The sequence below is a fragment of the Aquarana catesbeiana genome, linkage group LG01, assembly GCF_042186555.1.
Source record: "Aquarana catesbeiana isolate 2022-GZ linkage group LG01, ASM4218655v1, whole genome shotgun sequence".
NCBI lineage: Eukaryota > Metazoa > Chordata > Amphibia > Anura > Ranidae > Aquarana > Aquarana catesbeiana.
Genome location: NC_133324.1, coordinates 461217703 through 461361881, shown reverse-complemented (window position 1 = coordinate 461361881; position 144179 = coordinate 461217703).

The following is a 144179-nucleotide window of genomic DNA, read 5'->3' as shown; positions in this document are numbered from 1 at the left end:
CACAAGACGACTTGTTACGGTATCTCTGTCCTGCATTTGGATTGTCCAGCATAAGCCCAAGCTTGTTTACCGTAGTAGTACCATTCTCAGTCTGGATGATTATTCTTGCAATCTTGCCAAATGTCCCGTTAACAAGCCCGTCTTCTACATCAATGTTTCTTGTGATCATGATACGGGCACCTTCAGCTGCTTGCAGTGTGTCAATCAGATTGTCTTTGTGTCCTTTGAAAGGTTGGTGTTGCCTCAGCATCACTCCTGTCTTAGGGTCTTTTCTGTAATCGTCGGCATCTATGTTGGTGATGTTTGAATGGAGAACAGACACAGTTGCAGCATTATGTTTGTGAACCTCTTTGTTGGTGGCAAATATGTGTAGCACGTCATTAGGGCAGTGGGTGGGATCTGTAAAAGCCTGAGCAAGCAGAGCTTTGTCATCATTGCTTAAGGTGACAGTCTTCTGCTTGACTCTGATTCTATTCAAAAGCTCAGCAAATGAAATGTCATCCTTCTGTCGCATGATCTCTGTCAGCGTGATCATCTGAAAGTTGTCTTTCCAGAGGTCATTGGTATTTTCCTCAAACACGCAGAGTGGCTTACTTTTTCCCAGCGGGGGGACCTGGTAAAAGTCTCCTACTGCTAGTACTGACATACCACCAAAAGGTTTCTTACTGCCTTTGATTTGCTGTAATCTCCAGTTGATGTAGGCAAACAGGGGCTTTGAAATCATTGACACCTCGTCAATAACAATGATCTCTGCATTTGACAGCTGTGCCCTCACTTCATCTATTAGATTTCCAAGTCCTTGGTAGGGTGGCTTCAAGCTTCTTGGCAACTTCAGAAGAGAATGCAAAGTGTTGCCTGAAATGTTGAAAGCTGCTGTTCCTGTAAATGCAGTTAGTAAAACGCTGGGCATGCATATGTCTGCTTCCTCACGTAGTCTGGTAAGTTTACAGAGTATCTTTGTCGCCTCAGCATAGATGCACTTTATCAGGTGTGATTTGCCTGTCCCTGCACCACCAGTGACAAAGTAATAGAATGGGTCAGGATTTAGGCCACGCACACGGTTAGTGCACCAGTCACAAACTGAGTAGAATGTCTGAGCTTGTGTCCGGTTAAGGTTTCTGTACATTTTCCGAAGGAAATCAGGGCACATTTGTGGGGCCTTCACAGTAAGCGCAATTCCACCTGTTTGTTTGTGACGTGTATACTCCGGAACATCATCTTGTTCATTCTCATGAAGTGGCTCCCCTTCTTTGCGTTCCTCTATACATTCCAACCTATCCAACTCAGCTTCTGGGGCAAAGGTGTTCCAAGCATCTTCAACAGGGCCGTTTTTTACAAAGTCATCCAAGACTTGTTCCACAATTTTGTTGTGTTGTTCGAACTTCTTTTGGTTGCTGGTAACAATTGCAGACACAGCTCGGATTGCTTCTTCTCCTGGTAAGCTCACACAGGCGCCTTTGTAAAAATCCTGGTGTGTTGGGAACCTTACAGTTTTCAGTGATGACTCTGAACGGTGGGGGAGGTACAGTTTAAGCAGTCTGCCGTAGTAGTTCTCGGGGTCCTTCTTCTCTGAGAAGCGTGCGTACCTGATGATTGCAGGCTTCCCTCTCGTGCGTTTTTGAATCATTCCCATTTCATTCAATAGGCTGACACGCTTGCTGTCTTCCTTCTGCTTGCCATAGACAACCCTGTAATGGGATGCAAAGTCTGCCAGACACATGGACTCAAACTCTGGTGTTTCGGGTCTGGCTCTGTATTTGTCGACAAAACTCGTCATCCACACATTAAGAGAATCGGCTGGTTTGTTCTGCAATGCACTGAGCGGGAGACTCATTTTCAGTGCGTTGTCACCAGTTGGCAGAAAAACAACCTCACGTGAGCAAGACTTCATTTTCAGGCTGCACGTACGGGCCACAGACTCCTGGGCGCTGACCTCTCTGTGTTTTGAATAAGCCTGAAGAACCTCTTTCCATTTCTTCTCGTTCTGTCGCTGTTTCTGGGCTCATTTATTTGACTATTGCTTTGAGATAGTCACTCAGCTCCCGTTCTGGCTTGGATATGTAGGACAACATGTACATGATGCAACCATACTCATCAAGAATGTACTGGATGTCCATGTTGGCGTTCCAGGCCGTCAGCAAATGTGGATTGTAGTTGTTCACCCAGCAGTCCTTGACATCACGCTTCATTAGAATCACGCTTGAGGAGGTCAATGCCTGAATGTACGAGTTGTACTGATTCAAAGTCATATCACACTGTGCCAGTAGCTGTGACATGTCTTCAAGCTGCACTTTTGGGTTATTAAGCAAATCCCAGACTGGTTTCAGTTTGTTTTTGGCTGCTTGTGGTTTCATTGCACAATCTCCTTGTTCTTCTGGCATCGGGTAAGTTATCCTCGTTTTTCTAATAGGTGGCTTTGGAAATCCAAATCTGCATACTCTGTTACCTTTCTTGCATGATTTTGAATGAGATCTGCTGTGCATTTGAAGTTCTGTTACAAATCTGTGAAGTAAGGCCTGTTTGGCTTCATCAGGCAGCTGGCATGAGATGTTATGATCTATAAAGGCACACACCTTGTCATCACTGTCTTGTCCAAATATAGGAGCTCCTGCTACCCAACAGAGACAATGTATATGAGGGCTCCCTCTCGCCTGAAATTCAACCCGGTAAAAGTAATCAATAACTTCACCAATTGGCTGTGCAGGACCCAACAGCAGCTCTTGCATCAGAGCATCAACCCGTTTGTCAAACATGCGCATGGTGGTCACTGGGTTGCCTCGAAGAATGTCACACTTTTCAGCCCAGTCTAGCCCCGCAAAATCCACCTTTTGACCTTGTTGTGCCTTTATTGCCGTTATTACCTCTGGCCATCTGAATTCTGCAGCAGAGAAGGTAAGAAAAAATGTTGGCTTACCCAATTGTCTGACCATGGCTAGCAAATTCTTCAGATTTTTATCCCAGTAAGCTGGACTCCCTCTCAGTGGTTGCATGAACCTTGTGGCATCTCGGTTTCGCACCAACCTCTCAACCTCACACTTGTCCTGTAGCAGCTTGTTGGATATTTTCCGTCCATCCCTGGTATTGGGTTTTCCTTTCCTTAACTGGATGGACATGCTGCTTTTGGCCATGTGTGTTTCTGTGACAAACTGCGCAAAGAAGAGGTAGCTTGTGTCTCTTGCAAAACGAGTATCAACACAAAAAAGCCTTGCATTGAAATACATGCTCGGGGACAGTTTGACTTGTCTTGCCTGGTCCAATGTATTCTGTCCAGTAGGGAACTGAACAGGGAAAGCCATTGCCTCAAGCCTAGGAACTTTAAAGAAGCTGACAGGTGTGTTTCCTTGTGCAGGTGCAATGCTGAATATTCCATCACCGTGTGTCAGTGCTTCCTCTCCAAGGTCAGATGGCTGCAAACAACTGTCTAGGCCAATTCCAGGTCTTAGTGTATCCTTCTCATCCTCTGCATTAGGAGGTTGTTGGTCATGGCCTTCCTGTTGCTCAGAAGCAGCCGGTAAACATGCAGACTGTACCTCTGATGGATCACAATTTTCGATGCGTTCAAGTATCTCCATCATTTCAGTTTCGTCACAACTGTCGAGTTCCATCCCATCATCATCATCATTATCATCATCATCATCAGCGATTGTCTCATCCACTCTAATTGAAATGTCACTGTAGTCGGGGTGTGTGTCAATGAGTTTTGACAGACCTGCTACTACATTTCCCATGTTGACATTATGAAACAGCTGGTGGCCTTTGTAAGTCAGACGTCTTTTCAGCTTCACTCTGTGTAACTGGGATGTGCTGTGCGATCTTGGTAGAGTATTGACCATGGTTTCCACCTCGGATGGCACACACACTACAGCGCCATGTATAGCTGCCTGTCGACCTTTGGGAAGTGTGATGATCTTGGCAAATGGCAGTATTTTGGCCAAAAGTTGTCTTTCCAGTACATTCAAATCGCAGAGCTCTGGGGGAATGGGCGCCAGCTCCATGTTAGCCACAGCGATGGATGATTTGTGTCCTGCTTTTAAATGTGAATCACAGTTGTGACAAATCCATTCTTTGGTCCTTTCATCTGGTACGGTGCATTGTTCAGGTCCTTGACAGTGATTGTTGCACACATGGACATATTTCCCTGTCAAACAGGCAGCAACAATGTGTAGATTCTTCTTGTAGTTGCTGTGAATGCAATGTTTCACTTGGTTAGGGAAAAGGGTGCGATGACACATCGTGCACACAAATGTTGGCCCAGCTTTAATGCATTCATGGAAAGTGGATATAGCTGTCTGCATTAGGCTGTTGTCCACTGGTTGACTGCATTCCCGCATGACACGAGTCCATCGTCTGTATTTCATTCTTATTTTGAAGGCACATTGCATCTTATGGGTTATGCGAAAATCTGCTTGAGTGTGACGCTTCATTTTCATGTAACTCATGCAATGTTGCAAGTGACGTTTTCTGAAAGCAGGATCATTATGATATTTTCTGGTGATGTATTGCTTCTGCTTCAAGTTGAAATCGGCATTTGTCGCATATTTTCTGGTGATGTATTGCTTCTTCTTCAAGTTGTAATCTGCATTTGTCGCATATTTTCTGGTCATGTATTGCTTCTGCTTCAACTTGAAATCTGCATTTGTCGCATATTTTCTGGTGATGTATTGCTTCTGCTTCAAGTTGAAATCGGCATTTGTCGCATATTTTCTGGTGATGTATTGCTTCTGCTTCACGTTGAAATTGGCATCTGTTGCATATTTGCGAATGATATATTGCTTCTGCTTCAACTTAAAATCAGCATCTGCTCTGTATCGGCTGGTGATGTATGTCCTCTTCTTATTGGTGACAGACATCTTTGTAGCCTTGAAATCACGCCTTCTTTCATTTCTGTGTCTTGTCTTCAGTTTTTGTCGTCTCTGTGCATTTAATTTGGACAATGCCTTACTGTCCTTCCATATGCCCTGTGAGGATTTTGCATCAAGTGACCGTGGAGAATGCTTGCTGGCTGGGAATCCAGTGTGTGTTGCATCTTTGGTCATCTGTGTCACTTTGTTCTCCACATGCTTTGCATTATGTGGTTTGTCAGATTGCACCAGTGGGGACAGCAAACCATCTGACAGACGTCTTGCACGATGAAATGAGACTGGCATGAAGTCATACTGCAGTCCATCAATAGGGCCTCTGGTGTCTGTAAGGAGCAATTCATACAACTTATAAATCCTTGCCCCCATATCACTCAAATGTGTAAAAGTGATCATAACAGCTTTTCCTTTTCCAGTGGCAGGAAGTCCATCCTTATTTCGACTATGAGAATCAAACAGTCCATATCTCCCAGACTTGTCTCTGAACAATGCAATGCAATATGGCACTACTATAAAAAGTGCATGTGTAACATCTGCATTGAGGCACTGAAGTCTTGTGGAGAGGTCAACAAACCAACCTTGGTTGTCACCGTCTACCGTGTCTCTCATACATCCCGATAACACTGGAGATTTAACAACGTTATACTCATATTTGTCAGTGTTGACTCTGAGGGGCACTTCTTCCATTGTCAAGTGCTGATGCTGATAGACATTTCTTTGTTTTAGCTGTTTTATTGTTGAGCCATACAAGCTGTTGCCCTTCTTCAGTATTTGATCAAGATCACCCTTTCTCACATCATCAAGCTCACTGTGGTATGCCAAAAATGTCAGAGCCATGCATGTACACTGTTTGTTCCTTAACCTTCCATAGCCATGATGACCCTGATGAAATGATGCCTGCACAGAAATCTCACTTGGTACACATGGTTCTTGCATGCCATGGTTTTCAGAAGTGCCCATCACACTGTCACTGTGCTCTTGAACTTGACACTGAGTTGAACATGAAAATGACACCACAGGTTCACTATGTACCTCCTGGGCACATTCACTGTCACAAACCTCCATATCCACTATGCTGCTGTGGGGCTCTGGATCCAGTTTAGTCCAGCGTATCTTTGCAGCTTTAGATCTCTTTCCTTTAGATGGCATGATGATATTTGTGGAAGGAGCTATAATTCCCCTCAGAGCTTTGTTTGAAGAGCTATAATTCCCCTCAGAGTTGTGTTGGAGGAGGAGCTATAATTCGCCTCAGAGCTGTGTGGGAGGAGCTATAACTCCCCTCTGAGCTGTGTGGGAGGAGCAATAATGCTATAATTCCCCTCAGAGCTGTGTGGGAGGAGCTATAATTCCCCTTAGAGCTGTGTGGGAGAAGCTATAATTCCCCTCAGAGCTGTGTGGGAGAAGCTACATTTCCCATCAGAGTTGTGTGGGAGAAGCTATAATTCCCCTCACAGCGGTGTGGGAGAAACTATAATTCCTCTCAGAGTTGTGTGGGAGGAGCTCTAATTCTCCTCAGAGCTGTGTGGGAGGAGCTATAATGCTAAGCTGTAATTCCCCTCAGAGTTGTGTGGGAGGAGCTATCATTCTCCTCAGAGCTGTGTGGGAGGAGCTATAATGCTAAGCTATAATGCTATAATTCCCCTTTGAGCTGTGTGGGAGGAGCTAAAATTCCCCTCAAAGCTGTATTGGAGGAGCTATAACTTCCCTCCAAGCTGTGTGGGAGGAGCTATAATGCTATAATTGTCCTTAGAGCTGTGTGAGAGGAGCTATAATTCCCCTCAGAGCTTTGATTTTTTTTTTTTTTCAAAAATGATTTTGTTTTTTTGTTTTTTCAAAAATGATTTTTTTTAATGATTTTTTTTTCAAAAATGATTTTTTTTTTAATTTTTTTTTTCAAAAGTAATTTTTTTTTCAAAAATATTTTTTTTTTTCAAAAATATTTTTTTTTTTCAAAAATATTTTTTTTTTTCAAAAATATTTTTTTTTCAAAAATTAATTTTTATTTTTTTCAAAATGATTTTTTTTTTTTCAAAAATATTTTTTTTTTTACATGGGGCGGTCATAATGTTTTGGCTGATCATGGGGTGGTCATAATGTTTTGGCTGATCATGGGGTTGTCAGCTTTCGTCACCTCCCACTCTAGTTTTGAACATTTCGCCATTCATTCCTATGGGACCAATTTCGCCGCAAAAACGACGATATTTCGTGGACCATTAGGCGAAACGTTCCACAAAGTAATAACACACCAATCGGGAACAATCCGCACGTTTCGGTATATTACTTGTCTCTGTAGTGTAAAAACTGTGGGAGGAGTCTACAAGCATTATCAAGTCTAGCAGATGAAGTCACATGCATTTGGGGTGTCTCAGCATCTTGTGTTTACAACCACTGTTTCCTAGCAACGCTCATGCCCTGTTTATGCTTCACAAATACTGCTCCATACACAGTACACAGGAACATGATAGATGTAGTAACTATGCAGTAATTCAAATGGCCGTATTTTAAAAACTATAAATCCTACAGCAAAGATCTTTATATTGTGAGAATCACAAGACCCAGACCTAGATTTTGATATATAGTATGTCTCTGAAATATTAAAATTGAAGGCACGGTCGCAGTTTAGAAATTGCCCTTCAAATTTGAAGGAGCTAGAGTGTAGTTTCAATGAATGTCAATGGACGGTGTGAGTTGCAAACAAATGGTCATATTGTGAAAACTATCAGGACTATGGCTTAGCCGTGGACATGTTTAGTGGCAGCAGGGATAGCTGAACGTTTTGATATAAGATTTGTGTAGGTGGGCTTGAAAATGAGGGAGTGGCGGCAGTTTAGAAATCATGTTCTGATTTTTCAGCTTTTTTCACCTCCCACTCTAGTTTCCCCATTCATTCCTATGGGACCAATTTCGCCGCAAAAACGATATTTCGTGAACCATTTGGCGAAACGTTCCACAAAGTAATAGCACACCATTCGGGAACAATCCGCACGTTTCGGTATATTACTTGTCTATGTAGTGTAAAAACTGTAGGAGGAGTTAGGGTGGTAAATTTGGCTATAATAATAATAAGAACTAGAAAAGGTACAATTTCTGGGGAAATTGTGAAAGTGTTCTTGCCTCTACAACTGGAGTGGGCGGAGTAACTGGGTGGGGTGGAGTGGCTTGAGTAACTGTGAAAAGTGTTAAAAAGCTTAATATTTTAAAAAGTATAAATAGTAGTAAAAAAGTTCCATCATTCGCTGAAAGAGCTGAACATTTTTTTCAAAAGTAATTTTTTTTTTCAAAAATGAATTTTTTTTAATCAAAAATGATTTTTTTTTATTTCAAAAATAATTTTTTTTTCGAAATTATTATTTTTTTTGTTCAAATAGTTTTTATTGAAAAATTTTTAGTGCAAATACAGATAAATGCAGTCATACAGGAGTATAATGAAACAATCCCGTACTTACTGTACAGAAAGTAATCGAAAATAGTAATTACAAGTTTTTATTATAAACATTGAGTATGTCTGAAATCATTCCAAGGTATCTTAAAGAGTGTAGCTTTACTACTATAAAGAGATCGTGAGATGATGCTGGTTGCTCTATTCCACGAGTAGCAGTGGAGGAGTAATGGGAAATACAATGCTTTTATAACGGTGGAGGAGATCCCCGGGCACCCCAATGGGAACACACTGTGCTCACATAGGGACCCCCTCCTTTAATTATATTAGTAAATCAGTAACCATTTCAAAAATAAACAGTATAACTCGGGAGTCACTGAGATATATTACTTTGCATAGTTTATCAGCTACAGCTTAGTTGGAATGTTGAAACGAAGAAAAAGAAAGAAAAAAGTTAAAACAAATAATTAGAAGATAGAAGGAGTTTCCATGGGGACCAGTTAGATTCAAACTTTGAAAAGGTTCCATCCCTGTAAGCCATAATTTTTTCATATTCTATAATAGTGTTAATTTTTATTTTTATATCTTTAATAGTAGGTACATCAGTAGATTTCCATCTGTATACTAATTCCATTCTTGCTGCCAGTAAGACTTGTGTTGCTATACATCTAAGTTCTGGTTTGTATTGGTCCATGTTTAATCCTAGAATAGCTTGTTCTATGTTTGGGACCACTGTGCTATTAGTTATTTTCGAAAGCATATCATAGACCCTCCACCAAAATTTTTTGACTACCGGACATGACCACAGCATGTGTGCTAGGGTCCCTATCTGACCACATCCTCTCCAGCATAGATTTGAGTTGTCTTTGGAGAATTTTGCTGTAATGTAAGGTGTGTAGTACCATCTTAACATCAATTTTTGTGTTAGTTCCTCATAATTGGCGCATCTAGAGAATTTGCGATTATTAGCAATCGCTTGTTTCCATTGTAGATCTGTGAACTCTTTGCCTAATTCTTTTTCCCATTTGGAAATCTTGTTATTTTTTGTAAAGACATCTTTAGAGTGAAGATAATTGTTGATTATTTTAATTCCTTTTATATTGGGGTTTTTGGATTGAAGGAAAGTCCATATTTTTTCTACTATGGACACTTGTGTGGCCCTAGACACCTGAAGATATGAAGTAATCTGGGTATATGTTAGGAATTCAGAAGTGTTGAGATTAAATTTCTGTTGTATTGTGCTAAACGGTAGGAGCCCATCGCCACACATGATATCCACTATATTTAGTATATTTGCTTTATACCAGTTGCGAAGGTTAATATTGGGAATTATCCATTGCAGTGTGTCAAGGGGAATGGGTATCATTGTTGAGGGGTAGAATACATTCCCTGTATTGTTGATTTCTTCCCAAGATTGTAGTATCGCTTGCATTGTTTGTGGAAGGGGTCTTCTATTCTGTTTATGTGCCTTAGTAGCAATTAAGAATGATAATTGTGAAGTCTTGTTTAGTCGTGCAATCTCCAAGTGACACCATGGTTTAGTAATAGGGTTGGAGAACCAATTTTTAAGTTGGTCCAGAACTGCCGCTGTGTGATAGTCTTTCAGGATTGGTAAACCCATGCCTCCCACCGTTTTGTTTTTAGTTTGTATTTCAGGGGAACATCTTGGTCTTTTTCCTGCCCATACAAAGTTAGATAATTGTTTTTGCATTGATCTAAAAAATGATGCTGGTGCTGGTATAGGTAGGACTCTGAATATGTATATTAGTTTCGGTAAAATAAGCATTTTGTACGCTGCTAATCTGCTTAGCCACGTTAAGTGATGCTTCCCCAGTCTAGACAGTTCTGGTTGAAGGGAGGAGAGAAGTGGGGTATAGTTAATGGTATATGTTTTCGAAACTGGATAGGTGAGCTTAATACCTAGGTAATTGATTGATTCGTTTGTCCAGGGATATGGTAAGGAGTGTTTGAGGAGGTTTTCAAGTTTTTTGTGTATATGCATACCTAAAATGCTGGATTTAGATGCATTAACTTTATAATAAGATATGTTACTAAAATGTGCAAGGACTTTGTGTGCTGCGGGTAGTGATTTGTCTGGGTTTAATAGGGCTAAGATAACATCGTCTGCAAATAGTGAGATTTTGTGGTGGTGTTCTTGTGATGTGATACCATGTATAGAGGGATGAGACCTAATTTTTTCCGCTAATGGTTCCATAAGCATGGTAAAAATTATGGGGGATAAGGGGCACCCTTGTCTTGTACCATTTGTAATGGGAAATGGTTTAGAGAACATGCCTTCAGTATAAACAAATGCTGAGGGTGATGAATATAGTGCCATTATAGCATTCTGCAATGGGCCGACCAGACCAAACTTATCCATGACCTTGGACAGGTACCCCCAATGCACTCTATCAAAGGCCTTCTCTGCATCTAAGGCCAGAAGCAGAGAAGGCTCTTTGTTTTCCTCTACCAAATGAAGGAGATTTAACATTCTTCTGGTGGCGTCTGTGGTCTGGCGACCCATTACAAACCCCACCTGATCATAGTTTATCAAGTTGGGTAGGATACGTGATAATCTGTTAGCTATCAGTTTAGCGTGCAATTTGACATCTACATTTAATAGGGATATCGGCCGAAAATTTTGTGGGAGGTTGGGTTCTTTGCCTGGTTTAGGGAGAGTTATAATTGTGTCTGTAAGCATTTCTGGGGGAAATTTTGCTGTAGTAGTTGCAGCTTCAAAAACATGGAGTAAGTGAGGAGTTAGGATGGGGGAGAATAATTGATAATATTCTGAAGAATAACCATCTGGGCCTGGGGCTTTGTTGCGGGGGAGATGTTTGATGGCGTCATTTGTTTCTTTTAGTGTGAATGGTTGGTTTATGTACGTTAAATCTTCTGTAGGTATTTTAGGGAGATGTATTGATTCCAAAAATTCTGAAATTGCTTTGTCATTGGGTTGAACAGTGTCTGGGTCCTTTTGAAGGTTATATAGTTTCTCGTAGTAATCGCTAAATGCATCGGCTATGTCTTGCGGGTTGTTAACTTTTTTGTTGGATTTAGGGTTAATGAGGTAGGAAATTTTTTTGTTTAATAGTTTTTTCTTTTAATTGTGTGGCTAGGGACTTTCCTGCTTTATTCCCGTATCTATATGTTTGAGCTTTAAGTGATCTCAATTGGTGGTTGTGGCGTGAAATTAGGAGAGTTCGCAATTCTTGTCTGGACATAAACAATGCTTCTCTTATCTTTTGTGTGGTATGTTGTTTGTTTAAGTTTTCTAACTGTTGGATTTGAGCTAGTATAGTATTGAGTTTTTCTAATCTTTGTCTTTTTGCTCTAGCGCTCATCTGTATGAGTAGGCCTCTTACATAAACTTTATGTGCATTCCATAGCGTGAAGGGGTCGCTGACCGAGGGGGCGTTGATGGCAAAGAATTCTTTAATTGCTTTTTCGATTTTCGCTAGGTTTTGCGGTTGAGATAATGTGAAAATGTCATTGCGCCATCTGTTAGCCCTGGTCTCGGCACAGCGATCCCCCACGTCCACTGAAATCGGAGCATGGTCCGACCATGTAATACAGTGCAGTTCAGATTTAGAAATCTGTTGTAAAATAAATTTATCTACTAAAAACAAATCTATACGAGAATATGTATGGTGAACGCTGGAAAAAAAAGTAAAGTCCTTTTCTGAGGAATGTTGGCACCTCCACACATCATACAAACTGGAAGATGAGATGAAATCATTCAGAGTCAATCTGTTTCTTGAATGCTTGGTCTGGCTGGACACATCTAAGTCTCTGTTGGGGACAGCATTAAAGTCTCCACACAAGATGGTATGACCTTGTTGCATTGAGGAGACTTTTTTCCATATTTTTTTTAGAAAAGATAGCTGTTTGGAGTTTGGAAGGTAGATGTTCACTAAGGTGAATTTTTTGCCGTTAAGCTCACATACTAAGATGATGAATCTGCCTGAGCTGTCCAAGTGAATATCTAGACTTTGGAATTGCACAGAATCCTTAATGGCTATGGCAACACCTCTTTTTTTTGAGGTATAGTTTGCTTGGAAAATGTGCGGGAACTGGCGATTTTGAAAGTTAGGCGATTTGTTTGCTGCAAAGTGTGTTTCCTGGAAACAAATCACATCACAGTGAAGACTTTTAGCTTCTTTCCAGGCCATTTGTCGTTTGTATGGGCTGTTCAGGCCTTTTACATTAAGAGATACAATTTTGATCGGCATGGTGTGGGATCCTGTTGGTCTTAGTTATATGGTTTGACAGTTATTTAGATGTTGGTTACCTTAAGGTCGATGAGTGGTTCGGCTCTGGTCCTGAAGGCGATGATCAGACGCTGGCAGTGTGGTGGTCCGTAAGGTGGAACTTGTGGATTAGGAGACTCTCAGGTGGTAGTTGTTGCGGATATGTTGAGATGCGTTACTGCAGGTGGGGTTTCCGTTCAGTTGGAGTAGTATGCGATTCCTTGGGATGTACAGGGATGGATCCCAGTCTTGGAAACTTCTTGGAGAAAAGAAATAGTTAACAACAACAAACAAAACTTGATTCTTAAAAGAATCAGTGCGGTAGGAATAACCGCTCAAATGAGGGGTGTTTAACAGGTAAACAAAAGGTGGCAATCCCCGGGGCCATCAGGGATGTAATAACAGTAGAGGTTGCCTAGAAGTATATCTAGTTTGTGGACCTCTTCCTTTCTAGCAATGATTGACTTGGTCGTCTGCATCAGGGAGAATGATTTGCCATTCTCGCAGGAGTCGGAGGCCATCTTTGATGTTAGAGATCACATGTGTGGTTCCTTCTCTTGTTATCATGAGTTTTGCTAGGTATATCCACCGATAGGTGATATGGTGGTTGTTTAGTGGCTTCGTGATAGAGGCTAATTGACGCCTCTGTTGCATGGTGAAGGCTGAGAGGTCAGCATAAAAGGAAAGTTCTTGGAACTCCTCTGGAAGGGAATCACGGTTTCTTGTGGCAGCCATAAACTGATCTTTAACATGATAAAAGTGTATTCTGACAATGGTGTCCCTGGGAAGGTGGGCGGCTACATGTTTAGGCTTAGGCAGTCTGTGGATACGATCCACTACTAGTTCCTCAAGGGGAACTTCTGGGAGGGCAGATTTCAGCATTTGTATAAAGTGGGGTTTCAGGTCAGGATTTTTAACTGATTCAGGTATTCCTCGTATTTTAACGTTGTTTCTCCTGGACCTATCTTCTAAATTTGCTAATTTTAGTTTCAGTTGCATCATGTCGTCATCTCTATCATTATGGGCATCCACTAAATCGTTAAAAGTGCATGCAAATTCCCCCATCTTTGTTTCGACATGTGAGATTCTCTTGTTCACTGAAGATATTTCAGATTTAAATTGTCTAGTTAGTGATTGAATGTCAGCATGCAATGTGGACCTGAGAGATATCAGCATGTCTTTAAGTGTAGTGTCCATTATTGGTGTATTAGCGGTGGGGAAGTCAGTTATGGAGTCTTGTAGTTCTCTTGTATCATCCTGAGATGAATGCAGGCTTACCTCTTCATCATCCTCCTCTGTGTGATCCAACTTTGGCTTGCTTTTGGCTGGGCTGGATGAGGCTGAAGGAGGCAGGGAGTACTGCTCAGCGGTGGGTGAGTTGTAAGCTCTGTTTGGTCTTCTCCCCTGTGCAGCGCCGTTCTGTGTATGAGAGCCTCGTGTGCCTTTCCCCTGCTTGCCGCCGCCATCTTGCTCAGGAGACCGCCGCTGCCACATGAAGTAATCTGGCAGTTTGTTGGGGTAAGTATCCTCTTTTCTTTTCCTGGAAGTCATCCTTAGTGTTCCCCCAGCTGAATCGCTTTGGTTGTGGTAAATTTTCTAGGTTGTAAGTCGCTGTTTGGATGTCTGATGGCCCTTGGCAGAGAGGAGCTCTTTCAGTGAGCGTCCATACACCGCGCCGGCTACGAAATTATTATTTTTTTTAAAGTAATTTTTTTTTTCAAAAATAATTTTTTTTTTTCAAATATATTTTTTTTTCAAAAATAATTTTTTTTTTTAAAGAAATTTTTTTTTCAAAAATATTTTTTTTTTTCAAAAATAATTTTTTTTTTTCAAAAATATATATTTTTTTTTCAAAAATTATTTTTTTACTTTTTTCAAAATTTTTTTTTTTTTTTTTCAAAAATATTTTTTTTTTTTACATGGGGCGGTCATAATGTTTTGGCTGATCATGGGGTGGTCATAATGTTTTGGCTGATCATGGGGTTGTCAGCTTTTGTCACTTCCCACTCTAGTTTTGAACATTTCGCCATTCATTCCTATGGGACCAATTTTGCCGCAAAAACGTCATTTCGTGGACCATTCGGCAAAACATTCCACAAAGTAATAGCACACCAATCGGGAACAATCCGCACGTTTCGGTATATTACTTGTCTCTGTAGTGTGAAAACTGTGGGAGGAGTCTACAAGCATTATCAAGTCTAGCAGATGAAGTCACGTGCATTTGGAGTGTCTCAGCATCTTGTGTTTACAACCACTGTTTCCTAGCAACGCTCATGCCCTGTTTATGCTTCCCAAATACTGCTTCATCAAAACTGCCCCATCAGAATTACCCCATCAAAACTGCCCCATCATATTCCTCTATTATAAATCAGTACATGGTGTGTCTGTCCCCTCCCCCGGGCTCTGTAATCAGCTGAGATGCTCCAGCCACCTTCCCCCCTGTGTATAACAGAAGCTTTGGTAACCATGGCAACAAAACAAACACTAACAGTACACTCTGATTAATGGCTAAAATTTCCTGAAATGACCTCTAAACAAATGGCCGTATTTTAAAAACTATACATCCTACAGCGAAGATCTTTATATTGTGAGAATCACAAGACCCAGACCTAGATTTTGATGTATAGTATGTCTCTGAAATATTAAAAATGAAGGCACAGTCGCAGTTTAGAAATTGCCCTTCAAATTTGGAGGGGGCTAGAGTGTAGTTTCAATGAATGTCAATGGACGGCGTGAGTTGCAAACAAATGGTCATATTGTGAAAACTATCAGGACTATGGCTTAGCCGTGGACATGTTTAGTGGCAGCAGGGATAGCTGAACGTTTTGATATAAGATTTGTGTAGGTGGGCTTGAAAATGAGGGAGTGGCGGCAGTTTAGAAATCATGTTCTGATTTTCCAGCTTTTGTCATCTCCCACTCTAGTTTCCCCATTCATTCCTATGGGACCAATTTCGCCACAAAAACGACGATATTTCGTGAACCATTCGGCGAAACGTTCCACAAAGTAATAGCACACCATTCGGGAACAATCCGCACGTTTCGGTATATTACTTGTCTATGTAGTGTAAAAACTGTGGGAGGAGTTAGGGTGGTAAATTTGGCTATAATAATAAGAATAATATATATGTGAGATAACAGTAAGTGGTCTTGCTATGCAAGAACACTTAATAATATATATGTGAGATAACAGTAAGTGGTCTTGCTATGCAAGAACACTTAACTAGAAAAGCTACAATTTCTGGGGAAATTGTGAAAAGTGTTCTTGCCTCTACAACTGGAGTGGGCAGAATAACTGGATGGAGTGGCTTGAGTACCTGTGAAAAGTGTTAAAAAGCTTAATAATTTAAAAAGTATAAATAGTAGTAAAAAAAGTTGAAGTCCCATCATTAGCTGAAAATTTTTTTCAAAAGTTTTTTTTTTTCAAAAATGATTTTTTTTTTTTTAAATGAATTTTTTTTTTTTCAAAAATGAATTATTTTTTTTCAAAAATATTTTTTTTTTATGGGGCGGTCATAATGTTTTGGCTGATCATGGGGTTGTCAGATTTTGTCACCTCCCACTCTAATTTTGAACATTTCGCCATTCATTCCTATGGGACCAATTTTGTCGCAAAAACAACGATATTTCGTGGACCATTCGGCGAAACGTTCCAGAAAGTAATAGCACACCAATTAAATGACATTGATTCCGGATTCATACTGGTATATTTCAGCTTTTCACAAAGTTCCACAAGGTAATAGCACACCAATTAAATGACATTGATCATTTCACCATTCATTCCTATGGGACCAATATTGCTGCAAAAACGACGATATTTCGTAAACCATTCGGCGAAAAAAGTTCCACAAAGTAATAGCACACCAATTAAATGACATTGAACATTTCGCCATTCATTCCTATGGGATAGGGATGAGCCGAACACCCCCCTGTTCGGTTCGCACCAGAACATGCGAACAGGAAAAAAGTTCGTTCGAACACCGTTAAAGTCTATGGGACACGAACATGAATAAACAAAAGTGCTCATTTTAAAGGCTTATATGCAAGTTATTGTCATAAAAAGTGTTTGGGGACCTGGGTCCTGCCCCAGGGGACATGGATCAATGCAAAAAAAAGTTTTAAAAACGGCCGTTTTTTCAGGAGCAGTGATTTTAATAATGCTTAAAGTCAAACAATAAAAGTGTAATATCCCTTTAAATTTGTACCTGGGGGGGTGTCTATAGTATGCCTGTAAAGGGGCGCATGTTTCCTGTGTTTAGAACAGTCTGACAGCAAAATGACATTTCAAAGGAAAAAACTCATTTAAAACTACCCGCGGCTATTGCATTGCCGACAATACACATAGAAGTTCATTGATAAAAACGGCATGGGAATTCCCCAAAGGGGAACCCCGAACCAAAATTTAAAAAAAAAAATGACGTGGGAGTCCTCCTAAATTCCATACCAGGCCCTTCAGGTCTGGTATGGATTTTAAGGGGAACCCCGCGCCAAAAAAAAAAAAACGGCGTGGGGTCCCCCCAAAAATCCATACCAGACCCTTATCCGAGCACGCAACCTGGCAGGCCGCAGGAAAAGAGGGGGGGACGAGAGTGCGGCCCCCCCTCCCTCCTGAACCATACCAGGCCACATGCCCTCAACATTGGGAGGGTGCTTTGGGGTAGCCCCCCAAAACACCTTGTCCCCATGTTGATGAGGACAAGGGCCTCATCCCCACAACCCTGGCCGGTGGTTGTGGGGGTCTGTGGGCGGGGGGCTTATCGGAATCTGGAAGCCCCCTTTAACAAGGTGACCCCCAGATCCCGGTCCCCCCCCTGTGTGAAATGGTAAGGGGGTACATAAGTACCCCTGACATTTCACGAAAAAAGTGTCAAAAATGTTAAAAATGACAAGAGACAGTTTTTGACAATTCCTTTATTTAAATGCTTCTTCTTTCTTCTATCTTCCTTCATCTTCTGTTTCTTCTGGTTCTTCTGGCTCTTCTGGCTCTTCTGGTTCTTCCTCCGGCGTTCTCGTCCAGCATCTCCTCCGCGGCGTCTTCTATCTTCTTCTCCTCGGGCCGCTCCGCACCCATGGCATGGGGGGAGGCTCCCGCTCTTCTCTTCTTCTTTTCTTCTCTTCTTCATTTTCTTCTCCGGGCCGCTCTGCAATCCATGCTGGCATGGAGGGAGGCTCCCGCTGTGTGACGGCGCTCCTCGTCTGACAGTTCTTAAATAACGGGGGGCGGGGCCACCCGGTGACCCCGCCCCCCTCTGACGCACGGGACATGACGGGACTTCCCTGTGACGTCACGGGGAATGCCACAGGGAAGTCCCGTCATGTCCCGTGCGTCAGAGGGGGGGCGGGGTCACCGGGTGGCCCCGCCCCCCGTTATTTAAGAACTGTCAGACGAGGAGCGCCGTCACACAGCGGGAGCCTCCCTCCATGCCAGCATGGATTGCGGAGCGGCCCGGAGAAGAAAATGAAGAAGAGAAGAGCGGGAGCCTCCCCCCCATGCCATGGGTGCGGAGCGGCCCGAGGAGAAGAAGATAGAAGACGCCGCAGAGGAGATGCTGGATGAGAACGCCGGAGGAAGAACCAGAAGAGCCAGAAGAACCAGAAGATGAAGGAAGATAGAAGAAAGAAGAAGCATTTAAATAAAGGAATTGTCAAAAACTGTCTCTTGTCATTTTTAACATTTTTGACACTTTTTTCGTGAAATGGTAGGGGTACTTATGTACCCCCTTACCATTTCACACAGGGGGGGGCCGGGATCTGGGGGTCACCTTGTTGAAGGGGGCTTCCAGATTCCGATAAGCCCCCCGCCCGCAGACCCCCACAACCACCGGCCAGGGTTGTGGGGATGAGGCCCTTGTCCTCATCAACATGGGGACAAGGTGTTTTGGGGGGCTACCCCAAAGCACCCTCCCAATGTTGAGGGCATGTGGCCTGGTACGGTTCAGGAGGGAGGGGGGGCCGCACTCTCGTCCCCCCCTCTTTTCCTGCGGCCTGCCAGGTTGCGTGCTCGGATAAGGGTCTGGTTAGGATTTTTGGGGGGACCCCACGCCGTTTTTTTTTTTTTTTGGCGCAGGGTTCCCCTTAAAATCCATACCAGACCTGAAGGGTCTGGTATGGAATTTAGGGGGAACCCCACGTCATTTTTTTTTTTTATTTTGGCCGGGGTTCCCCTTAATATCCATATCAGACCTGAAGGGCCTGGTATGGAATTTAGGGGGACTCCCACGTCATTTTTTTTTTTTTAATTTTGGTTCGGGGTTCCCCTTTGGGGAATTCCCATGCCGTTTTTATCAATGAACTTCTATGTGTATTGTCGGCACTGCAATAGCCGCGGGTAGTTTTAAATGAGTTTTTTCCTTCAAAATGTCATTTTGCTGTCAGACTGTTCTAAACACAGAAAACATGCGCCCCTTTACAGGCATACTATAGACACCCCCCAGGTACGAAATTTAAAGGGATATTACACTTTTATTGATTGACTTTAAGCATTATTAAAATCACTGCTCCTGAAAAAACGGCCGTTTTTAAACACTTTTTATGACAATAACTTGCATATTAGCCTTTAAAATTATCACTTTTGATTTCTCCCATAGACTTTTAAAGGGTGTTCCGCGGCATTCGAATTTGCCGCGAACACCCCAAATTGTTCGCTGTTCGGCGAACTTGCGAACAGCCAATGTTCGAGTCGAACATGAGTTCGACTCGAACTCGAAGCTCATCCCTACTATGGGACCAATTTCGCCGCAAAAACTACAATATTTCGTGAACCATTCGGTGAAACGTTCCACAAAGTAATAGCACACCAATCGGGAACAATCCGCACGTTTCGGTATATTACTTGTCTCTGTAGTGTAAAAACAGTGGGAGGAGTCTACAAGCATTATCAAGTCTAGCAGATGAAGTCACATGCATTTGGGGTGTCTCAGCATCTTGTGTTTACAACCACTGTTTCCTAGCAACGCTCATGCCCTGTTTATGCTTCACAAATACTGCTCCATACACAGTACACAGGACCATGATAGATGTAGTAACTATGCAGTAATTCAAATGGCCGTATTTTAAAAACTATACATCCTACAGCAAAGATCTTTATATTGTGAGAATCACAAGACCCAGACCTAGATTTTGATGTATAGTATGTCTCTGAAATATTAAAAATGGAGGCACGGTCGCAGTTTAGAAATTGCCCTTCAAATTTGAAGGGGCTAGAGTGTAGTTTCAATGAATGTCAATGGACGGCGTGAGTTGCAAACAAATGGTCATATTGTGAAAACTATCAGGACTATGGCTTAGCCGTGGACATGTTCAGTGGCAGCAGGGATAGTTGAATGTTTTGATATAAGATTTGTGTAGGTGGGCTTGAAAATGAGGGAGTGGCGGCAGTTTAGAAATCATGTTCTAATTTTTCAGCTTTTGTCACCTCCCACTCTAGTTTCCCCATTCATTCCTATGGGACCAATTTCGCCGCAAAAATGACGATATTTCGTGAACCATTTGGCGAAACGTTCCACAAAATAATAGCACACCATTTGGGAACAATCTGCACGTTTCGGTATATTACTTGTCTCTGTAGTGTAAAAACTGTGGGAGGAGTTAGGGTGGTAAATTTGGCTATAATAATAATAAGAATAATATATATGTGAGATAACAATAAGTGGTCTTGCTATGCAAGAACACTTAATAATATATATGTGAGATAACAATAAGTGGTCTTAAATAAATATATATATATATATATATATATATATATATATATATATATATATATATATATATATATATATATATATATATATATATATATATATATATATATATATATATATATATATATATATAAAACCATTTTCTGAAATTCTAATTTCTTATAGAATGATTTTGAATTTCAATACAAAAGATCAGACTAGAATAGAAAACAATAAAAAAGAACAGAACAATAGAATAGAATAAAATACAATATATGTTTTTCTAGATTATTTTTTTCTATTATTTTCTTTTCTATTCTACTCTTTTCTATTCAAATTTGATTTCATTCTATATGATATTTGAATTTCTAGTCTATTCTTCTCTATTCTTTTCTAATCAAACCTTTTTCTATTCAAATTCATTCTATATGAAATTCGATCTTCAGAAGCCATGTTCCGAAATTCGAATTCCGTATAGAATGAATCTGAATTTGAATAGAAAAGACTATTATAGAATAGAAAATAATAGAAAAGAAAAGCATAGAAAAAAATAGAACAGAATAAAAAAAATATTATATATATGTATTATATTGCTTTATTATTTTATATTTTATTCTATTGTATTTTTTAGAAAATCGTTTTATATTGTTTTCGATTTCGATTCAAATTTGTTTTCGGATTCGATCCGAATTTGTTTTCAACTACGTTTGATTTTTTTTGGATACGTTTAAATTCGTTACTTTTGCATCTGGATGCATCCGAATTTCCGAATAATGAAAAACTTGTCCGAATTTTGATTCGGAACTAAACTAAATGCACATGTCTACACTGCAGGCCATTCCTGGTGTACCTATTCAAATACATTACAAATACATCAAATACAGTATGTCTGGAAGGCCAACAAGGACAGGCAGACGCTCACAGGCCACTAAAACAGGGCAAGCAAGCTCTGTGTCTACAGCCAACATTGCTGGTCATGGACACGGTGCGTCCTCAGCACGTGGCCGTGGGGCACGCTTGTGCTTTTTTTCGGCAGCTGACCATGTTGAGCCACAACATGCAAAAGAGTTGGTAGAGTGGATGACCAAGCCGTCCTCATCCTCCTCATCCTCTGTCACCCAGGCTCAGAGTACTTTGGCTGCCAATGCAGCTGCCAAAGCGGCCTCTTCCATCAGCTCAATGTCATCAGTCACTCCTTCCCTAGCCCCACCATCATGCCCTGAGGAGTCTCCCGAACTGGTCGACCACAGTGTTGGGTACATGCTTCAGGAGGATAAGCAGCGTTTTGAAGGCTGCGATGATGGTACCCCGATTGAGGAAGGCAGTACGTGAGCCCAGAGACAGGGGTGCCCAAGAAGGACAACAAACTGGCAGTCATGTTCCCCCAGCTGCAGCATACTGCCAGGTTTGCTCCAGTGATGAGGAGGGAGGGTATGATGTCACTGACTCTACATGGTTGCCTGATAGGAGAGAGGAGGAGGAGGCACATCTCCAGGCAGGATGCCCTCCAGGGGCCAGCTTAAGGGCAGCCAACCGACTGCATCACACCTCAGAGCTCCGCATGTACAGGGCGCTGCTGACTCCGCACATTTTTCCAAAAGTTCTTTGGTGTGGGCCATTTTTGAGACGTTTGCGGCAGATCGCACTGTTGCTGTTTGCAACATATGTCTGAAGCGTATCAAACGTGGCCAAAACAACAGCCGTTTGGGCACCACATGCTTGACCAGACATATGTCGAACTCTCATGCAGTCCATTGGCAAGCGTACTTAAAAGACCCACACAAAAGAACAAGGCGGACCTCTCCTTGCTCCTCATCAGCTGGGATCTCCAACCCCACTATACCTTCAGTTCTCTCAGAAACCTGCACTGAGAGGAATAAAGGTGTAGAATTAGGTGTGCCAAGTACTTGCGGGCAATCTGCTATCGCTACACCAATGTCTGATTGTAGCAGGCAAATTTCCCTACCCCAGTTGCTAAACCGGTGAAAGAAATTCTGTCCCAGCCATCCACATGCCCAGCGGCTGAATGCTAGCTTGGCTAAATTGCTAGCACTCCAACTGCTGCCTTTTCAGCTGGTAGACTCTGCCCCCTTTCGTGAATTTGTGGAATGTGAGGTACCTCAGTGGCAGGTTCCCAAACGCCACTTTTTTTCACGGAAGGCGATTCCAGCTCTGTACCGACATGTGGAAGGCAATGGCCTCGCTGGACAGGGCGGTCAGCGGTAAGGTGCATATTACCACTGACTCATGGTCCAGCAGGCATGGACAGGGACGTTACCTATCTTTTATATCACTCTGGGTGACCCTGCTGGCAGCTGGGAAGGATGCAGGACAGGGTGCAGTATTCTTGGAGCTTGTTCCACTACCACGCCTCCAAAATGCTACTTGTGGTGATTCTGACACACCTCTCTCCTCCACCCCCTCTTCTTCTTCCTCTATGGCCTCTTCCTCTATAGATTTGTCCTTGGAACCAGCAGTGCTCCGTAGGCGTTCAAGCACTCAGACAAAACACTACGCAAGCACTCAGGCAAAAAGATGCCATGCGGTACTTGAGCTGGTGTGCTTAGGGGACAGGAGCCACACTGGGGCAGAGATTATGTCAGCTCTGAAGGGGCAGGCTCAGAGGTGGTTAACGCCAGCTTCAGGCAGGAATGGTGGTTTGTGACAATGGCACCAACCTCCTTTCCACCCTCAGAGACAGGGACACTTCACCCATGTTCCCTGTTTGGCTCACATCCTTAATTTGGTGGTGCAGCGGTTCTTGTGCAGGTACCCAGGCTTACAGGATCTCCTGAGGCAGGCCAGGAAAGTCTGTGTGCATTTCCGCCGGTCATATAATGCCAGTGCTCGGCTGGCTGATGTCCAAAAGGTATACAACCTGCCCAAGAATCGCTTAATCTGTGACATGCCCACCAGATGGAACTCAAAGTTGGCCATGCTGCAGTGGCTGCACATGCAGCAGATGGCCATCAATGAGTACCTGCGTGATTATGGCACCAGGACAGGGTCAGGGGAGCTTGGCTTTTTTCGCCACGCCAGTGGCTCATGATCAAGGATGCATGCACTGTCCTGTCACCATTTGAGGAGGCCACGAGGATGGTGAGCAGTGACAGTGCATGCATCAGTGATACTGTCCCTCTTATCTACCTGTAGGAGCACATGCTGCGTGGAATAATGGACAGGGCACTTGAGGCAGAACAGAGGGAGGAAGAGGAGGACTTCCTTACCTCTCAAGGCCCCCTTTATCCAGACAGTGTTCCTGCGGGCCCGCCGATCACACAGGAAGAGAAGGAAGAGGAGGAGGATTGTGTCAGCATAGAGGTGGAGCCTAGCACTCAGCATCAGCAGCAGTCTTTAAGGGATCATTTACAGTCCCCAGAAACTTATGGACTTGTACGTGGCTGGGAGGAGGTGGCTGAAGATCAGGTCATCCTTAGTGACCCAGAGGACTCCAGACCGAATGCCTCAGCAAACCTACGCTGCATGGCCTCCCTGACCCTGCAAAGCCTGCGAAAGGACCCTCGGATTCGTCATATCAAGGAGAGGGATCAGTACTGGCAGGCAACCCTCCTTGATCCATGTTACAAGGGTAAGGTTGCAGAACTTATCCAGCCGTCGCAGAGGGAGCAGAAGATGAAACATCTTCGGGAGGCCTTGCAGAACAGTTTGTGCAATGCCTTTATAGAGCCTGGGAGGTTACAGATTCCTGGTCCTGGACAACGTGTTGCTGAGGCTTCGGTCAGTCACAGAAGGAGCAGTGGAGAAGGTGGCCATCTGACCGATGTGTTCAGACAATTTTTTAGTCTGCAGCCCCAAGGTCTGATCAGATCCAGCAACCATCGCCTGGGTCTGATTTACATGGTGCAGGAATACCTATGGGCAAGATCAGACTTGGAGACCTTTCCAAACAGAAATCCTCTGGGTTACTGGGTCTTGAGGATGGATCACTGGCCAGAGCTTGCACAGTATGCAATTGAGCTACCTGGCCTGTCCTGCATCCAGCGTTCTTTCGAACGCACATTCAGTGCTGCTGGAGGCTTTGTAACCGATCACAGAGTGCGCCTGTCCACCGACTCGGTTTATCACCTTAAAAAAATGAATCAGTCTTGGATCACCAGCTACCAAGCACCTGATGCTAATGTAACCAACTAATTTTTTTATGAATGTGAGATCCCTTGAAGACTGCCTATGCTGATGCTGAGTGACTATCCTGTTATGCTGCGTGACTATCCAATTCCTCCTCAATGTTCATGTTGATAGCTTGTAAGAACATTTTTGGTTCTGGGCACCACCACCAGTGGCTAAGGCCCAATTTTTCTGCCCCTGTTTAACCAGTGCGCGTAATTATAATTTTTGCTGTAATATTTTGCAGCAGGGCTTGTTTCTGCGCTAAAGTAGAGTATCTGTGAGGGGTTGCAGTGTTGTGGCACCAGCACCAGTACCTAAAGCCCAATTTTTCTGCCCCTGTTCAACAGGGGCGTGTAATTACAATTTTTGATCTAATATTTCACAGCAGGGCCTGTTCCTGCGCCCACCAAGAGTAATTGTGAGGGCTTACAGTGTTGTGGCAACACCACCACACCACCACCAAAGGCCCAATTTTTCTGATCCTGTTCAACAGGGGCATGTAATTACAATTCTTGATATAATATTTCACAGCAGGGCCCGTTCCAGCACCCACCAAGAGTAACTGTGAGGGCTTACAGTGTTCTGGTACCACCAACACCTAAGGCCCAAATTTCTGCAGAGTATATAGGGCAGGCCCCTACTTTCAAACATCCGACTTACAAATGACTCCTACTTAAAAACAGAGGGAGACAACAAGAAGTGAGAGGAAATCTACCCCTAGGAAAGGAAATTCTCTCCTGTAAGAGTTAATATGGGAAAAAGGTGTCTCCTCCACTGATGCTTTATCGCCAATCCTTGTTTCCCTAAAAACCCCAAATTTTCAAAATCCAATTGTCATTGGGACAGAAAGTGAGGTGAAATCTTTTGAATAGGGGCACAGGCAGCAAAACAAATGTTACAGGGGTGATAACCCTTCCCTATGTTTTCCAAAAAGCTTAAAATAGCTTTGGCTGGAGCTATACTTACAAAATGTACCTGTTCCAAATTACAAACAGATTCAACTTAAGAACAAACCTACAGTCCCTGTCTTTTTTTGGGACCGCCTGTATTCTGGTGTTCAGAGTATATAGAGCCTGGGGGCCCCACGCCTTTTCTTTTTTTAATTTGGGTACGGGGTTCCCCTTAATATTCATACAGGACTCAAAAACCTGGTAATGGGCTGGGGGGTTACCCATGCCATTTTTCTCAATAATTTTCATGCATATTGCCGGGACTCGACATTACATTACAGCAGCAAGCAGTTTTAAATGACTTTTATTCCTTTAGAAATGTCATTTTGTGCAGGGACTGTTCTAAACACGGGAAACGCGTGCCACTTTACAGGCATACTATAGACACCCCCCAGGTACGATATTTAAAGGAATATTTCACTTTTATTTTTTCATTTTAAGCATCATTAAAATCACTGCTCCCGAAAAAACATCCAATTTTAAAACTTTTTTTGCATTGATACATGTCCCCTGGGGCAGGACCCGGGTCCCCAAACCATTTTTAGGACAATAACTTGCATATTAGCCTTTGAAATTTGCACTTTTGATTTCTCATGTTTGAGTCCCATAGACTTTAACGATGTTCAAAAGTTTGCACAAACTTTCGGTCCATTCGCGTGTTCTGGATGCAAACCGAACCGGGGGGTGTTTGGCTCATCCCTACCCCTGACCTGGTGATCAAAAAAAAGTGACAAGGGCGGAAATGTAATCTTAATAAGTGAGATCATTTATGAGGATGAAGCCTTGACATTGCTCAATGATAGATCTACATATAAAAAACTCGGGGTGACTCCATTTCTGCTCCTTGCCAGGACTCTGAACACTAAACTTAAATTAGGTCTAGAAGTGAGCTTGCTTTCAAAGAAAGAACATGATTACCTTAAGGTTGAGAATCTTATTATCCCCACATTTTACATTATACCGAAGCTGCATAAGTCGTTAAGTCAGCCACCAGGGAGACCTATAGTCTCAGCTATCAATGGTCCCTTGGAAAATGTGGGAAAATACGTGGATTCACTGATTAAAGACATGGTCAATTGGCTTCCCTCCTTTGTTAGGGACACTAGGGATGTTCTCTTGAGACTCTTACATCTGACCCTACCAGATGGTGTTCTTCTTTATTGGGGGATCGCAGTGGTAGCACACTTTCTGGAACAAGAATATCCCCTAATGGGGCCACATAACGAATTTGTAGTTGAACTGTTTGAATTCATGCTTAACAATAACTTTTTTCAGTGCTTAGGAGTGTACTATCACCAAATAAAGGGCACGAGTATAGGGGCCCCGTGGGCTCCATCTTACCTGCCTTACGTGCCTCCACCTGGGCCTATGGGAAGAGGTAGTGTTTAAATCCTCTATGTACCTCAGCCGCTGTCAGTTATGGCTGAGGTACATAGATGATGTCATCATGATATGGAGGGGTACAGTAGAACAACTTACTGACTTTTTGTCACAACTTAATGGTAGAAATATCAAACTTACCTATTCATGTCATGTGTAAACACTACTATTCCTAGACTTGCAACTAACTTAGGTCAATGACAAGATAGTGACGCAAACATATCGCAAAGAGACGGCAGCAAATACCCTGCTTCTGGCCCAGAGTCATCATCCGAAGTCCTTAATTGATGGAATACCAACTGGGCAGTTCCTAAGGATTAGGAGGAATTGCTCTGAGGACACTTTCTAGAAGAAGCAGACAACATGTACAGACACTTTAGGGAGAGAGGATATTCCCTTCAACCCCTCAAAAAAGCCAAATCAAAAACCCTAAGATGCAAACGTGAGTGCCTCCTTGAAATGCAAAATAAACTCCAAAAAACTCAAGAAGATTATCTGAGAATCATCAACAAATTTGGGTCCCACTGAACGAGCGTGGCTCAATCCTGTTCGATGAGTGGAGGTGCAGGAAAGTGGATGACACAGAGGATGTGGTGAGAGTGTCTTTGACTAATTAAATACACAGCTGTGACGCCTTACTCCTTTGTTTTCTCCCCATCTCTCCACACAATGGAGATTTATCCACAGTGCTTTTGAACTAACCAATCTTATGCTAATATGTTCCTTGGACATTCAAAATCTTATAAATTCACCCACCGTACTTCAAGTAGTTGGATTCTGGTCAGTCAATAATGTATATCTGAGGGACTCATTTTCACTCCTGTTTGGACTGTGAAACAAAAAACCCCATACATGACTTCAGGATGGCCATACATTAATCACCTCGCTTAAAACACCACCCACACCCAAATTAGCCACCTGATCAATCACGCCTAATTAGCAATCAGAAGTTGTTCTGTGCATGGAATAATTGGTTTATCCTTTTTTTGCAAACTAAGAACGGTATTTTTATATATGCTATAATTAGAGTCTTCTGTGGATCAGAGTGTTTGCAAGAGTGTGTGTTAGAGTGTTTGTTGCATGCACAGCTGCAAAACCCCCTTTCTTTTTAAACATGACAATGTTGTCCTTTTTAATCTATCTGTGAGGTACATTTTCAGTCCTGTGTTCCATTAAACTGTTGTGTGTTTTTTCTACTTAATAAATCATTAAATCAATCTAGTGTCCTAATTGACCCTCTTGGGAGAACTTTATTCTCTCTTTTTTGGTATATGTGATTTTAGGGTTGCTTGGACTGTGACTCGGGGTTTTCCTTGAGCTGAGCGATTGATAAACTATTAGGAGAACAAGAAAATGTTGGTGGGCTCAAGACTTTATAGGCACAATAATGAGAGTATATGTAATTAAAATTCTATTTTATTTCGAGATTATTTTTTTTAAAAAAGGGAGGGATAGGGAATAAAGTAAGAAAGCATATACAGTTTACAAATTATGCACTCCATACACAGCTGGATGGTATAGGTAATAAAGATAAACGAAACTTTAGAACCAACAAGAGACATGCAACTTATTGATCTATATAATTACAGTACATTTCGTTGAACCAAACGCTATGTGATGGTGGCAATCAGATTCTGTCTAAGCTCGACATGTTACGTGCCGCATGCGCTTCTTCAGGAGCACAGAATTGAATACTGTAATAAATAATACAATTTATAAAAAAAAGCAACATAACAATATGTCTACATGCAAAATTGTATTTCAACAATATAATGAAATGGTAAAAAGAGGCTGTTCCTAAATTACCAAGGGGACATCCGTCCTGCAGTGATCAGGCGGAGCGAAGGCAATGCGGGGACGAATGTAACATCATACAAATCAATCATAAGGAGATAAGGTAGGTTATAGGGTGCATCGTAGGACATATAGTCAGGTAAGGTAGGGGTAGGAAACGGGGGAAGCGGAGAGGGGGGGTTGGGGGAAGAAGGGGGGGCCCAAAAAGAAGGAGGGAGGGGGGGGAAGGAGGGGAGGGGGGACGGAAGAGGGGGGGGGCGGGGCGGGGGGACGGGGGGGCGGAGGGGAAGGGGAACGGGGAAGGGGAAGGAAAGAAAAGGGAAGGGGAAGGGGGGAAAGGGGGAAAAGGGGGGAGGGGGAGGAAGAAAGGTGGAAGGGGGGGGAAAGGGAAGAAGGGGCGGAAAAAAAAAAAAAAAAAAAAAACTCCAATTATGAATAATTTATGTAAATGTCCGTATATATGTGGAATGATATTTTTGAATAATTTGATAGCCATAAAGATTACTAATAACGAGAGACTCGGAGGAAATTGTATTATTAAATAGTAAAGTATATCACATGTAGTGCAGGATGTGGCCCCTGTTGTTATATATTATAGATAGCATTAGTGTTAGAAAATAAATTAAATTAAATTGCACTTACCCTGATAAATTTAAAACTATGCTTGAAAAGAAGGGGAGGTAATAACGGAACCACAGCACTCTCATTGATCAGTATTGGTAATTCACAGCACTATCAACGGTTATTGTTTGATGTAAGGGGATATGGTGTCAGTCAGAGGCAGATGCAGATATTGCATTAAGGTGCATATAGGAATTTTTTTCTCTTAAGAGGCTATTCTTTCTGACCCCCAATCCTGCTGTGTCTGTTGAATCAGTAAAACATATTGTAAGGATAAGCCATAAATGAGCTGTAATGGAAAGTAGTTGGAGTACAGGCTTACCTGGATCTGTAAGATATAGTTGATAGGCGGAGGAGTTGGTGGTAAAGAGCCACACAGCCGTCTCGCATAGAGCGGCTTGTGGTGTGGATGATACAAGAGGAGGCGCCAAGCAGGCGTCTCTTGTACATCCGCCCCGCCTGTAGTCACCAATCGGCGTAGCCGACGTGACGTCATTCAGGCCGGCCTCTGGGCGCGTACTGCGCATGCCTCGATCCCCGGCGTCATCCGAACAGCTGACGGTGCGTCGGGGAGAAGAGGAGGCAGTCGCGTCCTGGTATCCCGGCAACCGAGCGGACCCGGGGGCCACTGCGCAGACTCCCCATCTCCAGCGCCTGCCAGACAGCTGACGGCGCAAGGAAGGGGGGAAAGGGCGGGCACGTCTCGGCATCCTGGCCAGCAAGAATACAGAGAGGTCCATCGCCATAGTCCCGCCCTCCAGCGCAGCCAGAGAGTCGACCGCCCTATATGGAGAATAGGGGAGATGGAGCGCAGCCGTGTCCATGTCAACACGGCCAACTAGGGACACCTGTTGTGCCAACCATCTAATTGTAGATGTGGCGCTGGGCGGCCGCACATTACCCATAGCAACACCGCCATAACAGTGCAGGGGAGGGATAAACTCATGGTAAAGGTACATCCTCTGGAAAAGTAAAAATAGGAATAACAGATTAAGTCACATTGGTATAGATTATAATAGTAATTAGCAATAAACGGCATGAAGGTATCATAACAACAATTGAGATGAAAAAAGGGGGGGAGGGGGGGGTTTTCCTTTTTTTTTTTTTTTTTTTTTTTTTTTCCTTCCCCTTCCCTTCCTTTTCCCTCCCTTTTCCTTTCTCTTTTCTTCTCTTCTTTCCCTTTTTTAGGGGAAAAAAAAAAAGGGGGGGAAAGAGAGGGGGGTTTTGAGAACAGGTACAACATCTGCGACTATACTGTACGTATACTGATATTGTTGAAACATGTCAATTGATTTACATTATTTAAGTCTAAGTAGAGGAACATAGAAAGAAAAATTCTACATTAACCATGAAATGGCTAGAAAGGGGGATATAATCTCACTTCTGTTGATAAACAACAATAGTTTAATATATGAGTACTTGTATAGTTTAGCCAAGATGGCCCAAAAAATAAAATAGAAAAGTAAGATAGTGGAAAGGCCCAAGATGAATAGGCTGAATGTGTTTAAAGGAAAGGTTTGTAGGTCTGAGCTTCGTTGATCCCAGGGGGGAAAGTGGCACCTAGGCGCTCTATCCATAGGGTTTCTTTCTGGCATACTCTTTTTTCCCAATCTCCACCCTTGGGGTCTATTGGGACTACTGCTAATGCAATAAAAGAAATGAGAGAGATATTGAATTTGTGGTAGAGGTCGAGGTGCCTACTAACTGCTGTCACCATTTTCCCTTCACCAGAGTAATATACATGGTCCCTGATTCTGCAGCGTAGGTGTCTGATAGTCTTCCCTACATAGAACGCGCCACATTGACATAGCATCAGGTATACCACTCCTTTTGTATCACAATCTGCATAGAATTTAGGCGTGAATTTTTCTCCATTAGGTAAATTAAAGGAGTTCCCTTCTTTGATCCATGGGCAAAAGGAACATTTGCCACATTGGGCCATTCCTAGTTTAGGTTGTTTCAGTTTGGGGGTGGTAACAAAGTGGCTTGAAGTCAGTTGATCACCTAAGGACCTCGTTCGTTTAAATGTAATTTGGGGAAAAGAACTGATGTATTTGTTTATAATGGGGTCCTCCTGGAGGATCGGCCAATGTTTATTGAGTATGTCCCTAAGTTTCTGGTGTTGTTGAGAAAATTGGGTAATAAATCTTACTGGGGCAGTGGTAGAGACATTTTTCTGCTTAAAAAGTAAGGAGTTTCTTGACTGGCGGATGGCTTTATTGTATGCGCTCCGTAGTATAGTTTTATTATAGCCTCTTGCTAATAATCTGTTACGGAGCGCCCGTGCTTGAAATTTGAATTCCTCTAGATGCGTACAGTTGCGGCCTAGCCTGAGATATTGTGCATAAGGTATACTTTTAATCAGCGATCTCGGATGAGCGCTTTCCGCGTGCAGTAAGGTGTTCCCTGCCGTTTCCTTTCTGAACAGAGTGGTCGCTAAACAGTTCTCTTGGTCTTTAAAAATAGTTAAGTCTAGAAAAGTTATTTGATTCGAGTGGGCAGAAGTTGTAAACTTGAGATTCATCGAATTGCGATTGATCGTTTGGATGAATTCATCCAGAAGATTGTGGGTACCTGTCCATACTAGAAAAATATCGTCTATATACCTCGGCCATATGAGCATCTGGTCAGTGTAGATGGTCAGGTCTTCATTAGAAAAAATATTACGTTCCCACCCCCCCAGGTACAGGTTTGCGTAGGCCGGTGCACAACATGTGCCCATGGCCACGCCCTGTACCTGGAGGAAGTGGGAATCCTTAAAGCAGAAATAATTGCGAGTTAGTACAAATTTGAGCAGTTCCAATATGAATTCACAGAATTCCCAACTATACTGATCTTGTTCTCTTAGAAAAGTGCGTGCCATCCCGATGCCCTGCTCGTGTGAGATGCTGGAGTATAATGCCTCCACATCCAGTGTCACGAGGAGGGCATCGGGAGGGACAGACAATCCCTCTATTTGTTTCAACAAATCAAGTGTATCACGGGTATAAGACGGAAGGCTTGATAAACTATATATATATATTTCTGAATTTATTATGCTACTATAGTTCTCGGTTGATCCAGGCATCCAGGTGACATTGCCAGGTGGCCCCACCCCTTCCCTTTATAAGAACTGTCGAATCGCAGAGTGTTTTTTTTTTCGGGTCATGGGCAGAGTTATTGATGCTGGATTTACATCAAGGGACAATATATATATATATATATATATATATATATATATATATATATATATATATATATATATATATATATATATATATAATATATATATTTTTTAATAAAGGATTTTTTAAAAACTTAGCTCTTGTTTTTATTACTTTTTGTACACTTTTTTGGTGAATGGGTAGGGGTACTATGTACTCAATACTCATTCACATGGGGGAGGACAGAATCTGGGGGCCCCCTTGTTAAAGGAGGGTTCCGATTTCGATAAGCCCCCCGTCCACAGACCACCTGTCAGGGATGTGCTGGCCATGGTGCAACGGATGTCCAAAGGCAGACGCAAATGCGCATGTGAGATCCCGCAAGTGTCCATGATGCCAGGTACACAAATGTGCACCTGCCCACGAATATTTACACTCATGTGCGCCAATGTGCACACACCAATAATGATGGTGCCAAAATGCCATATATAAGTCCAGCAGGTTCACTAGTAATTTGCTGTCTGATCTGCAGCTGTACCTGTGTTCCTGAAACCTGACCTTGTTGATTTCTGTATTTGAGGTGGCTTGCCTCTGACACCATTGTACCTCTCTTATCCTGATCTTGGCCTGTATCTGGACTTTTGCCTTTTGTCTTTTGTGTATCTGCCTGAACTAACATTACTGACCTCTGCCGGTACCTTGACCATTATTAGTCTGTCGTCTATGACTGCATCTGACCGTCTGTTGCCAACCCGGTTTATCTGACCATGCATCTGGTGCCTCTTTTACCCCAGCATACTCCTGCCAGTCTCCAGCTATCTTCTGCCATCAGCCCAGAGTCTGCTGATCTACCAAACTCTGCTGTCTGGCTTCCTGGTCCACCCTGGTGGCGCACCCTCCACACGGAAGAAGGTTCAGGCACCCTTACACCACTGTGCTCTCGAGGCCACTGTTACAACATCAGTGGTCCCTGAACTGGGGGTTGTACAAGAGGCCTTCCTCTGCACGTCAGGCTCAGCCATCAGGTACAGTTGTGGGGGTGAGGCCCTTGTCCCCACAACTGTGGGGAACCCATTGACAGCTGATGACTCCCATTGACCCATTGACAGCTGATGACTCATCAGTTGTTAAAGGATGCCGCAGCCGACTTCCCAGGCCGCTCCTTAACAACCAAAGCTTTGCCCAATCAGGGCACCGAAAGCACTGTTAAGAGCTCAGTGCATTGCAGGGTGTTCATCGGGGTGAACACTCTGAAAATTCAGATGATCCATCCCTACCTACTAACAGTTTTTTTCCATTTCACTTTAAATAAATTGTTACCATCAAAACAGTTTGTACAGAATGTACAGTAAATTGGAAATGAATAAAATCATGATCATTTTTTCACCTACTGTACTAAGTCTTAACATGATTCTCAAATAATTGCAAATTGAGCCAGTTAGCACTTTTGCATATTCCCAGCTGTGTACTTTAGCTCACTGAATTTATTTACAAATTAAATCAACCTATTGTAGAACTGAAATGTTGACATCTTAGTCTATAAGTTATGTATTTCAAAGATTCAATTGATTCAAAAGATTAAATCAAGTTTCTTATTAGTGAAAGATAAAGGATAAATGATCAGAGTAGGTTAGAGATTGTAAGCAATTCACAAGTCCCTTCTTATGGATCTTCAACATGGAACTAGGAGGGTGCTGGGGTGGGCTGCCCCCCCAAAGCCAATAGCTCCCCCATCCGCCTCCACCCGGACGCTGTGCCCGGCCCCCAAATGCTTTCTCCCGGGCTGGTGCAGTGGATGGAGCCAGGGACACACTGAGAGGTGCAGCAGCTTGCTTAGACCCCATACACACTATACAACTTTTGTTGTCAGATTTCCTTTAGATTTACCAAAACCATGTAGTGCAAGGGCCTGCCCGATTGCATACAAATTGAAACTCTTAAGATTTGACCTCATATTATATGGTTTTGGTAAATTCGAAGGAAAAAATCTAAAGACAATTGTAAAGTGTGTATCCAGCTTTAATCCCTTCTTGGAAAAGACACAAATGCACCAAATTAAGTGTTAAATTAAAGGAAATCTTCTTCCCTGACAACAGAACTTTCAGTGCGCACAGCCTTGTTTACCTTGTTTTGACTGTGTATTTCATTCTCCACTCTGCTGAACAATCACTGCACACTAACAGTCAGTCCAATAAAACTGAGTCGGAATGTGCAGGGATCGCTCATGCTTGCTTGCTGGACCTGTCAGCAAAGAGTGGAGATAAAAATATACAATCAGCCCAGCAGTAAATAAGGTTGTGTACACTGAAAGTTTTGTTATCAAGGGGGACGTTTTACTTTAATTTAATACTAATTTGCCTTTGTTTGCTTGGCTACCTTTAATTTAATCTTTAATTTGTGTTGCCTTGGGACCTTGATGTAAAATGGAAATGGAACCCTGATGTAAAGAGTAGGGATGAGCTTCGAGTTCGAGTCGAACTCATGTTTGACTCGAACATCGGTTGTTCGCCAGTTCGCCGAACAGCGAACAATTTGGGGTGTTCGGGGCAAATTTGAAAGCCGCGGAACACCCTTTAAAAGTCTATCGGAGAAATAAAAAGTGCTAATTTTAAAGGCTTATATGCATGGTATTGTCATAAAAAGTGTTTGGGGACCTGGGTCCTTCCCCAGGAGACATAGATCAATGCAAAAAAAGTTTTAAAAATGGTCATTTTTTCGTGAAATAATAAAAGTGTAATATTCCTTTAAATTTCGTACCTAGGGGGGTGTCTATAGTATGCCTGTAAAGGGGCACATGTTTCCCATGTTTAGAACAGTCTGACAGCAATAGGGATGAGCCGAACACCCCCCGGTTCGGTTCGCACCAGAACCTGCGAACGGACCGAAAATTCGCACGAACGTTAGAACCCCATTGACGTCTATGGGACTCGAACGTTCGAAATCAAAAGTGCTAATTTTAAAGGCTAATTTGCATGGTATTGTCCTAAAAAGGGTTTGGGGGCCAGGGGACATGTAACAATGCAAAAAAAACTTTTAAAAACGGCCGTTTTTCGGGAGCAGTGATTTAAATGATGCTTAAAGTAAAAAAAAAAAAAAGTGAAATATTCCTTTAAATATCGTACCTGGGGGGTGTCTATAGTATGCCTGTAAAGTGGCGCGTGTTTACCGTGTTTAGAACAGTCCCTGCACCAAATGTCATTTTTAAAGGAAAAAAATCTCATTTAAAACTGCTTGCGGGTTTAATGTAATGTCCGGTCCTGGCAATATGGATGAAAATCAGTGAGACAAACGGCATGGGTACCCCCCAGTCCATTACCAGGCCCTTTGGGTCTTAAACCCCGCACCCAAATTAAAATAAGGAAAGGTGTGGGGCCACCAGGCCCTATATACTCTGAACAGCAGTATACAGGCGGTGCAAACAAGACAGGGACTGTAGGTTTGTTGTTAAGTAGAATCTGTTTGTAATTTTGAACGGGTACATTTTTAACGTGTTTAGCTCCAGCCAAAAAATCTTTTTTAAGCTTTTTGGAAAACATAGGGAAGGGTTATCACCCCTGTGACATTTGTTTTGCTGTCTTTCCTCCCCTTCAGAAGATTTCACCTCACTTTTTGTCCTAATGACAAATGTTTTTTGAAAATTTGGGTTTTTTTGTGGAACAAGGATTGAAAAGCATCAGTGGAAATGAGAAATGTTTTTCCCATATTAACTCTTGCAGGAGAGAATTTCCCTTCCTAGGGGTAGATTTCATCTCACTTCCTGTTGTCTCCTTCCGTTTGCAAGTAGGAGTCGTTTGTAAGTTAGATGTTTGAAAGTAGGGGCCTGCCCTATATACTCAGCAGAAATTTGGGCATTAGGTGTTGTTGTGGCCACAACACTGTAAGCCCTCACAGGGCCCTGCTTTGAAATATTAGATCAAGAATTGTAATTACATGCCCCTGTTGAACAGGGGCAGAAAAATTGGGCCTTTGGTGGTGATGGTGGTGCTGGTGCCACAACACTGTAAGTCCTCACTCGCTCTTGGTGGGTGCAGAAATGGGCCCTGCTGTGAAATATTAGATCAAGAATTGTAATTACATGCCCCTGTTGAACAGGGGCTGAAAAATTAGGCCTTAGGCACTGGTGCTGGTGCCACAACACTGCAACCCCTCACAGATTCTCTAGTTGGAATGCTGAAATGAGCCCTGCTGCAAAGTATTGCATCAAAAATTGTAATTACACGCCCCTGTTAAACAAGGGCTGAAAAATTGGGCCTTAGGCACTGGTGCTGGTGCAACAACACTGCAACCCCTTACAGATACTCTAGTTGTAACGCAGAAACGAGCCCTGCTGCAAGGTATTGCATCAAAAATTGTAATTACACGCCCCTGTTAAACAGGGGCTGAAAAATTGTGCCTTAGGCACTGGTGCCACAACACTGCAACCCCTCACAGATACTCTAGTTGGAGCTCAGGAATGAGCCCTCCTGCAAAATATTGCATCACAAATTGTAATTACACGCCCCTGTTAAACAGGGGCTGAAAAATTGTGCCTTAGGCACTGGTGGTGGCACCCAGAACCAAAAATGTTCTTACAAGCTATCAGCGTGATGATTGAGGAGGAAGAGGATAATGTCTCAGGGATAGTCACTCAGCATCAGTATAGGCAGTATTTGAAGGGATCTGAGATTTCAAAAAAAATTATTCGGTTACATCAGCATCAGGTGCTTGGTAGCTGGTGGTGATCCAAGACTGATTCATTTTTATGAAGGTCAGTCGATCGACCGAGTCGGTGGACAGACGCACCCTGTGATCGGTTACAAAGCCTCCAGCAGCACTGAATGTGCGTTCCGAAAGAACGCTGGATGCAGGACAGGCCAGTAGCTCAACTGCATACTGTTCAAGCTCTGGCCAGTGATCCATCCTCAAGACCCAGTAACCCAGAGGATTTTCGGTGGGAAAGGTGTCCAAGTCAGATCTTGCCCCTAGGTATTCCTGCACCATGTAAAACAGACGCTGGCGATGGTTGCTGGAACCGATCATACCTTGGGGCTGCGGACCAAAAAATTGTCTGAACGCATCGGTCAGACGGCCACCTTCTCCACCGCTCCTTCTTTGACTGCCCGAAGCCTCAGCAACACGTTGTCCAGAAACAGGAGTTTGTAACCTCCCAGTCTCTGGGAACGCGTTGCACAGACCTTTCTGCAAGGCCTCCCGAAGATGTTTCATCCTCTGCTCCCTCTGCGATGGCAAGATAAGGTCTGCAACCTTACCCTTGTAACGTGGATCAAGGAGGGTTGCCAGCCAGTATTGCTCCTTCTCCTTGATAGCACGAATACGAGGATCCTTACGCAGGCTTTGCAGGATCAGGGAGGCCATGCAGCGTAGGTTTGCTGAGGCATTCGGTCCGGAGTCCTCTGGGTCACTAAGGACGACATGGTCCGCAGCCACCTCCTCCCAGCCACGTACAAGTCCATGTGTTTCTTGGGACTGATCCCTTAAAGACTGCTGCTGATGCTGAGTGCCAGGCTCCACCTCCATACTGACACAATCTTCCTCCTCCTCCTCCTCGTCCTCTTCCTGTGTGATCGGTGGGCATGCAGGAACGCTGTCTGGATAAAGGAGGCCTTGAGAGCTAAGGAAGTCCTCCTAACTTGTAGCTTGAGATGAACACTGTGCAGAGGTCTCACTACACCAACTTGTAGGTTTAGCTGAACACTGTGAGCAGGACGCACAGCACTAACTTGTAGTTTTATCTGAACATTGTGAGCAGGACACACTGCACTAACTTGTAGCTTGAGATGAACACTGTGCAGAGGTCTCACTACACCAACTTGTAGGTTTAGCTGAACGCTGTGAGCAGGACGCACAGCACTAACTTGTAGTTTTAGCTGAACACTGTGAGCAGGACGCACTGCACTAACTTGTAGCTTTAGATGAATACTGTGCAGAGGTCTCACTACACCAACTTGTAGGTTTAGCTGAACACTGTGAGCAGGACACACTGCACTAACTGTAAATAGTCTAGTTGCCTGACTGTGGTACTAATAGGATCAAAAGAACACCAGCAATTTTATTCAGGTAGCTGTAAATACTGTAACAAGACAAGCCTGCCTGTCAGTAAGAAGATAACAGGAACGGATCTAGCTGAACACTGTGAGCAGGACGCACTGCACTAACTTGTAGCTTTAGATGAACACTGTGCAGAGGTCTCACTACACCAACTTGTAGGTTTAGCTGAAAACTGTGAGCAGGATGCACCCCACTAACTTGTAGGTTTAGCTGAACACTGTGAGCAGGACGCACCCCACTAACTTGTAGGTTTAGCTGAACACTGTGAGCAGGACGCACCCCACTAACTTGTAGGTTTAGCTGAACACTGTGAGCAGGACGCACCCCACTAACTTGTAGTTTTAGCTGAACACTGTGAGCAGGACGCACCGCACTAACTTGTAGGTTTAGCTGAACACTGTCAGCAGGACGCGCTGCACTAAATGTAAATAGTCTAGCTGCCTGACTGTGGTACTAATAGGATCAAAAGAACACCAGTAATTTTCTTCAGGTAGCTGTATATACTGTAACAAGACAAGCCTGCCTGTCAGTAGGAAGATAACAGGAACGGATCTAGCTGAACACTGTGAGCAGGACGCACTGCACTAACTGTAAATAGTCTAGCTGCCTGACTGTGGTACTAATAGGATCAAAAGAACACCAGCAATTTTCTTCAGGTAGCTGTAAATACTGTAATAAGACAAGCCTTCCTGTCAGTAGGAAGATAACAGGAACGGATCTAGCTAAACACTGTGAGCAGGACGCACTGCACTAACTGTAAATAGTCTAGCTGCCTGACTGTGGTACTAATAGGATCAAAAGAACACCAGTAATTTTCTTCAGGTAGCTGTATATACTGTAACAAGACAAGCCTGCCTGTCAGTAGGAAGATAACAGGAACGGATCTAGCTGAACACTGTGAGCAGGACGCACTGCACTAACTGTAAATAGTCTAGCTGCCTGACTGTGGTACTAATAGGATCAAAAGAACACCAGCAATTTTCTTCAGGTAGCTGTAAATACTGTAATAAGACAAGCCTGCCTGTCAGTAGGAAGATAACAGGAACGGATCTAGCTAAACTGAATACAGTGTATATATATATATATATGCAACACCTGGGATGCATATATATATACACAATACACTGTAAGTGCAGCTAAACTGACTGTTCTGCCTAATCTATCTAACTCAAATCAAATGACACTGTCTCTCTGTCTATCTCTTTCAACGCCGGAACACACACTACACAGGGCCGCCATGCAGGCGGCCTTATATAGTGTGGGGCGTGTACTAAATCCCCTGAGCCATAATTGCCAAAGCCTCCTTGGCTTTGGCCAATTACGGCTCTCTGTTCAGACGGCACTGTGATTGGCCAAGCATGCGGGTCATAGTGCATGCTTGGCCAATCATCAGCCAGCAATGCACTGGGATGCCGCAGTGAATTATGGGCCGTGACGCGCCACACGAATTTGGCGCGAACGGCCCATATCGTTCGCAATTCGGCAAACGGGCGAACAGACGATGTTCGAGTCGAACGTGGGTTCGACTCGAACACGAAGCTCATCCCTAGACAGCAAAATGACATTTCAAAGGAAAAAAAGTCATTTAAAACTACTCGCGGCTATTAATGAATTGTCGGTCCGACAATACACATAAAAGTTCATTGATAAAAATGGCATGGGATTTCCCCACAGGGGAACCCCGAACCAAAATTTTAAGAAAATGGTGTGGGGGTCCCCCTAAATTCCATACCAGGCCCTTCTGGTCTGGTATGGATATTAGGGGAACCCCGGCCAAAATGTAAAAAAAAATGGTGTGGGGATCCCCCTCAAAATCTATAGCAGACCCTTCAGGTCTGGTATAGATATTAAGGGGAACCCTGGCCAAAATTTTTTAAAAAATGGCGTGGGGTCCCCCTCAAAATATATACCAGACCCTTCAGGTCTGGTATGGATATTAAGGGGAACCCCAGCCAAAATTAAAAAATAAATGGCGTGGGGTCCCCCCAAAAATCCATACCAGACCCTTATCCAAGCATGCAACCTGGCAGGCTGCAGGAAAAGAGGGGGGACAAGAGAGCGCCCCCCTCCTGAACCGTACCAGGCCACATGCCCTCAACATTGGGAGGATGCTTTGGGGTAGCCCCCCAAAGCACCTTGTCCCCATGTTGATGGGGTCAAGGGCCTCATCCCCACAACCCTTGCTCGGTCATTGTGGGGGTCTGTGGGCAGAGGGCTTATCGGAATCTGGAAGCCCCCTTTAATAGGTGGACCCCCAGATCCTGGCCCCCCTGTGTGAAATGGTAAGGGCGTACAAAAGTACCCCTACCATTTCACACAAAAACTGTCAAAAATTTTAAAAATGACAAGAGACAGTTTTTGACAATTCCTTTATTTAAAGTCTTCTTTTTTCCATCTTCTTTTTTCTATCTTCTTTCTTCTATCTTCCTTTGGTTTCTTCCTCCATCTTCTTCTTCTGGTTCTTCCTCCGGTGTTCTCGTCCAGCATCTTCCTCCACTGCGTCTTCTTCCCTTCTTCTTCTCAGGCCGCTCTGTATCCATGATGGGAGGCTCCCACTGTATGATGCTTCTCACCTTCTGACGGTTCTTAAATAATGGAGGGCGGGGCCACCCGGTGACCCCGCCCCCCTCTGACGCACGGGGAATGTGACAGGGAAGTCCCTGTCAAGTCCCCTTGCGTCAGAGGGGGGTGGGGTCACCGGGGGGCCCCGCCCTCTGTTATTTAAGAACCGTCAGAAGACGAGAAGCGTCATACAGCGGGAGCCTCCCATCATGGATACAGAGCGGCCTGAGAAGAAGAAGGGAAGAAGACGCAGTGGAGGAAGATGCCAGACGAGAACACCGGAGGAAGAACCAGAAGAACCAGAAGAAGACAAAGATGGAGGAAGAAACCAAAGGAAGATAGAAGAAAGAAGATGGAAAAAAGAAGACTTTTAATAAAGGAATTGTCAAAAACTGTCTCTTGTCATTTTTAACATTTTTGACAGTTTTTGTGTGAAATGGTAGGGGTACTTTTGTACGCCCTTACCATTTCACACGGGGGGAGGTCTGGGATCTGGGGGTTCCCTTGTTAAAGGGGGCTTCCAGATTCCAATAAGCCCCCTGCCCACAGACCCCCACAACCACCGGGCTAGGGTTGTGGGCATGAGGCCCTTGTCTCCATCAACATGGGGACAAGGTGCTTTGGGGGGCTACCCCAAAGCACCCTCCCAATGTTGAGGGCATGTGGCCTGGTACGGTTCGGGGGGGGCGCTCTCTCATCCCCTCTCTTTTCCTGCGGCCTGCCAGGTTGCGTGCTTGGATAACGGTCTGGTATGGATTTTTGGGGGGACCCCACGCCATTTTTTTTTAAATTTTGGCGCGGGGTTCCCCTTAAAATCCATACCAGACCTGAAGGGTCTGGTATAGATTTTGAGGGGGACCCCCACGCCATTTTTTTTTAAATTTTGGCCGGGGTTCCCCTTAAAATCCATACCAGACCTGAAGGGCCTGGTATGGAATTTAGGGGGACCCCCCCACGCCATTTTTTTTTTAAATTTTGGTTCGGGGTTCCCCTGTGGGGAATTCCCATGCCGTTTTTATCAATGAACTTTTATGTGTATTGTCGGACCGACAATTCATTAATAGCCGCGAGTAGTTTTAAATGACTTTTTTTCCTTTGAAATGTCATTTTGCTGTCAGACTGTTCTAAACACGAGTAACATGTGCCCCTTTACAGGCATACGATAGACACCTCCCAGGTACGAAATTTTAAGGAATATTACACTTTTATTGTTTCACTTTAAGCATTATTAAAATCACTGCTCCCGAAAAAACAGCCGTTTTTGAAACTTTTTTTTGCATTGATCCATGTCCCCTGGGGCAGGACCCAGGTCCCCAAACACTTTTTATGACAATAACTTGCATATAAGCCTTTAAAATTAGCACTTTTGATTATTCATATTCGAGTCCCATAGACTTTAACGGTGTTCGCGTGTTTGAACAAATTTTTTGCCTGTTTGCATGTTCTAGTGCTAACCGAACAGGGGGGTGTTCGGCTCATCCCTAGTAAAGAGGGGACTGTCTTTTATGGAATTAACTCCTAAGGGCCCTGATATCAGTGAAAGGGGGGTGACTCTTGGGACCCTGGTGATAGGGGGGTGTTTCTGGGGACCCTAATGCAAGTAGGTTGACTCTGGGGACTCTGCAGTAAGGCTGAGGAACTCCAGGGACCCTGATGTAAGTGTTGAGGGACTCTAAGGACTACTGACCCTTGAACTCTGCCTTGCCCACTACTGACCCCTGTACTCCACCCTGCTGACCCCCTAAACTGCCCTACATACTGCTGACCCATATCCTCTGCCCTGCTGACCCCCCGTACACTGCCCTGCTGACATCCCATCCACTGCCCCCGACATTTTTTACTGCACCCCCACATTAGACAGGCTAGATCTGGCCCTGTTCTTCAAGATTATTCATGCTACTGAATTAGAGCAAAATGCATGATAGTGCACTTTGCTTACTTTAGTGAGTTATAGCAAACCTCAGTACCCAACAACGCATCTACAAAACAATGCAGCATGCCATTTTGTGTGGTCTGTTGTGCTACAGACTAATTATTTTCATTTGTGCTGCCTAAATCAGCACACCTCCTTGATCCTCAATGCATAAAAATGCATGCACTGCATCACGCTGCATTATGGATAGGTGGGAATGGGTCCTTAAAGCCCAACTCTGGGCTACTTTTAAATATACCTGTGCAGTCCCCCCACACTGCATAGAATAAATGCTAGTTTCGTTGGTGAAAGAAAATTATTTAGATCAAACTCTTACCTTTTTTCTAGCTCCCCCCCAGCAGCTATTGCTGTCTTCTTCTGTTTAGTGCTCCAGGTTGTGTTTTTTAGCTATCTAAGCAAGTCAATATAGGAGGATGGGGTGCCTGGATCAGTGTTAATTAATGACTCTCCAAGGCATCATCCCATGCAGTAACAAAGTGCAGTAACAAAGTATACATTTAAAATTGGGGCTTTAGATATACCTCTGGGAGTCACGCCAATAAATACTTATTATATTAAATAAACAATCTTTATTACAAATATTAGCATTGAAAGGTTAAAGATATGACCATCATAAAACACAGTGGGGGTCATTTACTATAGCGCTAATTACAGCGAATTAGCGCTAATTAGTGCTAATCGCACTAATTAGCATTAAAACAGTATTCACTATAGCACTGGTAAAAAAAATACTCCCAAAATCAAATTTACTTTAGTTCCCTGAAACCAAATAGCGCCCAAACCCTTACTCTGCTAAAACCTGGAGTAGTGCACATGGTAATAATGTTTAGTGCATGATATAATGGCCTAAATGGCACTGACATATGCGGTATATTATTTAAAGATAATCTGCTTTTAAACTGTGTGAAAAAGTGATTTCTACACTGAAATATCTTTAAAAGTATGAGGAGAGATAAATTCCCCGTTTTTGTACAACTAGGTGCCAACACAACTGCGCATGCTCAGACCTGCAAATAGCTCTCATTTTAGCTCCAGTGTCTTTTTTACAGGGTGCTATAGTAAATACCAGAATGAGCACTGTGTTAAAGAGCATTTTTTGGGAGTGAAAATCGGCGCTATTATAGTCCAATGCAAGTTTTACCCATTGATTCTAATGGTACAATTGTAACTTCCCCAAATAAATCCTTTTAATGTTGAGATGAAATGTATCTTTCTCTGAAATAAATTTGGCTTTGGCAGCCTTGAGGTCTGAGCACTGGGTGGAGCTATTATTTGCGGAGGTTGCAGCACCTATTCACCTGATTTCCCTAGTAAGCTCTTCTACCTATCTATCTCTAACAATTTCATTGTGCTCAGAAAAAAAGACACACATTCCATGAAATTACAGAAATATTTACTTCAGTTAGAAATATACCAAGCAGAAGAAGTAACAAAGAAAAGAAGACCCTACACAGAAAAAAATATGATCCTATGGTATTTTCAAATTTCCAATTACAAACCACAGAATAACCTTCAAAACAGACCTTGATGTTTAAGGTTTGTAGTTAAGTCTTTCAAATTGAAATTAATTAGCAGTTTATGAAAAGATCATGAATGCAATGAATAATAGCTTGTGAACTTTTACATTTTTCCTTGAATGACAGAACTGCATTAATGAAAGATAGATGGATCAGACTTCTTGAATTATTCATTATGTGAAAAGTTTGTCTTAAATTATTACAAACAGCAGTTATTTGTAGGGCAAATAAGTAGGGATGTCTACAGAAGTGCATTTGAATAAACATTACTGTATAGTTCAATTAGTTTTACCTTTATGCTTACAGTATTTGTCTTGGTTTTGGTATACATACATGGTTTTGGTATACATATTTAATGCTGGTGCTGATGGTTACTAGGCTCTTGTTCCTTAAGATAGTGATAGGGAGATAGTGTGTATGAATCACTTTTACTTTCAGAAATAATAATAGTGAGAGAACATTGAACAATCATCCTAGTGAGTTTATATACTTAATGACTGGACAAATCAAATAAATGATATTAGTCCTACTTATTTTAATTTATTTAAAAAAAATTAGGAGAAGGAAAGGCTGAAGAGTGGGACACATAAAGGAAAAGTCAAAGAGTGCAATACAGAGAGAAAAAGTGGCAAATACAACACAAAGAATACTTGGCTAATATGCCCTGGGAGGAAGTAAAAGGTTATTACTGGATATTTTGGTGCATTGCAGGGTTTCTCTGGTGCTTTATCAGACGTGAAGATCTCTACCAGTTTACCAAGCCAGGGGTAGCAACTTGGTGGGGCTAAGTTGCAAAGAAAAAATAGCACACAATCTCATACAACCTTTTAGGAACTCCAGAAGAGAATAAAGTCAGCACTGGATTGGTATTTTGAGGTAAGTCATCCTCTGGAAGTAGCCTCTCTGTGCTCTCCAACTACTTTGACTCTGCAGTAAGAAACATTGGTGTTGTCATGGTTTGTTCTAATACAGAGAGCGAAAAAGTTGTAATGTAGAGTTGAAATACAGAGAGAGAAAAATGTAATTCAGGATGAAGTATTACATGCAGCAGAAAATATTTAGTATTCCTTTATATATTAACTGCAATTACCAAGAGAAAAATCTAATTGTGTGTTCATATCTCAAACATAAACAGTGTTCTGATGTACCAATATCCTAAAATTAGATCTGACACAAAAACTTAAAATGATGATAAATGTGTAATTGACTACAAAACTGTTTGTTAATGAAAGCATCAATCTCTCTTAAATTTGCCTAACTCTCAAGGTAGTTGGATAACGCTTGCATATTGCTTAGTTTCAGTAGTTGCTTTGAACATGCAGTTTCAGTATTCATTAACAGTACAGATGGTGCATAGTACAAGATTTATACTGTACTGTATACAGTGCTAGTAAACCTATAAACTAAAGAAATTTCTGGAGGTTGTGAGCTGTAATTACAAGAAAAGGCTTCAGAAAATTGGAGATATCCCTGTATAGGTAATTTTATGTTAAAGCGGTATTAAACCCAAAAGCAAACAGGTATTATATTGCAGCTTACCAATTCTTAGATGTAGTGGCTGCATTAGTTTTCCTTTTCAAGGCTTTACGTATTTTCATCTGGTGGTCTGGCCAGTAAGTCTGTTGTTTTTTAAAAGAACAAACTGTCTTGCAGATGTAACAGTTAGAAGGATGAGACAAATCCTTTAACACTGATTGGGATGCTGACAACGATCAGCTTTTATTTATTAATGAAAACCTTTGTCCAAAAAGGAAAAAAAAACTGTTGCTGCTTATTAAATATGTGAGCTGGAGTTTGACTTCAATTTGTTAGTGTAACTAAATATTCTGTTACATCTAATGCTACTCTCCCCATAGATTACTAATGTTGCTGCTTTGGCCAATCACAGCTAATCACAACAAAAGACACTGAATGAACCCATTTTATTCATTAAAAGGGGTTGCTTATACCAATGAAATTCAATGGTATAAGCAATCATAATGTGCAAAAAAAATTAAAAATTCCGATCAGTTCCCTAGAGTAGTACAGTGTTACTACAGTAACACTATGGTAACACTGTATTGCTCTGGTCACAGTGTGTTAGAAAAAAAAATGACAAAAAAATAAAATAAATGTAATAAAAAAGAAAAAAAACTGAAAAAATGTTTTTATTTTTTTTACATACTGTCACCAGACAGTGTCACTGATCACTGCCACACCAATTATATGATAATGCTGTACTGCACTGGTGACTGTATGTAAAAAAAAAATGTGAAATGTTTTTTTTTTTTTTTCATTTTCCAAATAATTGTGACAAAAAATTGTGACAAAAAATTACAAGTTAAAAAACTCATGTCGGGCGTCCTGTCACGCACATGCCCGGCATATCAGCTTGGCTTACATATGTGGAGTCTCTCCGGTGTTCTCACCGGATTGTCTCTCCAGCTCTGCCGTGCCAGCGTGACGCTGAGGGGTAATCGACTGGGTATGTCACTGGTATCCATTGTTGAGCCAGCACATTGTCTGTACATTCAGATCCTCATTTTTTTCAGCTTGACTCCTCAACCCCCTTTGTGGATTCACCAAGGTAAACCCTAAGCATTTATTCCATCACCAAGCTTTGGGCCCCACTTTATATTTTTTATTTCTGGGTTTATCCCATTGAGTTATATTGTTACAGATATATACCTTTTCTACTTTATATATCCTAGAAGTCCCATTCATTCATGGGGGATGGAGTGTGTGTTTCCGGACTTCTGGTTGGGTCCCCTTCTCAGCTCCCGGGCCTGGCTCAAATTTTGTCGACCCCTCATATGTGGCATTGCACGGTCCAATTTTGTGGCTACATGTGAGTATATTTCTGGCATGGCCGTTCACTGTCATTTATTTTCCTCTTCCCCATATGGGTACTTCAACCAAACCACGTTGGTATCTATATTCCTTTTTAGAACAAGGATGCATTTGGTTCCTGATGAGTGGATAGAAGTCCATGAAACACATCGAGCCTACCCTTGATGCATCCTACTTATATCAACAAATTTTAGATGGTTTTACCCTCCTTTCGATTCCAATTAATGTTATGGTTTGTTCTGCCATATGGAGGATTATGATGTACAATTTTACTTGTTTATGCCATGCTGTTATATATACTTCATGTTTTATACATTAATATTTCTTATGTTTGATGTATGGAATGCTGTTTTGATGCCATGTCGATCATTGGTTATTAGTAAACATACAAATGTTTATACCTATGTGTTTTTGATTGGTTCCACCATGCACACCTCATCTAAAGTCCCAACCTTCCCCCCTCTTATTCGTAAACACAGCTCTTAACCACTTCAACACCAGGCCAGTTCTGACACTTCTCACATATACTGTATGTAAAACTCTCAATTTTTTTGCTATATATATATATATATATATATATATATATATATATATATATATATATATAGTTATAGTTATATTTTTAGCAGAGGCCCAAGAGAATAAATGATTGGAAGTTGCAATTTTTTATGTTGCACGATATTTGCTGCAGATGCAAATTTTTGGGGGGAAAAATACACCCAAATTAATTTTATTTCACACAAACACTATATAATATCCACATTTTGGTAAAAAATAAATGATAATGTTACACCAAGTAAATAGATACCTAACGTGTCGCTCTTTAAAATTGCATATGCCTGTGAAACAGTGCCAAACTACGGTACCTAAAAATCTCCATAGGGAATGCTTTAAATGCCTTTACAGGTTACTAGTTTAGAGTTACAGAGGAGGTTTTGAGTGGAAATGATTGCTATCACAAAGAATGAACAACATGGAGAAGGTGGCAAAATCCTTATCACTTACAGTTTTTGGGATAACAGAGAGGCAGAAAAAATGTTTCCCTCTTTCTGTGTAATATAGCCGATGTCACCAGTCGGAGCAGTCCTGGGCTCCCTGATCAGATTGGACAGCCTAGGAAAGACGGCGGTGGTGGGGATCCCCTTCTGCCACTTTCAGAAGTGATTGAGTGGCTATATAGCCACTCAAATCACTTCTGCTTTAGGCTCTATTCACACTAATGTGTTTTTTGATGCATTTTGCAGAAATGCAGGGAATTTTTTTTAACATAGGTTCCTATGGAACATGTTCACATCAATGCATTTTTGTGCCTCTGCGTTTTTGGAAAGGGTCTGGGACTTTTTTCCCGCAAAATGCTATGTTTTGCATGTAATAGACTTCACTGGACCTGCATCAAAAATGCAAGTACCGTGTTTTTACCGCCATTTAACGCAATTTTGCAGCGATTTGTGTTTTGTGTTTTTTTTACACTGTACATAGCTGACTGCTAAGGAGGGGACTGGGAAGCCAGCTGCCGCGTCCTTAACAACCGATGAGTCATCAACTGTCAGCAGGCTTCCCTGCTGAATGTAAAAAAAAAAAAGAATTTCCGGCTAAAAAAAAAATTGTGAAAAAAAAAATTGGGTCTAGTATGGATTCGGAGGGGGCCCCCATGACAAAATTAAAAAAAAAAAAAAAAACCCTTCCAAAATCCATACCAGACCCTTATCCGACCATGCAGCCCGGCAGGTCAGGAAAGGGAGGGGATGAGCGAGCACCCCTCCTCCTGAACCATACCAGGCCACATGGCCTCAACATGAGGGGTGGGTGCTTTGGGGCAGGGGGGGCTCTGTGCCCCCCACCCCAAAGCACCTTGCCCCCATGTTGATGGGGACAAGGGCCTCTTCCCGACAACCCTTGCCAGGTGGTTGTCGGGGTGTGCTGGTGCGGAGCTTATCGGAATCTGGAAGCCCCTTTAACAAGGGGGCCCCCAGATCCCGGCCTCCCCCCTATGTGAATGGGTATCGGGCATTGTACCCCTACCCATTCACCAAAAAAAAGTAGTGTAGTGTGAAAAAATACAGTAGACAGTTTTTGACAAGTCTATTATTAAAAATATTTTCTTCTTCCCCACTTCTTCCTCCGGTCTTCCTCCATTAGGGATGGGCTGAAAAGACCCCTGTTTTGGTTTGTACCAGAACTCCCAAACACTGCGAAAGTTCGGACCCAAATATCAAACCCTATTAAAGTCAATGGGACCCGAACATCAAAAATCAAAAGTGCCCATTTTGAAGGCTTATATAGACAGTTTTTGACAAGTCTTTTATTAAAAATATCTTCTTCTTCCCCACTTCTGCCTCCGGTCTTCCTCCATCGGAGGATGGTCATCGGTGGCAGAGGAAGAAGAACAACGGACAAAGAATACAGGCAAAAGAAGAAGAGTGAAAGAAGAAGCAGCCAGAGAAGGAGAAGCCCGGAGGAGGAAGATGCGGAAGAAGTTCGAGGATAGGGATCGGCAAACGGTTCGGCCCGAGCATAAGTTCGGGCTGAACTTTCGCTGTTTGGACGTTTGCCAACCGCTGAACAAATGGGTCGTTCAACCATTTGTTCACCCCCTCAACCAACCACAATGCATTGCGGGGCTGAACAGTGCATTGCAAGCCCTGATTGGCTGAAGCAGTGAAAGTTTCAGCCAATCAGGGCACAGAGCACTGTCAAAGTCATGATTGGGCACTGTCATCATGACTTTATCCAATCATGACTCATTCCTGCCCCACAGTATAAAAGTATTCTTGCAATGGCAGCCATTTTCAGTGTGATTTCAGCATGGAGAGAGATAGAACAGGGCTCTGTTCAGTGCTATTAGTTAGTGTGCTATACTGTGCTATTTTTCTTCAATTGTCAGTGTAGAATATTAGTTTAGTGTCAGTCTAGGAATAGTGTGAGTGTAGTGAGGAGGACCATCATTCAGCTTTGCATAGTGTGCAGCTAGAGTAGGGACAGCTCAGATGGTTTCAGTGTAGTGTAGTGAGACTGTGTCAGTAATCTTTACATTAGTGTATAGCTAGAGTAGGGACAGTTCAGATAGCGTCAGTGTAGTGACGGTTGAACACTGTCTATTTGATTGCGTTACTGCCAGTTTAACGCCATATAGTTCTGTGTGTGTTACTGCCAGTCAATAAAAGACTTGTCAAAAACTGTCTACTGTATTTTTTCACACTACACTACTTTTTTTTTGGTGAATGGGTAGGGGCACAATGTACCCGATACTCATTCACATAGGGAAGAGGTCAGAATCTGGGGGCTCCCTTGTTAAAGGGGCTTACAGATTCCGATATGTCCCCCGCCCACAGACCCCGACAACCACCAGACAAGGGTTGTCGGAAAGAGGCTCTTGTCCCCATCAACATGCCCCCCCCTGCCCCAAAGCACCCACCCCCCATGTTGAGGGCATGTGGTCTGGTATGGTTCAGGAGGGGGGACGCTCGCCCGTCCCCTCCCTTTCCTGACCTGCCAGGCTGCATGCTCAGATAAGGGTCTGGTGTGGATTTTGGGGGGGGGGCCATGCCATTTTCTTCACAATTTTTTTTAACCGGCAATTTTTTTTTACATTCAGCGGGGAAGCCGGCTGACAGCTGATCACTCATTGTTTGTTAAGGAAGCGGTGGCCGGCTTCCCGGCCCCCTCCTTAGCAACCAGCTATATACAGTGTAAACAAAAATAAACACATAATGCAAATTGCGTCAAAATCGCTGCAAAATCGCTGTAAAAACCAGTGTCCAAAAACGCAGCAGGCACTGCAGAAAAGCTCAAAAGCAGCATGCATAGATGTGAATCGAGCCTTACAGGGCATTGGCTGTTGTAAATTTTGATACCAGGATGCTGCCTGCAGGGGCAGGCATCATTTCAGTATAACCACTTCATTCCCAGGACGTGATATGATATCCACCCAGGTGAAGTGGTTAATTCATTGTAAACACTAATGTTGTATGTAAAAAGCTCTCTGTTGTTCCTGTTGCATATGCATTGTTTCATTTGCAGATATTGCAAAAGCCATAAGCAAATATATATTTTTTTTGAGGCAAAGCCATAAGCAAGTTTATGGTTTAGTTTTAGTTTGCAGCAAATTTGGCAAAAATTACTAGAGTTCGAGTAATATATCCAAACCCTAATGAAGTCAAAGGGCAGAATGTTAAAAACCAGTGATGACCATTTTCTGGGATAATAGGTATGGGATTGTCAAAGAAATGTTGAGGGCTGGGCACTGCTTGGGGGACATGTAGCAAAAATATTTTTTTTAATAAAACTTCCATTTGGCGGAAAGCACTGATTTTAATAATGCTTACAGTAAAACATTAAAAAATGCAAAATTCCATTGAATAAAATGCCTGAGAGATGCAGTGACCCACAACTTTTGTGAGATATACAAATGCAATTAGGCGATCCCATCAGAAAAATAACTTGCATGGGGTTCCCCCCACTTATTCATACCAGGCTCTTTGAATCTGGTATGGTTTTTAAAGTGGAATCCCAAGGAAAAATCAAGAGAAAAATTTTAGATCCCCCACAATTCCATACCAGGTCCAAACATGCAGCCCTTCTTGCCATGAAAAGGCAAGGGGCGAGCGTGGCATACGAAGCCACATGCCCTAAAAATGGAGGAGGGGCCTTGCCAAGGGGGTACACTCCTGACCTAGAAAAGTTTGCTGTCCCCACATTAATGAGGACAAGGGCTTCTTTCCCACAGCCCTGGCCCAGTGGTTGTAGGCCAGGGGCTTATTTGAATCTGGAAGCCCTCTTTATTAATAAGGGGGCACACAGTTTGATATAATAAAAAAAACCCTACAAGGTACATTTACTGTAAATCATGCCATTCATTGAGTTAGATCCATGTAAATCTTGATGGCCAACACCTGTTAAAAGCCTGCTTGTCCTGCTGCTTCACTGCCATCAAACCAATACTATGTTTTATTTAAGTTTGATTCAATTAAAAAACCCCCTACAAGGTACATTTACTGTAAATCATGCCATTCATTGAGGTAGATCCATGTAAATCTTGATGACCAACACCTGTTAAAAGCCTGCTTGTCCTGCCGCTTCACTGACATCAAACTGATACTATGTACCCCTTAATAAATCAAATTGGGGTAGCAGAATCTAGGTGGTCTCTTATTGTTAAATGCGGCTTCCAGCTTAAGATAAGCCCCTCACATTGGGAAGAGGCCCTTTTCCTCATCAACAGGGGAATGAGTTGCTTTTATGGGGTGGGCCAATGTTGAGGGCACATGGCTTGGTGTGGTGCAGGGGGGCATATGCACATCCACCGCCTTTCCTGGCCTGCCAGGCTGCATGCTTGCATAAGGGTCTAGTATACATTTTTTGAGAGAAAACGTTATGCTTTTTTCTTTCTTAAATGATTTCTTAATTTTTGTGTAGGGTTCCCCCTCTGAAGAATCTTGTAAAGAAATTTGGAGATGAGTGCGCATGCACGGGACTTCCGGATCGCAACGCTAGCCAGGAGCTCCACACTGCTCCAGTCCTCCAACACTCCTCACACCAGCTACAATCAGTGGGACCCCTCGGTTTGACCCCCACGGTCTCCGGACAGTGCTGGGCATCTGCCTGTATGACGGGGGTACTCCCAAAGAAAGACGTTAACTGTCAGCTCCACTTCGGCCTAGCCTCCCCTGATCCTCCCAAGATGGCGGCCGCAGCTCATCCATGCGGAGACACGGAGACCCAGCCTGCTTCCACCTCTGTGAGTATCAGTGAGGGCTTTCTGGCTTTCCCAGCATCAACTGAGTCACTCCTGGGCAGATCACTAGGAGGTTTTTCTCAACCACCCCTGATTAACACCCCTAACAGCCTGACTGATTCTCTGCAAGCTTCTCCCATGCCACATAATCAACCCCCTGAGATGGCTCAGCTATTAAACTGCTTCTTGGACATGCTAGCTGTTGGTCTAGCACAAAATGCAATGCAGATTACATCTTCAATTAAAGCAGACTTACAGAGCCTAGGGGCCAGAATATGCAATTGAACAAGCCATAGACGATTCTGCAGCACGCACGAATCAGAACACTACATGCATCCAGACACTCCAGGACCAACTGAAACCGCTCTCTCTAAAATAGACAATTTAGAGAATAGAAGCAGACGCTACAATTTCCGAAGCCGAGGAATACCCGAATCTACATGACACGTCAAATCATTTATTAAGGATATCATCCCAGATATACCGGATCACAGGCTAGAATTGGATAGGGCCCACAGAGCTTTGCAACCCCCCCGCCAAGATGGCCTCCCAAGGGACATTGTGGTGAAACCCCATTTCTACTTGGTGAAGGAGGAAGTCATCAAGAGATCTCGTAACCTGGACAATCTCAACATAAATGGCCATAAAATCCAAATTTTCACGGATATCTCCTCAGCCACAATTCAAAAAAGGAGATCCCTCAAACCTCTCCTTGACATCCTCTCCCAGAAGATGATAAAGTACAGATGGGCCTTCCCCTTCCACCTACAATTCCAGTACAAAGAAAAATCCTACAGCTTCACAAATTTCCAAAACGGCGAACGTCTCCTTCTCCAACTTGGGTTCATCGGGTTCATCTCGCAGGAACTATTCTCTCACGAGATGGAGAATTGGCCAAGTTCCTCAAAGAGGCCTCCACCGAACAGCCCCCTTACCCCGCTATGGGTGAAACAACAACCGAAGAGACAGCGTGACTCTATTTCTCCACGATGATTGCTTAGGCTACCTGGCCCCTAGGGGTCTTATTCCAACCCTTCCGATTTAGTCGGAACCCCTGATGGTGTATTGGCTACCCCTCCACCCACACAGTCCTTTTTTTGGATTTGCCGGACTTGTTCTCCCTATGCAGATATACCCTGATTTACCCCCCAACACACCCCTAATTTTTCCCCCTTTTTTTTTCCAAGGTCCGTACTTCTATTTTACCTTCCTTCCTTTGATGGCTGCAATTTCTCATTTAAACCAGGGACTAGGACCTGAAAAGACTGTTACAACTTCTTTTCAACAAGTATATTTCCCTTCCCCCTAACCCCTACCCATTCCCCCAACCCCCCCTCTCCCCCCCTTACCCCCCTGTTTTTGTTGTTCTAAGGCTGATTTACATGTTTATCTCAGCTCAGGAGAAATAAGTTTACATGTTTAGTAAGTTTGCATTTCCTGCATGACATTTATTGATCCTCTCCTGGGGTCCTTTCTTGAATTTGTTCCTCAGGGAGCCCTTCGGCCGGAGCGGAGCCGCTTGCCAATCCACCTGCTGTGACCTTGAGGAGATCTCCTCCCTTGGTGACACCAGGAATGCAACCCCTTTTAGGGTTGCCCTTAAACCAATCCCTACAATTTTCAGGGCATCGGAGCAGGTCTTGGATCACCAACCCTGCTTATGGGAAGTCCAGGGTATTCTATATACTGGACTGACCTTCTCTCAATCTCTTCCTCTCTCTTTTTCTTTTCTAGTCTTTCATTGCTTCCTCTGCTCTTTTTTTTCCCACCCTTCAGGTGCCTTCGAGGAGAGTTTGTCAATTCAATTCTACTCGGACCCTGGGCTCGCTCCAATCACACCATCCAGATACAAGGACTCGAATGGATCGGGTAAGACAATTATGCATTCACATGCTCTCACCCCCCCTGTCCATGGCTGACACCACTTCCAAACAAGTGTCCCTTAAGATAGCATCCCATAACACACAAGGTTTGAACTCCCCTATTAAAAGACGTAAGGCCTTCCCTAACTACCACTCTAGGGGACTAGACATTGTTCTAGTCCAAGACACACGCTTCTCGAAGAACTTTAACCCCACCTTTCTACACTGAAATTACCCTACCTTTTTCCTTGCTAATGTAGACGATAAAAAGAGAGGAGTTGCCGTCCTCATATCCAAAACATACTCCATTCACTCTCTCTCAAACCATCAAGGACAGTGACAGACGGTACATATTGGGCAAAGGCCACATAAATGACACAATATTCTCTATCATCTCTTATTATGCCCCAAACAAAGGCCAAGCCTCCTTTTTCTCCTCCATGTTAACCTTCCTCTCCCCCCACCTTGAGGGTAAAGTGATCATGGGAGGCGATTCCAACGTCACCTTTGATCACATTCTAGATAAATCAACACAAGGCAGATCCCATCTGAAGAGGCCCCCTAAACAGAGCCTCAGTATAGCTCTACTTTTTCATTCCCTAGGCATGATCGACTCTTGGAGGGAATTGCACCCTACTGCTAAGGATTACACACATTTCTCTGCTCCTTATAGGACATATGCTCGGATAGATCATATTTTCCTACACACTTCTGACATCCACTTAGCATCCCAGACCTCTATAAGCGAAGTCCCCTTCTTAGTCTCCCTTAAAATCACTGGCTTCTTAAACCAAACGAGTCCCCCCAAGTGGCGCCTTAATGAGGCTCTACTCTCCAACCCTGTACACTGTGCTATGCTCAAAAGAGACTTACTGGAATATTTCCGCTTGAATGATACCCCAGACATATCTTTATGGGGAGCCTATAAAGCGGTCATGAGGGGTAAATGTATCCAGCTAGCATCACGCCTTAAACGTGAAAAACAAATAGACATAATCAAATTAGAAAAAACTACAAATCTATGAGTAAAGCACATAAAGACAACATCACATCCCTAGCTCAACTTGATGCAACTAGGATTGCCCTGAACACGGTCCTTACTTCTAGCGCTGAAAAACATCTAAGATGGGTGAGTGGCAGATTCTATCTCCACTCAGACAAATTTGGCCCCTTTCTTGCGGCGAAGCTTTCTCCACACAGAGCTCATGCCCTGCCCAGAATTTAATAGCTAGCCGGCACCCTAACCCAAAATCCCAAACAGATCCTAGAAGCATTCCACTCGTTCTACTCAAACCTATACTCAGGACCTTGTCCTGGCAGTACTCATACTCTCAACTCTTTCCTAGACAACATTCCTCTCCCCAAACTCTCTGATCAGTATCATTCTATAATGAAAGCTCCCATCTCTGAGGAAGAGGTTAGAGAGGTCATAAAAGAGCTGAAAAGAGGCTCAGGCCAGGACCTGACGGATTCTTGACACAGTATTATAAGACCTTCTCTGATGTACTATCTCCTTATCTGGTCCAGTTTTTCAATTCCCTTTCCAAGGCCTTGCCCTTAGACTCAGCAGCTAATTTAGCCTACATCTGACATTCGCAAACCTGGCAAGGACCAGAGCCAAGTGAGCAATTTCAGACCTATATCATTAATTAACAACGACCTGAAAATTATGACGAAAATTCTATCTAACAGACTAGGTTCCTTTGTAGGGTCCTATGTGCATAAAGACAAGGTGGGCTTCATCCCGAGGAGTCAGGGTCTGGACCAGATAAGGAGGGCAGTAGACATCATATCCTTACTGAAATCAGGTTGGGATGGCAATCCTCCACAAGAAGGCTTTGTCTTGTCCATTGACCTCCAAAAGGCCTTTGATACTGTCACCTGGCCTTACCTATTCAGCACTTTAGAAAGGTGGAGATTCGGCTCACACTTTATCGACCTCCTCAAAGCCCTCTACTCCCAGTCCAGAGCACAGATTAGACTACAGGGACACCTCTCAGATCCTTTCCCCATCACCAAATGAACTAGACAGGGTTGTCCACTACCCCCCCTCCTTTTTGCCATTGGTATAGAAACTTTAGCTATTGCTATTAGAGACCACCCAGATATCCACGGAGTCAAATGCGGCCAGACAATACACAAATGCGCGCTCTTTGCGGATGATGTTCTCCTCTTCATCACCTCCCCTCTCATCTCAACCCCTAATGTCTTACAACTCCTTCACAAATTTGGACAGGTCACAGGCCTACAAGTTAATATGTCTAAATCTATCGCTCTCAACGTTACATCTTCCCCTTCCCTTGTCGATAGACTTAAAAACCATTTCCCCTTCTCTTGGAGTACCAACTCAATCCCATACCTGGGCATTCACCTAACTTCCAGGATTGACCAACTTTATAAATATAACTACCCACCCATGTTTAAGAAGCTTAAAAACGATCTTGACCAATGGTTGCTACACAAATTGTCCTGGCTAGGAAGGGTAAACGCAATTAAAATGACACTCCTCCCAAGGTTACTTTACCTCTTCTGTTCTCTACCCATTCCTGTCCCCAAACTCTATTTACAGAACCTACAATCATCAATAATCCGATTTACATGGGGCAAATCAAATCACAGACTTCCTAAAAAGACTCTTTTTAGACCCCGAAGGAAAGGAGGGTTAGGACTGCCTAATCTCTGATGGTATTACCAGGCAGCACAACTATGCCAAATCTCCGCCATTTACTCCAGAGGGCCTAAACCTGACTGGATAGGAATGGAAAGGCAGGCGATTCCCAATTTTACTATAGATTTCCTTATATGGCGCCCACCTAAATTTAGGCCCCCAATCTTAGCCCCTACCCTATCTCACTCAATAGCATTATATGACTCCCTAAAGAAATTAAATTCCATAACATCCAAGTGGCATCCCCTAGCCCACATTTTATATAACCCCCTATTCCTGACAGGGCTCGATATCAAGGGATTTCAGTGGGGGATAGATAAAGGCCTCTATCGAATAGGGCACTTCTTCAAAGCAAACGGCCCCCTTAAACTAAGCCACTGCACCTCAAAACTGGAAATGCCTTCCTCAGAAAAATTTTGCTTTTACCAGATAGCCCACTTTCTTCACACAATCTCCTCCCACGACTCCCTTCCTTTAACGGTTACCCCATATGAACAGTGGCAATGTAATGCTGTCTCCCAGGGGCACGCTGGAGTATTTGTATCCTGAATATGCAGTGATGGGATTATATTGAGCCTTCTGCATTGCTGATACTAAATCCTGGATCTAATTGGTGCATCCGGTGTTGGCCTTCCTCCCTCTAATGGCTGTTCCCATAATTAGTAACACTATCTACATGCCCCTGCTGAGATATTTAGCTATATCCAATATACTTTCTAACTGCTGATTGAACATTCTCATCCTACAGTGATTTGCATGTTTTTGCATTTCAATTTAAGATAGAGGCATATTTCCTTCTCTGTCTCATCTGTGAAACTTGGCCGTGTCCTGAGGAAGCCTAAAGGCGAAACGTGTAGACATACAAGGGCTCACTGCACAATAATCATAGATGCTTTATGTTACAACTGTCATTTTGTTTTTTAGATATTTGTATTTTTCAATAAATTTATATTTTTTATACTGCTATATCTTCTCCACTGTTTCTTAACCTAAAAATTCCACCTCCCTGGTAATACTCAGTACTACCTTATTTTGTATCCCCATATGAACAGTGGTGCTCCACGGCCATGGACACGAGGGTGGCAATCTCCCTGATTTATTCAGCATTAGCTGAACCGCTGGAGAAAGCGACATTCATGAAGAGCTGGGAGCGTGACCTAGGGTACGAGTGGGACCTAGATACCTGGCATTCTCACTTCACAAGCTCTTTCAAGGGGATCCTCAACATCTCCTTGATTGAAGCAAACCTCAAGGTCCTTTCCCGATGGTACCTGGTAACAACACGCCTAGCTAAATTTTACCCACAGTCTTCTCCCCTATGTTTCAGGGGATGCGGACACCTGGGATCTCTTCTCCATACCTTTTGGGAGTGTCCCAGAATCAGAGGCTTTTGGAATAATCTTTTTAACCTAATTCAAAAAGTCACTGGCACCGCGGTCCCCCAAAACCCGACAATAGCCCTCCTAAATCAGAAAATTCCCAAAACCCCTAAAAACAACCAAATTTTGATCCACTACATCCTTATTGGAGCTAAATTGACAATAGCTCGGGCCTGGAAATCGGGCCTGGTCTCTTTCCATTTAACCAAACAAAAGATTTCCTGGATCATGTACCAGGAAAAAACCTCTAATACCATTCTTGACAAACTCGAAAATTTTAAATGAGTATGGGAACCCTGGGCCCAATATATTGGTGTTTCCCTTTATTCCGAAGATCTTCCCTATCCATGAATCTTCAGAAGCAAGCCCCCTTACACCCTCCTGCTCTCTTCGCAGGCACCCTCACCCTCATGATCCCCTCTTTCTCCTTTTTCCTTTCTCCACTATATTCTGTCTCTTCTCTCTCTTCTCTTTTATCCCTGCTTCCTTTCTTCCTATCGGCACCTGCTACTAGGAAGTTGGGACATGTACGTAACAAAAATCCTTCTTTCTTTTACAATTGTATTATTTGATTCTGGTTCAAGTGGTTATTCTCAGTTATGTTACACCAGCTCAAGTGTCCCTTGGGCATATCTTTTGATGTTATTGAGGTTATTTCTCATATCAGGCTTTCAATGGTTTATTAATATCTCTTGTGAGTGCATTTTGATTTAATCAGCACCCAAAGGCCGGCAGGCCCTGGGGCCCTGACATAGTCTGAACCCATGTGGGGTGTTGGGGTGGCTGGGCAGCTGGCTGCTTTTTCTTTCATCTGTTATTGTGCCTCACGCTTTTATTGCAACCATAATTCCCTCAGCCCTTCCCTCTACTCTTGGAGAAGATCTGCCTAATGGATGTTTGTCTCCAAAATTCCTCATGTATAACAGTTGTAACTATGCTTATTTTTCTATATTTTATGACTCCCCTGCACGGGAAAACCTTTGTTACAATCATTTAATAAAAATTTTAAAACCTAAAAAAAAAAAAAAAAAAAAAAAAAGAAATTTGGAGGCAAATATGCAACATTTCTTTTTTTTGTGGGGTCCCTCCTAAAATTCCTTTTCCTTTTTCCTTTTCAACTTTGCCTGGCTCCTTTGCTTACATGGCCAGGGGTTTTTAAACTGAAAACCATGTTTTTTTAGAGCATTTTTAAATCCATTTATCACATTTTGCATATTTGCACTATAGTTTTATTTGTTCATTTATTAGTTACTTTTTTTTGCACATTAGGGTTTTTGAATTGCACAGCTTTAAAAGTTGCTTCCTAATCTGTCAACTCTCAAAATAGATCTTATTGATGCATATGAGGTATTGAGACTTAAAGCGTAACTACACTTTTGTTGAGAAAAAAACATTCCCCTCTGCGTGATCTCTGTACATTGCAAGGATTATAACAACCTTTGTTGCAGATTCCTACCTTTTGTTATTCTGGTAGGACAAAATTCAATTTGTTACAAAATAACAAAATGCGCAATAGCAGAAGATTTTGACCGGCTCTCTATGGAGCCGGTTCACATATCTCCGCAGCAGGTCTGGTGCATTTTGCAGAAAAACGATGTGCGTCTTTTGGTCCATTTCAGGTGTGAATTCAGCCCAAAATTCAGGCTGAAATCGGGCCTGAAACGGTGAACCAGCACACATACTGGACCCCTGCTGTGAGACGCATGCGCATATGTGAACCCAGCCATAGACAGCTCTAAAGCTTTCAGTACCTTGTCCTAATCCTGTATGAAAGTGGGGATGCATCACTTAGAGTTAGGACCACATTTTATGTCTTGAATAGAAGCTCTCTAAGTTTACCTCAGACTATACTTAAAGGGTAACTCCACTTTAATAAAAAAAAATATAGCTACACAAGCCATATTGTAATCTGCTATTATTAAACATTACCTTTCCCTTTTAATCTGTAGCTGTTGTAATTTTCTGTAAAATTCTATTTAATATGGCAACCTGCAATGTCTACGCTAACATACAAGTAACATTTTAGGCACCCTCTGCAATAATTATATTTTTAGTGAGATACTTCCTAAGGGTTATTCATTTCTAAAGGAATGTAGACACTGTAGCTTTCCACACTGGAACTCGGCAAGTGCATCAGCACTTTAGATTGAATACAGACACTCCCATTTAGGAATCAGTATTTCAAGGACATAATTGAACATATAGCTTTTTCTTAAAGTGGATGTAAACCTGATTCATGAAATTTGAGCTAGGCACATATATCTGCAGTGTTTTCTTATATATCTTCAAAGCCCTAAGTCCTGTGTCATTCTGCTGCTCCCTTCCCCTGTGTTTAGCATGATAACTTCTGTCAAGTTCTCTGACACTTTTGTGTCGAGGTGGGTGCTATAAATAGATTAGCAGAGAGATTGTCTATTCATAGCATAGTTCTGCAAGTATCTTCGTGTGAATGTGCAGTGCGTGCCTTTCCTCCAATCAGCTGTCACACAGTGTATGCCAGACTCCCCTCCCCCTGCCAGAACAGGAAGAACAAATTCTAACTTGATGTACACTTTCTAAAGAATATAGCAAGCTGAAGACAGCAGATATAGATGTAAAACGTATGTAGGGAGATTTGTTTCATCCCTGTGTATCATCTGAGTATGTTCACTTCACTGGATATAGGAGAGGGTTTACATCCACTTTAAGAATAGAAACAAGTAGGACTCTGCTACAAAGTTTGTTAAAACCTTGCAATGTACATAGATCACCCAGACAGGATTTTTTTTTTCAACAAAAGAATACTCTTTAAATTTTCTAGTTTTGAATGCCCATTATTTCCCATGTTTTAGGTACCAGGCAGGGTTACTCTCCTCTGTTATATTTATCTTGGCAGTCCAACTTCTAGCAGTAGCTTTATGTGCACATGTTGTTTTCAAAGTGGTGGACATAGCTGGGGTTGCCCATAAGCTAACAATGTTCATGGGTGGTACCCTGTTACATTTTCACATCTCCCTCCCTAACCATCTCAATAAATCAGAGGAGTTCACTGCTCTTTCATGCCTCCATGTAAATCTAAATCAAACGCTAGGTATATTTTTCTGTTAGCATAAATGTTGGCAAGCCTCCAGTCTTCATCTTCATTTCAAAGGATGGACTCTCTTTCTAACCTTGGCATCACTGTAACTCTTACTTATGAAACTGAAAATTCCACTGATCTTCAATTTCAGGCAAATTATGTTGTGCGTGTATAAAAATACATGGTCCCATTTAATTTGGTTGGTACAGATTAAGGCTACTTCATCTCTTTACTATTTTACAGCACTGGAGCACCTTATAATTGCAACAAACAACATCAGTTTTAATACAGGGTTGTAATACAAGAACTGACAGACAATATGCTTTGAAAGGAAGTGAAACAAAATAAACAGGTTTATATTGAACTAATGTTCACTGAAGGTGACGTATATAGCTGTTCATGATTTTTCTTTGTGATTTTCATATAATAATACAATCAACTTTAAAAGGACTGCATTTATTTATAAAATGCATATTTGTAGTATATGTTGGTAAAGGAATTACATAGTTCATAGGAATTCACATACATTTTAAAATGAGTGGTAGACCACAATGTTGTAAAGCAAACTGAGATGTACATTCCTTTTACTTTATGCTTCTAATTCCATTTAATCATCAGTGAAAAAACAGCATTTTGGGAACCCTTAATGTTCACGACCTTTGCAGAAAGCTACATACAATTAATTAAAAACTGTATGTCAGACAGAGCTTTTACCCCTTTGTGCTTTAATGTTGCAAACGGGTATTCAACATGGCTGTATTCAGGGTTAGCATTTTTTTTTACATTCTTTTTTACTGTAACATGCATCCTAACTTTTAGCCCTGGTTCACACTGCTGTAACTTCTCATGTGACTTGCTGCGATGTGTGACACAGAAAGTCGCATGACAAGTCAAAACATATTAATTCCAATGGGTGCCATGTTAATTGCTGCAACTCAGGTTGCAGAGACAAAAAAATAGTTCCTGCACAACCTTTTTGTGTCTTTCTTGTGATATTAGTGCCTTAGATTGCAATAAAAAAAAATCACAGAAGTCACAGGGAGGTTGTTTCTTTGTCTTATCTTTAAAACCTTGGCAGCGACAGAGTTCAATAATATGTGTCGTACTTTGTATTGTTATGATTTGCTCAAGCCAAAGTTGCAGAACATCAGTCGCATGAAAGTCACATGGAAGCCACATCAAGTTACAATGCAAAGTCCCATGACTTTGGGGTTGCAGCAGTGTGAACCGAGCCTTAAATTCTTAATAAAAATATGCTAATTTGAAATATAGGCTGTTTTGTGCCCATGCATTATTTTTGTTTAGGAAGGAAGGAACCCTAGATGTATCCACTCACTCTTCTGTGAATGTCTTACGCTGCTGCCTAAACAAATTCAGTTCACATGGAACCTGTGGGCTTTCTAAAACATATTGCACTCCAATCTATCTACTATGAATTAACAAATCAAGAGATTTGTGGGACTTTAAATGAGGCAATGATGGACAAATTAGTAAAAATTCCTTAACATATTTATTGATATAAACAATATCATAGCACATAGCAAATGGTACAGAACCAGATAAAATTAATTTCATATATATACACACACACCAGAATTCTGTTTCAGTTTATATAAGTACAAAAAATGGCATAGTAGCATGTAGCATAACCAATGAATAAGTTCATGTTTCTAAGCTACAGTCTTGGGCACATTGCACTTTATTTGTAGAGCACGGCTCTATGTGGACACAGAAAATATTTTGTTGGAATACTACTATGCATCACTACTCAGTACCACATGGAGACTTTATCCTGTTTGGGGACAATCTCTGTATATCCAGTCTTCCTATGGGTTTATACTGCCACAGCTCCTGGGACAGACAATTTTAGTGGACCTTGTCTTGCAGTATCACACATCGCTTGAATCTTAGCTTTATATGTCATGCATCTGCTCCTGAGGAAGTAGAATCAGTCCACGAGCATTTAGTATGCAGCCATGTCCATCCACATGGCATTTTATCACTCAGAGTACATTATGTAACTCCTGCTATTTCAATTGACCCTATGACATAGAGAAACCTTATCTTTTAGTTTAAATAATTTTTAATTGAGTAAATCAAATGTGTTTATAAGAAAATACAATAAGGTACATTACCACATGAATATTGACATTAAAGTGTGGACATAAATTCCAATAACAAATTAACCATTGCCTATGTCAAACTGGAAATAATGCAAATGTGTTAGCCAAAGAGGCTATCTTGAGATATAAATCCAGCATAGTGTTAGTGAGGAAGCGGCTAACTGATGTGGTTATTGAAGAGACCAAAAGTTCCTTCCAGCTAGGAAAACAACATCATCTTAGTAGGGTCAACATAGGCAAATTATAGGCGTGGCCTGAGCTGGCATGATGATGGCTGCTTAATCCTGTAGCTCCTGCTATCCATCGACCTGCTACCAGCTTACCGGAGGTTTTGAAACCCTGCAAACGGCAAAACACATGGGGACGGCGTCTCGGAACACCTCGACCTCCCGATCCCGATCACCCAGGGAACAACCGGGCACCACAGGTCACAATATCCCTGAAATGTTCCGAGCGGGCCGAGGCAACATGGCGCCTTCCCGCCACAGAAACTCTGAGGCCGCAGCTCCCTCACAACCAGGAACACCATCCCCTCCTCTACCCCCCAGCCAGACGAATGGCACAGTAATGGAGGACCATCCCCTACCTCAGCTTAACATCCAGGACCTACGGATGATAGCCGCGGACATCAAGGACACCCTCGCGGCGGCCATCTCTGAACTACGTATTGATATCAGAACCCTCTCTGACAGAGTTCAGGCGGCAGAACAAATGGCGGACCGCCAAGACCTACAGATTCGTAAAACTACCAGACATGTCGATACCCACACGCTGCAGATGAGGGAAATGCAAAGACACCTTGAAGATCTTGACAACCGTGGCAGACGCCATAACCTGAGGGTCAGAGGATTGCCTGAGATAATAGAGGGAGCCCAGGTTGCACAATCTGTAACTGCCCTGTTCAACGGCCTTCTCCATAGACCACGGCAGACGCCTATTGAGCTAGAAAGGATCCACCGCGCACTACGACCAAAAGGCAAAGACACAGATCCACCGAGGGATGTCATCTGTTGTCTGATGGACTTCAGGCTAAAGGAAGAGATACTCAGACAGGCCAGAGGAATCCCACAAATAGTTCACGAAGGGAAAATCATCCAAATATACCAGGACCTGTCAGGCATAACCTTGCAACATCGCAGGGATTTGAAACCCCTGCTGGACACACTCCGCGCTAAAAACATCACTTACAAATGGAAATTCCCTTTCTGCTTAGCCGCCACCTTACAGGGCCGCACGGCTTACCTAAAAGTACCTGAGGATCTCCCCTTCTTCTGTGATACCCTAAACATCCCGAGGGTAGAGGTCCCCAATTGGTATGCGGATTTCCGCCGCTCTGCGGTGCGCAGAGATCACCCGCCTGAAGAAACAATGGAGGCTTCAAACACAAGACAGAGGAGAAGACGATCCCTGTCTATCACGCCTAGCGGAGCGCACCGCACCAACCACAATGACCCCAGCCCTCACTCTCCCAGCTCAAGGAGGGCCAGAAGGGATCGCTGACAACCTTCACTGGTGCCTACTATTTTCGGGCCATTGCACCCTTTTAGTTGCCTAGTTTGGCCCCCACACCTATGGGCGTAGGTTTTGTTTCCCTTTATTGGAATTTTATTTTTATCTTTTTATCGTTTTCTATTTTTCTGGTTTGTACACCTGATAACACCTCTGGGGACGGCGTCTGGCCACCCTCGGCAGGTGGGAACGTGCGGTGCTGGGTCTACAATACCGGGCATATAGAGAGGAAGCTTGTAGACGGCTACCACACCTCTGACTATTGCATCTACCCTAGGTCTGTGAACACTACAATCCCCAAGATGCACAGCAATAGCTCCCCGGTATGACGCATCGTGTCTCTGGTAACACACAGCCAACCCTCGGACCTCCCCTCCAGAGTCACCAAAGCTGCGCCAATTGCGGAAGCAAATTGCAGGCCCACCCACCAGTGCCACAGATCTCCTCCACCCGTCGCTGCCAACATAACGTCACGATGCACCGGGAACTTCGACACCTCCAAGGAGACTCACTGTCTGACTCTGCTAACCATCACCGCTGCCTCCACTTCCGGACACCCACCCACATTACCGGAGAACTTCTAAACGTACCGATTCTTGCTGGGGTGGGCATAGACCGGAGTCCCCCTGGCAAAGTGACCCCTGGTTTCTCTTCTCAGGCCTTTGATCTTACGTTTCTGTAATATACCAGACTGGGACCGGAGATACGTCCACGAGCCTGGCAACAGGATCATCTAACGGCATAGAGGACGGCCCCGCGAAGTTAAGGATACCTGACAACTTAGTGGCAACGGAACACGCACTCCTCAGACCCATCCACGCAAGACAATGGTGACAACGTCCGCCTTCGCAGCGACATACGCCTCTCGGTGGTATACTGTGCTGGACTGTTCTCCATCCCCCGGTGAGTTCTCAACAATGCCTGCAGCCTCATTTCATAGCCTACAGACACGGACTCGGGTGGAAAGAACTCTAATGAATAGCAATATTGCTTCACTTAAACTTAACCTTACGATGATTCATATTCCGCAGGTGCTTAGTTTAGTTTTGTTGTTTTTAATAAGCAGTGCCTCACCTTAAGATTGTGCGGATCTCATGGCTTTGTCTTGACACGGTACAACCTGTCACACTTACCAGCTGTGCAATGGAAAGGGACAGGTAGAGAGACCTCCCTCTTTCTCCGATTGTCGCACGATGTTCAATATTTGCCTTGCTGTCTGGACCCAGGGCTGCGACCTCAAGGGGTTGCAGCGGTGACTTCGGATGTCCGAGAATAGCCCTGTGTGGGCCTGGCCTGGCACCTATACCCCGGGCCACGCACACACAGGCAGGTTTTATATCCTATTGTTATGTTAACGATTTTCATACCAGTTTCACCTCAGAGATTTTAACCTTATGTTGGTGACCAGTTTTTCAGGGCCACTACCCTCCCCTAACCATCTTAAGCAACATAGACCTTCAAGCCGACAGCTCCTACCACCATTCTCAAACCTCCACGCATCTCGCTCCATAGTCACAGGATAGTAGGTTACTGACATATTTCCACCCTCTCACACCACAACCTTTCTTGTGACAGGTCTTGTCCAACCCCCACACAGCGGTGGTGAAGTGCACCAGACCGGACCCTGCGGGCTGGAAGCTCTCGCTGCGCTGTACACTACCAATTTCCACTTTATACAGAGACAGTTGGACTGTTCAGTCCCATAGCTGCCTCATCGGTCCCCCTTTCGCGCCATATACACCTCACTTCTGCACTCCGACAATAACCACTAGGGCGCACCTCCCCTGTACCTGATCCCCTGGTACATTACCCCACCCCGACCCCGACGGAGGTCATGGACCACACTGAGTCACCCACTGCCCAGAACCCACCATACTCAGCACTCAATCTGCGTTCTTTGAATATACGCGGCCTAAACACTCCGGAAAAACGTTCCCTTCTACTCGCCTCTCTGCACAAATCTAAAACCCACATCGCACTCATCCAAGAAACACACTTTAGAACAGACGCGATTCCCAACCTACAGAACAAAAACTTCCCAAAAGTATACCATGCAACCAATAAAGAAGCTAAATCGAAAGGGGTAAGCATCCTTATTTCGAAGCACTGCCCTTTCATCGTGACGGATGTACAACAGGACCCTCTGGGTAGATTCCTTTTCATTAAGGGTACTCTACACAATACCACATTTACCATTGCAAATCTATACGCTCCAAATACACAACAGGTGTCCTTTTTCCGCACCACACTACAACTGCTCTTGACTTTCAGCATGGGCACGTTAATAGTCGGTGGCGACTTTAACGTCCCTCTTAATCCCTCCCTTGATACCTCCAATGGTTCCTCATCCTCCACCTTTAGGGCCCTACATGCGATCAAAACACAATTCCGCAACCTACTTCTACACGACACATGGCGTACGCTCCATCCAAATGGTAAAGATTTCACCTTCTTTTCCCCGATGCACTCCAAATACTCAAGAATAGACTACTTTTTTCTCTCCCAAAATGACCTGACTTTGCTTCAAAACTCCACAATTGAACCGATGATTCTCTCGGACCACAACCCCATCAATATGACCCTACATGTTCCCACTGTGGGATCCCGTTCTCGCATTTGGCGTCTAGACAACTCCCTCCTCACTGACGCAGGAGTCGCACATACCATTTCCCAACACCTTAGCACTTACTTTGCAGAAAACGGACAGGGCGAATCACCCCCTGAAGTAGTCTGGGCTGCACATAAATGCGTCATAAGAGGTACTTTTCTGTCCCAAGCCGCGATCAGAAACAGACTAAAAAGAGCGGAATTGGAGGGACTGACTGACCGCATCTCCAAACTGGAACGGAAACATAAAGCTTCTCTAGCCTCTGACGCTCTAGCTGAATTGACACAACTGAGAAATGAACTCTTGGAGATTTTGCACAAAAACATTAAGCGCAAATATATGCTCACGCAAAAATGTTTCTATGAGTTCGGCAATAAGTCAGGGAAACTGTTGGCCAGAGCGCTACAGGCTAAAAAAGCAGCTCACACTATACACTCAATCATAGACCCTTCGGGTAAAACACTGGCCTCGTCCGAGGACATAGCGAAACAATTTGTTTGTTACTTTACGGACCTGTACAACCTCCGCACCCCCCAGACGTCGCAAGACCCAGAGGTCAGGAAAGCAGCAATTCATTCCTTTCTCACTAGATACTCACCTCCACCTCTCACGACTGTCGAGGCTGCATCTCTAGACGCCCCCTTGACGAAGGAAGAGATATTACTAGCGTTAAAGCACATGAAACCAGGCAAAAGCCCTGGTCCCGACGGACTGACGGTCGGCTACTACAAGGCCTTCCCGGAAATACTGACGCCTCACTTAGTCGAGGCATTTAACAGTTTTTTGTCCACCAACATAGCTTCCAAAGATATACTTGAGGCCCACATTACCCTCATTCCAAAAACAGGGAAAGATGACAAGATAATCTCTAACTACCGTCCCATCTCCCTACTAAATGCAAACGTCAAATTGTACGCCAAAGCCATAGCCAACCGTTCACTGCCCTTGATTCCCAATTTAATTTCCACAGATCAGGTAGGTTTTGTTCCCGGACGAGAGGCAAGGGACAACACAACCAAAGCTCTAAATGTACACCATTGGCTAACCTCCACTTCCACTCGGGGCTTCTTTCTATCCTTGGACACGGAGAAGGCCTTCGACAGGGTGGCTTGGGACTTCATGGAAGCTACCCTAAGCTTTATAGGTCTTCCCCCACAGATGATCAAATTGATTGTAGCCCTCTACTCCTCCCCCTGTGCCAGGGTAAGAGTGAATGGCGGCCTGTCGGAGGCCTTCTCCGTGTCCAACGGTACTAGACAAGGTTGCCCCTTGTCCCCCCTGATTTTTATACTAACGATGGAACCCTTGCTTCGCAGACTTAGAGATAACCCAGATATTAAAGGCATTGACATCAATCGAAAACATTACAAAGTAGCGGCGTACGCAGATGACGTTCTCCTCTTCCTTTCTGAACCCATCACTACCATCCCGAATCTGCTTAAAGACTTTGCACTCTTCAAATCTTTATCAAATTTACAAATTAACTTTTCCAAATCCAAAGCCCTCAACATAATACTGTCCGATGACACAGTAGCACAGTGCAAACATAATTTTCCTTTTGCCTGGGAAGCACAAGCAATAACCTACCTTGGCATCAAAATCCCCACCAAACTGGCAGACTTATTTAGGCTAAACTTCCTTCCAATCCTCCACACCATTCAGACCGACCTGCAGAAGTGGCAAGTAGGGCCGTTCTCTTGGTTCGGAAGGATTGCTATTCTGAAAATGAATATACTACCCAGGTTACTATATCTTCTCCAGGCCATTCCCATACTCCTTCCACCTTCCTTCTTCTCTTCCTACAAAAAGATATGTAGGAAATTCATCTGGTTCGCCAAACAGCCCAGACTGAACTGGCACAGACTGACGTCTCCTAAACTGCGGGGAGGCTTACAGGTACCGGACATACAGACCTACTACCGGGTGTGCCATTTAGCCCGAATTGTGGACTGGCACTTACACGACAAAAACAAAGAGTGGGTACATATTGAAAACGCATTCACCTCGATTCTGCTAAGACTCCTGCCCTGGCTGAACCCAAAACGAGTGCCGAAAGAAGCCACGGCAAATCCCATAATTAACTCCACCCTACTGAACTTCAAAGCGGCATGCAAAGTGCTCCAGATCCGACCTACACCAGGCCCAATGACCCCTGTAGAAGACAATCCGGATTTTACGCCGGGTGTGTCTTTACGCCACCCACTGAATGACCCCCATAGACCCCATCTCAGAGTGCAACAATTGTTTCATCAAGGAAACCTCATGTCACACCAGGCCATGTCCGACAATTTCCCAGAATTGCATATCCCTTTCTACAAATACCTCCAGATTCATCACTTCCTTCATAGTCTCCAACACGAAACAGACCTACGTAGGGAACTCGCTCCTTTCGAACTCATATGCATTAGTCCTGAACCTCAAAGACACCTCATCTCAACCATCCATGCTCTTTTCTATCCACCTCACGACATCAAGGAAGACAAATTGATCAGACAATGGGAAACTGATTTGAATCTCTCCCTTACCCCTGATGAGTGGAAAAACATACACAACCACATTCACAAAGGCTCAATCAATGTAGCGACACAAGAATGCAGATACAAAATATTTACAAAATGGTACAGGACCCCGGACAAAATTAATAAATTTCTACCGACCATATCTCCTAAATGCTGGAGATGTAACGCAGCCAGAGGCACTCTCCTACACATTTGGTGGGAATGCCCTCTCATCCAAACATATTGGTCTGAAATCCACCGCTTAATCACACATATAACGACTTTTACTCCGGATTATACTCCGGCTCAATTCCTACTCCATCACACCTCCATTCCTCAACGTGTATACAAGAAATCGCTAGTTCTACATCTCATCAATGCAGCAAATCTGTGCATCCCAGTCCATTGGAGAAGCACGTCCCCTCCCTCGATCCCAGAATGGATCCGGAGAGTGGACAGACTCGCCGAGATAGAAAATCTCATACACCAATCTTCTGACACCCCATCTAAATACAGGGAAATTTGGGCTTGCTGGGCCCATTTTAAAGAATCGCAACAGACGCCTACCCCAAACGGGCGGTCACCCACTGACTCTGCAGGCAATGAAAGGCCATGCACAACTGAGCACATAAACAAATAAATTTATATATACCCAACCCTGACCCTCCGTCTCCCTAATGTCCCCCTCTCCCACACCTACAATCCCCAATTGTACTTATACAGGTTGTCTCATCTCATCCTAGGAAATTCCCCGGTTAGACGAGAACCCTATCTCTACAAGCACACCGAACCGACATTCCTACCCAGAAGACGCTTGTATACACCCTCTCTGGGCACAGGTAGATCCCATTAGGGGTGCCCAGGACTGAGGGTTGAACTACCACGGTCGACAAAGCTATACACGACTCTTTTTCATTACTGATCTCCTACTCTGACTAAGACATGGATTGTTTATAACCTCCACGATTTCTGTCCTACAGGTTGCTTATTTCTGCCTCAACAACCTCTCTTGTGTGATGTAATCTTGTTCACTCTTCAAGATGCATGTTGACTCTGCCTAACACACTTCCTTATATTACAACAGTTGATGTACCGAACTTTTTGTATATGTGAAAACTTAATAAAATATTAAAAAAAAAAAAAAAAACATAGGCAAATTATAAGTCTATTTTAGTTATCCAACTACATAATCTTAACTATGATCTATTATACATGTACGAAGGGTGACCAAGTAAGAGAAACTTGGGTTTAGAGAGAAACAGAAGAGAAACCTAGAAAAGAGGTAGAGACAGATTAAGCTAGAAAAGGGTTAACGACAATGTGTGCATCTGGGATTTACACAGATTATTCCTCAGTGTGGAGGTTTACAAGGGTTGATGAATACATGTGCTCTACCATTCCCACACTGTTTCAAATGTTTTAGAAGTGTCCATGAGAATGTTGACTGTCTTTTCCTGTACCATAATCCAAGAAATCTTTCACTTAGCTTCTTCCACCAACACCGACGGTTGCTTTCAAGCTCGGGCCAAAGTCATTTTGGCTCCTAGCAGTATAAAGTGAATGAGTTTTAGGAGATGGTTCGAGCATTCAGGTGGCTTACTGTTCAGCAAGGCAATTTCTGGGGTTTTGGGGATTGCAAGGACAGTGACCTTGTGCAGCAAACAAAAGATTTTGCTTGAAAAACCCCTAATGCACGGGCATTCCCACCAAGTATGAGATAGAGTACCAACATGGCCACAACTCCTAAAGCCCTTAGTATTGAGTACTGACATATACATCCAAGGGATCATGTTTTTGTATGATCGACATTACTTTATGGTTTTCAAAAGCCCCATGTATATGTGCTCCCTCATATCCGCTCTCCAGAAAAAAATATATTAAAATTTCTCACTCTCTACAATAATCTTAAACTCTGGTGCATGTCCATCTTTACCATCTTTACCCTACAGTACTAACCCTTTAGAACATTGCAAATCCATCTTGGGTGGTGCCTCCTCTTTTCCTGTCAATATGTCTTTTCTGATCTGGGTTTGAAATGCATTTTTAATATTACACCATTCTCCTGGTAGCTCAACTCTAAAGCCAGTTTTATATGGATTGAAATTTGACTGGTTCAGCAGTCTATGTTCAGCGGTCTATGTTCAATCCAAGTATGGGCAGTGAGTTTGTACAGAAGTCAATCTACCAACAGACTTTGTACAACCGCCCTGTCAGATTTTCACCACTAGATTAATACTGCAGTCTATAGTCTGCAACACTGATAAGTGTATTCTGATGGTGCAGAAGTCTCCCCACTGTCAGAATACAAAGTCTCAATGGGGGGATTCCTTCATCCACCTTGAATGTGTGGATGAGGTTAGACTCATCTATGAGCTGCTTATGTCTAAAAAGACAAAACATGTTTTATCTACCATATGTGTACATTTAGTGTAAAAAAAAGTGGCTTATACAAAATAGAAATAACTTCTTGAATTCATTCCCACCACCATCCCAGATGATCAATGTGTCATCAATGTACCTGTGGATTAGGAAATCTCCCTCCACAGTTTACTCTGATCTTTTCCTCACAGAATGGAATGACATCCTCTCTAAATGTTCGTTTGACTTAATGCGTTTGATTTCACCATATGAAGAGAAACTTCTTGTAGATGTCAACCAGAACATAGTCTCTTTGAAGGAGAGTGTTTTGCAATATCGATCGCTCTCCCTATATGATGATCTTACTACCGATCTTCAGCTCAAAATCTCTAGCTTAGAGACTGAGATAATGGAGATCAAGAGATCCAAATATCTACGGGACTTAAAAGATTATGAGGATGGGACTGTTTACAAACATACAAAAAATAAGATTCCCTCACTCTATTCTTAAAAAGAGACCGGGATCAGGAGGCGACAGAAGGGTTAATTTCAGCTCACCGGAGGATACACAGTCAGAATTTTCTGACACTGCTGAACAGCAGTCTCCTGTCTCCTCATAAGGTTCAGTCAGCTCAGTTTTTTCCAGAGAGGTGCCATTACAGCAGCCTGCAATAAATCCTCAAACAACAACATAGCTGACCTGATCAAAGAGGAAAAAGAGGGCGAGGCAGGGGTCATCATACAAACACCACAGGCTATAGAAGATATCCAAGGAAAGCCAAGAAGACACAGAACTAGGTACAGACTTTTCTAACAATGTATTGAATCTGTCAGGCATTGTATTACCCCAGCATGAACTTTCTGTTTTGTCTAAGGGCTTGTCTTTTGTCCCTAGTACACATTTTTGTCTTTTTTCCACCGTACTGGATATCAATCGTTTTGTAAGAAATCTAATGCTTAGGAAACATTTCAAGGATATACCTTCTGACAGCAAATCCACAGTGTGTCACAATATTCAAAATGAGACCACCTCTTTCAGATTTGATTATTTAGTAGCAAGGTCTGCATTGGAGAGTCTGCAAGCAGAATCAGAGGGAGGATCTTTTGGTATACAGGAATCAAACATTAATATAGGGGATAAATATTTTTACCCTGTTCAAAACAGAAATGATATTGTGGATTTGTTTCAGAATATTGTGGAATCAGAATTGGTTAAATTGAAGGAATTGTGTCAACAAGACAATAATAGAAATTAAATTAATTTGACCAAGCAATAAACCACAGCCTTAAAAGCCTTGAAAATGAGATCTGACATAGTGATTCGCCAGGCAGACAAAGGGGGTACTGTAGTGATCCTAGATACTGCTAGTTACAAACAGGAAGCACTCAGGCAGCTGGAAGATCACATATCGCCTCCTCAGTTCTGATCCCACAGCAACTATACAACAAAAATGGTTACACTTGATGAAGGTAAGGAGATGGGTGTTTTATCTCATGGTCGCACATCCCATTACTCTGGTTCTTCACCATCTCCCCAAAGTGCGTAAAGTGCACAAACAAGACTGTCCAGTGAGGGCCGATCCTAGGGTCACAGGTGCCTGGGTGCAGAAATATTTCTAGCGCCCCCAAATGGGTGTGGTAATTTTACTAACTCCTCCCCTTTACAAATATTTCCATGGCAATGACTCAACCACAGAGGTGCTCCCCCATGAAGTCTTCATTACCCTGGGATCCTTACATGATCTCTTAACAATAAACAAAATACAGAAAGAGAAACAAGTGTACTTTATTGGGACCTGGAGGGGGGCCTCTCTTTTGGAGACAGAGAGCGCTTCTGTTAGAGAGTCTGTTATAAAGAGCCCCCAGAAATACTGCAGACATGATACAGGAGATGGTCAGAGACTGCAGACATAGTACAGGAGATGGTCAGAGACTGCAGACATGATACAGTAGATGGTCAGAGACTGCAAACATAGTACAGGAGACGGTCAGAGACTGCAGACATAGTACAGGAGACGGTCAGAGACTGCAGACATGATACAGGAGATGGTCAGAGACTACAGAAAAAGTACAGGAGATGATCAGAGACTGCAGACATAGTACAGGAGATGGTCAGAGACTGGAGACATGATACAGGAGATGGTCAGAGACTGCAGACATAGTACAGGAGATGGTCAGAGACTGCAGACATAGTACAGGAGATGGTCAGAGATTGCAGACATGATACAGGAGATGGTCAGAGACTGCAGACATAGTACAGGAGATGGCCAGAGACTGCAGGCATAGTACAGGAGATGGCCAGAGACTGTAGACATAGTACAGAAGATGGTCAGAAACTGCAGACATAATACAGAAGATGGTCAAAGACTGCAGACATAGTACAGGAGATGGTCAGAGACTGCAGACATAATACAGGAGATGGCCCATTAGGCCCCTTTCACACTGGAGGCATTTTTCAGGCGCTTTAGCGTTAAAAATAGTGCTTGAAAAAAGCCTTATCTGCAATCCTGAATGCTTTCACACTGGAGCAGAGCACTGGCATGACATCCAAAAAATTCTTGCATGTAGCTTCTGTGAGGCACTTTAGGAGCGATGTATACACCGTTCCTAAAGTGCCCCTACCCATTGAAATCAATGGGCAGTGCCTGCAAAGCACCTCGGCAGTTGCGCCTTTGAACCCTTTAGTGGGGGTTAAATGTACCTCTAAAGCGACGGTAAGACGCTAATTGTCAGCTCCTATCTCGCCACAGTGACTCACCTGTTGATGATCCTGCTTGTTGGTCCTGCCTACTTAAGCTGTCCAGTCCCGATGATCTCTGCCTTTGCCTTTTTCACATCTCTAGAGATGCTCTCCTGTGTTACTATTAAAGACTTACTCGGCTGACATTCCTTCTGGCTCCCTGACGTTTTGGCTTGTCTGACTATCCGTTCTGGTTCATAAACTCTGGCTATGTTTTGACTACGTTTACTCTGTTTACTTTTTTTTTATTATTATTAAACAAGTGTGATTTAGCTGTACTTCTGTCTCAGTCTGATTCATGGTTTCTGACAGTAGGTGAAGGCCATGAATTCAGAAGATGCAGTCAATCCACTTGTTGGTAATATTTTTTCCAGATTGGATGAGCAGGATCATCGCATGGATCTGCTTGCCATGGTGTTACAAATGCTCCTGAGTCACACAGCTCACCTAGAATCTCCCATTGTGGCTGCTCCGGTACAACCTGTGTTGCAGACCATCCCTGCTGCTGCTCCAGTCTCTGTGCAGGCACCCGCCTCGAGTATTACCTCTATAAGAGGTATGTCTAGTTCCGCTCTGCTTCCCAAGTGATTTGGGGGTGATCCAGTCCAATGCAGAGGGTTTCTCAACCAGGTTGAAATATACTTTGAGATGCTGCCCCAGGCGTTTCCCAACAATTCTGGTGGCCTAGCTGCCTGTTCCGTGTGTGCTCAGAGTAAGACTCCATGACACCTTCCAGTGGGTCTCCTACAACCCACACCAAATGGAGAGAGATCCTGGACCCACCTGTCTATGGATTTCATTATGGAGTTACCCAACTCCCAGGGCAACACAGTTATCCTTATGGTGGTTGACCGGTTCTCGAAAATGTCTCATTGTATTCCACTTAAGAAATTGCCCACTTCTAAGGAACTGGCTTCCATTTTTGCTCTGGGGATCTTTTGCTTACATGGGCTACCCAAGGTGATTGTCTCGGACAGGGGTCAGTTTGTGTCCTGGTTCTGGCGAGCCTTTTGTGCGCAGTTGGGAATTCAGCTTGCTTTCTCCTATGCGTATCACCCGCAGTCTAATGGGGCTGCAGAATGAGCCAATTAGTCCTTGGAGCAATTCCTACATTGCTATATTTCTGACCATCATAACAACTGGTCAGACCTCTTACCGTGGGCAGAGTTTGCTCACAATAGTGCCTTGAATTCTGCTTCCCAATTGTCACTGTTTTTGTTATTGTGCTAAACGCAATTTCTCATAGGGGGAATTTCTATGTGGGTCACAGAGTTCCCGTCTGTCGAGACTAGAGATTATGGTTTGGGTGTTTGTGTATCATTGCATCATATAAAGAGAGGAGGGGGAATGATGGTAAAAATAGAGGGGTCAAGGCAGTAAAGTATGTAGATATTGAGAAGGAGACATTCCACTTAGGTCAGACAGATGTGATGGTAGAGTCCTCTGCTGCCCACGGAATAAATTCCTCCAATAAATTGCTCCTCTTTACCAGATTCCTGCGACAACATTCGTTCCAAGTTATTGATTCAGTCCACTTCAATTGCCCATTCCCCCAGGGAAGGCATGTCCGTCAACATCCAGTGTCTGGGCAGAACCGTTCTAGCTGCTGTCAGAAAGTGACACAGAATGTACTTTTTGACCGATATGAGCAGTCCGGGAAGCATAGATAGCAAAACTACCTCAGGAGAGGGTGTAAGCGAGGTTGCCATGAGTCTACAGTACAGGTTGAGGATCATTTTCCAGAACCTCCACATAGGGGGGCATTCCCACAGATTGTGGAGTACAGTTCCCTTGGCTGACAAGCAGTGCCAACAGGTATCCAGGAGTGCCGGGTTTATCCAGTGTAAAGTCGAGGGGTATCTGTACCAACAGGTCAACAACTTGAACCCTTTTTCTTGAGCTTTGGGGGCTAAGGATATTTTGTGAGTCAGAATGAAGCATTTTTGCCAGTCAACAGGTAAAACGGAGTGGCCCAAGTCTACCTTCCAGGCCTGTGTGTATAGGGGGGAGGTCGGGATTAGAAACCATGTGTATGAGAGAGTAGAGTTTAGAGACCACATGCGTGGGGGGGTCAGCCTGAAGCAGCATGTTCTCCAAGTCGTTAAATCAGTAAGTATATCAGGCAAGGATGGGAAGGTGTGAATGTAGGATATCACTTGTTGCCTCTGCAGCCAATGTGTCGAGGTATGAAGAGATGGGCCAGAGGGAACGTCTTTCATCAGAGAAGAGTCTCAACGAAAGACTTGGGCAAGTCGTCTGTGGTCCTCCTTACTCCAAGGTCCAAAACTCTCCCCCTATAATGCCGGTGGAAAAGCCGGAGACCCAAACAGAGGTGTCATGGGTCCCTTTAGTGGGGCTAAGGTCTTGGAGGAATTCATTCGGATCCATATTTGTATAGTTTGTTGGGTGACATCGCCAAGGGGCAACCCCCCTTAAGGAATTCAGCAGGCGTCCATGGCAAAGCGCGGAGATCCATTGGATTCAGATTTGTACCCATAATTTGGTGGAGGAATGGTGAAACCAGTCAAGTATATGAGTGAGTACTGCTGCTCTATAGTATATAGAGGCATCTGGAGCTCCAGCTCCACCCGAATCTTGGGGAGCGATAGAGATTCATAGCATATCCGAGGCTGAGCCCCCCTCCAGAGAAAGGAGGAACACAGTTGTTTGAGCTTCTTAAAGAATGAGGAGGGTATGGAAATAGGAATTGTCTGGAACAAATAAAGAAACCGAGGGAGAACGTCCATTTTTAGAGCATTCACCCTAGCCATGATAGGTGTGTTTTTGTGTAGTTTGAGAGATCCGTCTTGGTTCTAAGCAAGAGAGGAGCGAAGTTCATGGACAAACGGGAACCAAATAGGACCCTTCTGTGGGTATTTGGATTCCGAGGTAACAGATGGAAGTGGAACCTTTTTTAAAGGGAAACTTAGTGGAGACTTGGCGGAGGACCTTCTGGGACTGCAAGATATTCAGCATTTCTGACTTAGTATAATTCACTTTAAAGTTGCTCAGCTTCCCAAACCTCATGAATTCCTCCATTATGTGTGGTAAGGATAGATGGGGTTGGGTCACAAACATTAATAGGTCATCTGCAAAGAGAGCCAGTTTGGAATGAATGGGTCCTACTGATACACCTGAGATGTTGGGATTATTGCCAGGTGTTCCATGACAAGGACATAGAGGAGGGGAGATAGAGGACAGCCTTGTCATGTCCCATTATGGATAGAAAATGTGGGGGACAATGAGCCATTCACCTGAATTCTAGCGGAAGGAGAGGAGTATAGGAACATAATTCGGGATAACATATTGGGGCCCAGACCTATCTGTACCAGAGACATCTGGAGGAATTGCCAGTCGACCCAATCAAATGCTTTTTCCACACCGACTGTCAAAAGGCATAGAGGGACGTTATGGGTGCGAGCATAGTCAGTAAGAAGCAGGTTTTTCAAGGGTGTTGTCCCTTGCCTCGCGACCACTTACAAAACCCACCTGATCCAGGTGCATGAGGCGGCGGAGCAGCGGCTGCAATCTATTAGCTAGAATTTTGGCATATATTTTTAAGTCTACTCCAATTAACGATATGGGTCTATAATTACCTCACAAAGTTCGGTCCTTATCTGGTTTTGGGATAATGGCATTGTGGGCTTCAAGCGTTTGTGGGGGAAATGCCGAGCCTTCCGATAAGGAGTTGAACACCTTAGCTAAGAAGGGGGTCAGTAGGGGAGCAAATATTTTGTAGAAATTAGGAGTGAACCATCGGGACCTGGGCTTTTACCAGATGGAGTGGCCGCTATTGCTCCTATGACCTCGTCTGCTGTAACTACCTGCTCCAGCTCATCTACAGTATCGCCATCCAATGTAGGGAGCACTGTTTCCTCAATATAAGACTGTCTATCAGTCTCAGGAGTAAGGGGGGACTAGAAGAGACGCCGGGCAGTAAATTGTACAGTGATTGGTAGAAATCTCAGAATGTTTGTGAAATCTTAGAGGGCTCACTGATCATTTCCCCAGCCCAAATGTGGGGTATAAATGTGGAAGACGTGCTCGGGTGGAGGGAGCGAGCCATAGGTCTGCCGCATTTATCTTGGAATCGGTACAGATGAAGGGCACGTCTGTGCGCATAGGTATGAGCTGAAGCCTCATATAATTCTTTGAGTTGGGATCGAGCTGTTGAGACCTCTGTAAGGGTCACCACTGTTGGGGCTCGTTTATGTTGGGTTTCAAGGTCACAAAGCTTTTGCATTGCTGGCGTTATTGTGGCTGATAATGCCTTTTTCAAGCGGGACCCCATCTGAATAAAGATTTCCCGCAGGACAGATTTAAGCGCCTCCCACTGTAATGCCCTGTACACACAATCGGACTTTCTGACAACAAAACCGTGGATTTTTGTTTGAAGGATGTTGGCTCCAACTTGTCTTGCATACACACGGTCACACAAATGTTGGCCAACAATTAGGAACGTAGTGACGTACAAGACGTAGGTGATATCTCCATTCCAAATACTAGTTTTACAAGACCGAGCGCTTCCAGCTTGTACTGGATTTCGAGCATGCGTGGACTTTTGTCCGACGGACTTGTGTACACATGATCGGAAAGTCTGACAACAAACATTTGTTGGCAGAAAATTTGAGAACCTGCTAGCCAACATTTGTGGGCGGAAAGTCCGACAACAAATATTCGATGGAGCATACACACGGTCGGACTTTCTGCCAACAAACTCACATCCAACATTTGTTGTTGGAAATTCCCATTGTGTGTACGCGGCATAAGGGTAGCGTCCGAGGCATGATCTGCTAAGAAATTAGAAATGGTTTCCAAAACCCTGTGGGAACAGTCAGGGTTCGTGAGAAGTGAGTCATTTAGCCTGCACGTCCATTCCCTCACCGGAGTGGAAGGGAGTGATAGTGTCAGATAGGTTAGTGGCCAGACCAAACCATAGAGTCTATCTCGCAATCGTGTGACCAATCCAAACAGCTATGATCAATAAAAAAATAGTCGATATGACTATAGGAGTGATGAACCTGTGAGAAATGAGTATAGTTGCGAGCTTTCAGAAACAGAACCCGCCAAATGTCGATTAGGTGAAGGTCGTAAATAGCCCGTTTGAATGTCCTCAGCTTAGTAAAGGAGATGGATGAGCGAGAGGTTGATGAATCTAGAAGCGGATCCAAGGAAGCATTAAAATCCCTGCTTAAGATTAGTTTACCTTCTGTGAAGTCCAACAAGAGCCTCATGTACCGCAGAGCAGACGATATTTGATTAGTATTTGGTAGGTACAGGTTGACGATAGTGAATTTCATACCCCTTAGAGAGAACTTCACAAACACATACCTTCCCAGAGGGTCCGAGAGCTGGTCTATCAGCTCAATCGGAAGCGCTTTGTGGAAGGCAACAGAAATGCCTTTATTTTTCAGAGAAAGGTTTGTACTGTGGAACCATCTGTTAAAGTACCTGTTGGAGCAGGAAGGGGTGGCGTTCATGTGGAAATAAGTTTCCTATAACAGTAACACATTGACCTGTTGTTTATGCATTTGGTAGAGGATTTGCCCCTTTTGGATGCAATATTGAGGCCATTTACATTGTAGGAGCAAAATTTCAGGCGAGTTCGAGATAGTACTGTATGGGCCATAGTGGAATGAGAAAAAAAAAATCTGATTATAGACAGCAGAAAGAGGAAGAGGGATAGGGATGGGAAAACCTGCACTATGGCAGAAATATACCAGGACAAAAACTAGGAAGGGGGACACCTAAATAAGGAGCCGAACAAACTCTAATGCCGCGTACACACGGTTGGAATTTCTGACAATAAATGTTCGATGTGAGCTTGTTGTCAGAAAATCCAACCGTGTGTATGCTCCATCGGACATTTGCTGTCGGAATGTCCGACAACAAATGTTTGAGAGCTGGTTCTCAAATTTTCCGACAACAAAACTTGTTGTCGGAAATTCCGAGCGTGTGTACACAATTCCGACGCACAAAATTCTACGCATGCTTGGAATCAAGCAGAAGAGCCGCACTGGCTATTGAACTTAATTTTTCTCGGCTCGTCATATGTCTTGTATGTCACCGCATTCTTGATGTTTCGGAATTTCCGACAACATTTGTGTGACCATGTGTATGCAAGACAAGTTTGAGCTGTCGGAAAAAGATCCACGGTTTTGTTGTCGGAATGTCTGATCGTTTGTACGCGGCATAAGTGGTCTGCGAGGTCGGGACACCACATGAAAAATCACGTAATTAGGCAAAGTTCATGCCAAGCATATCGAGGGTGGGAGGTCGAGAAGGAGAGTCTGAGCTGTGAGCCCAGTAGCATAACAGGCATACATAGCTTAATTGAGGCACGTCAGTGTAATAAGGCATTTAAACAGTAGAACACACATCGGATCGTTTTTAAGGGAGGGTGGCGGTCTGTGTTGGCAAATAGTCCTGATCAAGATTGCCCTCTCTCCTTCACAGAGAAATTATCAATCCATGAAATAACATCATATGGGGAAGGTAATCATTTTCAACATACATTATCCTTAAACTCCAACAGGGACCCTGGAAACATAAATCTGAGTAACAATACTAAAATCAATAACAGCGTGAGTTAACATTTTAGGGTGAAACTAAGCGGTGTAGGAGAAATCGTACACAGAGAGCTATAGGTGCCCACGAGGACAGTGGCAAGGGACCGTGGACCTATCAAGTCCATCTATCTGCCACTCCGCCTATATCCAGGTGGGACATTTGCTCTAAACGCATAAGGATTGAACCAGTTCAGCAAAGTATATTAGAAGCTCAATAATTGCATAGCCAAATCAGATATTAGAAATTTTACAATCACATAGTCTCTCCCGAACCCCAGCTAGGTACAGCACAACAGCAAAGGGCAGGGAGGAGGCTTGACAATTTGTTGCAAAAATTATCGCTAGGCATAAGAGTATGGGACAGGTCATTGTGTTGCTCACAGTAACATATCCAGCTGAAAACAGTTGGAACAAAGAAGGAAGTTGTAAAGCGAGAAAAAACAAAAACAAAAAGGGGGGTTCCCAACATCGACCTGTCCAGGAGACAAGACGTACATCTGTATGTCATGTGCTCTTCCCGATGTATTTGACACTATTTTCTTAAAGGCTGTCTTTAATTTGGTTTAATTTATTCCAAATCGATCTAAACAATTATTATTAAATGACAGTACAAATCAGGCACCACGTGGGCCCTCATTTATCTGCTTTCCCCGTCCCCTTACTTTTGGCTCACACGGATGCCAGGGGCACCTAAAGGAAGGGGCGAATAATCAATAGCCCTTTTCTTGGGGGCCCTAGAGGTGTTAGTCCCTGGCATGGCTATGTTGTGGACAATCTAATTATATCTATATATTATAAATGTGTCATCTTTGTAATGATTAGTATTATTATCCATTTTTCTTTCCCTCTTTCAAGATGGCGCCTTTGGCCTCGTCTTGAAGATTTTTTCTTTTCTTTTTGTCCAGTTTTTTTCCCCCTTTCAAGATGGCACCTTCAGCTTCTACCGTCTTAATGACGTGCTCCGCTTGATCTAGTCTTCGGCGCATGGGCATTGTAGATTCTGACGCAGCTAGCGTCATGCTACGATTGCCTCCACCCTCCTTTTGTCCACACGCCCCTCAGGGCTTCCACATTATATGTCCGCATCCCGGCGGTGACGTCAGATGCTGCCGGGATAGAAGGACTATAAGAATGTGGCGTGACGCTGCCATCCTCTGTCGTAGGCTGTCTGACCAAAGGAGAGGTTATACCTCTCCCACCTTATGCCTGTCTGAACCTTCACTGTTGGTAAGTGTCCCATTTGTGGCTCTATTTGACTCCCAAATGGGCTATTCACATGGACTTTATTTGACTGGTGATTTTTGTTGTCTTTTGCCCTTTAGCTGTACCTCTATACATTCATATCTTTGGATTTCAGTCTTGCTACCTATGATCTTCTGATTGCTGGTTATGGACCTTTTTTGGCACATTGATTCAATACTGTTTTTCATCTTTGCAATGAGGATTTTTCACCTCTAGCAAAAAGTTTTTTGATTCTACTGAAGGTAACCTTTATGTAAACATGGTGTCTAGACTTTATGTCCCCTTTTTACATTAATTGTTCATTCCATCCCTTATATATATTTATTTTGTCCTTTTCATTAAGGATATACTAATTCTATGTCCTTCTGTGGCCAATTTGGACGGATGCTCTTATCTGGGAGACCTACGTGGTGCCTGTGTATTTCTGATGTTATTCATCGGCAATATTTTTATCCAATATAATTCACATTTGACCTTTGGCAGCCTGGTAAGATTATAAATTTTGATTGATTGATGTGTTGTTTGATTGATTTTTTTGACTTTCCTGATTTTTTCAGTGTGTTATAAGTTCATGTATGACATGGTATCCATATAAACATATCTTCATGCTGTTTAATTGTAAATCTTATTAAGTAATATGATATCTCATCCATGTTCCTTCTCTTATTATTTTTAGTACTCCTTAATAGGGATGAGCCGAACACCCCCCTGTTCGGTTCGCACCAGAACATGCGAACAGGAAAAAAGTTTGTTCGAACATGCGAACACCGTTAAAGTCTATGGGACACGAACATGAATAATCAAAAGTGCTAATTTTAAAGGCTTATATGAAAGTTATTGTCATAAAAAGTGTTTGGGGACCTGGGTCCTGCCCCAGGGGACATGGATCAATGCAAAAAAAAGTTTTAAAAACGGCCGTTTTTTCAGGAGCAGTGATTTTAATAATGCTTAAAGTCAAACAATAAAAGTGTAATATCCCTTTAAATTTCGTACCTGGGGGGTGTCTATAGTATGCCTGTAAAGGGGCGCATGTTTCCTGTGTTTAGAACAGTCTGACAGCAAAATGACATTTTGAAGGAAAAAACTCATTTAAAACTACTCGCGGCTATTGCATTGCCGACAATACACATAGAAGTTCATTGATAAAAACGGCATGGGAATTCCCCAAAGGGGAACCCCGAACCAAAATTAAAAAAAAAAATGACGTGGGAGTCCTCCTAAATTCCATACCAGACCCTTCAGGTCTGGTATGGATATTAAGGGGAACCCCGGCCAAAATTAAAAAAAAAAATGACGTGGGGTTCCCCCTAAATTCCATACCAGACCCTTCAGGTCTGGTATGGATTTTAAGGGGAACCCCGCGCCAAAAAAAAAAAAAACACGGCGTGGGGTCCCCCCAAAAATCCATACCAGACCCTTATCCGAGCACGCAACCTGGCAGGCCGCAGGAAAAGAGGGGGGGACGAGAGTGCGGCCCCCCCTCCCTCCTGAACCGTACCAGGCCACATGCCCTCAACATTGGGAGGGTGCTTTGGGGTAGCCCCCCAAAACACCTTGTCCCCATGTTGATGAGGACAAGGGCCTCATCCCCACAACCCTGGCCGGTGGTTGTGGGGGTCTGCGGGCGGGGGGCTTATCGGAATCTGGAAGCCCCCTTTAACAAGGTGACCCCCAGATCCCGGCCCCCCCCTGTGTGAAATGGTAAGGGGGTACATAAGTACCCCTACCATTTCACGAAGAAAGTGTCAAAAATGTTAAAAATGACAAGAGACAGTTTTTGACAATTCCTTTATTTAAATGCTTCTTCTTTCTTCTATCTTCCTTCATCTTCTGGTTCTTCTGGTTCTTCTGGCTCTTCTGGTTCTTCCTCCGGCGTTCTCGTCCAGCATCTCCTCCGCGGCGTCTTCTGTCTTCTTCTCCTCGGGCCGCTCCGCACCCATGGCATGGGGGGGAGGCTCCCGCTCTTCTCTTCTTCTTTTCTTCTCTTCTTCTCTTCTTCTTTTCTTCTTTTCTTCTCCGGGCCGCTCCGCAATCCATGCTGGCATGGAGGGAGGCTCCCGCTGTGTGACGGCGCTCCTCGTCTGACAGTTCTTAAATAACGGGGGGGGCGGGGCCACACGGTGACCCCGCCCCCCTCTGACGCACGGTGACTTGACGGGACTTCCCTGTGGCATTCCCCGTGACGTCACAGGGAAGTCCCGTCAAGTCACCGTGCGTCAGAGGGGGGCGGGGTCACCGGGTGGCCCCGCCCCCCCCGTTATTTAAGAACTGTCAGACGAGGAGCGCCGTCACACAGCGGGAGCCTCCCTCCATGCCAGCATGGATTGCGGAGCGGCCCGGAGAAGAAAAGAAGAAAAGAAGAAGAGAAGAAGAGAAGAAAAGAAGAAGAGAAGAGCGGGAGCCTCCCCCCATGCCATGGGTGCGGAGCGGCCCGAGGAGAAGAAGATAGAAGACGCCGCGGAGGAGATGCTGGACGAGAACGCCGGAGGAAGAACCAGAAGAGCCAGAAGAACCAGAAGAACCAGAAGATGAAAGAAGAAGCATTTAAATAAAGGAATTGTCAAAAACTGTCTCTTGTCATTTTTAACATTTTTGACACTTTCATCGTGAAATGGTAGGGGTACTTATGTACCCCCTTACCATTTCACACAGGGGGGGGGCCGGGATCTGGGGGTCACCTTGTTAAAGGGGGCTTCCAGATTCCGATAAGCCCTCCGCCCGCAGACCCCCACAACCACCGGCCAGGGTTGTGGGGATGAGGCCCTTGTCCTCATCAACATGGGGACAAGGTGTTTTGGGGGGCTACCCCAAAGCACCCTCCCAATGTTGAGGGCATGTGGCCTGGTACGGTTCAGGAGGGAGGGGGGGCCGCACTCTCGTCCCCCCCTCTTTTCCTGCGGCCTGCCAGGTTGCGTGCTCGGATAAGGGTCTGGTATGGATTTTTGGGGGGACCCCACGCCGTTTTTTTTTTTTTTTTTTGGCGCGGGGTTCCCCTTAAAATCCATACCAGACCTGAAGGGTCTGGTATGGAATTTAGGGGGAACCCCACGTCATTTTTTTTTTTAAATTTTGGCCGGGGTTCCCCTTAATATCCATACCAGACCTGAAGGGCCTGGTATGGAATTTAGGGGGACTCCCACGTCATTTTTTTTTTTTAATTTTGGTTCGGGGTTCCCCTTTGGGGAATTCCCATGCCGTTTTTATCAATGAACTTCTATGTGTATTGTCGGCAATGCAATAGCCGCGAGTAGTTTTAAATGAGTTTTTTCCTTCAAAATGTCATTTTGCTGTCAGACTGTTCTAAACACAGGAAACATGCGCCCCTTTACAGGCACACTATAGACACCCCCCAGGTACGAAATTTAAAGGGATATTACACTTTTATTGATTGACTTTAAGCATTATTAAAATCACTGCTCCTGAAAAAACGGCCGTTTTTAAAACTTTTTTTTGCATTGATCCATGTCCCCTGGGGCAGGACCCAGGTCCCCAAACACTTTTTATGACAATAACTTGCATATTAGCCTTTAAAATTAGCACTTTTGATTTCTCCCATAGACTTTTAAAGGGTGTTCCGCGGCATTCGAATTTGCCGCGAACACCCCAAATTGTTCGCTGTTCGGTGAACTTGCGAACAGCCAATGTTCGAGTCGAACATGAGTTCGACTCGAACTCGAAGCTCATCCCTACTCCTTAATATATACCAAAACTCCTGAAGAAGCTCCCAATGAGCGAGACACGTAGAGTGGTATTCTTTTGAGTGGTATATTTCTGATTGATTGCCTACCTTGGGATGTGGATATCGATATACATACATTTTTTAACTATGTTTTTTGTAATTTATATCAATTGTAATAAAATCTTTTTTATGGATAAGTCATACATGTTTATTAACCCTATTTATTACGAAATATAAGCACCTTAAAAGTCCCGGGGTTTTTTCAACCCCTTTTCCCTCTTTGTTATGTATTGGAATGGTGCTAGTTACATAAGGATTGTTGATATGGCTTTATGCAACATCTTAGAGTTGCCTTAATCTTCCAGTGAGGTAGGCTGACGCATTCTAGGGCCCAGAGAATGTGATCTGGACTGCGGATGCCTGCGTCGTTGTGGTAGGGGGTCACGTGCTTGTACCGTGGTGTGGTCATCTGATGGATCTAACCAGTTTGGTACATCAATTGGGTCTTGTTCCAGAAAGAGGAAGAAGGCTGGGAGTTGATCTGGGTCAGAAAGGACAAATTTATGTTCAGCCCTGGTCACCCTAATACTGAAGGGATGACCCCATGTGTAAGTTGCTCCGGCTTGTTGTATCTGGCCTAGCAGCGGGTGGACCATGCGACGCATGTGGAGAGTGTTGCGAGAGAGGTCGGGTAAAGATGAATTGCAGAACAGTCAAAGTCCATGGGGCCCAAACACCATGCCTTACGCATAAGTTCTTCCTTAAGGTGTAATAATGTACCCTGCAGAGGACATCACGTGGGCGGTCATTATGATCCCTCCTCGGCCCTCCTACTCTGTGCACTCGGTCCATTTTCAATGGGGGATGAAGCCTCTCTTCCCAGGACTATGTTGAGGATGGCAATGACAGAAGGTTTTAAGTCTGTTCCAGTCATGGCCTCTGGTATTCCTTGTAGCGGTATATTGTTCCTGCAGCTCCTATTTTCTTCTTTGCGCAATTGATGTTGCCGCATGCGGTGCAAGTGCTCCCTGGAGGCCCATTCGAGGGATGTGAGGTGGGCTGCAAGGTCAGTTTAAGTGTCAGTTAGAGCAGACACTGCGGTCTCAGTAGTGGAGGTCTTTGGACTCAAACTCCACCCAGAAGGCCGACAGGAGGGCCAAGGCCTCAGATCTGGATGATCCCCATGAGGCCTGAGGGGTCGTATCCACAGGGTCTGTGTCAGGGAGCGGTGCAACAGGGGTCACTGACCTGGAAACCACAGCCGGTGGGTCAGAATGCAAGGCCGGGGATCATCCAATTCCTCACTGCTGTCTGTCGCCTGTTTCGAGCAGGCGCCATCTTGTTTTTGGAAGCACGGGGATCCGACTGAGAAGTGCAGAGCAGGTACCACCGGATTGTTGCAGCTCTGTGGACTCAGCAAATCAAGAGCTGTGTGTAGACATGCTGTTCAAAGATGTGCTATGGCTGGAAGATAACCTGTCAGCTATGGGCGATCACGGGGCTCAGCAGCACATGTCTTTAGCCATCCATGGTTGGCCACGCCCCTGAGGAGTTTTTTTTCCTGGTGAGGACCACAGGTGTTAGCTGAACCTGCTGGGCAGCTCTTGTATCTGTGTATGGAGAGATCCAGGCTCAGAGGGGATAGGGAGACCAGGCGCTTATGTAAATACTGCAGCTGGGTGAAGCAAGATGGCTGCCACATGTAGCCTCTGGAGCTAGGGCCACGGCTGCAATGCACGTAACAGATGGGGGTGGATGCTTGTTAATATCCCCCACGGGGTCACAATCTGCCAGGCCGGGGCACCCCTGGGGGTAGATGGGACTTGGATCGGGCCCAGAAGAGTCAGGGAGGCCGCCAGAGTGCAGCAAGATGGCCGCCATTACTTACTATGTCATTCAGGTAGGCTTACAGGATCCACACAGGGAGAATTGCGGGTCACGGATGGCAGGCTGGATCTCTCCAGTGTCTGTTCAGTAAGAGAGCCAGGTACAGGACAGTCAGGGAGGCCTGGAGGCAGCATGGGCACAGCAGTCGGGTGGAGCAAGATGGCTGCTGCTCCCCGTGCTAAGGCCGAAGCTGCTGTCTGTCGCTCAGGCGGCTGAGGCATGAGGATCGCCGCACCAGCAGTCTCTGGAGGTGTCCTGACAGTCTGGGTCCCTGGAGGAAGCAGGGAAAGTCTCTTGGTGAAGAAGAGCCCAACGTATACTCCAGAACAGCAGGAGCTCTTCCCAGGTATGTCTGCTCAGACCTTCGTTTGGCCACGTCCCCTTACTATTACATTTTTAAGCTTTAATTTCAGATAGGATCACAAGCATCATGGCACCATTATCAAATATAATATAATTCTATTTCAATGCTTTGGTTTTCACAGCAGGCCATTTAGAATTATTGGAGGCACCTGCACACAGCTCCAGCCACATACAAAAAAACACTGATTCACACTGTACAGGCCCCTTGATTTCTAGTGGCGGCTCCCAAGCTGGGGGGGGGGGGGGCAGGTAGGCATGATTTCTAACAGCAGTCCTGCAACTCCTGCTACTCTTTTCACTTTTACATATTCTGTAAGCATGATGGAATCATACAAATGAGTCGTTTCACTTTCTGAGAGGTCTCTAGGCATTGAAAACATTTGATCATGTCTCTACATCTTTCTTTTTCTTTATCAGATGACACTGACTATTGGAACTGATTGTGACTAGTTTCCATTTTTTCATTCACTAGATCTTCAACAAATTCTGCTAGTCTGTTAATTATTTCTTTCACCAATAAAACAATTGTGGCATGTTATAGAGTGGTGCAACAATAGAACAGATGCATACTGCCCTTCAGTATCATACACAGCCCTGCCAATTCAGCAGGGGGGCCCGGAGTCTGAGAGGGGAATGCCAACTTCTGGGCTCCCCACTCTGCAGCAATAAAAAGAACACACTTTTTAACAAATGGGGCTCAGGGCCCCATTTAGTCACTTCCGGGTGCAGGTGGAGTAATCTACTGTAATCGACTATTTAATTGTCGGCAACCATAGCACTGCAGATTACTCTGCCTACACCCGAAAGTCATTAAATTGTTCCCTTTCTCCTGGCTGAACAAACAGAGCAAGGGAGCAGAAAGGGGTTTATTTAATTACTTTAGGATGCGGGTGGAACAATCTGGAGTGCTACGTTCCCCAATTATTAAACAAAGTCCTGGCCTGTCCTGGCACATTGATATAGAAGAGACCGGGACTTTAATTTAATCATTAGAAACTATGGTGCTGCAGATTACTTTACCTGCTATCAAAAGTCAATAAACAGTCATTTTCCTTCCCCTGGTCCCGCACTGAACAAAAGGGGTCTGGAGAAGTTTTTTTTTTAATTGTGCAGACTTGGCTCCTTCAGGACTGTTCACATGTGGTGCTCTTCAGAGAGTATTTTACAGAGGTGAGAATGTGTTGTATTGTCTTCTCATCATCTTTTTTGAAATCTTGATCACCACACTAGTGTGCTACAGCCACAGGCAATACAATTACTAAGTGGGTTTATCTATGGAGTTTTCTTTTACCCTAAGAAATGCCTTGATTTAGAGATGTACTAATGGAATGGTGGATAGCAGCAGCTTTGAGAGTCGATAACAGCAGCCCTAAGAGGAGCTTCTGGGAAGCATACTTATCATAATTAAGTGCTGTTTGGCCTCCTGTTTTTCAAATAGTGGGGTCCATCATTGAAATATGGATTCATATTTAAAAGCATGGTGAAGATTACATATTATTTTTTGAGCACAGCAAACTGTTGTCTAATCACTGCTTGGACTGATCATATATTTTTTAAAAGCATATTTGGTCCGGCCGCACCTGGAGTATGCCATCCAGTTCTGGGCACCAGTCCTCAGGTGGGATATGCTGGATTTGGAGAGAGTCCAGAGAAGGGCAACAAAACTAATAAAAGGACTGGAGGACATTAGTTATGAGGAAAGATTACGAGCATTGAACTTATTCTCTCTGGAGATGAGATGCTTTAGAGGTGATATGATTTCAATGTACAAATACTTTACTGGTGACCCCATAATAGGGATAAAACTTTTCTGTGAAAGGGAAATTAAAAAGACACGTGGCCATTCACTAAAATTAGAAGAAAAGTGGTTTAAATTTAAACTGCGTAGAGGGTTCTTTACTGTAATAGGGCGTACACACGGTCGGACTTTGTTCGGACATTCCGACAACAAAATCCTAGGATTTTTTCCGACGGATGTTGGCTCAAACTTGTTTTGCCTACACACGGTCGCACAAAGTTATCGGAATTTCCGATCGACAACCACGCGGTCACGTACACCACGTACGACGAGACTAGAAAAGGCCGGTTCAGAACCAAGCGCGGCACCCTTTGGGCTCCTTTTGCTAATCTCGTGTTAGTAAAAGTTTGGTGAGAGACGATTCGCGCTTTTTCAGACTCGTGGCTTTCAGATCGTTTTCTGCCGTTCAGTTTGTGCTTGTGGGTTTGTATCTGCTCTTCAGTGCGTGCAAGCAAGTTCCGCGTGACTTTAGGTAGTCATTGTATTCTTGTTCATTCGTTACTGGTTTTCAGGTCGCTCTTCACAGGCCTTACTGTTCTTCAGTGCGTTCTGTTACTTCGTTCTGAGCAGCCGACCGTTTTCTAGCCATGTTTCGTATGCGTACTCCTCGTAGAGTTCGTGCAGTGCGGGGGCTTGGTGTTGGGGTCCTGACCTTGACACAAGTCCAGTCCATGAACAGGGTGAGGAGGAGTTCATGGACCAAGAATTGGTTGCTTCAGCGTGACCAGTTCTGTCATATGCCTTTGCTCCGTGAGATCCGTGAGAATAATCCTGATGATTTCAGGAACTTTCTCAGGATGACGGACCCCGTGTTTCACCGTCTGTTGGCTTCGCTGACCCCCTATATCAGCAGGCAAGCCATCACTGTGGAGCAGAGGTTGGTCGCTACCTTGCGGTATTTGGCCACAGGGAGAAGCCTGCAGGACCTCAAGCTCTCGACAGGCATCTCCCCCCAGGCTCTGGGGATCATTATCCCAGAGACCTGTTCTGCCATCATCCAGGTCCTGCAGAAGGAGTATATGAAGGTAAGATTTTTATCCTTTTATCTCACATTTTATTGTATTTAATGTTTGATAATATATTGTATTTCTTTCCTCATTCCCTAATTACCATGATTGTAATATGCTGTGAATGTCCCCTTTGTCCTCATGCATGCTGGATTGTTATGTAATTATTGTTTTAGGTCCTTCATACATATTTGCCCTTCAATAACCTCTCCAGCATGGTGTCTCCTGCCCTATATTCACCTCATGTAGTCACTTAACAATGTATTTTATCAGCTCCATAGTAGTGCTTTACCCCAAACACCCCCTAAAATGTTTTGAAATGTTATTTTTTATTTAAATTCAGGCAGAGTGCCAGAGAGTTTTTTTTTGTGGTGTCCCCAAATTTTTTGTAACCCTCCCTCCCCCAACTGCTAAGTCAGCTGATCCCAATTCTCTATCCTCAATCATCTATCTGCTGACTTTGCCAAATCCATACACACTATACCCACCTCTTTACTGGTCAGATTTATGGATAAATTCCCCAAAGCATGTAGTGCAAGGGCCTGCCTGTATACTTTCCAATGGTACTGTTTAAAGTTTTTGTATCCTATTATTATCTTGATAGGTAATAGCAGAATGTTCAAATGTGCTCAAATGTGTACAGTGTGTATTTATATCTTTGTATTATGACACTTCTTACCTGTCCAGTGGTCTGCCAATAGTGTAACTAAGGAGGGTCTGTTCCAAGTAATACCCATTATTTAGGCATTTTTCTCTCAATGAAGTGAAGAGGGTTACCTGTCCAAGAGCCCCCCCCCCTATAATGTTAGAAATGGCCCATGAGGGGGGGGGAGGGGGAATATGATAGGTGTACCTTATACTTTGTTGTTGTTAAATTCCCCTTAATAAATGCTATCTGGAGGTTGCCCCATAATGTTTGTGTCTAATCTGCTTGCCATGTTTCTGTGAAAAAATAGTAATGTTTATTGTTTTTTCCTCAACAGTTTCCTTCAACGACACAGGAATGGCAGACTGTGGCCTCCCACTTTGCCCAGCGGTGGGACTTTCCTAACTGCGGAGGGGCAATTGATGGGAAACACGTCCACATCATCCCACCACCCAACTCGGGGTCATACTATTATAATTACAAGGGGTTTAATAGTATAGTGATGTTGGCGGTGGTGTCGGCTAATTACGAGTTCTTGTATGTGGACGTGGGGAAGAATGGCCGGATGTCCGATGGTGGAGTGATCGCCCAGACGGAGTTCTACAGGCGTCTCCAGAATGGCAGCTTGGACTTGCCACCTCCAGAGGACAATGTTGAAGGTCTCCCATTTGTGTTCGTTGCTGATGAAGCATTTGCGCTGGGGGACCACCTGATGCGGCCATTCCCGATGAGGACCCTCACCCCGGAACAGAGGGTTTTTAATTACCGGCTGGCCAGAGCCCGAAGAGTGGTGGAGAAAACATTTGGAATCCTGGCCAGCCGGTTCCGATTATTTCTGACACCCATCCATATGGCGGAGTATAAACTGAACCATATAATACTTGCCTGCTGTGTTCTCCATAATTTTTTAAGAAAACATTCAGCCAACTATGCTGGCTCAGTTGGGCCTGAGGCCGGAATCCCAAATCCATCAACACTGACGGCGCTTGAATGTGGCCGTGTTGGCTTGCCCTCCCTGAGTGCCCGTGATGTCCGGTTACGCTACCTGGAGTTCTTTGCGGGTAGGGGGGCTATCAATATGCCAGACAATCTGTGAAACCTTTTTCAAATAAAAAACAACCAAAAGAAATTCTTTGTGGACATTTACTGCTTGTGTTTGTTTTAGCTGACCCTGACAGAAATGTGTTGAGTGCAGAAAATGTCGTGATTGTGTAACCTTATAAAAAAACAGTGTTGGCTGGTACTTCCTAAATGCAAAAACACATTTCACTACAAGTGCACTTGCAACTGCACTGAACCTGCACTTGTAGTGCAAAGTGTATTTTCCCTTAGGAAATAACCCCCATTTTTGCATAAAACAGCAATTACATCACCCCAAAAGTGTTGTAGTGTTGAGACAATAATCCACACATTCTTGAGTAAGCCACTTTTTTATACCTGCACAATCACATGTGCATTTACGAAAGGTTTTTAAAACAAACCAACATGTTTGTTGTATAACAATTTTTGCAGTAGCATTATCAAAAATCGAAATATCCATTTCAGATAAAACAGGCCTGTGTAAAACCAACAAGAAAGCCAAAAAACTTGAACTTACAAAGTTCACATTAGGTAAAACCTGAAGGCTATATCAGACATCAGTATTTAGGAACTGGGTTTGATATAGCGTTCAGATGGGGGGAAATCACCCCTGGAAAAGCCAAATTTGGAAGATGCACACTAATTTACGAATGTCAACATGTGCTATCTGCCATCAGATCAATGGACGTGTTTTGGAGGAGCAAGCCCTTCCTCAACGCGACTTTCTAATTGAGGAAGGGGTTGCACCCCCAAAACGCGTCCTTTGATCTCCCGTGATGGCAGATAGCACATGTTGGCACACTGTGTGCATCCTCCAAATTTGGCTTTTCTAAACATTAAAAAAATTTTTGGAAGATTGGACCACAATAAAACAGGTGATTTTGTGGGGTTTTAAATTCGCCCCAAAACATCAATGATGTTATTATTTTTTTTAATAACATCATTGATTTTTTGCTGGATGTTTTGCAGTTCGGCATTACACCCCATGATCTCCCCGATCAGGATCTGGGCACTTTCAGAAGTAAAGCGTTCTCTATCCCTCACATCACGATCACCTAAAAAGAGATAAAGAACAAAAAAAAGGTCTCAAAAATCTGCCACCATCCATCTCTTTTACCTGAGCCTGTGGTCGCAGACACTCACCTGTTGTGGTGCCAATCTCCACCACGTCTTCTTCTTCCTCCTGCTCAGCATCTTGTGTTTGCGGTATTTCCCCTTCTTCCAGAGGTGGGGGGTCTCTGTTCTCCTGGGATGAGGGGTGTCCTCCGAGTCTTTTCTCCCCTATGTAAAACAAAAATGGTATACTTAGCACACAGATATTTGATGGCAGAACTAGAAATAGGAAACATTGCTTGGAAGTGGGGTACAATAGTCTATTTTAGCCGAGTTCCAAGATGTATATTTTTTAGTGTCCTTTGTCAAGCTGCAATACTTTACCTGTTTGGTACAAGCTTCACAGATGTAGCCCCCCTATAGTATACACTGGAGCACCTGTGTGCCCCCCCTAATAAAAATGGTGTTCTTGTGTCCCACACTAGTGCTCCAGTGTCCAGATGTGAAAACAGCTGCTCAGTGTCCTCTCCTTACACACAATCTAGTTGTCATTTCATTCTAGTAACAAACCCATCTACACAAACAAATATTTGGCATCCAAGTAGGCCCCAAAAAATGTGTGAAAATGCATATGGCCTAAACAATGGTGTTCTAGAGGCTGAAAGAAAAATGTTTGATACAAACGAATAATGGGCCCATGAACATTAAAGTTGCCCTTTTAAACGTTACAATTAATAAAAGCATATGGAGCAGAACGAACGGAATAAAGACACAAAGAATAGGAACACAGCACAACTACTTACTTTTTTGCAGCACTCTCCGGATCTTTCGGTACTGCTCTGGATCTCTCAACTTCAGGTCCGACCACCGCTTCCTGAGCTGATCTTTAGATCTTCATACCCCGAAATTCCTCTCAAGACTCCTGACCACTTTCGCCATGATCTTGGCCTTTCGGATGTTGGGGTGGGGGTAAGGCCCATATTTTCCGTCATAGTCGGACTTCCTCATGATGTCGACCATCTCCAACATCTCCCCAAACGACATATTTGTGGCCTTAAAACGTCTCCTTCTGGATCGGGACGTGCCTGGATCCGGCCTTTCCTCCTCCTCCTCCTCGTTGCTAGAGTTAGCATGCACCTGCTGTAACTCCGCCATCATGCTCTTCACCCACTGCGCCGAACGAAAAGGGGCGGGGAATAGACTAGAAAGAACGTCAGGGGCAGGCGGAGTTACACGCATGCGCAGTGTGTATAAAGCGTAACACGCGTGTGTATTACGTACGATCTGTGAGCGGAGGAAGGAGCATTGGACGCGCCGATCGTAAGAACGAAGGTAAGAGACAAACTTGTGCCTATACTGCTTCCAGATTGAGGCCTATATTGTAACAAGATTAGGAGAGTTTTGTCTGACATTAGGCTTTGTCTTGTGTTGTGTCTTGCAGTGAACATGGATATCTTAATGAAAGACAATGACTTCATGTCAGTATTCGTAGAGATGCTAAGTGAGCTGCCCTGTCTGTGGGAGATTACCCACCCCCATTTCAAGAACCAAACAAAGAGGAAGGCAGCACTGGAGCAATTGTGTGAAATTGTGAAGCAGGTGATCCCCACGGCAGACATCACCTATTTAAAGATTTTCATTGGTGGCCTGAGGAGCACATATCTGAGGGAGCGCAAGAAAGTCCTGGATTCGCAGAGATCCGGAGCAGCAGATGACATCTATGTCCCCAGGATGTTGTACTACGACAGGCTGCACTTTCTGGCAGGCCAGACTGAACCCAGGCCATCCCTCTCCAGTCTTCCTTCCACGCTTCCTTCCCCCCCGGCTGAGGCTTCTGACGCTCAACCTGGGCCTTCCAGGCCACATGTGGAGGAGCCCAGATTGAGCCAGGTATAGCATTCCTCTAAATATTTCTGCTTGTCCAATCAATGATATTAACTAGATGTTAGTTGGGAGTACTAATTTAGGATTGTGATTGATGATGCAAAACATTACAACTATGTCCCTTTTTCATACACAGGGAAGTCTCAGCCAGGAGGTGGCCGAGCCGAGCCAGCTGGCTGATATCAAGGTCCCTCCACCCCCCTGAAAATAGAAAGTGGCAGTAGGAGGAGTACCCTAGAGGAGGCTGCTATAGCATTCTTTTGGAGGGCTACAGAGGTCCTGGGAGCACCCCACACCATGGAGGAGAACATTGCTGCCTTCATAGCCTATAAAATGCAGAGGATGGAGGAGGGCCAAAAAGTCATGTGTGAGGCCTTCATATCGGAGGCTCTGGAGAAAGGTATGAGGGGCCAAATTACACCTCACACACATCTTGGGGATGGTCCTCCTCCTCCTCCTGCAGGTCCTCCTCCTCCTCCTCCCTCTCCTCCAGGTCCCCCCAGTCCTCCTCCAGGTCCCCCCAGTCCTCCTCCTCCTCCAGGTCCTACTCCTCCTCCTGCCACATCTCCAACTGCACAGCCACAGCCCGGAAGGAAGCGTGGAAGGAAGACCAGACAGTGATTGCCCTGGGTTCAGTCTGGTTGGCCAAAAGATGCAGCCTCTTGTGGTACCACAGCCTGGGGACACAGATGTCATCTGCTGCTATCCAGATCTCTGCAAATCCCTGACCAGACTGCCCTCCCTTAGATATGGACTCCTCAGGCCACCAATTTTGATGTTGAAGAATTGATGTCTGCCGTGGGGGTCCCAGGCTTCGCTAATTTCTCCTGTTGATCCAGTGTTGCCTTCCTCTTTGTTTGGTTCTGATCCCTTAATAAAGGATTTTTGTTTTGAATTATACTCTCCTATGTGTTTTACTTCAAAAAGGACAGTTGGTTTGTGAGGATTCAGGTACATTTCAAATATACAATGTGAAATGAACAAGGGACACCAACAACAAACAATCTCCTTGAGATTAAATAATACAAGATATCAATGGTGTTGGGGTAACTTGACACACAAAACACAGACAAAAATATTCGGGAGTAAAAATAAAAATAACATTGAACAAAGATCAGCCTTGGCAAAAATCCTAACATTAAAGAAAAAAAAAGGCTGAAAATCCAAAAAATAAAAAATAAAAAAAATATAAAACTGTCAGATGTGACAACTAATAACAATATATTCAGGGAATCCCACTAAAAATACACAAATAAAAGTTTGTGAGAAGTGTGTGTGAATATGAGCAGCAAAACTACTTAATTCTTTTCACATTATAAAGAAGAAGAGAGTGCGCTGTATTAAACCATTTTTAACATTGCAGCGTGACAAAAGTGCTGTATCCATTGCGAACGCTAAGTTTACCAGAACGAGCTGTCCCGTGTCGGAATTTCTTCTGAGCATGCGTGGCACTTTGTGCGTCGGAACAGGCCACACACGGTCGGAATTGACGCGATCGGATTTTGTTGTCGGAAAATTTTATCTCCTGCTCTCCAACTTTGTGTGTCGGAAAATCCGATGGAAAATGTCCGATGGCGCCCACACACGGTCGGAATTTCCGACAACACGCTCCGATCGGACATTGTCCATCGGAAAATCCGACCGTGTGTACGGGGCATAAGAGCGGTAAGAATATGGAATTCTCTTCCACAAGCAGTGGTTTCAGCAGGGGGCATAGATAATTTCAAAAACTATTAGATAGATACCTTTATGACCTTAACATACATTGATATACAATGTAACATTGATATAAAAGCACACACATAGGTTGGACTTGATGGACTTGTGTCTTTTTTTAACCTCCCCAACTATGTAACTATGTAACTGTGTAATATTTACAGCCAGTTTTATTTGCATGATTTGTGAGAGATTTAGTATATGTAAATTCATGTTTTTTGCCACATGCGCCATTGGTTTTTGTTTATCTGTTTTAATAATTAGAGTGCTTCACAATCTTTATTCATATATATTTATAGAGGGAAAAAAATACTTTATTATTTGTTTGAAGAGTATATAATTCTACAGATCAAGTTTGAGGAAAACTGCTAGGTCTTTAAATTGAGCAATATTAAATGCAAACATAAAGAGAATGCTGCTGTCTCTTAATCACAACTGAAGCTTATATAGCACACAATCAAAAATAACTCAGATCAACAAACTACTCAGTGGCAAGAACAATGATCATGGGTGCATAACTTAAACCACTGTTCATAAGAATTTGGTGTATAAATTGATTCTTCAGACAATTATATTTGTTAATAAGTGCATAATAATGTCTAAGATCCTAAAAGACAAAGTCATTTTAATGTTTATATTTATCCCATTTTATATCCCATCTATATTATTCTGAATATCTTTGCCAGGGTAGTTTGATTTTTATTCAACTGACTCTGCTAGCTATTTGGGAATTCATTGCACTTCATGTTTAAATCATCAAAGTACTGCAATCTCCTTAGGCAAGTGCTTAAAATGGGAAGTTATCTTTAATTCCATTCTATTTCATTATAACCACATTATACATGGAACTGAGTGCTTTTGGTTTGTAAAGCATGGGAGCTCCACTTATAATGGAGTATTGGCTATAAACCACAAAAACACATTTTTCATGTTATGAATGTATACAACTTCCTTTAGCTATGTCTAGGCTTTGCTTATTGTGTTTCTGTTAGACAGCTGGGTTAAAACTGAGTTTGGATTATATTCTTTAATGTCTATGTCACTATTTAAAATCTTGCACCAAAGATTTTTTTTAAACATTCTCAGTGATCTGGATTGAGTTTGGGTTCCTGGTGCCCATTTGAGAAAGGAAAATACATTTTCCAAAACACATTCTGAGCTAATGTCACACTTTATATTTAGCTCAGCAAGAATAATGGAGTGACTTTCAATTAGGACTTTTTAGCATCTTAAAATTACTTTTAAGGCTAGGGCTACACAAAGGGTTTTTAGTAACTCTGACATGTTAATAACATCTCTTGGCTTTTTTTTTTTTTTTCTTTTTGCAGCAGCGCAATTGAGTAATCACCCAATTCACACAATCACACTTAAAGTAGGTCTAAACTTATTCACAAAAATATTATACTAGCTTTCTTGTTCAATGTTTTTATTAAGATTTACATAAAAAAAAAAGTAACAATAGAATATAAACATTGGTACAAGGGATACTGCCAAAATCAGATGATTTCTGATCAAGATATGACTATATAGTGATATATAAGAAAGGTTTAATAAAAGAAAAATATAGGAAAAAAGAAAAAAAACAAAAACAGAGCGTAAAGTGTATGAGCAATCTACATTCTTATATATAGTATAAGATAAGATCAGGCTGAGAGCCACTGAACAATTTGTGGAACCTATAAACCGTGCCTCCGGACCACCCTACCACCCCAGTGGGTGCAAACTGTGGAAGGGTGGGGGCATTTAAAAAACATTTGTTACAATGATAACCTAAGGTAAATTAAATGGAATATAATATAGATCAGGATCCCGACCTACTTATTTGTAGAATGTGATTACTCAAAATAAATATACTGATATAATAAATTATACTATTATTTATAAATAGCAAATAATGTAGCAATAGTAAAAGAGTATCCCAAAAATATGTATAATAGTAGAGAAGAGAGAAATTAAGAAAATAAAGGAAAGAAATAAGAGAAAGAAAAGAAGAAGAAGCAGAAGAGGAATCTCTCCAGGTGGTGGCCCGACTCCAACAGACAGTTTGACAGTAAGCAATCAAAAATCTTAATAAGGTTACAGTAACGACTGGTCAAAATCATGGGAGAAGAAATGTTTAACCCATGGTTGCCAGATTTTGCAAAATTTATTAATATTATTATCCTCAATAGCAGTCATTTTAGCATATTTGAGGGTTTTATTCATTCTGTGTTTGGCTTCCGCAACTATCAAGGTTTGAGACTTCCAAGCTTTTGCTATAGTTTGCTTGGCTGCAGTGCTAAGCTGGATAAATAACTGAAATTGGGTGCGGGTAAGCGTAGTGGGTTTCAAATTTAGGAGTGCCAAAGCTGGGTCTGGGGGAATAGAGGTTTCCAGAGCTTTAGAGGCCATTCCAAAAATATTCTTCCAAAATTCTTGAGCTATGGGGCATTGCCACCATATGTGAAAGTGGGTACCTGGTGCAGAACAACCTCTAAAACAATTAATTGGGTATGTCGGAATAAATTTTGCAATTCTGGCTGGAACTAAGTACCACCGTGCTAAGACTTTAAAATTTGTTTCCAAAGCATAGCAATTCGGGGAGGAATTCTTAGTGGCTAACCATATATCGGACCAGTCATTAGTGTCAAACACTCGGTTCATATCCTGTGCCCATTTATCTGTATAGGAGGGTAGTGAACCATTATGAGTCTCAGTAAGTTGTTGGTACAAAGATGAAATCAAACCTCTCACATGTGGGTTGCTTTTACAGATACGTTCAAATTGTGTCATTTGATTCATTGTTGAGCCAGTGGTAAGAAGTGGAGTATAAAAATTTTTGATTTGCAAATAACGAAAAATTTCAGATCTAGGAAGCCCATACGTTTCACATAGCACCGGAAATGCATGAATAGCGGTATCGTTACTTAATTGATAAAGTCTAATTAAATTTATGGAAGACCATGCAGCAAATGATTTCGGGAATTTCCAAGCAGGAAAGGCGGGGTTCCTAAGGAACAAAAGAAGAGGATTATGCGGGGATTGGAGATTACAAGCTCTGCTAAATTTATCACAAATAGCCAAAGAATGTTTCGTTATGGGATTAGATAGATGTGATCTATCTTTAGGTTGGAGCCATAACATATTGGCCACAGAGAGTGATATTTAGGAAGAGGTGATAATTGAGCAGCGTAGTAATAGGAAGTGAAGTGTGGCAGGCCTAATCCGCCATTCAATTTTTTGAGATATAATGTAGTTTTGGAAATTCTGGGTTTAGTGTTTCCCCATATAAAGGACATGACTCTACGTTGTGTGAGTCTTAAAAAATATGTAGGTAACGGGATAGGTAATACCCTAAACAAGTATAAAAATTTTGGTAATATAGACATTTTTATAGCATTGATCCGTCCTAACCATGATAATGGAAGAGATGTCCATTGTTTCATAAAGCCTGTAACTTGTTTCAGTAAAGGAAGGTAATTAGCAGCAAATAGATCTTTAATCGAGGTTGTAAGTTGTATTCCTAAATACGAGATTTGATGGGTAACCCAGTTAAATGATAATGAGGTTTGGACTTGTCGAAGTTCTGCTAGTGGCAAGGAAATATTTAATACATTTGATTTTGTGGGGTTAACAAAAAGTCCAGAAACTTGGGCAAATTTGTCCAGGACATTTAGTAAATTTGGGGCTGATATATGTGGATGGGATAAAAAAATAAGAACATCATCTGCATAAAGACATAATTTATGCTGATGTCCGCCTAATTCGATTCCTTTAATATCTGGATGAGACATAATTAGTTGTGCTAGTGGTTCAATCAGGAGAGCAAAGAGCAATGGGGATAAAGGGCAGCCCTGCCTTGTCCCTCTTCTAATGTCTAACATTGCAGATTTATACACCGCATTTTTAATGTATGCCTTTGGGTTATTATAAAGAGAGGAGATCCATGTAAGAAAATGATTCCCAAATCCCCATTTTTGAAGCATGTACTGCAAGTATGGCCAGGTGACAGAATCAAAAGCTTTTCTGATATCCAAAGATAATAGGCATGTAGGGATATGTCTGATTTTGGCTGCGTGTATAAGTAAGAGAGCTCGCCTGACATTATCACCAGCCTGGCGCGTAGGTATAAAACCTGTTTGGTCCCTGTGAATCATTCGACCTATAAGGTTATTCAAACGAGTCGCCAAGATCTTGGCTAGCAATTTAATGTCTAGATTAAGGAGCGATATGGGGCGGTAATTGGTCCAGGAGGTAGAGTCGGAACGGGGTTTGGGAATCATTGCTATAATGGAGGTCAGTGTATCAGACCCAAATGAATAACCTTTCAAGATAGAATTAAAGGCCCTGGTCAAGATTGGTGCTAAAATGTGTGCATACTGTTTGTAATATAATGCCGAGAACCCATCAGGACCAGGTCTCTTATGCGGTTTTAATAGTTTAATGGCAGACAGAACTTCAGGTGCTGTTATGGGTGATTCAAGGGTACCACGATGTTTCTGGTCCAAGGTAGGGAGCTTTATGTTGGAAAACAGAGTATCTGCTTTAGTTTTATCAAAGTCTTGAGGAGAGGAATATAATTTAGCTAAAATAGAGCGAAATATCTCTAATATTTTTACTGGGTTGCTAGTATATCCATCACGGGATATTTTCAATCTGAAAGAAGTCTGTGCATGTTGTATTGACTTTAAACTACGCGCCATCGGGGTATCTGGTTTATTAGCTTTAAGATATTGTATATGTTGGCATTTACGTAGTAATTTATCAGCAGAATCCGTTAAAAATAGGTCCAAATCAAGACGAGCTTTCTCCAGTTTGGAGTTATTGGCGGCATTCGGGTAAGATTGAAAGGCAACATGGCATTTATTGTAGGCATCCTCAAGCTTTGCAAACATTAGTTTACGTTCTTTTTTAATTGCTGATGCTTGTTGAATCAATCTTCCTCGAATGACCGCTTTGTGGGCCTCCCACAATAAGAGGGGGGAGACATCATTACTGTCAATAAATGAAAGATAATCAGTAATTGCTTCTTCAATCTCATTTTTAATGGATGGATTTGTCAATAAGGAGTTATTAACACACCAAGATGTGTCGTGTGATCTGGGAATAGTAGAAGCTAAAGTTGTGACAACAGCACAGTGGTCAGTCCACGGAAATGGGATTATCTTAGAGGAAATAATTTCCGGAATCATGCTAGATGGGGCTAAGATATGATCAATACGTGAGAAGGAATTATGTGGATATGAATAGTGTGTGAAACGTTTACTGGAAGGATTAAGTTCTCTCCAAGTATCTACTAAGTAATGAGTAGAAAGCAGAGATTGGAGAGTCAATCTAGCAGAGCTTGTAACTGGGGCTGAAGGGGATTTATCCAAGAAAGGAAAAACCGTCGTATTAGAGTCTCCACACAAGACAACCGTACCAAATTTGTGAGTATCAACTAGGTGAAAAAGATGGGATAAAAAAGCTTCTGGGCGTTTATTTGGGGCATAGTAGGATACTATCGTAATGGGAGTATCAGAAATATAGCCAGTAAGTAATGTATATCTACCTTCGGGGTCATTCAATAGTGACACAAGGGTAAAGGGAGTATTACGGTGGAAGCCAATAAGAGTTCCACGCTTTTTAACCGAGGCTGAGGCGGTATAAAATTGTGGGTATGAGGACGAAAGGAACTTAGGGTAAACTTTGTCCGTAAAGTGGGTTTCCTGCAAACATATAATATGTGCTTTCTTAGCTGTAAAGGAGCGCATAGCCTTTGTGCGTTTATGTGGGATATTAAACCCTTGTACATTTAAAGATAAAATATTTATGGGGGCCATAATAATGTCAGGGATATTATCATATCATGAGGAATATAATACATATCAAGAACCAGGACCACCACCTGAAGAGATAAAAGAAGGAAAAAAATGACAGAGAAAAAAGTAAAATAATAAAAATGAACTACCCTAGAATAGGGACCAAAAATCGCTAAGTTATGATAGAACAATAGGGTGTGGGAACATCTCGAGAGAGTAATCATAAGTCTCTGAGAGGCTCCAGGGCCACCAACAGAATCCCACATAATAGCAGGGGTCTGAGGGTGGTAAAGGGGGCGGCAAGAAATTCCTAAGGGAAGATCAACACCGGAGAACCACAGGGGTTATATAAGTAGATAACACTAAAATAGAGCATTTTAAACTATGTGTAACAATAACTACCAACTATCAAGCTCACTCCAACCAGCAAAAAAAAAAAAAAAAAATTTATTATTATATCTGTATATATGTATATATACATACACACAGATATATACATGTGCACACATATATACTCACATATATACATATACACGTAAACACAACCTCTTTAGAACCTAAAGAGAGAAAAAATAATGGTAATTAATGAGGCCAAAAAGAGTGGTATGTTGGTTATAAAGAGGTAAAAAAAAAAAAAAAAAAAAAGGAAAAAGAAAAGGGCCATCAAAAAAATGAACAATAAACCAAATATAAGAAATATCTGGTGAGTTAGTAGAGCCCAAAACTCTCCAAAAAGAAAAAAGGAAATAAAAGTGAGAGTCCAGCAAAAATTGTTACTTTGTTAGTGACACTAGAAAAGTGTATAAACCAGCACTGCATACTGGGATCAAATAATGAGTTGTGATCTGGAAAAAATGTATAGGTCAGTCCATGGAGTCTTCGTTAGGTGGTGTTGAATTTTCAAATCGTCCACGCTTATGGATATTCTGGTGTGAAGAAGAAGAGGGATTTTTGAAACCTGCTACTGTATTTTGTGGAGAAGAGCTGGAGGCCGATCGTCTACGATGTTGCTCTTTAGGTGTAGTTTTATCTGCAATACCCATTTCTACCATAGCCGACTGCAAGTCCTCTGAAGAGTGACAAACATACTTGGTACCAAGGTGTGTGAATCGAAGAGAAAAGGGAAATCCCCATTGATAGGTGATTTGATTTTGTTGTAGCACCTGTAATTGGGGTTTGAGTGCTCGCCTCTTCGCTACTGTGAGTGGGGAAATATCTGCAAAAAGCTGATACACATGGCCTTGAAATTGCAGGGAATCTTTCCCTCTAGCAGCTGAAAGTAATTGCTCTTTGGTTTTATAATAATAAAATTTAGCAATTATGTCTCTTGGGGGGCCATTAGTTTTGCGGGGAGCTAAAGCCCTGTGCACCCTGTCCATTTCCAGTCTATCTACAGGAATACCAGGCTGTAATTCCTGGAATAGAGCTATCATGGTGGCTTGAAGATCAATGACAGTCTCAGGGATTCCCCTAATTCTCAGATTCGATCGTCTGTTTCTGTTTTCCTGATCCTCTAAGCGTGACTGAAGTAGAATGTTTTCCTCCTTAAGGTTCTCAAATTCAGAGATAAAGTGCTGCGTGTGATTATCTATTTCATCCACTCTTAATTCCAACTCAGCTGTTCTCAGTCCTAGCTCCCTTATTTCCTTTGTTGATTTATCAGTAATGTGATCTGAAGTTTGTTTGAGGGCTTTCTGTAGCATTCGTTCAAATGTTTTAAACATGTCAGATTGAATCACAGTCTGTGAGCCACCTGTATCAGAGTCAGACTCAGCAGTGAAATCCTGGGTCTTTACACTATGTGACAGTGTTTTCCTAGTGTGCGGTATAGAAGGCTGTGAGGTAACTGCCGCCGCCATCTTGGAAGACTGCCTGGCCGGCGCTTCTTTAGCCATACCAGCTTTATTTTTTAGTTTTGGGCCCCGCAGGACCATAATAAGGATACCTGAGGGCTCTAGGAAGCAACAGCTATCGCTGTGTATCGTTCGCGGTGCCGCTGGGACCTGTAGTCCTCCGGTGTAATCACCTCAGGAGCGGAGCTCTAAGATAGCATTACCGCTCTCCTAGGCAGCCGCTCATGCGCCCCCATATTATACTAGCTTTAACACGTTAATGTAATTTCAAAAGTGGCTTTCAATAACTGGTGATCCTGCTATGAAGGTCTTTGTTCAGATGCTTTTTGTTATGAGGTGAGAATTGTGTTCCTGTCATATGTACCTTACTACAAGGGGCAGTTCAGACATACGTTAGGAAACATGGTCCACTATTGTCACTATCAAAAAAGCTGGTTCATAATAATTATGTGCAGCTGAAGTTCAAGCAGATGTATATAGACAGGAAGTGGATGAAATGGGCTGGGGAGATTAGCAGGATTGGGGTAAAAGTGAAAGTGAAGGGTAAAAACAGTTCTTAGTTATATTTAATAAATGGTAACTAATGTCCATGGGGATAATAGGGGTAGCTGTCTCAGCAATTGATTGATTGGCTCAGCTCAATGGTCACAAGACACTCTGTGATTGTAGAAGGTGGAGAAAAGGGGTGGATGAACATCATGATCTACATTCATCCAATCACAAAATCATTGAAAATAATTCAAGATGTTTTCTTAATCAAAGTAATTCCAAGCGAATGACCCTAATAAAACTCAATTTATAATAATAAAAAAATATATATATGCAGTGTCCCACAATGTAAATTCAGCATCAACAATGTCATCCAGTGATGTAGGTACAGGTCAATAATTATGAGTGCCACTGAACGATGTTGACTTACGGCCACGACAGCCTACCATACCTGATGATTTTTACTCACCACTACTTCCATTGCAAATAACAGATACCCACTGGCCTCTGTATATAAACATGCTGGCGGGGATCCTGGCCTGGGTGATGTCACTAAGAAAATATGGTCAAGACCATATTTGGTTATTGACCTTACCAGGGATCTATAATGTCCTTCTTAATTACAGACTTCGTGCTGATGTTTGTGGTGGCCAGTGTGTTATCCTATTTGCTGAACTGCTAATAGGCTTGGTTTGGGTTGAAATAATTTTAACGAAAACCCAAAGCTCATCCCTATTTATTATCTTTACTTACTATTTATTAAAATAAATTACATCCTACTGCGTCTGTATGTAACTTTCAACTTATTAGTAGGATTACAGAAATGTTGAAAATACTTATTAGGGAGTATTAGGAGTTTAGGAGTATGGATTTGAATGCTCATAGGCTTTAATTTACTTAAAGCAGAACTTCACGCAAAAGGGGAAGTGCCACTGTTTCTCCTCCTCCCACTCCCTTTGTCATATTTGGCACGTAATTTTTTTGGGGGGGGAGGGTACCTGGTTTTAATAGGTACATGTTCCCACTTCTGCTCAGATCACCTAGGCAATCTGAGTGAAAGTTTTCCTCCCCGTCCCTGACTGCAGTCCTCTGGCATGTCACAGGTCTCAGATGGCTGGAGGACCATTTACAAGGAGCCACGCATGCTCAGTGGGCAGCTGGCTGTGAAGCCACAAGCAGTCACAGCTGGCTGCCCAAAGTTAATATGCTGACACGGGGGACCAAAGACTGGTGAAGAAACTGGCCGGGTGAGGACAGCACTGGACCTGGGACAGGTGAGTGTCTGTTTATTAAAAGTCAACAGCTATAGTTTTTGTATCTGCTTACTTAAAATTTTTAAAAAGTTGACTGGAATGTGAAAATAATGTGAAATTAAATCAACCAGCTTCTATTTTAAACACCTAACAACATCCCAGAAATATGGGCACGATTATTTTAGTTCACTTAATTTTAGGAAATCAACCCCAATGGTACTGATTTAGCAAAGGAGTAGAGCACAATGTAATGATCACTTAGCAATGTAAATGTTCACGTTGCAAACTGAATGTTTGCTCAGTTAAAGTAGTATGAAATCCAGATATCTGCCCTCCCCCTTATAGGTAGAGTACATCAACAGCCATATATTTATGTAGACAGGATTTTATAAAATTATGGTTTGTACCTTTAGCTCTCTTTTTTTTTATTCTTAGATCATATGATTGCTGTTCTTATTATTATCAAAACACAGCGCAGGTCAGAGGTGGAACTAAAATGCAGTGCACAACCTGTAATGCCCCTTTGGCTATTACACACCCTCCCTTCTATACCATTCAGAGAGGAGTGTGCTGTCAGTCAAGCATCTTTTTGACTGACAGAATTAAAATTAAAGTGTTTCTTGGTAATGATCTGTATTTTTGTGGTAAATAAAATAAGCAGTTTCTCCCTCTTCCCTTTAGAGCCCTGAGTGGCTTGCCCATGGTATCCTTAACCTGATGTATGTGTAACACCCTCTAGTGTGTGCTATTGGTAGTGAGAGTGTGCAGGTTATACTCTGACTCATGTTACCAGCTGAGTCTGTAATTGGGTCAGGGTCACAAAAGTTCAGGGCTGGTTGACTCAACCTGGGAGCTCTCTGGTGCCTTCCCCTGTTTCTAGAATATTGGAAAATATTCTGTAACTAGTGGGTGTTGGCTAGGAGGGGCTGCCTTGAATATTTATGGGCCCTCAGCCAATTCCCAGGAGTGGGCCTGGCAGGGGACTAAGAAACCCATAAATAGACATGGGCCATGCCAGCAGTTGAGACCGGTGGAAGATGGAGAAGCAGTGCTGAGGAGAGGCGGTCAATAGCCCTTGAGGGACCCCTGCTGGGGAGGGGCTTTACTTCAGGCTTGAGCTCAAGAAAGCTGGCCTGGAAGGATCTCACCACAGGAGGCATTTGGAGGGATTCATGCCAGAGAGGCGGTAGGAGAGCAAGCAAAGACAGTGTGTTGCATGGTGCAGGGACAAGACAAGGGGGCAGATCGTCAGCTGTAATGGTGCTCTTTTGAAGACTGCAATGTGCCAAGTCTTCATCTAACATTGCCTTGGGGAATCTCCATGTGTGTGTGTCAGTCAGGAGGACTGGGGGAAGGGTGCCAGCCGGGAGGACTGGGGGAAGCAAGCAGCCAGGTGGGCTAATAGTCTTCTACAGTGGTACAGCTGGGACTCAGTGTCTACAGAGAGACAGAAGGAGATGCTGTTTACTCCACAATGTGCTAACTTATCCACAAAAGGGACAGGATGTCCCTAGTCTGTAATGGGCTGCTGCTGAATTGACAAGAGACTGTTGATTCCAACTGGAGTGATCAGCAGGAGCTGTACATAGTGAACCAAGTTTGTGCAGGAGGAAGGAAGAAGAGGATTTCTGTGTAAATAGAGAGGAAGGTGTCCCATTTTTGTTCTGTGTTCTGGACATTTTCAAGTTGGGCATCCCATAATTCCCTACCCCATCCAAGTTATCATCCCCTAATTAAAAATAAAAAAACAAGCCAAGGACTGTTTACTTAGTTTGAGTGAATGAAGGAAAGGCTGTGTGACATGCTGTGCAGCAGTGAGGATCCTGAAATCAGCAACTCCTACAGGGGTAGTGCTACATATGTCCTCTCGTTTTCCACTTTAGGGCCCCCTCTGGGTAGAGGGGAGGTGAAGGCTTTGCTAGTAGCCAAAATGTTGCCCCACTGTCCAGGCATGTAGCAGTACCTTGGTTGCAGATCAAGGTGCCTCTGCCATCTACCAACATAATACCCACTTTGTAGGCTGCTTTTTGGTTTGTGTTTGTGTTGCTGCAATAGGCTGTGAAGTCACTTCATGTGCATTAGAGGCTTGGCTGATAGGGAGGGGGGTCAATTTTTTGCCACAAATGACATTAGTGGGAGGGGTTGAGCTTTGTGTTGGAGGTTAAAATGGAGAGGAGGGCTGAATGGTTACATACTTGTGTCAGAGATGGTAACACAGAGGAAATAAGATCTGTGTAAAGAAAGTGTCCTTTTTACTCAATGTTAAAAATCTACTACTACTACTACTACTAGTAAGGGTTGATTTACTAAAGGCAAATAGACTGTTCACTTTGCAAGGAAGTTGCATTTTGCAAGGACATTTTCCACAGAACTTAGTGAATGAGGAAGTTCTGCTGACATCCATCATCCAATCTTGTGCAAGCAAAAATGTTGCTTTTTTATTTTCCCTGGACGTGATTGGATATTCTGTGCAAAATTAAATTTCACTGCATTAAGCTCTTTGAAATACCTTTGCAATTTGCAACTTCGTTTTCAAAGTGAACAGCCTATTTGTCTTTTGTAAATCAATCCCATTGTGTTTCTTTGCCAAAATGGATGAATTCATTCACACAGTGAGTTACACAGTGAGATGTATGAATTAGATGAGGAGGATGTGTTTTTTTGGAAGCACCTAAGGGATTCAGTATTGATACTGGTAAAAGGTTTTATCAAAGCGGAACTTTAGAAAATGAAGTCCTTTTGTAGGTATAGCTATGTAAAACATTAAAAGTAAGTGCATATACTGATACAGATCCAGTAATACACATTCTTACCCTGCATTCTATGCATTAAGATAAAAAGCCCTCTGCGTGTAGCAGCCCCCCTCAGCCCACCTAACACTTACCTGAGGTCATAGGCGTGCGCAGCCTATTGCATTTGGGTGTGCACCTCAAACCAAAGCTCAAACACAAGTGCGTCTGTGTATATATATATATATATATATATATTTATATAGAGAGAGAGAGAGAGAGAGAGAGAGAGAGAGAGAGAGAGATAGAGATAGAGAGATATATATATAAATAAATATAGTGTGAAAATAAATAAATAAATATACAACTAAAACTATATGAACCCTGGCTTGTCAGCAAAAAAGTGCATATATATATATATATATATATATATATATATATATATATTATATATTTTTTTTTTTGTAAAAACAAATACTGTATATACAGTGCCATGCAAAAGTATTCACCCCCTTGGCTTTTTACCTATTTTGTTACATTACAGCCTTTAGTTCAATGTTTTTTTAAAATCTGAATTATATGTGATGGATGAGAACACATTAGTCTAAGTTGGTGAAGTAAAATTAGAAAAATATATACATAAAACTATTTTCCAGAAATAAAAAAACGATAATTGGCATGTGCGTATGTATTCACCCCCTTTGTTATGAAGCCCATAAAAAGCTCTGGTGCAACCAATTACATTCAGAAGTCACATAATTAGTGAAATGATATCCACCTGTGTGCAATCTAAGTGTCACATGATCTGTCATTACATATACACACCTTTTTGAAAGGCCCCAGAGGCTGCAACACCTAAACAAGAGGCACCACTAACCAAACACTGCCATGGAGACCAAGGAACTCTCCAAACAAGTAAAGGACAATGTTGTTGAGAAGTACAAGTCAGGGTTAGGTTATAAAAAAATATCCAAATCTCTTATGATCCCTAGGAGCACCATCAAATCTATCATAACCAAATGGAAAGAACATGGCACAACAGCAAACCTGCCAAGAGACGGCCGCACACCAAAACTCATGGAGTGGGCAAGGAGGGCATTCATCAGAGAGGAAGCACATAGACCTAAGGTAACCCTGGAAAAGCTGCAAAGTTCCACAGCAGAGACTGGAGTGTCTGTACATAGGATGACAATAAGTCATACGCTCCATAGAGTTGGGCTTTATGGCAGAGTGGGCAGAAGAAAAACATTACTTTCAGCAAAAAACAAAATGGCACGTTTTGAGTTTGCGAAAAGGCATGTGGGAGACTCCCAAAATGTATGGAGGAAGGTGCTCTGGTCTGATGAGACTAAAGTTGAACTTTTTGGCCATCGAAGAAAACGCTATGTCTGGCGCAAACGTAATACATCACATCACCCAAAGAACACCATCCCCACAGTGAAACATGGTGGTGGCAGCATCATGCTGTGGGGATGTTTTTCAGCAGTCGGGACTGGGAAACTGGTCAGAGTTAAGGGAAAGATGGATGGTGCTAAATACAGGGATATTCTTGAGCAAAACCTGTACCACTCTGTGTGTGATTTGAGGCTAGGATGGAGGTTCACCTTCAAGCAGGACAATGATCCCAAACACACTGCAAAAGCAACACTTGAGTTAAGGGGAAACATGTAAATGTGTTGGAATGGCCTAGTCAAAGCCCAGACCTCAATCCAATAGAAAATTTGTGGTCAGACTTAAAGATTGCTGTTCACAAGCGCAAACCATCCAACTTGAAGGAGCTGGAGCAGTTTTGCAAGGAGGAATGGGCAAAAATCCGAGTGGTATAATGTGGCAAGCTCATAGAGACTTATCCAAAGCGACTTGGAGCTGTTATAGCCGCCAAAGGTGGCTCTACAAAGTTTTGACTTTAGGAGAGTGAATAGTTATGCACATTGACTTTTTCTGTTATTTTGTCCTATTTGTTATTTGCTTCACAATAAAAAAAAAAAAAAAATCTTCAAAGTTGTGGGCATGTTCTGTAAATTAAATTATGCAAATCCTCAAATAATCCATGTTAATTTCAGGTTGTGAGGCAGCAAAACACAAAAAATGCCAAGGGGGTGAATACTTTTGCAAGGCACTGTAAGTTCAGGTTAATATTCAAATCCTATTTAAGGTACAGTTGTGCTTGGCAGCATCTGCCGACTGAGTAATTCAATCCAAGAAAGTTTGAATGTGCAATTAGCAGCCACATTTACCAGAGAATGACTTACTAATCCTCAAGACAGGGGGGTCAATATTTATTCCCTCCAGGAGATGTGATATTTACACAGGATATGTACTTATACCCTCTAATTAGGCCCTTGTAAGGCTATTACTACAATAGGATGCCATTAAGTTAACACGGCTTTACTATGGGTAGGTTACCCATGACATATCCCGGACTTCAGGTACAGAACATTGCATAGTGACTGGGAACCAAAGAGCATGTTGGCTTATATTCATGTGATGATAAGAACATCCCTAAACATGTGAACAGTGATACACACTTCTTACTAACTGTTCAATACAACAAATGAAAGAATTCAGAGGATAGATGAAAAGCACCACCCTCTCTCCCTGCCTGCTGCAGAGCCGCACACACACACACACACCACTAAAGTCTGTGCCCCCAACTCCCCCCTTACCAGTGACATTTCCTGAGTCTCTGCGCATCCTTCTCACCTCAGGTTGTTGTGTTGTCGGCACTGCAGGGTGGAAGCTGGGAGGCGGGGCACTCGGAGGCGGAGCAGGGAGGAAAAAGCTACCTCTTCCTCCTCTGCCTGGGACAGTCCTGGCAAATACTTTTCTCGGACAAAGGGCAGTGGTGGACTGGAAGCCCCGTGGTAGCAGCGGACAGGTCTTGTTTAAAAATAGTGGGGTTAATCCAGCCCTGATGCTACCTCTATAGTTGTGGCTATAGCATCCCTGACAGCAGGTGGCGGAGTGATATTCAGCTGTCAGGGTTGCAGTAGCCGGAACTATAGAAATAGCATCAGAAAATGCCGCCGCTTGCCTGCTCACTCTGCGTTCTGTGTCTGCACTCACAGGAGTTATACAGCCAAATAAAAAACAATCCCACTCGCATAGTCACAGTGTTCCCATTGTCCATCAGCAGAGGTACCAGAATGGAGATCCTGCCAGCAAAAAGCCCTGGGGTGTGCCTGGGCATTAGGGTGTGCTTAGGCACACCCGGCACACCCCGTGCGTACGCTTATGCCTGAGGTCCCTCTCTGTCCAGTAATGTCCACAAGTGTCTCAGCCGTCCGAGATTCTCCTTCCTGATTGGCTGAGAAATTGGCTGCCACTGCTTTCAGTAAAAGTCAGCTAGCCAATCAGGGGAGGGAGGAGGTGGCAGCGGCCAGATTGGGGCTCTGTGTCTGAAAAGACACAGGTAGCTGTGACTCAGCTTGGGTGTCCCCATAGCAAGCTGCTTGCTGTGGGGGCACTGAACAGATGGGAGGGGCTAGGAGCACAGAAGAGGGACCCGAGAAGAGGAGGATCCATGCTGCTCTGTGCAAATCCACTGCAAAAGAGCAGGTAAGTATAACATGTTCATTATTTTTATAGGAAAAAAACAAGACTTTACAAATTAGTTTAACAAGTTCATCCCTTTGACATATCTAATACATTCAAAGGCAGAAGAAATGTAAAAAAACTTGCAGCTGCAGTAGCAGTAGCGGACTTGTTTAAGGTTTAGTCAGCTGACTCCAAGCTTTAGTGTAAAAGTGATCTGTGGTATGGTTTCTGGAGTCTCCTTCTCCTTTCGAGACCTGGCATCAGGATGGTTAGCAAGAGGAACTTTAGGCACAGTAATTCCCCAATCTTCTTTGTGCAGTGTAAACCACTCAGCTCCTGGCTGTGCTACTGGCACATCACTGTCAGAATCCCAGCTACAAAGCCAGGGGTACAGTGGATCTATCCCACTCCTGTGCTTCATCTGCTGAAGCAAAGGACAGGGGAGACATTAGGGTTCTAAAATACTCCTGGTTTCTCCATAAAGAGAACCTGTCACCTTTCCAATGCTATCATATAGAGGCTTGTTAAAAAAAAATACGTGTAATAAAATAAAAAATAAATACAATCACCCCAATTGTTTTTCACACTAAACTGATAAGCTATAAAGGCTATTAAATTAAATCACCTATTGATAATTATGAGCACTGTGTGGGAAAAATTAAGAAATTACTCCAGGGGAGAAGTGGTTAAACAATGTTTATTTCATTCATCAGAGGTAAGATAATATAATTTTTTTCAGCAGAAAATTCTATTGGGAGTCAAGAGGGTAAACTGATATTGCAGGAGGGACCTTAAGCCACAAAAGAGAATGCACAGTGTTAACTGCAAAGTCCTTAATTAAATTATATGTAATGAACCACATTGAGCAGAACTACAAAGTGACACTGATAATGCTGCTGACGAGACAATTGCATTACATTTCCAAATGTATTACTTGACTACTGTATATGGCAACAGTTAAGCACTATTGTGAGTTTATGGAGGCTTCCACTGGTGAGGTTTCTTTCTGAAAATGCTAGTTGCCTAACTGTCGTGTTGATGGTTTGGGTTCCATACTTTGAGTCACGAACATGGTGCACCTAAATCTAGCACCAGCCACAGTTAATGTTTGATTGCTGATGCCATGAAAAGGAAGACAGTGTGACAGACTTAGCCAGGACAGAGGCTTTTGGAGGGGACTGAATGCAAGCCTCTTGCCCAACGATTATGGGCCCTGGCATTTGGGGGAATGGTGCTCTCTGTGAGCTGTGTGCCTGGGGACCCTGGGGTTGGTGTTACTTTGGATTCAGGTCCATGTCCCCCCAAGACACACAGACACTGGGAACCCTTTATATGCCATATTAGAATAGTGACTGATTCATACCGTTAGGACTCCTACTGTTAGATTCTAATGTCATCAATTCCAGCTACCTGTCTGTTGTCTGCTATAATGTGTTTATTGTAAATAAGTCTAGTGTGGATCTAAGAGTCTTCTCACCCATTGTTGTTTGTGTTAATTAACTCTGTTACTGTGTGAAGCTTGCTGACCACAAGTCTGGCCAAAAGGTCATATCTCTTAGTCACCTAGGCTGTATAAAGGATTAGATAATTAGCTCATGTTAATTAGGTTAGGTTTTAGTCATCCTGTTGTATATATATATGTGTGAAATCTCAAATAAAAGATTATTCCTGATGTACTCCAAGACTGGTGTTGTCTAGTTCTTGGGGGTTCCTATAGCCAGATCCATTGGACTTGTGTTCCAGGACTTAGGAAGCGGTATACTGACGGAAGCACTTGAGCGGAGTGTAGGGACGTTCCATCACAGACAGCATTATTATATCTCCCCATGATGATCGCAATGCCCTAGTTTATATACTGTACATTTAACCATTATGATTAAAAGGTCTGTGGAGTCCACTGAGGGATATTTTTTTTTCTAGCAGTGGTGGAACTGCGCATTATTTGACATTTATCCTCACATCTCTGAGCACTGAGCATTGAAAAACTTTGTCTGATTTTCATGGAAATTAATTCAATGAGAATCTGAGAACTAGTACAAATGACCTTTTAGCTTTGGTTAGCTTCATTTATTCGTTTATAACTGTCATATGCACATATTTAATATATAGCTCTGACTATCAGCATAAAAATCTCTTTTTGTATGGAATTCTGACTCACTGGGGCTCATTTAATGGAAATCTTTTGTTTTAATACTTTTGGCTAAAAAGCCTCGGCTGTTAAATCTGCAAAAATGACCAGTAACTAGTAGTCTAAGTTACTAGGAATTCTAACAGTTTGGAAGGGTATGCCAGCTAGAGTTTTTAAGAAGGAAGAAATTAGTTAACAATGAGGTCTAATGTTTTATTGATTCTTGGTGATCACTGCCATATGAGATCAGCCTGTGATAATAGCTTAAAGTGTATCTAAACCCATTTACACCCAGGCAGCTTCTTTTCTGTCTCTGTCACAAAGGGGACATTTACCTTATCTTTCTATCCTAAAGACACAACAGCATGTAAAATCTCTCCAAAGTAAGAGAAATCTCCTCTTAGACAGTTGTCACTGGAACAAGATTCCCCATCAGAAGATTTCCCTTCTATTGAGGTTTTGGGGAAAAAAGGGATACATTTATTGGATTTTAAATTGCTTTCTGTCTATGTGATAGGAGCTGTAGCACTTCCCCAACCAAGCTGCTTTTTATGATGGGTACTCTGTTCTGCCACAACATGTATGAACTGCTCCACCCTCTCTGTCACACCTGGCTATATACAGTGATGCTGCAAACACCTGTATGAACTTAGGTATTAGTACACTAGCATGACTATATAACCCCCTTCACACTGAGGTGTTTTTCAGGCGCTAAAGGGCTAAAAATAGCGCCTGTAAAGCGCCTGAAAAACGCCTCCCCTGCCCCCCCAATGTGAAAGCCTGAGTGTTTTCACACTGGGGTGCTGTACTGACAAGACGTTAAAAAAAGTCCTGCAAGCAGCATCTTTGAGGCGGTGGAGGGGTGTATACACTGCCCCTGCCCATTGAAATTAATGGGCACTGCTGCCGAAGCGCCTGCAAAGTGCTTCGGCAGCGGCACTACACGGGCGCTATTAACCCTTTCTTTGCCCCCTAGTGGGGGTTAAAAGTGCCCCACTAGTGGCTGAATAACACCAGGCTAGTAGATTGTAAATAAAGTAAGTATATTGTCAAAAAGGCAAAGAAAATGGCAATACACCAGCATTAATGAACAGGTAAGAATCCATTAAATTGAAGTAAAATAACTCATATGAATACTAGGCATACTAGGAATATGGCAGTTAATCTAGACCAGTGTTCCTCAACCTTTTAAAGTGAAGTGCCCCTGCAGATCTAAAAAAAATTCCTAAGTACCCCTTTCTCGAGAAAGGGATTTCTATTGTGTGGGTGTCATGGTTTTTATGTGTGTAATGTCAGTATGTGTTATGGTGTGTGATGGTTTTTGTTCGTGTGCAAAATCATCATCAAATGCAGCCTCACCAGTGTCCATCAATGCAGCCTCGCCAGTGTCCATTAATGCAGCCTCACCATTGCCCACCAATGCAGCCTCACCAGTGTCCACCAATGCAGCCTCACCAGTGCCCACCAATGCAGCCTCACCAGTGTCCATCAATGCAGCCTTACCAGTGTCCACCAATGCAGCCTCACCAGTGTCCACCAATGCAGCCTCACCAGTGTCCACCAATGCAGCCTCACCAGTGTCCACCAATGCAACCTCACCAGTGTCCATCAATGCAACCTCACCAGTGTCCATCAATGCAGCCTCACCAGTATCCATCAATGCAGCCTCACCAGTATCCATCAATGCAGCCTCGCCAGTGCCTGTCAATACAACCTGACTAGTGCCCATCAGCTTAGCCTTACCAGTGCCCATCAATACAGCCTGATTAGTGCCCATCGGTGCAGCCTATCAGTGTCCATAGAATAGAGGTGAAAAACCTCCTTTGCAACCACTTTAACTGTTTGGGGGGGGTAATTAATCTACAGCGCCATTCGTAATATGCAGCATGGAAGGGGTTAATGTATTGCCACTGGTCACTGATGCATTGGTGACCAGTGTCAATTAAGTAACCCCTTTGTGCTGCATTAGTGGCACCAGTGTCAGTGTTTATTATCCCCTTCATGCTGCATCATAAAGGGGTTAATTGGCACTGCCACTGGGGCCACTGCCACTAATGCAGCACAAAGGGGTTAATTAATTGCCACTGGCCCCTAATGCATCAGTGACCAATGGCAATAAATTAACCCGCTCCATGCTGCATGTTGCAAATAGCACCGTGGATTAATTAAACCCCCCTTTAAAAAAAATTAAGCAAGGCAGCCTGCCACCATGTCACTTGCTACCACAGCCTGCCACCTGCAGCCATGTAATTTGCTACAGCATCCTGCCACCATGTCACTTGCCACTGCAGCCTGCCACCTGCAGCCATGTCACTTGCCACCCACAGCCTGCCACCTACAGCCATGTCACTTGCCACTGCAGCCTGCCACCATGTCACTTGCCACTGCAGCCTGCCACCATGTCACTTGCCACTGCAGCCTGCTACCTGCAGCCATGTCACTTGCCACCCACAGCCTGCCACCTGCAGCCATGTCACTTGCCACCTCAGCATGCCACCATGTCACTTGCCACTGCAGCCTGTGACCTGCAGCCATGTCACTTGCCACCCACAGCCTGCCACCTGCAGCCATGTCACTTGCCACCGCAGCCTGCCACCTGCAGCCATGTCACTTGTCATTGCATCCTGGCACCTGCAGCCATGTCACTTGCCACCCGCAGCCTGCCACCTGCAGCCATATCACTTGCCACTGCAACCATGTCACTTGCCACCACAGCCATGTCACTTGCCACCACAGACTGCTACCATGTCACTTGCCACAACAGCCTGCCACCTGCAGCCATGCCACTTGCCACCGCAGCCTGCCACCTGCAGCCATGTTACTTGCCACCGCAGGCATGTCACTTGCCACTGCAGCCTGCCACCATGTAACTTTCCACTCATGCTCCCCTGTGTAACCTTCCCCTCACTAACTTCACTTGTCACCTTCATCAGTGTCCACCTGTGTGTCTGTCACCTTCTACTTCCTTTACCCTTCAAGTTCCAATATCCCCTCTGGTGAGTGGTCTCTCAGTGAGTCAGGCCGTGGGTGGGAGGAGGAGAAGTCGGGCACTCGGGCAGCCGTTAATCTGATCCAGCAGCACCCAGAACAGACACCAGATGACCATGTTCCTGCTGCTGTCACTTCCTCTCCATACCGCTCTGCAGTGGCTTACCAGTTCTGGCTGCACAGTAGCTTTTACTTGCAGCCGGAACTGGCTCTGTCCTTAGGAATTCAGTCCCCACAGGCTCAGTCCTAGCTTGCTGGTTCTCACAGGCTCTGTCTGGTGTAGGCACAGACAGACACACAGGCAGCAGGTCTTTACCACGCCAGTCCCCAGCAGCAAGAGACTGTTTCCTATCAGTGGCTTAGCCCCAACACTCTGGTCCTCACAAGGTTCATTCCTGGCTCTTACAGGTTTTCTCTCTTGATGTAGGCACACACAGCAACAGGTCCATACGCTATGGTTCCCTGCACTTCCAGCCCAAGACCTCAGCTCAACTGCTTTAAGCTCCCCAAATCTAGTTTTGTAGCAGATATAACACTTAAGATGTTTAGGCTTGCATTGACTGTGCCTTGAGCTGTAGTAAAATTTCAAACATTTTCTGTAACCATTTTACAGACTTGAGCGGCAACATGAAAATGTGTGATAAAGTCACTTTAAAATTATGAATTGTTAGTGCTACAAAACATTCCAAATCTCATAAAGCACTATTTGTTCAAATCAGCCAATCAAGTTAAGGTTAGGTACGCACTTATGTGACCCATACTCTTCGGGTAGGGCAGCCCATTCATTTTAATTGGCTGTCCTACCTGCAGAAATGAAGGTTAAGAAGCCCTGAACCTTTTTTTAACAATCATAATGCACAGAAAAAGTTATACGCATGCAAAAACATGGATGTTTTGCCAATGTGTGGCTAGATTGCGGTGAGTTTCGCCTGCATGTCAGGAGCACATGAAATAGGTGTGAACCTAGCCTAAGAGAATATTACTTTTATTTTTTTCTGAAAGGAAACCTTTACTGAAGGAAATAGGGAGCCTGCCATTGTTGATATTTATGAAGATAATGGTTGTCTAGCTGTCACCTCCCAGAAGGGAGGCATTAATCCCCTTGCCCCAACATTCCTTTAAACAGTTCAGAATGCCAAGGGCAGGAAGGAATGGCAATCATGTGACCACTGTCACATTGGTCACGTGATCGGAAGCTGGCCCGTATGGAGAGCTGTTTTCAACAGCTGCCTTCTTTGTGCTAGGAGCACTCATTCACTGCACTCAGAACATAAACATCATCAGCCCAGTGATGTATGTGTGTGAACATTATAGCCCACCGTTTTGCCACTGCATGTATATGTTGGGCAGTCGTAAAGGGGTTAAGGTGTTTTCACTTAAGTCTAACTTTATTGGCAGCAACTTTGTTTTACATAAGTGACTTAAAAAGTATTGAAGCAGAGACAACCAGGTGTCTATCATTATCAGTAGGATTTCTTATATGGTAGCCCAAATTTAGTTTCAGTGAAGGTTTCCTTTAACCCAGCTGGGTATATGAAGAGATTAAGGTTTGCTTTGATTGCATATGTTTTCCCAAAGTCTTTTTTTCAAAATATTAATAGGAGCATGAGTATTGTTACTGTATAATAGGGACGATCATGAATGAACACAATGGGGGTCATTTACTATAGCGCCAAAAAATTCTCCTGCAGTACCAAAAAATAACTCTCAAAAAAGGCCAGAAAGATTTCAACTCTCATAAACTAAGCGCTAATGCAAATGGAAAGCAGCGCTATTGCGGCAATAATGCCTGTCAGATCACATATGCTGGGATAGTGGACGTCAATGGGGCTCGAAGCTGCAAAATCCAAAGTTCTCATGGAAGGCTTATATGCAAGTTCTTTGCCATACAAAGTGTTTGGGGACCTGGGCCCTGCCCCATGGGACATGTATCAATGCAAGAAAATTTTTTAAAAACGGCCATTTTTCGGGAACAGTGATTTTAATAATGCTTAGAGTGAAACAATAAAAGTGTAATATTCCTTTAAATTTCGTACCTGGGGGGTGTCTATAGTATGCCTGTAAAGGGGCATATGTTTCCCGTGTTTAGAACAGTCTGACAGCAAAATGACATTTCAAAGGACAAAAAGTCATTTAAAAGTACTCACGGCTATTAATGAATTGCCGGTCCGACAATACACATAAAAGTTCATTGATAAAAATGGCATGGGAATTCCCCACAGGGGAACCCCGAACCAAAATTAAAAAAAAAATGGCATGGGGTCCCCCTAAATTCTATACCAGGCCCTTCAGGTCTGGTATGGATATTAAGGGGAACCCCGGCCAAAATAAAAAAAAAATGGCGTGGGGTCCCCCTCAAAATCTATACCAGACCCTTAAGTTCTGGTATGGATTTTAAGGGGAACCCCATGCCAAAATTAAAAAAACATGGCGTGGGGTCCCCCCCAAAAATCCATACCAGACCCTTATCCAAACACGCAACCTGGCAGGCCGCAGGAAAAGAGGGGGGACGAGAGAGCGATGAACCATACCAGGCCACATGCCCTCAACATTGGGAGGGTGCTTTGGGGTAGCCCCCCAAAACACCTTGTCCCCATGTTGATGGGGACAGGGGCCTCATCCCCACAACCCTTGCCCGGTGGTTGTGGGGGTCTTCGGGCGGGGGCTTATCGGAATCTGGAAGCCCCCTTTAACAAGGGGACCCCCCAGATCCCGGCCCACCCCCCTGTGTGAAATGGTAAGGGGGTACAAAAGTACCCCTACCATTTCACAAAAAAAGTGTCAAAAATTTTAAAAATGACAAGAGACAGTTTTTGACAATTCCTTTATTTAAATGCTTCTTCTTCCTTCTATCTTCTATCTTCTATCTTCTTTCTTCTATCTTCTTTCTTCTATCTTCCTTCGGTTTCTTCCTCCATCTTCTTCTTCTGGTTCTCTACTTCACTGCGGCATTCCCCGTGATGTCAGAGGGGGCGGGGTCACCGCCCTCTGTTATTTAAGAACCATCAGAAGACGAGAAGTGTCACACAGCGGGAGCCTCCCACCATGCCATCATGGATGCTGAGTGGCCCGAGGAGAAGAAGGGAACAAGATGCCGTGGAGGAAGATGCCGGATGAGAACACCGGAGGAAGAACCAGAAGAACCAGAAGAAGAAGATGGAGGAAGAAACCGAAGGAAGATAGAAGATAGAAGAAATAAGAAGCATTTAAATAAAGGAATTGTCAAAAACTGTCTCTTGTCATTTTTAACATTTTTGACACTTTTTTTGTGAAATGGTAGGGGTACTTTTGTACCCCCTTACCATTTCACACAGGGGGGGAGGGCCAGGATCTGGGGATCCCCTTGTTAAAGGGGGCTTCCAGATTCCATTAAGCCCACTGCCCGCAGACCCCCACAACCACTGGGCAAGGGTTGTGGGGATGAGGCCCTTGTCCCCATCAACATGGGAACAAGGTGTTTTGGGGGGCTGCCCCAAAGCACCCTCCCAATGATGAGGACGTGTGGCCTGGTACGGTTCAGGAGGGGGGGCGCTCTCTCGTCCCCCCTCTTTTCCTGCGGCCTGCCAGGTTGCGTGCTCGGATAAGGGTCTGGTATGGATTTTTGGGGGTACCCCATGCCATTTTTTTTTTTAATTTTGGTGCGGGGTTCCCCTTAAAATCCATACCAGACCTGAAGGGCCAGGTATGGATTTTGAGGGGGACCCACGCCATTTTTAAAAAAAATTTTGGTCGGGGTTCCCCTTAATATCCATACCAGACCTGAAGGGCCTGGTATGGAATTTAGGGGGACCCCCACGCCATTTTTTTAAAAAATTTTAGTTCGAGGTTCCCCTGTGGGGAATTCCCATGCCGTTTTTATTAATGAACTTTTATGTGTATTGTCGGACCAACAATTCATTAATAGCAGCGAGTACTTTTAAATGACTTTTTTTCCTTTTAAATGTCATTTTGCTGTCAGACTGTTCTAAACACAGGAAACATGCGCCCCTTTACAGGCATACTATAGACACCCCCAGGTATGAAATTTAAAGGAATATTACACTTTTATTGTTTCACTTTAAGCATTATTAAAATCACTGCTCCCAAAAAACAGCCATTTTTAAAACTTTTTTGCATTGATACATGTCCCCTGGGTCAGGACCCGGGTCCCCAAAAACTTTTTATGACAATAACTTGCATATTAACCTTTAAAATTAGCACTTTTGATTATTCATGTTCGTGTGCCAAAGACTTTAACAGTGTTTGCACACATTTTTTGTCTGTTCGCATGTTCTGCTGCGAACCGAACAGGGGGGATGTTCGGCCCATCCCTAGTTATCATTGAGAATCATGGGGTACAACTTGTCAAGCAACTCGGAGGTCCAAAGTCGCCCAACTGTGAAAAAAGTCATATATATTTTAATAGAAAGGAGCTCTCATTTATACTTGCATTTACATCAGCAGAACAAATGCAGGAAGTGATGTGTGCACATGGGCCAGAAGCAAATGTGTGGGGATGCCAAACAAATCAATGAACCCCACCCACACCAAATCTAACTACCACATCCACCCCTGCATTGATTAAGCACAAGTACATATCATACCCTTATCCGGAAAATGAGCAGCACCTCCTCTTTGCCAAAGAGGGACCTCGCCATGTCCAGCTAGATGGAGATCTTTTGCAGATATGCAAATTTGTATTTCTACTTATGATATTTAAAGGCATTCGATAAGAAATGGTGTCCCTGGGTTAGCGGCAGGTGAATGACAAAAACAAAAGGCCCAGTTTGAGCCCTGGTTCACACTGACAGAGGGAGGAAATCATTCAGCTGAAATCACACACTTTCATTCCCGCATGTCAGTCCTGACTGCAGGGGGAATTTCAGAGATATCGGTGCAGATTTCTGCACTGATATCAATACAAATTGTACCCCAAAGTCGTACCAATTAAAACAGTGCAATTGTCACCACTTTGACATGTCAAATCGCACCAATGTGAACTAAAGATAACATATACAACACTGCCTATCCATCAGCTGAATTCATTACCTGCAATTCTCCACAGCTGTTATATATATATAACACCACCACCAAAAACTAAAGAGAAAGAAAAGTAGAAGAAAAAAAAAACACAACAAAGCTCAATAATGTACTTTTATTTTACCAGCAGAAAAACAAAAAAACAAAAATTTACAATTATTTACTAGCTTCAAAAAAATTTGGACAGGATATATAGTGCTACATTTAGCAATGGGATTTTAAGGGCCCTGCTCATAGGAGCTTACAATCTAAAATTAGACAAAACCTTAGAGTGGACACAGCTTTAATTTCAGTGTATAACGGGCAACACCTCACATTTTTATCTGCAAGATTATAGAAACATACTTAACAGTCATTCTTACAAAGCATTCAAACATAATATTACAAAAGACTTATTCGAAACACCCACCACCAGCCCACAATCCACACATACATACATTGGTGACCATGTTCTGCTGGAAGCTGCATTTCGGTGTACACGATTAAACGAGATCAAAAAGAGTAGGTCAGCAGATGCTTCCAAACGATGTTTGCATGATCAGACAGGAACAATACACGCACAACATTGACAGCATGGCCACATAAACCCACTTTTGATTGAAAAAATGCACAAAGATTTCATCAAATCTCCCAATATCATTCCTTCTCCCCCCACAAATCACAACAAAAAACCTGACCTTCTCAGGTCAAATGAGCTCCCTCTACTGCAGGCCTTTATATAAGAGAGGTTGTATTGTTAGCACACTGACACATCCGATAGAAGTACACGCCCACCAGTATCTTTCAATCTGTCTCTTCATGTATGTCTAAAGTGATTGGACCTGATGAGCAGGAACACATAATAGTATTCGCAACTGAGTTAGCCCTTGGCTATGTGCATCAAATCTCCAACTACAGGACAAAGATCAAAGTCCATTTGCATCCACATAAACAAAGCAACAGTTTTCTAAGCATATGTACCCGTGCAGTGTAAACCCTAAAATTTAAAATGTCCAAGTCCCTGGGCATGATTAGTGCTAATAAACATTAACATCAGTCCCTGGCTACAATGAGCTTCCAATCTAAAGTCCAAAATTAACTTTCTTACATTAGAACCTATTTCGACAGGAGACAAATAGAATGCCAGGATGTCTTTGGACTGTGGTGAGAAACCCACACAGGGAGAACATATAAACTTCAACACAAGGATTAGCATGTTGGGGAATTGAACCAACATCCCAGGTGCTGCTAGACAGAACTGCTACCCTCTTAGCCACCAGGCAGCCCCACGCATGTTCTCTGCATCTCTGTGGTGTGAACCAGCCCTAAGTCCATAGCCATGCTCATTGTCACAAGCAATATACAATATATTGGCCTAAGTATTGGGACACCTGCCTTTAAACACACATTAACTGTAATGGCATCCCAGTATTAGTATTGGGTTCAGAACTTATTTGGCCCACCCTTTGCAGCTATAACAGCTTCATCTCTTCTTGTCCACAAGGGTTAGGAGTGTGTCTATGGGAATGTTTGACCATTCTTAGAAGTGCATTTGTGAGGTCAGGCACTGATGGTGGATGAGAAGGCCTGACCTACAGTCTCCTCTCTAATTCATCCCCAAGGTATTCTGTTGTGTTGAGGTCAGGATTCTGTCCAGGCCAGTCAAGTTCCTCCACCCCAAGCTCCCTCATCCATGTCTTTATGGACCTTGCTTTGTGCACTGGTCCAAATGATTTGGTGGAGGGGGGATTATGATGTGGGGTTGTTTTTCAGCGATTGGGCTTGGCCTCTTAGTTCCAGTTAAGGGAACTCTTAAGGCATCAGCATACCAAGACATTTTGGACAATTTCATGCTCCCAACTTTGTGGGAACAGTTTGGGGAAAGCCCCTTCCTGTTCCAACATGACAGCACACCAGTGCACAAAGCAAGGTCCATAAAGACATGGATGAGCAAGTTTGGGGTGGAGAAACTTGACTGGCCTGCACAGAGTCCTGGCCTCAACCTGATAGAACACCCTTTGGCTGAATTAAAGTAGAGACTGCGAGCCAGGCCTTCTCATCCAACATCAGTGCCTGGCCTCACAAATGCACTTCTGGAAGTATGATCAAACATTCCCATAGGCACATTAAACCTTGTGGAAAGCCTTCCAAGAAGCTGTTCTAGCTGCAAAGGGTGGGCTAAATCAAATTTTAACCCTACGGACCAAGACTGGGCTGCCATTAAAGTTCATGTGTGTGTGTAAAGGCAGGTGTCCCAATACTTTTGGCTAAATAGTGTATCTGGAAAAGACTTACAATGGTGGTGGAACCCTCCTACACATAAATATTACATTTAGACATAGTTACAGGACCTGCGAGATGAGACAACTTCTCTACATGAAGCAACATGGTTGGGATTTGAACTCCGATCCTTAGGGATACTAAGCAGAAGTTCTAATCTCTAAGCCACAGAGCTGCCACGTGTGTGAACTTCCTACACATAACTACACATAAATACACATAAAAACACATAAATACTGCATTTCTTTGAACATACAAGTGATGGAATTACATTACTCAAGAGTTATTCTTCTTGATTTATTCTGTGATATTTGGTGTTTTTTTGTGGGTGAGAGTAGAATATTACCCTCAAATTTTTGGGAATAACATTTTGATATCTTATGTTGGTACACATATCACATTTTTTGGGCTCAAATTATGAACATTTGGAAATAATAAAAAGCACAAAAAATTGTGATTCATTTTAAATTTGCATCAGCAATGGTATTGTTTGTGGGTTGTAAAGACACCTGTGTGAGTTTGGGTAAAGATTGTTGTGAGATGGAGAGTAACAAGTGAAGTGACAGAGAAAAATATATTTTACCAAAACATCAAAATATTCCACATTCTAGTATTCTTAAAATCAAAATATTTTAAGTAGAAGCAACAATGTTGCAAAGGAAAATTTATTTCACAAAAAGATACATTTCATCTCAACTTTAAAAGGTTTTTTTGTGAAAGTTAGAATTGTTCCATTAGAATCAATGGCTAATACTTGATTTTGACTAAAATAGAGCAGATTTTCATTTAAAAAAAATGTCCTCTAATTAGCTCTCATTTTGGTATTTACTATAGCGCCGGCTAAAAAAGACATGAGTTAAAATGAGACTTATTTTCACGTCTGAGCATGCTCAGTTGTGTTGGCACCTAGTTGTCCAAAACGGGGAATTTTTCACTTCTCAGACTTTTGAAGATATTTCAGTGTAGAAATCACTTTTTCACACAGTTTAAAAGCAGATTATCTTTAAATAATATAACGCATATTTCAGTACCATTTAGGCAATTATATCATGCTCTAAACATTATTTCCATGTGCACTACTCCAGGTTTTAGAGTAATGACCCTTACACACGGTCAGACATTGATCGGACATTCCGACAACAAAATCCTAGGATTTTTTCCAACGGATGTTGGCTCAAACTTGTCTTGCATACACACGGTCACACAAAGTTGTCAGAAAATCAGATCATTCTGAACACGTTGACGTAAAACATGTACATCAGGACTATAAACGGGGCAGTAGCCAATAGCTTTCATCTCTTTATTTATTCTGAGCATGCGTGGCACTTTGTGCGTTGGATTTGTGTACACACGATTGGAAATACTGACAACAGATTTTGTTGTCGGAAAATTTTATAGCCTGCTCTCAAACTTTGTGTGTCGGAAAATCTGATGGAAAATGTGTGATGGATCCTACACATGGTCGGAATTTCCGACAACAAGGTCCTATCACACATTTTCCGTTGGAAAATCCGACCATGTGTATGGGGCATTAGGGTTTGGGCGCTATTTGGTTTCAGGGAACTATAGTAAATTCGATTTTGGGAGTATTTTCTCACCAGTGCTATAGTGAATACCGTTTTAGTGCTAATTAATTAATTAGCGCTAATTCATGGTAATTAGCGCTAATTAGTGCCGCAGCTCTATAGTAAATGACCCCCAATATGACTGAAATAGTGTACATACATTTATATGTGTACTGTTAATTAGGTGCTTATCAGAGTCCCAAGATCTTATCTTCTGTACAATTCTCCTGGTGCTTTACTGCCTTCTGATATATCTGATCATATCTGTGATGTATCATAAAAAGAAAAAAAATTGTAAATGCAGTAAAACTCAAGGAAGCTTTACATCGATCAGTTGTATACTGTCTGTGACAGGAATGCACTTGTCTGTTATCGTTGTACAAATCCTTAAATAGTCATGTGACCTGGAACTAAATAAAAAAGGGCTTCATAATATTTCCACTAATAAATATACTGGCATTAACTTATTTATGTTGAATAATATTTTTTTTTGTTTTCATTATCTGCATGATGTTACAAGGGCTTGATTTTGCAAGGCTATTTCCAACAGTATTTTCAATTACATATGCTTTAAAGGGCACATGATACCGCATGCACTTTGCTTGTATAGAAAGTGGAAATATGTATTTAATGCTATAGAATCATTGTCATAAGTATTACATAATAGTTCTTGTGGAAAAGTTATCACAGCCTCAAGGTTGCTTGTAAATCTCACTCATTAAGAAACATATGGAAGTTTAATAACATTTATATACATTTTCAATCAGCTTTTAAAACTTTTGCCTATAACAAATGACAACACGGTAAATGTGTTTTAAGAGGTCGACAAAATAATGCATAAATATAGCAAAATGACTTCATAAATGTGAATACAAAAAATAAATGTTCAGCTAGTAAATAACTACCTGGTTAGTTATGCACTGATGATTATGTTAATACTTAGTTTTGGAGAAAAGTGAATTTTATCAAGCCAGAGCCAAAACAGCTTGCTGAAACAATGAAGGAATAAGAAATGTGTAAAATTTCTCACACGCAAACAAAGCCTCTTAGACAAGACATCATTTCTTTTAATAGCATGTAATGAGAATTAATTGCCATGCTGCAGTAGGCTGAATTGCTCAGTATGCTGGAGCAGACTATTTTTAATTAAACCATTCCAACATTAGTACCGAAGAGAATTATAATAAGTTTAAAGTATTCATATTTATTGACTGAATTGGGTATATGCTATAATAATATAGCATTTGTCTGCAATTACAATAACCTTGACCTTAGTAACAGTCATGGGCTAGCACAGATGGGATTTACAATAAAGACAAACACTGTTATTTAAATTTCAAACAAAATTATTTATTGGTATTTATAAGGCCATGGTGTTATCCATAGGGGTTACCTAAAAGTGCTCCATTTTATTTTAAAGAATATAAAGCCATCCTGGCTAAAATGAACAAATTAAACGGTGTCCATCCAACAATGCTGGACGACTACTCCCCCTCTTGGACAACATCATGACAAAAAAAGGGGCGGGTGGGTGGGCATCGCTTGTTCTGCTTCAAGCGGTCAGTGAGCCGCTGCACTCAGCCCCTTATATAGGCTTCTTCAGCGCTGCTCAGTGCCCGCTAAATTCCTCCAATCCAACGCTGGCCCTTGCTACTAATCCTCTGGCTGTTGCTGCCCTGAGCAACAGTGGCACCCAATGGCAACCTACAATAGGTAAAAAAGGAAGAGAGAAAATGCAGCCCCCTCTGAGCCATCCCATGTGGGCCCCAGCATAATGCTATGACCCTTCATGGGCTAGCACAGATGGGATTTACAATAAAGACAAACACTGTTATTTAAATTTCAAACAAAATTATTTATTAATTGGTATTTATAAGGCCACGGTGTTATCCATAGGGGTTACCTAAAAGTACTCCATTTTATTTTAAAGAATATAAAGCCATCCTGGCTAAAATTAACAAATTAAATGGTGTCCATCCAACAATGCTGGACGACTACTCCCCACCGGCTGAGGACAGCAGCAGCGCTGCCGGCCGAGGCCCCCCCCCAACACCGTGGCTGATTCAATTACATTTTGTAAACCCATATTAAATATATCTAAGCCTATCACAGATAAGTGGACCATATCTTTATGAAATAAACCATGAACAAAACCTTCTAATTCTAAGTGGCGAAAGGATATACCACCGGAAGAAATTAGAAAACTATGGATTGTTCTATTGAGACGTCTCCTAATCTTATCTACATAAAATAAATTGCCAGAAGGAGACCATAGAAGACGAGGAATCATCTCTGAAAATGCCAGTATAGCATTTGGGAATAAAAGTTTGATATAACAAAGGTCTTTCTTAATTTCACATAGAAGATCCCACGTCTTAACTTTACCTAAATCGTTGGCCCCGGCATGAAGAACTAAAACTTGGGGTAAAGGCTAAATGTTAGTTAGGTGAAGTAAATGATCTCTCAGATTTCTCCACCTCAAGCCCTTAATACCTGACCACAAAACTGTGAAAGACTTAGAGTCCAGACCTAAGTAGGTTCTAGTTTCAGCATGCTTGGCCACCCAAAAAACGTAGGAATGACCTACAATCCAGACCGTAGTTTTGGGAGATCCTGAAAAGAAATTACAAAATTAGAAGATCAGGGCGGACATAAATCTTATATCTATCACTCCCCCAATGACCAATTCTTTTTAAAGTTTCTGCCGAAAAACCTAAAGAGTCAGCTGTGGTGGCTGCTCCAATGCGAAATGAATGTGAAGAAAAGCAAAAACCAGACAGGTTCAGGCGTTTCAAAGAAGCAGCCAACACAGCTGAAAACTGATACCTAGTCAAGGAGGACAGATCCTGATGAATAAAAAAGGAATCGTCAGAACATGGCCTAATTGATATGTATCTAGAAACCAGTAGAACCGGGCATATTGTAGGGTTGATAGAGCTAGCCAGAGAAATCCAATGACCTTGACCTGTTGGCAGGGATTTTGACCTACAAAGAAAAAGGCTAAGGGACCCATCATACACAACGACATGTGTTCTGCGGAGAAAAGATGAGGACCTTTTATTTTCAGCTGTAAATTCCCCAATTCTGAGGGCACCAAAAAAGGCAACTGAAAAAACAGCCCTGAACAAAATTAACTCAAATTCTGAGAAACACACCACCTCTAGAATCTTGAGAAGATCAACTAACAGTGCAGCCGAAATAGGGCGCCTGTTATCCAACAAAGGTCTGTACCTCCTGAAACCTTTTAATACTTGATTAACTTGAAAGAAAGGTTAAAGATGGCAAACCTGCAAATTTTAGAAAGAAGGAAACACCCGCTAATATTTTGCTTATAGAAGCTGGGCTAAGATTCGCCTGAAGCAACGAAGACACGAAAGACAGAGAGACCTAAGATGTTACAACAAGAGCATCCAGACCAAAGTCCCGACAAAAGGAGCACCATCTGGTCCAAGATAGGCGATAATCTAACCACGTTTTCTTCGACACTGAATTCTTGAGGTTACCAAGTATTAACTCCAGATTAAGCCCCAGAGGAAATCCGAGCAAGGGGTTCCGCACTGATCTGATGTTGGAGCCAATTCCCGAAACCTCGTGAACTGCGAACGAGATAAAGCATCAGCAATAATATTTTGTATGCCTGGAATCTGCTCTGCTTTCAACCAAATATTGAAACGCATGCATTGTAAAACAAGAAAACGTAGTAGTTTAATCACCGGCTCGGACTTAGAGGATAACGTATTCACTGCATACAAAACACCTTTATTATCAGTATGAACCAGAACTCTGCGATCCGCAAAAACGTCTTTCCAAACTACTAAGGAAACTATCACAGGGAAAAGCTCCAGAAGGACCAAATTCTGAATGATATCCTTCTGTAACCAATCCTGATGCCACTCACCTGCGCACCAATGCCCATCCATAAACGCTCCAAAGCCTGAAGACCCAGCTGCATCCGTGAAAAAATTGAGCTGATCGTTAGTAACAAAGTCTTGTTGCCATATGGTAGAACCATTAAAATTACACAGAAAAGCATCCCAAATTCTAAGGTCTTCCCGAACGCTCTTGGAGATACTAATATGGGAATATGGGTTTTTAAAACCTTTGATGGCCAACGAAAACTTGCGAGAAAACACCCTAGCCATTGGAATGACTCGGGCTGCAAAAGCGAACAGACCCAAAAGAGATTGAGCCTCTTTCAGTAGTACTTTCTTTCTTAAAAGAAAAACTGAAATCAGGGATCTAATTTTTTGTATTTTTTGAAGAGGCAATCTAAATTCCATTACTGCTGAATCGATGGTAATCCCTAAAAACTCAATAGAAGTAGATGGCAACACTGTCTTTTCTGATGCTAGAGGGATCCCAAAGTGTTCACAAATATTGAAAAATAGCTGAAGAGATTTTAGGCACGAGGGGGAACCAGATGGACCAACAAATAAAAAATCATCTAGATAATGCAGAAAATCCCCACAGCGATAGAGATCTGACAGAATCCAGTGTAAAAATGTTGAAAAGGCTTCAAAATAAAAACAAGACAAAGAAAACCCCATGGGCATACATTTGTCAAAGAATAATTCTCCCAAGAATTGAAAACCTAGCGAACTGAAGCCTTGCGGATGGACCGGGAGCAGCCAAAATGCTGATTTAATATCTGCCTTGGCTAGCAGAGCCCCTTGTCCATGATTCCTTAATATAACCAAAGCCTCATCGAAGGATGCATAACAAACTGGAGCTTCAACACCAGCCACATCATCATTTAAAGAAGAGTTCTCCGGATATGAAAGGTGATGTATCATACAGTAAGAACCTTGCTCTTTTTTAGGAACAAACCTTAACGGGGAGAGCCTAAAATTTGCAAATGGCGGAGAAGCAAAAGGACCTGCAACCCTCCCTTCTGCCAGTTCTTTGTAAATTTTTTTTTTCCCTAACCACTGACGTGTTAGTATAAACAGATTTCAAATTCTGAACCATAGAACAGCCCGTGCCTTGAAAGGCCGGGACCAAAAAACCTTCACTGTTAGTTCAGTTAGCAGAGCTGCCATCCTGCGATCTGGATAATGCTCTAACCACGGGAGCATTCTTGGGAGGTTCACTGGAGTCACTGCTCTTCCCATGAGCGTGCCCGGGAAGTGGCTGAAAGGCTGTCGCTGCAGATTAGCGAAAACACCTACTAGCCGGATGGCTCCCGCTACAATAGGAGCATTTGTGTTTATATCTGCAATTTGAGAGAAACTTGCATTGCCCTTCGTTGAAAGAAAAGCAAAATCCTTTACGAAATGCAGACTGTGCGTTAGATACCACTTTTGGAGTGAACTGAGGCTTAGGGGGTAACATGAGATTCAACCACAGTCCAACGTCTTTAGAACCCCAATGTAAAGAGGGGTGAACTTTTGCCGAAAATTTTCGTCATATGTGAACCATGCAGAGCCACCGAAATGAGGAAAAGCCTCTGCAACAATATCCAAGTGTTGGAATAAACCTGAACACTTTGCAGGGAAACGTTCACCCATAACTGCTGCATAAATGCAGAAAGCCTGCAACCAGCTTTGGAAGGTCCTTGGTATAGCCCTTCTCCTGTCCTCCTCAGACCTATCCACTGCCAGCCTGTCAGATTTCAACAAAAACTCTTTAGAAGCCGGCAAAAGTGACAATATGTCAATGAATTCCCCTCTCCAAATTTTCTCTTTAACAGACTTGGCTAAATGGAACCCTAAAGGTGACAATACACATGGTAGGGGTTCTTTAAAAGAAGCCTCCCCAACTGCCACTGCCGAAGGCCTGAGAGACAGGATGGGATCAACAGATAATGGAGGGTTAACAACATTATCATGGTTTAACATACCATGATCAGTCATTTGTGACTCATTTAAATTTTGCCATACTGAACTAACTTCAGTCATATGATCATTAAGTGGTAAATTCCTTACAGCACCATAATCATGTGTCCCTGTAAATATCTCTCCAGTATCACTACCAACAGGTTCGGAAGCACCAGATATCTGTGCCCTCTGACCAATTTTACTGGTATGGATAATATGCCTAGCACCAATTTTCTCTTTTTGTGCCCCTAGAAATTGAGAATTAATATTAGGTTGCTTAACATTCAATGCACCAGTGACCTGTGCTCCTATAACACTATTATTAGCACCAATAGCCTGTGCCCCTTTAAATTGTTGTAAAATATTTGTCAATGAATTAATTAGTAATGACACATCAGCAACATTAGCAAACTGATACTGCTCACCATCATTTAATACTGACGGATGCTCACTGAGTGGAGCAGCCTGGGGAAGCTGAGTAGTGCTGCTCTCCCTCATAGCTGGCTCTCTCCGTGTTCTGGAAATGCCAGCTCTCTCCTCCCTTGCCAGCTGAGGTGAAGCCGCTGTTCTCAGGCGTTTCTTCTTTCTCCCCGGCTGCTGACGAGTCCCGCCTCCGACTGAGGCCAAAGTTTCTTCCACCTTCGGGTTTGCGAGGGATGTCTCCGCAGGCGGAGCCGAGTCGCGCTCCTTCCCTAAGCACTAAAGGAGCCATTCTTCACCGCCCTCTCCCTCGGCTTTCTCAATAAGGCGACACAGGAGTTCTTCCCGACTGTTTGACGAATGGCGCTTCATGTTGCAGGAGCTCTGCGTCGTCGCTCGTTCTGCTTCAAGTGGTCAGTGAGCCGCTGCACTCAGCCCCTTATATAGGCTTCTTCAGCGCTGCTCAGCGCCCTCCAAATTCCTCCAATCCAACGCTGGCCCTTGCTACCAATCCTCTGGCTGTTGCTGCCCTGAGCAACAGTGGCAACCAATGGCAACCTACAATAGATAAAAAAGGAAGAGAAAAACTGCAGCCCCCTCTGAGCCATCCCATAATACAGTGAACTAGCATATAATAAGATACTTATTATTATTATTATTATTACTCCAATACAATATAATGATTTCATATACCCAGATATTTAATTTTCTTCAAGCTGCCCAGCTACATCAAAGTGATCTCTCTCTCTCTGGACAGTCCCAATATTTGCAAAATGCAAAATACTTACTGGCACATAACATACTTTCATGTATATACAATATAAGTATCAAGACACAGTTAAAGGAGAGTTACAGAATCTGATCTGGCCACTGATCTGTAATATATGTATATATATATATATATATATATATATATATATATATATATATATATATATATATATATATATATATATATGTATATATATATATATATATATTCAAAGTGATCATTCCCTGGCAAGTCCCTACTCTATTTTTGTGGTATTACATTCTCACTTGCATATAGCATACTTTAATGAACATATTGGGGGTTATTTATGAAAGGCAAATCCACTTTGCACTACAAGTGCAAACTAAAAGTGCAAAGTGCACTTGAAATTGCACTGAAAGTGCACTTGGAAGTGCGGTTGCTGTAGATCCAGGGGGGACATGCAAGGAAAATAAAAAATAGCATTTTAGCTTGCACATGATTGGATGATAAAATCAGCAGAGCTTCCATCATTTCAGATCTACCCCTCAGATTTACAGCGACTGCACTTCCAAGTGCACTTTCAGTGCAATTTCAAGTACACATTGAAATTGTAGTTTGCACTTGTAGTGCAAAGTGGATTTGCCTTTCATAAATAACCCCCATTGTGTCAATATGGATAAATAATGTAAATGATTGCTAAGCCACACACATTTAAATTTCTCAAAAATGAGGTATCGGCCACGCCATTCATACTCCTGTATGTTGAATTGTTTGCGGATGTCATTTCCGCCCTTACTTCGTTTCCCTGTCCAAATCTTGCGCATGTGCCATATCATCAAAACCAAGCCTCTAGCTCGATTGCCGTTACTACGGCAACAGAGCTAAGACAATGATGATGGCAAATCACTTGCAAGGCGGTATTATAAAAAGTGAACAGCTTAGCTGATCCATTATATATATACTTATCTAGATTTCTGAAGAATCATGATAACAGTAATAATTATCAAATAAACAAAGTTTATATGTAATAATTTTGATAATGTAACGAATAAAAACAAAAAAACCTAGTGTCATTATAAAAAAAAATATATATATATTATTATATAATCAATGTTTTTATTTATTAAAATAATGCTATTAAATTTAAAATCTGTGTACAATTATAATGTTATATATTATTTTGATCTCCCTCTATATAAGTACATATATATCTATAGATATGTTATTATTAATTAAGGTAACTATATAGTGCTGTCAATTTGCACAGGGCTATACATATACATACATTCGGTCCCTATCCTCAAGGAGCTTACAATCTAAGGTCCCTTAAGATCCTAACTCACATTCATATACTAGGGCCAATTTAGACAGAAGCCAATTAACCTACTAGCATGTCTTTGTATCTATCTATCTATCTATCTATCTATCTATCTATCTATCTATCTATCTATCTATCTATCTATCTATCTATCGAGATATAAAAATATAATGTTAAAAATATTTAAATATAGTTTTTTTTAATTTCTGTAACGTGTATTACAGCACAGGTTACAACAGAGAATAATATATAATTTGTTAAATAACATTACATTATTAAAAATTATAATATCAATACTGAAAACTATAATTTATTACTATATTTGCTATAAATATGACTCTTATGACTTTCTCAATAAAATTAATTTTCTACAAACAAATAAATGGTTTTGTATTATCAATTTTGAATCATCTTTCTGATCATCTTTCAAAAAAACAAATATACATTGATTAATAATAAAAATTTTGCAGGTTACAATTGACAACCTTATACATATAAATATTATTTTTTATAAACATGAAAATGTTTTATTAATTGTTATGTATTTTATATTCCTATTATTAAACAACGTATTTCATATTGTATGTTATTTTATTTTTTAAATTAGTAAAACTTTGAGAACATTAGGTCAAAAGGCATTTGGCCGAGTCAATTGGCAGTTTCTTGTCAAAAGAAGTTTATTGAGTATACAATGTTATAAAGATACATAAAGTAAGTTTACAAGGATCTATAAAGTAAGCTCATTGTTTTACAGAAGGGTTTATATAGGTAAATATCATGAAATTTCAAATATTAATCATTGGGTTCACGTAAACCTAAATTAAAGATATATATAATTTCCTTAGTTACTTTTGTAGGTATTTAAATGATTTATACCTACTATACATATTGTTTACAAGTAGAGTGTATATAGGTCAAATAAATTCTGATAATGAGCTTTAATCGTAAGGTGGAGAAAAGGAAAGAGAAGAAAAAGGGTTGAAAGGTAGAGGTATGGTCCACAAGGTTGTCCCGCTCATCAGTTTATTATTCTTTTTAGTTCTCTTTGAAGCCTTAGAATGGGTGTCTCTGTAAGTCATTTAATCTGTTACCATGGCAACAGGACAGAGTCATTGAAGTTTGACAGGAACTGTTGTTTTATCCAAGGATGCCAAAGTTTTTCAAATTTTGGAATTTGATTTTGATCGATGGCTACCATCTTAGCATGGGACATTGTATTATTCATTCTGTGAATTGTTTCTGCTAGTACCAATGTAGGAGATTTCCATGCCTTGGCCACTGTTTGTTTTGCAGCCGTTATTAGTTGGATCATAAGTTTGAATTGAGAGAGTGTTAACCATTCCGGTTTTAGATTAAGTAAAGTTAAATATGGATCTGGTTGTATTATTTTTTTAAATATTTTAGATGCAATCACGAAGACTTCCTTCCAGAAGGTTTGGATTACTGGGCACGTCCACCATATGTGTAAATATGTGCCTATTTCTGGGCATCCTCGAAAACAAAGAGCTGAGGTATTAGGTGAATATTTTGCCACTCTAGCGGGTACAAGGTACCAGCGAGTTAGGACTTTATAATTTGTCTCCAGTGCTAAGATGTTGGGTGAAGATGACTTAGATGTGAGCCATATGTTAGACCAGTCCGTGTCTTCTAAAGTTCGTCCCAGGTCCTCCTCCCACCTCTGAACGTAAGAGGGTCTATTAAGATTTGCTACTCCATATAATTGATTATAAAGTGATGAAATTGTACCTTTAGCAAATGGATCTTTTGTACAGATTGATTCAAAAATGGATAATTGGGATAATGGTGTATCCCCCTTTAGGAATGGTGTATAGAAATTTTTGATTTGGAGATATCTAAATATCTCAGAGTTTGGTAGATCATATTTTTCTCTAAGCGATGGGAATGAAAGGAATGATTTAGATGCTATGAAGTCATTTAGTGTCTGAATGCCTGATGTTGTCCAAGCTTTAAAAGAATTTGGGTAGATCCATGCCGGATAAAAGGCCGGATTTCTGATAAAAGAAAGGAGAGGATTGTGTGGAGATTGTAACTGATATTTGGTTTTTAGTTTATCCCAGAGAGATAAGAAGTGTTTAGTTATGGGATTATGAATTTTAAAGCGGTCTTTAGGATCAAGCCATAATAAATTTGATATTAATAGAGGGTCATTTTCTGAAGCCTCTATAAATACCCATAATGGGATTTCCTGTTTTGCATGGTATTTGGACAGACTGGCCAAATGTGCTGCTCTGTAGTAGTTAGTAAAATTAGGGTATCCCAGGCCTCCTTTATTTTTGGGAAGATGTAGTGTGTGTATAGGTATACGTGGTTTAGAAGAGCCCCATATAAACAAAGTTGCTCTTTTTTGTACTATTCTCAAAAAATAGGAAGGAATTGGAATAGGGAGGACTCTGAATAGATAAAGCAATTTGGGTAGAATAGTCATTTTGATTGCATTAATCTTCCCTATCCAGGATAAAGGAAGTTGCGACCATTGTTTTATTAGATTTGTGATCTGTCTTAATACAGGAGGATAATTGGTTGAGAATAAGTCAGAATGAGATGCTGTTAAATGAATTCCAAGATATGGGATTGATTTTTCTGCCCATGTGAATGGGAGTGCAGCCCTAGCCGGGATCAATTCCATGTTTGTGAGTGAAATATTAAGCACTAGGCATTTCTTAGGATTAATCATAAGGCCGGATAGGGCTGCAAATCCATCAAGAGCTGATATTAAGTTAGGACCAGAGACCTGTGGTGATGATAGAAAAAGTAATATATCGTCTGCAAATATACATAATTTGTGTGTAATACCTCCTACTTCAATGCCAGTTATAGTTTGGTTTGTTCTGATGTATTGGGCCATGGGTTCGAGTATAAGGGCAAATAATAAGGGAGATAATGGGCAACCCTGTCGGGTACCTCTTTCGATATTAAAGGCTTCAGATTTGTATCCAGCATATTTTATATAGGCTTTGGGTTTATTATATAATGCTTTGATCCATGTTAAAAAGTGGGGTCCAAAACCCCATTTTTGTAATGAATATTGCATATATTGCCAGGATACTGTGTCAAATGCCCTCTTAATATCGAGAGATAGAAAACATAAAGGGATTTTCCGTTTTTTAGCAATATGAGCCAATAACACTGCCCTGCGTATATTATCGCCTGCCTGTCTATTTGGCATGAAGCCTACTTGATCTCTATGTATTAATTTTCCTATAATGCTATTGAGGCGTTTTGCTATTATTTTTGCTAATAATTTAATATCGAGGTTTAACAGAGAGATAGACCGATAATTCACACAGGAAGTATCATCAGAAAGGGGTTTTGGGATCATACAAACAATTGCCATTAGTGTTTCCTGCCGAAAAGAATGTCCATCTAGAAGTTTGTTAAAAGTTTCAGTGAGAATGGGAGAGAGTATTTCTGAGAATGTTTTATAGTATAAAGCCGAGTAGCCGTCTGGGCCTGGTATTTTGTTAAGTTTTAGGTCTTTTATGGCGTTAGCAACTTCATCTATAGTTATAGGCTCATCCAAACTGCTTTTTTGATTCTGAGATAACTCAGGTAAGGTTATTTTTGAGAAGAAGGATTCAGCCTCTGTGGGATTAAATTCATTGTTTGTCTTGTATAAAGTTGCGAGATGTGAGTGAAATTTATGGACTATTTTAACTGGATTACAAGTGTAAACATTTTTTGATAATTTCAAACGTATTGGTTTGAAAGATTTGTTAGTTGAATTTAATGCCCGAGCCAAATATGTACCTGGTTTGTTTGTATTCATGTAGAAATTGTGTTTGGAGCGTTTGAGGGATTTATCAACTGACTCAGTGAGAAATAGATCGTATTCCAATCTAGATTTTTCCAGATGAGATTTTGTACTCTGGGATGGATTATCTTGAAATGATATGTAGGCTGCATTAAAATTGAGTTCTAGTTTTTTTGCTAGATATTTGCGTTCCCGTTTAAATAGTGCCATTTGTCTTTGTATTGTACCACGCAAGACAGGCTTATGAGCTTCCCACAGTGTTATTGGGGAGATGTCTGTTGTATTAATAATTGATATGTATTCCTTTAAAGCTTGTTCAATGGCCATCTGATGTAGTGGGTGTTTGAGCATTATGTCCGGTAAGTACCACGTTGGGTTATGCGCTTTTGGTATGGCTGAGGCTATAGTAGTGTATACTGCATTATGGTCAGACCACGGAATCGGAATTATATCTGATGCAATAATTTCTGGTATCATTCCTATTGTTAGAAAAATATGATCTATTCTGGTGAAGGTTTGATGAGGGTGCGAGAAATAAGTGAATTTCTTTTTCATTGGGTTACTTTCTCTCCATGAATCTACCAGATTGTATTTGGAAAGAAGTTGAGAAAAAGGTAATCTAGAGGTTATTTTGGATGGTGTAAAAGGTGATTTATCTAGAAATGGGAGGAGGACCTGGTTCGAATCCCCACACATTATCACTGTTCCTATTTTGTGTGTATTAATCACTTGTAATATATGTGAGAGGAATGGTGTAGGTTGTTTGTTAGGAGCGTAGTAGGAAATCACCGTGATTGCTGTATCCATTATATAACCCATGAGTATCAGGTATCTACCTTCTGGGTCTTTAATTTCTGATGATAAGGTGAATGATGTGGATCGGTGAAATGCAATTAGAGTTCCCCTTTGCTTGGTACAGGCAGAAGCCGTGTAAATTTGTTGATAAAAAGGAGAAATATATTTTGGAGTAGAATCTTTGGTGAAGTGTGTTTCTTGGAGGCATACTATGTGAGCCTTCTTGTTATGGAAAGTACGGAAGGCTTTGGTCCTTTTTTGAGGGACATTTATTCCCTGAACATTCAGGGAAAGTATATTCAGTGGTGCCATGGCAATAGATCAAATAGTTTTGACTTACTTTTTGTTATGCAGAGCTGACTGCGCAGATCAACCTGTGTGGACTGAAGAGATGAAAAGATAGAAAAGAAACCAGTGAATTCTGGAGTAAAGAGTAAACAAAAAACATATGAGATTAGATGATACATTGTATAAATTATTTTTTGCAAGTAATCACAATTTACCCGTGAAAGAGAATAAATATCTCTCTCAGGGGAATAAGTGCCTTCGTCACACTCCCACATAATATGGTTGGGAGAATGAGGAGGGCTAATGGGGGTACACGGATCTTCCGCTTACAGGAGAGAAGTGCTATGTCAAAAGACATCAAAATGATGTTTCATTAATTGGAGTGCAGAATATAGTTTTTGTTGAAATTATTTATTCCAGGGTGGTTGTATATGGTTAGTCTTGCCCTAGGCTAAATAATTCAGTTAGAAAGGTACTGTTAATAACTTTGGTATTGATGAAGATAGTTTGAATTATTTTGGGATTTTAACCCTTTTAGAGTAAACAATTACATATTTTATTCATATGTAACTGTTTAGATATGTTAACTCATAAAATTGAGGTTGTATTGCTTCAGATTAGAATAAACAAAAACATAATTCTAGGAACTAGTTAGGTAATAATATATTTGTTTTAAGAAAAGAAAGAAAAAGCTTCCATTACTTCTGGATTATTGAACATATTTGTCCTAAAAAGTAATAAATCTTTTGTTATTACCTGATAATATATAACTGAACAAGAATTTCCTTATTTCACTTATATATTCTAAGGCTATATGAATCAGAAGTAATAAGAAATATAACTGGAATGTAACATGATCCCACACAGTGTGTGACTATCAGAATGCAGTTACATTCAGTTATAAATATAGTTTTTTTTATAGAGAACCATCTCTTAGTATAATAAATGAAGAGATATCAGGAATTAGGATGTCAGTCCATTGAATCTTCTTGGTCCATGGATGATGTGGCATAACGGCCTCTTTTGTGAGAATGATGATTCCCATTTTTTTCTGAAATTTTCTGGGTGCTGCCTGAAGGTGAAGATGATGCCATTCTTCTGCGTGTGGGAGTGTTGCTGCTTGTGGGTTCTGTCAGATTTAATTTTAAAAGGGTTTGTTGTAGTTCATCTGCTGATCTGCTTCTGTAAATTGTACCTTGGTAGTTAAATCTGACTGAAAAGGGGAAGCCCCATTGATACATAATGTTGTGGCGTTGCAGTTCCATTAGTTGGGGTTTCATGGATCGTCTTTTAGTAATAGTAAGTTGGGATAGGTCAGCAAAAATTTGATAATTGTGTCCTTGAAAATTAAGTTCCTTTTTTTCTCTTGCAGCAATTAGTATTTGTTCTTTCGTTCTGTAATAATGAAATTTTGTGATTATATCACGTGGGGGTCCATCTTTCTTTTTGGCTGTGAGGGCTCTGTGTACTCTGTCCAGTTCTAAACGTTCAATAGGGATATCTGGCTTTAGTTCTTGTAATAGAGCAGTAATAGTAGATTGCAGGTCTGTCACAGTTTCAGGTATTCCCCTTATGCGCAAGTTTGAACGTCTGGCTCTATTTTCGTAATCTTCAAGCTTAGTTTGAAGTATTAAATTCTCTTTTTTTAATTGTTCCAATTCTGTTATATTTTCTTGGGTTGTAATTTCAATTTCATCCATTTTTATTTCTAAGGCTGCGGTGCGGTTTCCCAGCTCTCTTATTTCTTTGGTTAGGCTTTTTGTTATTTGGTCTGAGGTTTGTTTTAAAGCCTTATGAAGCATCTTTTCAAATTGTAATAATATTACTGGGGATACTGAGGAGGCTTGTGGAGAAGTTTGTGAGAGGATTTGTTCTGTATCTGACTCAAATGGAGAGTCTTGCTGTGACATTTTCTGTCTGTGAGAGCGCCCTGATGCTGTATCTTGTGAGGTGACTGGAGCTGCTTCAGTGCCTGTGAGCTCTTTGTGAGGTGATTTTTATTTCTGCCACGGTTTCCTCCCAGTACCATATTTCCTGCCCAAACTTTCACAGTTTGTTCCCTGGGGCAAAAAGGTTCAAATAGATACCTTTTGAGCCTGCAGGCTCCGCTTTGTCCTTCTCTTCTCTCCTCAGCGGTGTGGAGCTCTAACAATGCATGTCTGCTCCGCTAGGCTCCGCCTCCTGCCTCCCAATTGGCAGTTTCTATGCCTTTCCTTGGAACAGATAGGCCTTGGGGGCTGCCAAGAGCACAAACTTTCACATGCTGACTGTCTGTCTCAGTGTTTGTTTTCGCTGCACATGTATCCCAGCATCTCAGGCTGCAAGCCCTGACCGTCTTGGATTCCTCCGGAGGGTTGCTGATAGTGGCTGGTGGCTTGGATTTCTCCTTTCTTGAATGCTTATGATGATTAGGCTCTGGTGAGTTTAACCCCCTGAGGGGAGTGTGTTCTCACAGGGTGGAAGTGGATGGATCGGTGGAAGGTGCACGCTGAACTTCTCTACTCTGATCACCTATGAACACTTTCTGAACCATCGTGCTTACTGCTCTTCTCTCTCTAAAGACTTTTTTTGCATGTGAAGTTGGCCACATTATCCGTTTAGCTCAACATTAGCGCTGTTTTTAGTGTGTTATAATGATCATTTTGCTGATTTTGTTATGCCACTATTTATGATTAATTATCTTAAAAGTATACCTATGAAAATAAATATTATTCTAAAAAAGTGTAATGAAACAAAAATATTTTAGTGCATGCTTTGTTTTTTGTTTTTTATTAACAAAAATCTATTTTTTTTAAAGTCAAGAAAGGAAGCAACATCTAGCACTGCAATGTCTGCTGATGATGATGTGAGCAGACGTTTGACGAAAGAGTAAATACAGACAAATCTTCTTTCTTATTAAAAAAAA